The sequence below is a fragment of the Muntiacus reevesi genome, chromosome 3 (genome assembly GCF_963930625.1).
Source record: "Muntiacus reevesi chromosome 3, mMunRee1.1, whole genome shotgun sequence".
In the NCBI taxonomy this organism is placed as follows: domain Eukaryota; kingdom Metazoa; phylum Chordata; class Mammalia; order Artiodactyla; family Cervidae; genus Muntiacus; species Muntiacus reevesi.
Window position 1 is genome coordinate 72,969,635 of NC_089251.1, and position 121,896 is coordinate 73,091,530.

At 47.7% G+C, this 121,896-nt stretch overlaps 1 protein-coding gene across 1 annotated transcript; it reads left to right on the forward strand.

The window, feature by feature from the left end:
• The first annotated feature begins 60,627 nt into the window (after positions 1 to 60,627).
• Positions 60,628 to 113,343, forward strand: KCNK12 (potassium two pore domain channel subfamily K member 12). The gene is made up of 2 exons (XM_065929316.1): positions 60,628 to 61,607; positions 108,256 to 113,343. Exons 1-2 carry the CDS (start codon positions 61,217 to 61,219, stop codon positions 109,155 to 109,157), a joined length of 1,293 nt encoding a protein of 430 aa, XP_065785388.1. The 5' UTR covers positions 60,628 to 61,216; the 3' UTR covers positions 109,158 to 113,343.
• Positions 113,344 to 121,896: the final 8,553 nt, after the last annotated feature.

The window sequence follows — 121,896 nt, forward strand, 5'->3', positions numbered from 1 at the left end:
TATCAGAATCACCTGGGAGCTGGTTCTGAGTACAGCTTCCTGGGGCCCTGCCTAGATAACCTGATCCAGTAGGTCCTGAGGCACAGGAAGCTGCATTTTAAACGAGAGCTCCAAATGCTGCCGGTGGTTCCTAGATGACATCGTGAGGAACTTGCTGTAGAGTGTGGAGGCCTGGGTGATGCCTGGATCAAACAGGGATAGCTCGGCAACCTCAGAAACATGGCAGTAGGTGAGCTGGGAATCAGGCTTTGCCCAAATGCCAAGTCCTCATGGTCATTAGAGGACACACCTGGGCCAGGCCCTGGGCAGGTTGACCTTAGGGGATCTCCCACATCATCGCAAACATCACAAGGCACCCAAACTCCATGCTAAATATCTCTTTGCTCTAGAAAATTTGAAAGGACTTTTATACATTTTAGCTTTTAAAAATAAATTATCCTTACTGTTCTTGCTTTTTTTTTTTCCGCCATGCTGGATCTTAGTGCCCTGATTAGGGTTTGAACCCATGTGCCCTGCACTGGAAGCGCAGAGTTCCAACCACTGGACCACTAGGGAACTCCTCACTACTGTTCTCTCTGGTGGGTCAGTGATAAAGAGCCCACATGCCAAGCAGGGGACACGGGTTCTATCCCTGGGTTGGGACTATCCCCTGGAGAAGAAAATGGTAACACACTCCAGTGATCTTGCCTGGAGAATTCCATGGGCAGAGGAGCCTGGCAGGCTACAGTCCATGGGGTCTTAAAGAGACAGGCATGACTTAGTGACTAACAACAAAGAGTTAAACTGTAGGTGACCACTGACATTTTCTGGGCATTTAATTAACATTTACTGATTTCAAATTAGAAACTTTTGTCTCTTGGAACCAATACATTTTAAACTCAGGTTTCAGATATTTCCTACATGCCCTTAAAAAGCCAGCAGGCCCCGGGCACAGCGCCCATAAAGAGGCACTGGGCCGCCTAAGGCAGGTTTCTCCAAAGCCATTTGGGGCTGGGCCGGAGGCCTGGGTTGGCACAGGCGTGGGGAGCCTCCGTGTTGCCACACTAGCCCCCGGGAGCCATCCTGGCACAGCTGGGGTAGTGAGCACAGTAGTGCTGGGCTCAGCATGGCCCATGTCCATCTGCCACCTGGGCACTAAATATAGCCCATCACAGAGCCCTCTCTGCCTGGAACCTGCAGAGTAGGCTTAATTGGCTAGAACTGTCACAGAGAGAAGCTCTGTTAAAAGGAATTGAAAACAGACTTCGTCCCACAATTCTGGGATGCGGTGGTTCATAATTAGACAAAGGATCTTTCCTGCCAACACAGCACAACATTGCTGGATCTAGTCCCTGATATATCCTTCAGCTTGATCATCTCAGGTGTCGAGGTCAGGCCTGTGAAGGTGTCCAGGGAATACTTGCTTTCCCTGGTAAACCGACAAAGTAGGACATTTGCCCCCGGTGTTCTGATGCTTTGTGCTATGGCCCGAGTGAGTGTGCCCCCCTAAAATTTGTATGTTGAAGCCCCAATTCACAGGCTTTCTTTGGAGGTAGGACCTCTAAGGAAGTGATTACGTTTAAATGAGGACAAGGACTTCCCTGGTGGTCCAGTGGTTAAGACTATGTGCTTCCACTGCAGGGGGTGTTTTGGGTTTGAACCCTGGGTGGGGAACTAAAGAACTCAGGTGTCCTGATAAGGATAGCAATCCTATTGAATCAGGACCCCACCCTATGTCCTCACTTAGCATTTTTTTTTTCTTTATTTTGGCCTGACCTTGGATGGCATCACCGACTTGATGGGCATGAGTTTGAGTAAACTCCAGGAGTTGGTGATGGACATGCTGAGATTCATGGGATCACAAAGAGTCGGACACGACTGAGCGGCTGAACTGAACTGAACTTGAGGTATGAGAGATCTTAGTTCCCCAGTTCAGTTCATTCAGTCTCTCGATCGTGTTCGACTCTTTGCGACCCCATGGACTGGCTGCAGGGCTGCAGGTTCATAACCTACCTCTGAACTCAGAAAGACTGGGGGTGTGATGGGGAAGTCTTTAAATAGCCTTTAACTGATACAGGGATGCAATTTTTCCCAAAGGAGGGGTGGAGGTGTTTAGTCATTGACTAAGCTAAAGCCTTTGACTGTGTGGGTCCAACAAACTGGAAAACTCTTAAAGAGATGGGAATACCAGACCATCTTACCTGTCTCCTGAGAAACCTGCATGCAGGTTAGAACTAGACTTGAAACAACGGACTGGTTCAAACCTGGGAAAGAAGTATGTCAACGCTGTATGTTGTCACCCTGCTTATAGTTCCTTGGTGGCTCAGTGGTAAAGAATCTTCCTGCCAATGCAGTAGATGTGGGTTCAATCCCTGGGTTGGAATGACCCCTTGGAGAAGGAAATGGTAACCCACTGCAGTATTTCTGCCTGGAGAATCCCAGGGACAGAGGAACCTGGCGGGCTTCAGTCCATGGGGTTGCAAAGGAGTCAGATACGACATAGCAATTAAACAACAACAACACGCAGAGTACCACATCCAGAGAAATGACAGGCTGGATGACTCACAAACTGAAGTCAAGATTGCTGGAAGAAATATCAACAACCTCAGATATACAGATGATACCTCTCTAAAGGCAGAAATCAAAGAAGAACAAAAGAAACTCTTGATGAGGGTGCAAGAGGAGATAGAAAAAGTAGGCTTAAAACTAAACATTCAAAAAACTAAGATCACAGCACCTTGTTTCATCACTTATTGGTAAACAGATGGAGAAAAGGTGGAAATAGTGACATTTTATTTTTTCAGGCTCCAAAATCACTGCAAACAGTGACTGTGGCCATGAAATTAAAAGACACTTGATCTTTGGAAGGAAAGCTACAATCAACCTAGAATATTAAAAAGCAGAGACATCACTTTGCCAACAAATGCCAAAGCTATGGCTTTTCCAGTAGTCACCTATGGATGTGAGAGCTGGACCATAAAGAAGACTGAGCGTGGAAGGATTGATACTTTTGAACTGTGGTGCTGGAGAAGACTCTTGAAAGTCCCTTGGACTGCAAGGAGATCACATCAGTCAATCCTAAAGAAAATCAAACCCGAATATTCACTGGAAGGACTCATGGTGAAGCTGAAGCTCCAATATTTTGGTCACCTGATGAAAAGAGCTTACTCACTGGAAAAGACTCCCGATGCTGGGAAAGATTGAGGGCAGGAGAAGGGGACAACAGAGGATGAGATGGTTGAATGGCATCATTGACTCAGTGGACATGAGTTTGAACAAACTCTGGAAGATAGTGAAGGACAAGGAAGCCTGGGATGCTGCAGTCCATGGGGTCGCAAAGAGTTGGCCATGACTTAGCAACTAAAGAACAACAACAAGAGGTGTTTAGAGTGCATATATTGTCTTATTGAAGAACTGATAACAGATTTAGACTTTTTTGCCCTTTTACTTCTATGTGTCCTGAGTGACTGTTGACTTGGCTGCCTTTAATCTGTGTGCAGACTCTAATCAACTGCTAATGGCTACCTGGAATACTGTGTTGAAAAGGATTTTAAGGCCTTCCTCTGGGAACCATGAAAAATAGATTCCTGATGGATTGGCAGTGTCTGCTAGGAGCATGGGATGGGAGTGACTACCTGGTATTTGTTGATATGACTCTAATGCAAAAAGCAATTACAACTGTTACATAAAATAATCAACCAAGTGATTATATGTTTCTGCTTCTACTATTGCCATTTATTTATTTGTCATATATCATCATTTATTTGTATAAACAAGATTTCCTAACTTGACTCGTAGAGAAAAAATGACCAAGAATAATTAGTAGAATAGAAGAATTAGTAGAATTAGAGGAATAACTGGGGGAATCAGTCCTACTAGATAAGTACCATAATTCATTGGTTCTGCTTCCTGTTGATTGTTAGTTTTACAATTTAACATCTGCCACTGAGGTGGCAGTCAGGAGGTAATTGTCATCACCTGTCCATATACAAAAACACTAGCCAAGATTGTCAGCAACTTGGAAGAAACTCTTGGACACAATAGTGGGATATTCTTTTAAACAATGCTGCATCATCAAAGTGGGACTCTTGCAGGCACAGAGGACAAAATTGTCTGGAAAAACAAGGACATCAATGATCAGAATCAAAATATGAATGTAAAGACACTTTAGAACTACTTTAGTCAATTTATTTTGCTCATTCAAATTTTTTTTCTTATATACGTCCAAGTGTGATATATGATGGCTCAGACATCAGTCTAGTGGCTCAGACAGTAAAGAATCTGCCTGCAATGCCAGAGACCCGTATTTGATCCCTGGGTCAGGAAGACCTCCTGGAAAAGGGAATAGCTTCCCACTCCAGTATTCTTTTTTTTTTTTTTAAGTTTTGTCTTTTTTTAATTAATTAATTTGGCTGCACTGGGTCTTGGTTGTGGCACATGGGATCTTCACTGAGTCACGAGTGGTGGGAGAACTCTAGTTGTGACATGTGGGCTCCAGAGCACATGGGGCTTAGCTGCTCCTCAGCATGTGGGATCTTCCCCGACCAGGAATCAAACCCATGTCTCATGCATTGGCAGGCGAATTCTTATCCACTGTGCCACCAGGGAAAGCCCCCACTCCACTCCAGTATTCTTGCCTGGAGGATTCCATGGACAGAGGAACGTGGCAGGGTTGCAAAGAGTTGGACATGACTGAGTGATTTAGCATGTGACATATGATAAACTTCTTTGTCCACATAAGGCTATGGAGGACTTAGTATATGCCTCTTCTAGATGCAAAAGAGTGTCAGTAAAAGAAAATAATACACCTCTGCCCTCATGGGGATTTTCATGTTAGCAAGATAGACAATAAACAGACACATAAATAAATATGCAATATTTCAGGGTTGTAAGTACACCACCCTTATGGCAGAAAGCAAAGAAGAACTAAAGAACCTCTTGATGAAAGTGAAAGAGGAGAGTGAAAACATTGGCTTAAAACTCAACATTCAGAAAACTAAGATCATGGCATCCAGTCCCATCACTTCATGGCAAATAGATGTGGAAACAATGGAAACAGTGAGAGACTTTATTTTCTTGGGTTCCAAAATCACTACAGACGGTGACTGCAGCCATGAAATCAAAAGATGCTTACTCTTTGGAAGAAAAGCTATGACAAAACTAGACAGCATATTAAAGAGCAAAGACATTACTTTGCTAACAAAGGTCTGTCTAGTCAAAGCTATGGTTTTTCCAATAGTTATGTATGAATTTGTGTTGGACTATAAAGAAAGCTGAGTGCTGAAGAATTGATGCTTTTAAACTGTAGTATATTTTTTTATTTTTTTTCTTTTCTTGATAGTCCCTTGAACTGCAAGAAGATCAAGCCAGTCCATCCTAAAGGAAATCAGTTCTGAATATTCATTGGAAGGACTGATGCTGAAGCTAAAACTCCAATACTTTGGCCACCTAATGTGAAGAACTGACTCACTGGAAAAGACCCTGATGCTGGGAAAGATTGAAGGCAGGAGGAAAAGGGGATGACAGAGGATGAGATGGTTGGATGGCATCACTGACTTGATGGACATGAGTTTGAGCAAGCTCTAGGAGTTGGTGAAGGACAGGGAAGCCTGGCATGCTATAATCCATAGGGTCACAAAGATTCGGACAAGACTGAGTAACTGAACTGACTGACTGAAGTACAGGGTAAGAAGATAGAAAGTTGGAGTACAAAGTAGGGTTTCTATTTTTTTTTTACACGTGTATTTCCGGAGTTCAAGCGAACATCCAGTTCTCTTTATAGGGATGTAAATAAATCTCAGAGTGCTACAAAAATAACAAGTCATCTGAGAGGTTTACAGTGGTCCCCAGTATGTAGGAGGGTATTAAATAAAATAGCTATCGATAATTAAAAGTGAATTAGTTCAATCAGTATCATCCTTCAGATTAAAGTGCTCTGATATTAACTAATGTGGCAGCAAACGTGATCCTGAGAAGGAATCCCACTGCCAGTCATCTTGCCTCTTAACTTCAGTACAACAAGAATGAACACAGAGAGAGTTACATTTAATAACTGCTCTCTCCTCAAGCCCTGCCCACACCCTTGGCCTGTGACATTCTCTCCCGAGGAGAGATGTCGGAATTTGATGAGATTCTGTCTCAACTGGAACAACAACAACAAAAAAAGTAATATAGAAAACATTCTAATATTGGGTTACTAGCAATGAAGTTACCTGAAGAGTCTGAGTTGTTTAGTTGCTAAGTCATGTCCGACTCTTTGCGACCCCGTGGACTGCAGCTCATCAGGCTCCTCTGTCCATGGGATTCTGTAGGCAAGAATACTGGAGTGGGTTGCCATTTCTTTCTCCCAAAGTAGGGTTTCTATTCTATACAAAGAAGCCCGGGAAGACCTTCCCAGGAGGTGGCATTTTAGTAAATACACAGAGGAGGTGAAGGAGACAGTCTCAGGTATACCTGGAGAAAGAGCATCATAAGTAGAGGAAACAGCATGTGCTAAGGTCCTGAGGCAGGAACAGAAGGGGGACTAATGCGGCTGGAGCTCAGTAAGAGAGTGGGTGCATGGAAGAAAATAAAGTTCTGAGAGGTGGCTGGGGGCCAGGTTAGGTGGGTCTTGGGAACTTCTGTGGGGCTTTGGAAGTCATTGGAAAGTTGTGAGCAGAGGAGGAGAGGATCTGACTGCTTTTTTTAAAGGATTGATTTGGCCACTGTGGGGAGAATCAGAGATTTCACAGAGAGACTGGTTAGGAAGCTACTGCTATAACCCAGGTGAGAGGTGATAGGGCAGTGGTGGAGGTGGTGAGAGCTGACTAGATTCTGCATATGTTTGCAGGCAGAGCTGACAGGACTTGATAGAGAGACTGGATGTACAGAAGGAGAGAGAAGTCAAGACTTGAAGATTTGGGGGACTTCCCTGGTGGTCCAGTGGCTAAGACTCCACACTCCCAATGCAAAGGGCCCATGTTCGACCCCTGGTAGGGGAACTAGATTCTACATGCCACAACCAAGAGTCTGCATGCCACAACTAAAGATACTGTGTGCTGCAACGAAGATCAAAGACTCCGCATGCTGCAACTAAGACTGGCACAGTCAAACAAACAAATATTTTTTAAAATACTTGAATATTTGTGACTTGAATTATGGAAAAAATGGGGCTGTTGTTTCTTGATTGGGAAACTTCGTGGGAGAATCAGGTTCTGGGAAAGATAAGGAGTTCAGATTCAGAAATGCTAAATTTGAAATGCAGATTAATCCTCCAAAGGGGAGACTGAGAGGACAGCTGGCTACATGGGCTTGGAGTTCAGGAGAGAGGTCTGGGCCAGAGAAATAACGTCATATACCATCAATGCATGGCTCATACTTAAGACCATGGAGCTGGATGAGATCCGTTTGGCAGAGAGAAGGGAAAATGTACTAGCATAGCACAGGATGGGTGCAATGAAACAGAGGAAGGGATAGAAGGGAGAGCCAGACACATAGATGAGAAACTGTGTCTCCAGAGAGAACCCAGAGATCCAAGGGCAGAACAGAAACCCCAGAGTTAGATCCCAATACTTGGAGAAATTCTATGTACAGTAAAGGCAGCATCTCAAACCAGTGGGGGAAAGGAATTATTCAATAAATGGAGTTGGGAAAAACCATGAAGTTGGATGAGGATAAACATCAATTGTGTCCAATATCTAAATGTACAAATAAATAAAACTTAAAAACATACTACAAGAAACCACAGGGAAAAGATTTGTGAATAATCCTTAGTTGGTGTAAAACAAAACCAAAAAGCTCTAAAATAGAAGATCATGAATATGCCTCATAATAATTAAAACTATACAAAAGCATCTTTAAAATTTACATTTGGGGTAATTTCCATCATGTGTAGAGGTCCTAAACAAAATCAATAACATAACTACAGGAACAAAAGAACAACAGCCAATAAAAACATGGGGAAAGATTGTGCCCCAATCACTCAAGGAAAGAAAAATACAACTGGCTTCTGAGTCTCTCTGAAAGATGCTCAGACTCATTCACCATAAGAGAAATGCAGATTAAAAGTACATTAGAGAGACTTCTCTGGTGGTCAAGTGGCTAGGGGTCCCAAGTTCCACCCCTGGTCAGTGAACTATTAATAGATCCCACATGCCACAACTAAGAATTTGCATACTGCAACGAAGACCCGGCACAGCCAAATAAATAAATAAATAAAAATTTTTTTACATACAAAAGAGAACAGATTTCATCAACAGAATTATTTTTTAAAAAGTACAATTTGATAAAACACTGATTTGGGGACACCATCCCCTGTTGTCCTGTGCTGTGTTTAGTCGCTCAGTCACGTCTGACCCTTTGTGACCCCACGGACTGTAGCCCGCCAGGCTCCTCTGTCCATGGGGATTCTCCAGGCAAGAATGCTGGAGTGGTTGTCATGCCCTCCTCCAGGGGATCTTCCCAACCCAGGAATCGAACCCAGGTCTCCTGCGTTGCAGGTGGATTCTTTACTGTCTGAGCCAACAGAGAAGCCATTCTCTGTGGTGGGGGTGTCTATAATTGACAAGGCCACCATGGAGGGGGATAGGAGTGATAGGCATTACAATCAGGAATGCATAGGCCCTTTGACATAGGATTTCCTCTTTCCTATATAGGAAATGACACAGATGCAGGGCTATTCATTGTATGAGAGCTTTAAAAAAAAATTTTTTTTTTTTTGGCCACGCCACGAGGCTTGCAGGGTCTTAGTTCCCCAACCAGGGACTGAACCTGTGTTCTTGACCCTGAAAGCACCAAGTCCTAACCACTGGACAGTCAGAGAATTCCCTATGAACACTTTTAAAAATAAATTTATTTTTCAAAATCTCAAAGAAAAGTTGCAAGTATGGTTTGGAAAAATTTTTTTCCAGAATCATTTGAGAGTAAATTGCTGACTCCATGCCCCATCACTGGATAAATACATTCAGTGTGTTTTTCTTTCAAATAAGGACATTCTCCTTCACAACCACAGTATAGTTGTCAACATCAGTAGATTAACAAATATAGAAAGAGAGAAAACGAACAGTAACCCTGTGGTGTTGGTTTGCAATTGCAGGCATCCATGTGCACCCTCGATTTTTCATGTTCAGAGAGATAGAAATAAAAGTAGACATATATGGGTGTGTGCTGCGGCCAGCACAACAGATAGGGATCGAAAGTGGTCGACGCACAGTTTGGGAAAAAGAAACTAGAGACAGGATTAAAGTTTTAAAGATGGGACTGGGAGACTCAAGACTTCTTGGGTCAAGAGCCCTGTTCCTCGGAGCCACATCACTCTTATTTAGTCTTGGCAAACAGAAAGTATCTGTTGTGCTGCGATAAAGTCAGCCTCCTGTGTTCCCAGTCACATCTCCCATTTTATTGATTACTTTAAACTATCTTTGTTATTTTCTTGTACAAGGGCTATCCCTAGCTGGAGGTCATAGACCTACATATGCCTTGGGAAAACATCTTAGTGTGTGCACAAGCAGTGTTCTGAATTTGCACTGATCCAGCGTTCCAAGGTCCACACTATGTTTTTCCTTAGCTTAGGAAGGCATGATAACCCCAACTGATCAACCCGATGTACTTTTATTTGGGTTATGCTGTACTGCTATATTTTGCTTTTATTGTTTTCCCATGGTGACTTTCTCATGGCTTAGCCAGAGCAGCAGACGGCTGACTATTAACCCCTGCATGTGTGACTCTCTGTGTATGTGCATGTGTCCTCTACCTCTGTCTGATCCCTGAATGCCCCTGGAAGCAGCAACATCCCAATAGCAGTGAGGATATCTAGAGACCAGATCTTGGCTTCTGAGTATCTTTTTCCACAAAAGGAATGAGGGTTCTTCAGAGAAATGAAGCAAGCCAAGTGGAAGATGAGCTGATATCCTCTTCTGGCCCTGTGCCTTTTCCTCAGGGGGTCCCAGCAGCCTTTTCTGTACCGTGTGACTGTCCTCTGGCCTTAGCTGATGTATTGACCAGGAATGTGATACTGAAACCAAGCTGGATCAAGCAGAATCTTGAGAAATGTGAAACTTGAAATTAAAGAATGAGAGACACAAAGATAAGGAATCACAGAGGTTGAGATAGGCTAGTAGCTGTACTCGGGAGAAAGGTCACTGACATCTACTGCTGAATTGTTGTTATCAACCCTGCCTTGTGATCCTTCCAATAAATTCCCCTTTTGGCTTAGGCAAGCCAGAATCCGTTCCCATTGCTAGCAACCAGAAGAGTCCTTTTGTAAAAACTAGTTTGTTTTGGTTTTGATCGTGCTGGATCTTCGTCGTGGTGAGCAGGCTTTCTCTAGTTGCAGAGAGCGAGGGCTGCCCTTTTCTGAGTGCACAGGCTCTAGCACGCACAGGTTCCAGTAGTTGCAGCACATGGGCTCAGGAGTCGGGGCACACGGGCTCAGCTGCTCCGTGGCATGCAGGATCTTCCTGGACCAGGGATCTAACCCTTGTCCCCTGCATTGGCAGGCAGATTCTTATCCACTGCCCCACCACGGAGTCCCCCAAAAGAGTCTTAATTAAAGTGCAAGAATCGGAAGTAGATTTGAATCTTAGTCTCCAAATTCCTGTTCTTTTCTTCTATATGACACCAAGACTCCTGGAGGCCAGTTATCCACACTAAGAAATGTACATATCTGTGGCTCTCTATTCTAACAAAAGTTTTAATGGGATCAACCCAGGCCCAGAGCAGTCTGACCATCCTGTTGGAAAGACCATCCTGTTGGAGAGGGTGAGCCCCTGGGATGACATAGAAAAGCCCAGTCATCCCAGTGCTCCAGCTGGAATGTTCCTGCCAAGTAACCATCTTGATTACTGTGAGTGAAACCATTTGAATGTCCCAGCCCCAGTCGCTGTCTGATTGAGGCCACTTAAGAGAGCCCCAGGACTTTCTTGGTGGTCCAGTGGCTAAGATTTCAGCCTCTCAAGGCACGGATCCGGGTTCGATCCCTGGTCAGGGAACTAGATCCCACGTGCTGCAACTAAGAGCTCACATGTCACAACCAAAAATCCTGCATGCCACAACTACAATCCTGCACAGCCAAATAAATAATTTTTTAAAAAGAGAGAAGGAGAGAGAGAGAGAGAGAAAGCCCCAAGCAAGACCAGCACAGGGACTACCAGCTAAACCCCAGGTAGCTTACCTGGGGTAAGCTTACCTGTGAGAAGAAGATGGTGGTTGTTTTAAGCTACTAGGTTTGGGGATGATTTGTTACAAAGTGGTGGATAACTAAAACAGATGGTTTCTTTGGAAAGGTGGTATGTAAGATGAGAACTAAAAGGTTGAAGGGAGTGGGGGCACCCTGGAAGGCAAGTCCAGGCAGAGGGATCAGGAAATAGCCTGGTGCATCTGAGGAGCTGTAAGAGGCCAGTGTGGCTCAAGTGCCTACTGACGGTGACAGAGAGAGTGGTACTAAATGAAGTGAGGGGGGAGGTGGAACCTGATCATGCAGGGCCTTGCAGGTCTTGGAAAGGGCCTGGACTTTATTCTAACTGCCTCAGATGCCACCGAGGGGTTTTAAGCTGGGGGATGACATGATCTGATGTGGAGTTTTCGGATGTCTCTCTGGCTGTTGCATGGAGGCGGGTGATGGGAAAGCAGGAAAACCAGTTGGAATACCAGTAGCAGACCCTGTGAGAGGTAGGGGAGGCCTAACTGAGGATGATGGAAATGAAGGTGGGAGAAGGAGAGGAGCTCAGAGCACATTTTAGAGGGAGAATAAACAGGGCTTGTTGATGGGCTGGATGTGGAGTATGAATGAGAAGAAAGTGCCAGAAATGATTCCCAGATCTCTGATTTGACAACTAGGTGGAGGCTGGTGCCATTCACCGAGATGGGAAAACTGTGGGAGGATAAGATTTGGGTTAGGGGTACAGATCAAGAGTTCACTTTTGCACATATTATTTTGGAAATGTCAGGGAGATATCAAGTGGAAATGTGTGTCAGTAGTTGAATATATACGTTTACATTTTCAAAAAGTGATCTGGGCCAGGGATATGCTTTTGGGAGTCATCAGCCTACAGATGACATTTAAAGCCAGAAGAAGAAGTGAAATTTCCTTGACAGATAGGGGGAGAGGGAGAAAAGCTCCAAGGGACACCAAGGTTAGGTGCCCAAAGAAGAGGCATGTGTGCATGCTCAGTTATTCAGTCATGTCCAACTCTTTATGACTCCATAGACTGTAGCCCGTCGAGGCTCCTCTGTCCATGGGATTTCTCAGGCAAGAACACTGGAATAGGTTGCCATATTCTCCTTCAAGTGATCTTAATGACCCAGGGATCGAACCTGTGTCTCCTGCATTTCCTACGTTGGCACTTTACCACTGAGCCACCTGGGGAAGCCCACTTGGAGAAGAAAAAACCCCAGCAAATAGCCTGATTGACAAAATAGGATTTCCCTCTGGAGCACAGGAAGCAAGACCAAGAGGTTTCTACCTGGTAGCTGCTTGGATATCTGAAGGCAGAGTGGTGTCCCCCTGAGGACCCTTCTCTAGATAACATCTTCCAAGTTCCCTGTATCTTTCCTGGGAAGGCATGCGTGTAAGTCCATCACCATCTGGGCCATTCTCCTCTCAAAGTTCCTTTAACTGAGTGTAAATGTCCAGGTAAGACTGAGCAGCCCAGAGTAGAAAGAGACTAGCTGATCAATGTGAGGGAAACTAAACAAAGAGTGATTTGGGGACAGCTGAGGACAGATGGGCCATTCAGGCTTGTTGCTGAGAGATTTTCCATTGATTTTTCTCATCTATGGGAAAGGGCTGGGGATTCAGAGAAAGCCCCATAAACAATGGAGTGAGCTCAGGCACTCTGTTACTGCCTGACAGCCTCGGTGGCGGAGAACTAGATTGTTTCCCAGGGCAAAAAATAAATAGTGTGAAACTTCTAACAAGAGTGTCAGAGGGCTGCTTGCTTGCTTGATGGTGAGACCTCAAGATGGATCGTTTGGGAAATGTCAAAACCTTTAAACACAGAGCAGAAAAGTTCTCTATCTTTTGCTCATTTACTCCACAAAACTTCTTCATTGCCAAGAAGGCAAGGCCTGAATAAATACACAACCTGTACGATTGTTCCAAGTCCTGGCTGGAACAGGAGGCCTGTATTCTCCACCAGTGCCGTTCAGAGTCCCTGTGTGAGTTTTCTTCTGTAGTTACTACAAATTACGGATAAGGACACCCAGCCTTCTAGATGTAGAGTTTGGAAACGTGTGTTCAGTATAGCTTTGGCAAGAAAGGGTTCTTCGCTCCTCATCTCATCTCCTGTCTTCACAGATACCCCACGTGGATGGAGTCTCTGCAGGGACAGAGACTGATAACAATATGAAGATTCCCCAGCAAAGGACCATCAGCATTACTGACAACAGGGTGGGTCTTACAGACTCTCTGATCTGAAGAAGGAGGGAGAACAGAGAGAGGCCAGACCATGTGATGATCTGGGTGTTTTAAAGAAAGGCTTGACCTTCCTTTGGGCTCAAGGGATGGAGTGAGGACAGTCTTTCTAGAGCGGTGATTCTCAAAGTGTGGTTTCCCTGCCCGTGGTGGCAGCGGCAGCGGCACCTGGAGACTCGTCAGCGGTGCGTATTCTTGGGCCCCCGCCCCAGACCTCCTGAATCCGAGTCTCGGGCGGGGCCGGTGTTCTGCTAGAGAGACGCTGCTCCAGCGGCATGACTTTCTTTCCAGTAATGAACTGTATGTTCATGCTCTGTTAGGTGTTATATGTATATAATTTTACATTTGGGAAGCCAGGGGGAACTCTTATTTTTATAACACAAACTGTAGAACATTTTGGAGGGACAAGAAGAGGGGACATAATGGCACATTAGAATCCCTGAGGTAGTTTAATGTTTGTTAATGTGGAGCAGGGCTAACAAAGGTCGTGAAACCCTGATTTAGAGAAAAGAAAGAAGTTCTCTCTGAGGCAGGTCCTGAGGGCTCAGTTCCTGAGGCTCTACACAGCAGGGCCTGTGAGAGAAGGCCCAGAATTCCTCCTTGCTCCACAGGCAGAGCTGGGAACAGGATTTTCTTAAGGTCTGTTAGTTACCCAGCAGACCTAATGGGGAGTGGTGTGCAGGTACACATGTGTGCTCACCCCTGTGTGTGCACACATGTGTGCATGGGGGATGAGCAGGCGGAGAAACAGAAGGGTGTGGCAAATATCTGTCATCCTACCACCATCAGCAACTCCCAGTATCCAGCTTTCAGCCCCAGGGGTGGTGTGATCTGCAATATACCAGAGACCCCAGAATGCAAAGGCAGTCAATTTCTAGTTTCCAGGGGCTCCAAGGATGGTTCCTGAGATACTCCCTCACTAGCAGTGGTTCCCAGATTCAGCCCCCCACCCCCCATTCCCACAGAGATCCTCATTCTATTGGCTTGGTGCAGAGCCAAGAAATCTGCATTTTAAACAAGCCCCTCCCGCCAACTCCTTCCAATACAGGCTGCACCTAGGATATTAACAGACAATTTTACTTGGGGAGATGGTGACCCTTGGGGGAAGGGAGGCATGACACTGAGGAGCTGGGAAGGAACATCTTTGGATGTTGGATCATCTGATGGGTCTTATCATCCAGTGTCTACCAGTTACTAAATTGCAATGAGACAGGACAGCCCAGTGAGAACTGTCACTGCCAGAGACAGAGTGGTATTTATTTGGGCAGTAAATATCAGGTTGTTAATTGATCCTTGGGGTTGCCTAGTCAGCTGGATCAGAGGCATGCTACCTATTCTTTCTAGAAGGGAGGCTTCACAAGGCCAGGGTAATCTTATGGGTTGAGAAAGAAGCTTGGGGGGTGTCTGCAGAGGAAATGAAGCCTCTGAATGTCCACAAAAGGTCAGAGAAGCATGAATGCAACATCGATTGTATAGACAGGTCAGTGTACAGGAGATTTGATCAATTCTGCCAAGTGTCTCTCCCAGCCACCTGCAGGGCTGTCCAAGAGAGCCTTCTGTGATGATGGAAGTGCTCTGTATCCATGCCGTGTGATGAGGTAGCCATCAGCTACATGTGGAGAACTTGAAACGTGGCTAGTGCAATAGGAGCTGTTTTTTTTTTTTCTTTGCCTATGTCACGTGGCATGTGGGATCTTAGTTTCCAGACCAAGGATTGGACTTGCACCCTCTGCAGTGGAAAGGCAGACTCTTAACCACTGGACTACCAGGGAAGACCCTAGGAACTGATTTAGAAACTTTAATTTACGTAAATGTAGGTTTACATACGCTCGCATGGCTATGACTACCACATTGCATAGCAAGATCTCTGTTATCAACCACATTCCAATACTGAGATGGAAGCATTTCACCAAGGGCTCCTCCTCTAAGAAATGGCGGCCTTCCCGCATCCCAGGGGAGTGCCAGGTGCTTTGTAAGCCAGAAGCCATGGATGTGAAGCATCTTGTGTCCTTCCAGCTCTTCCCTCTCTGCTCCAAGGAGGGCAGTCTCCGCTCGAGGATGACATCTCAGAGTTATTTCAGGGCAGCCACTCCTGTTCTGGGGCTGTCAGAGTGTGAACCAGCTGTGCCTGGTTCAAGGTCAAGGGGCATTGGAGGCTGGACTATGAGCCCTGCTCTGGAGCTGTGGAAGGAACGTGCAGGGGCAAACTGGGGAAAGGATCTTGTGTCCCTTGCTTAGAGCAAGCCTCTCAACTGCTCCCTCACTCCGGTCTACTATTTCTCACTTAAAAGGTAGAAAGGAAGACCGGACATAAAATAAAGCTCTTCTAGATGATGACATTTTAAAAAGGCAAGTACCTAGACAATATAAGCATTCAGTAGTGGAACAAAAGATGAACTTTTCAGCTCATCTAACAAGAGTGCCTAGAGTCATCAAGCAGAATCCCTGGGAATGAAAGTCCTTCACACAGGCAGAAAATGGCCTTCAGCTACTTCAGAGAGATTCAGCCCATCTCTGCTGAGGTTGGCCGAGAACTCCCAACTTTAGCTCCCACACAAGCTTCCCCCAGCAAGGCTAAAGCCTGCAGCACTGGCCCTAAGCTGCACACCCATCTGAGACCAGGCATAGAGCAGGGGAGAGGTGCAGACCCAGGTGAGGGAGAGGGGCTGGGCTGGGAAGGGGTGAGGGTGTGACCCAGGAGGCTACAGAACACAGACTGGAGATAATAAGAGGGCACTGGGACTTCACTGGTGGTCCAGTGGTTAAGACTCTATGCTCCCAATGCAGGGAGCCTGGGTTCCATCCCTAGTCAGGGAACTAGATCCCACCTGCTGCAACTAAAAAGAATCCTGCATCCCACAGCGGAGACCCCACACATAGCAATTAAGACCCAGTGCAGCCAAACACATTTAAAAGGGGGGTGGGGGGCACTAAACTCTCATTCTCAGTAACAGGAGGAGACCATGACTCTGGCCTCTGGCTCCTTGGAAGTGGGTCCCAGAGGGAAGCAACTGTCCTTAGCTGGAGTGGTCCTGACCCACCTAGCTGCCTGGCAATGCCACCTAGTGATGGCTAGCTTTACAGGTGCTACCTTTCCCGGGGTTACGGCCTAGATGTTCTCCTCAGAACATTAGAAAAGACCTCCTCTCTGGGCAGACGATCTCCTGTATGGGCTAAGGGTCACATAGGGGAAGGAATGAGAGAAACTGAAGCCTTGGGGGAGAACAGGCTGCTGTGAAGACTACACAAGCCTTTTCTCCTCCCATCTTCACAAACCAGCCCCCAAACAGAACGGCCCCAAGGAGTAGAACCATGACTGGGTGGCTCCAGCTCTTACAGTCAGAAGTAGAGCTTCTGATGGTTTGAGGGTAAAGAGTGGCAGAAGAACTATGAACAGAGGCCAGTCAGTCACGTGGCTTTGCAAAGGTTGCTGATGAGGGATGACAAAGATCTCTAGCCTGAGGCTACGGTGAGAGGCAAAGTCTGGCATTTGGAACCTCCAGCGCCTGCTTGCTGTCTCCTTCTCCCAGAGAGGCCGGGTGCTGGCAGGTCAGCGTCTTGGGGTGTGACTCATGTCTCCCTGCCTGGGATGCCGGCAGCCGCCCCCACTCCCAGCCCGCCCTTGCAGGCCTGCTGGAAACAAGACTGCTCACTCCTTTTATTTATTCCCTGTTCCTCAACCACCTCTCCTCACCCCAACCCATGACTAATGTGCTCCCACCACTCCAGGGCATGCTGGGAGGGCATCACCACCACTACAATTATCTGGATCATTCAGTCCCCAAAAGTCTCTCCACTCCCCAGCATCAGTTATGTTTTGAAATTATCCACATAACCCCAGTGATTCAGATGCCTGGCCTACACAGTGAGAATGAATCTTCAGTCACTGGTTTCCTCTGATTGTAAAGGTCAGTTCCAGTCTGGCCAGTAATTCCTACAGCTCCCCTATTTTACCGTGGGAGTAACTCAGAACCCCAAAATTGATATAATGATTATTTTCAGCTGTAGACATTTGAGATTCAGCCAATGCAGGAAGAAGGCTTCTCAGAGCTCCCCCTAACTGACTAAAAGCTGAATCTTCTGAGAAATCAAGACTATCATAAATTCCCTCTTAGGGATGGGTCCACTTCCAGGAGGGAGGCCAAGAGCAAGTATACCATAATTTGCCAATCCACCAACTCTCTCTGGGGGAGTTTTATGGCCCTGAAGAAGAGGTAAAGGCCACTCATAGCTGTATAGACAAATGTTATCACAAATTCTCTTATCTCTCACTTATTCTCCTAAAATGTCATTTTCTTTCTTAATGAAACCCATTTGTTCTTCCCATAGGAGACTTTTTTCTCTTTCATTTCCTCTACTAAATTAGGCATATACAACCCCAATTCTAACCATCCTTTTGAGTTACTCAACACTGAGCATATCCACATGTATGCATGATGCACATAAATAAGCATTTTCTTCCTGTTAAATGCCTGTTGTCATTTTAATTCACAGACCCCAGGAACTGAATCTACGAGAGTGGAGGAAAAGTTTTTCCTTCACTACATCACCATTCTCTCCCGTCTCACAAATATGACCATTTTATAATTAATGGGATTTTAGAAATGCATTTATCCAGTGATACACATAGGAAGCACCAGCATCTTTTAAAACACAGACAGGTCCAGGCCACAGACATACCCACCATGAGGACTAGTACTAGGCATTAAGTGCCCATCCACATGCCTCACTTCCTCTCCTGCACACAGAAGAGCCTCACTCCCTGGACAGACATTCAAGGCTCTCTGAGTCTGGCCAACACCCTCCAGGCCTGTCACCTATGTCCCTGAGCTTTCCTTTCAGAATTTTGGTCAGACCATTACTCCAGCCTGACATGTCCTCACCATGCCTCATGCCCCCTCCTCTTGGAAGCATGTCCATTTCCCTCGCCCCCCCCCGCCCCGGTTTCCAACCCTTCCTCCACCAAACCTTCCCTGCCTGCACCCAGGGTGAGACACTCCTGCCCAAGGGCTCATACAGCACTGTGACACTGACCTTGGCATTTCACCAGCTGCAGATTTATCTTTTTCATTTTGGAATCTCCAGGAGGGCAGGAGCTCTTGCCTTGGGTGCTGAATAAATGTGAGGCTGTGAGTTGATACTTCACCAGCTTCGCCCCATGGACCACCCTTAGGGGAAGCACACCTCACCTTTGGATATTTGTTTTGGGAACTTCCCCACCTGGGCTCCTTTACAGATTGAACTCTGACATTTTCTACTTGTGTAAACATTCACAACAAGATGAAAGCCAGCTTGCTCTCCAAACAGACCACAGAGGAACAGGGAATAGGTAAGCACTAAAAGTTGGCGGAGAGGACCATCCTACACCCTAGGATGACCAAGAATATGTAGGTAGCTTATAAGAGGTGGTTTAAAAAAGAAAAAGGACTAACGGTGTCAGCAGACAGAATGGGAAACATCAAAGCTGTGATTTTAAAAAAACTCAGGGAGCAATTTGCCAGGTCCTTCCTTTAGCCAGTTTCATCTGCAAGGACACAGTTGGTTGGAGACTGGTGGAGCTGCCAAGTTTGGACACCTGGGAGGGCGGATATTGGCCTGCAGGCTCCTGCCATCTCCTGCACGATCCAAAGGGCACCGCCAGCCCAGCGAGGCTGTCCAGCTGGGAGGGCGGTCCTTGCCATCTGCCCACCCCCTAAGGGCACAGGTGGCAGAGGAGGGTTCAGTCCAGAGACCAATTCTGCTGAGGTCTCTGTCCCCAGGAGTGTAGATGAGGAGGTGGCTGGGATCTGTAGCTGCTGCTGGCAACTTGGAGGTATGGGGCAGGCAGCTCCCCTTGCTGCAGCTGCTGCTGCTAAGTCGCTTCAGTCGTGTCTGACTCTGTGCGACCCCATAGACGGCAGCCCACCAGCCTCCACTGTCCCTGGGATTCTCCAGGCAAGAACACTGGAGTGGGTTGCCATTTCCTTCTCCAATGTATGAAAGTGAAAAGTGAAAGTGAAGTCGCTCAGTCGTGTCCGACTCTTCGAGACCATGGACTGTAGCCTACCAGGCTGCTCCATCCATGGGATTTTCCAGGCAAGAGTACTGGAGTGGGTTGCCATTGCCTTCTCTGGCAGCTCCCGTTAGGGACCTACAATCCAAATTAAAGCAGCCGTGACCAGGAGTTTGGGGCAGCCCCAGGAGAAGGATGGGGAGCAGCTGTGTGTTCACAAGTATCTATCTTCCACACTCCTCACTGCTACAGTCAGCACACCTTGTTGTTTTTCGTTTGTTGCTAAGTTGTGTCCAACTCTTTTGCGACCCCATGGGCTGTAGCCTACCAGGCTACTCCTGGGATTTCCCAGGCAAGAATATTGGAGTGGGTTGTCATTTCTTTCTCCAGGGGATCTTCCTAACCCAGGGACTGAACCCACATCTCCTCCTTGGTAGGTGGATTCTTTACCAGTGAGCCATCAAAACCTTACCCTTTGCCTTAATGTCAGGCCCCTTTCCTCCCTGGCTTCATCTCCCTGCCTCGTCCCACATGCTTATTTCCCCCTCACCACTGGCACAGGGTTTCTTTCAGTTCTCTACACAATCATTTCTAGGGTTCAGTGACTTTGCTCTTATTATTCTCTTTATCAGAAGAACCCTTCCCCTGATGCCTGGCAAACTCCTGTGCATGCCTTAGTACCCAGTTTAAAGGTTACTTCTTTAGTGAAGCCCTTTCTGACTCCACTATGCACTCAGTCTTGCAGTGAGGTCCCTGAAGTGACTCAAGTGACTATTTCTTTAAATCCACTATGTGCCAGAGTGTGAGGTGTGTAAAGGTTGTTGATAAACACCGGTTGAATGCAGGAGTACATGTGAATTCTGCTTTCATCCTGCTATTCCCTGCTTCGTAACCTTCAGTGGTACTTTCTTATCTGGAGACTAAATTCCTGGCAACTGAACTCATCACACATTTCCTGTACACATCACGAAGTGATTACTCCCATGTTTGGCACGGTAGAAAAATCCAAAAATGCAAAAGAAAGTGTCTCCACCCTGAGTTCCAAAGAGTAAGACAAGAAAGCCCAGATGAAACAAGGAGGAAGGCAGTGAGAGCTGCGAGAACCTTCCAGATGAAGTGAGCATCGCATCCAGCAGGCATGGATCCAAGTCAGTCCCCTGGAGCACCACGACACGTGTGAGTCAGCCTTGCAGGGCAGGTCGATTTTAACAGTTAGACATGGGCTGGGGGCATGAGGGCCTGAGAAAAGGGCATTCCTGGTCCCAACCGCAAAACTATCCAGGGTATGTTTGGGGGCGTTTGGCTGAAGCAAAGTCCAGGAGGGAACAGGACTTGCCTCGGGGGTGACTCTCACCAGCAGGGTGGGATCCCAAGGACTGATGCAGCACTGGGTGCCTCCAGGACTTCTGGGGGACAGGGTCTCACTAGCACTCTAGCTGTCAGAACCAAGCAGGCAGGGAGGGAAAGGAGCAAGGTGGGAATGTTTTAGAGTTTCCTCACTTCTCCGACATTTCCTAAATCCCATACCTAATAGGAGATTATCAGGGGCCATCTCAATCCATCAGCCTCCTGCATGATAACCCACAGAACCTCTCCACCCTCTCTCCCTCAGAAGATGGGGACCTGTGGATCTTCAACCTAGGACATACAGATAGCACCTTAGGTAACATCTATCTGAAAGGGGCTTCCCTGATGGCTCAGATGGTAAAGAATCTGCCTGCAATGCAGGAGACACCGGTTCAATGCCTGGGTCAGGTTGGTCCCCTGGAGAAGGGAAAGACAACTCACCCCAGTATTCTTGCCTGCAGAATTCCATGGACACTGGAGCCTGATGGGCTACCATCCATGAGGTCTCAAAGAATCAGACATGACTGAGTGACTAACATTTTCACCTGAAAGGTAGCATGTGAAACACGGTGGGGATACCCAAGGATAGAGGACATGGACTTCTAGTAATTAACCACATCCACAACCACAGAGCCAGGCCAAGCCAGGGAGTGGTATTAAGTGAAGACAGGAAGCAGCAAAGCTTAACTTTCCAAGGGGGCCATGTACATCATTGTCTGATCCAGGCAAGTGAAAGAGGGAGCTATTGATAAATATGCTGCAATATAGACACGAATAGGCCAACTCCAGGCCAAACAGATGATGGTCATCCGACCCACAGGAGTCTTAGGATTCTAGTATCTCTATCTCCAGACCTGTCCTTGGTCCTGAACTCAAGACCCATAATCAGCTGCCTGCTGGTCATTTCCACCTGGACATCCCATAGGTACTCAACCACAACATACCCAAGCTGAAGTCAACAGCTCCCCTCCTCCTCTTCCTCTCACCACTGACTTTCCCCCTTCTGTGCTCCCCATCTAAAGAAAGAGCACTGGTTTCGGTGCATATGTTCCAAACCAGACCTGGAGCCATCCCGTGTTATTCGCTGCCTCAACAAACCCAGGCAGTCACCTCCAGAGCTACTGGTTATCCTTCCTCCTGTCCTCTCCCTTGGACCGCTGTAACAGCCCCCTAACTGGTCTTCTATTTCATCCTTCCATTTGTCCTTCTCCAGTCCATGTCTGTCACAGAAGTAGAGTGATCTGTAAAATACACAAAATCTCAGCGGCTCCTCTTACACCCTTTAAATAGATCTATATACGGATATTTATGCATTTATTTATCTGGTTGCATCAGGTCTTTCTTGCGGTACGCAGGCTCCAGAGCATGTGGGCTCACTAGTTGTGGTGTGTGGGTTTACTTGCTCCGAGGCATGTGGGATCTTAGTTCCCTGACTAGGGACTGAACCTGTATTCCTTGCCTTGGCAGGCAGATTCTTATCCACTGGACCACCGGGGAAGTCCCTCCCCTTACATTTTGACCCTTTCAGGTGCTTGTTTAGTCACTAAGTTGTGTCCAACTCTTTTGCGACCCTCTGGACTGTAGCCCTCCAGGCTCCTCTGTCCATGGGATTTCCCAGGCAAGAATGCTGGAGTGGGTTACCATTCCCTCCTCCAGAGGAGTTTCCTGACCCAAGGATTGAAGCCGAGACTGTTGCATTGGCAGGTGGACTCTTTACCACTGAGACAGCAGGAAAGCCTTTTGTGTGGTAGCTGAGAACTTTTGGGTCCTCCGCCCCCACCCCCACCCCAGTGCCTATGTGTTCAGCCTCACCTCCACTTGCCATCCCACTCCCTGTTGCCTGGCTCAGTAGAAGCTCTGTGCTGCCGTCCTCCAAATGTTTTTTCAAGCTGCTTTCTACCTGGAGCGGGGGGCATCCTGCCTCTGGTTCTCCTCTGCCACCGGCTGAACTTCAGGTAGCACCCACTGCACAAACCACCTTGCCCTTTAAGGACTGACCTTCCTGCCACTGCAGCCATTTGTTCTTTCACAGGAAACAGTGGCAGATGTTGAGGGGTTAGAAATACATATAACAACAGAGAGATAAAGCAAATGTGGCAAAAATGCAATCAATCAAACCATCTAGGTGAAGGACTTGGGGTGTTGATTCTACCATTCTTACAATTTTTCTTTGGGTTTTAAATTTTTCAAAATAGAAAACTAGGTTAAAAAAAATGAATAGAATATGGGCCTGAATAGAATTTCATTCAAACGTAAGTTTACTGTGACCTGATTTGAGGGAGACTAGTATCCACTGAAATTCAGGCATGAGGTTTGCTGTTAAAGTTCCACATTTATCAGTAAATTTGTTGTGCTTAAATTTGAACATATAATGTTTAAATGGGGGTGAGGGGGAGATTAGAAGAAAAAACAGAGAGGTGGACAAAAGAAAATAAAATTATCCACAATGTCAGTACCCAGAAATAACCATTTTAACTATTTCAGAATATGTCTTGCTGGTAATTGTTGTGTGTAGATATACTTTTTAAAGTAATTTTTACTGGAGTATAGTTGCTTTACATTGTTATGCTAAATTCTGCTGCATAGCACAGTGAATCAGTTATTCATATACATATTGCTGCTGCTAAGTTGCTTCAGTCGTGTCCGACTCTTAGCGGCCCCATGGACTGCAGCCTACCAGGCTCCTCCATCCACGGGATTTTCCAGGCAAGAGTACTGGAGTGGGGTGCCATTGCCTTCTCTTCATATACATATTATGTGTAGATATATTTTTAGATACAAAATGGGTTATGATCCACAGTTTTGTAAGTTCTTATTTTTACTCCATAGCATATTACAAATGACTTTCATATTGATAAATACACTGGCATTTTAATAACTGTACTGCTTTCCATGGAATAGGTGCCCTATAATTTATGTAACCCCATAATCTTTTTCCTACACACATGAACAGAAACCCGATCTTTCTGATTCCTACACCTCCCATGACTTTAACCCAAAGAGGGGGCCAAAGTCAATGCTGGCCCTTTGTTTAGGGAGGTGACACGTTGCTATTTGGGCTTCAAAAGGGAAAATGAATACTGACAGGTTAGAATTAACTGGGAAAAGCTCCTCATCGCAAATGCCATGAGCATTTTAATAAACAGAGTTCAATCTTCCTGGCAGCTCTGCTCCGGGAGGCCAATCGAACTTCAGGCCACGCCTGGCAAGGTTGAGAGGAGCTAAAAATAGCCCCAGAACTAAGCCTCGAGACTTTTCTGAATTCACAGGCACACAGGCTGCCCCAGAAGGACTTGCCACGCCAACGTTTTCCATCTACAGTGTGTGTTATGGTGCCTAAAATTCCTAAGGGTTACGGTTTTCTAAAAAGCTCCTGTCAGAAAGTAGGCAGCTGTCCTGGGAAGAGGACGGAGCGAGTCCCCATCAGGACCCAGAGGAGAAAGTCAGGGCTTTGAAGTTAAACAGAATGAGGCTCGTGTTCCAGTTCCGCCCATCACCAGCTGGGTGAAATTTGGTCCAGTCTTCAACCTCTCTGAGTCTCCGAGTCCTCATCCAATAACAAGGGGATAAAAGGAGATAAAACACGTCTACTTGTTGTGAAGATAAAATGGGATGATGCCTGGAACAGGGTTTAGGAGGTGAACAAATGCAGCTTATTGTTATTACTGAGGACTTGAATTTGTTTCTCCGATCAGCCAGGTGTGGTTTTGGGGGAGCTGAGTTTTCTCAGAGGTGGTGCTGAACACGAGAGGAGCACAGCAGGGTCCCCACAGACGATACACCATACAGGAGACACGGCTGAGTGTCCAGGGTCACCTGGGACCTTCAGGAAGGCTAGACATGTGCTAGAATGGCACAGGGACCTTCACTCAATGCCATACCCTCATCATTGACAAATTTACTGTTCAGAATATTGAGTACCCTCCAGTTGATTCTGAAGGTTCATGACCTGTGATAATTTCTGTTTGGCTAAAAATCCAACCACACGGACTCAGTGAGCAAGCGTGTCTAGTAGATTTCCCAGGAGCGGCCCCTCACAAGGCTCTGCAGCAGACACGACCCCAGCTCCTGACCCCAGGCCTGACCTCTGCCTGAGGTCCCCGTGGACTCATCACATAGGACCCCCTGGCCCTGATTGTGATTGCATCCCATCCAGGGCTCCAGCAGTAGAGAAATCGAGGGAGAGATGGCGGAGGATGACTGCTGGGTCAGATTGGCAACGTTGACAGGGCACAGACAGCGAAACTGATCTTTAAGTGGGTGCTCTGGACTGCCCGGCCTTCACCTCTGTCTTAGTTTCTAGGGCTGCTGTATCATAGCTGCACACACTGGGTGGCAGAGAACAACCCAGATGCATTGTCTCACGGCTGTGGAGGCCAGAAGTCAGAGAGAGTGGGGAACTGGGCCCCACTCTTTCTGAAACCTGTTGGGGAGAATCTTCCTTCCTCTTCTAGCTTCACCGGCAGCCCTTGACTTTCCCTGGCTTATAGACACCTCATTCCAATCTCTGCCTCCCCTGTCACATGACCGTCATCTGAGTAACTCTGTCTTCTTCTTACCAAGACACCAGTCGTATTGGATTGGGGCCCCCCACCCCGGTCTGACCTCATCTGAACTGATTGCATCGGTAATAAACCCTATTGCCAAATAAGATCACTTTATAAACCAAAAAAAGAAAGAAGGATCACTTTCTGAGGTACTGGGGGTTAGGCCTTTAACATATCATTTTAGTGGGGTATACAGCCGAACCTATAACACCCATAAACTCATCCTGAGATGAACATTCTCTCTTCAGTGCCCAAGCTCAGCTCAGAGCAACATCAAACATCCTCTCCACAGCCAGAGGAGCTCTCAGGATAGACCCTGGGGACCCCTGGCCCCTGCCCTGCAGCCTGGCAGAGGCATATCAGAGAGGATGGAGGCTAGACCCGTGAGACGATGCAGACAGCCTGCCCTCCCTTCGCAGTGACTGTCATCACTCAAGTCCTCCTCAAGCCCTGTAGAGTACCCCGGGAGCTGGGAGCCCCAGAGTCCCGGGCTCTGACTCCTGGAAACTTCCAGCCTCTGTAAAACAGGAAGTGAAGAGACAAACAGAGAGAAGCACCCACCCGCCACCTTCTCGTGTACTTGGATCATTACAGCCCAGGCAGGTTATGTGACCAGAATGGCTTGAAGGGGACTGAGGCCCTGCTTCCTGCCCCTGGGACAGCTGGCCACCCCTGGTGGCCAGCCAGGGCAAGAGGCCAACAGGGACTTCCTGATCCAATCACTCAAGTATATTAGAAAGGGGAAAGTGATGACAAAGCTCTTTGCACTTTTCTTAATACACTTTAAAATCCTTAACAAAACAAACCTCAGGGCCTGAATAAATTGGCTCCCAGACGCTGGCCAAGGAAAAAAATGCTTGGAAAGAATGGGGAATTGGACGGGGGATGGTTCAGGAAGCAGGGTGAACGAATAGCCTGTCCCCACACCCAGCGTCAGGGAGCTTCCTAAAGAGATGCCTCTGCAGACTGTCTGGAACCCAGAGCCCCAGAGCCCCTAGGCAGGCAGGGAGGGGCTCCCTTGGTCCCCTTCCCCAGCAGTACCAGGACAGTGGCTATGAGCAAATCTCCCCTCACCCCCAACAACCCCTAAGACGGAGCAGGATAAGCACCCGAGCCTGGACCCCCCCATCTCACCTGCCCAGAGAAAGGCCAGCCCTGAAATCCCTCCCTATGAGGTGGGTCAGCTCTGAGGCCAAAGGGCAGCCACAGACACGGCCTGTTGCAGTGGAGTTGGAGGAGGCCTTTGCCGATTCTCTCCCGTTCACATTCTGCTCTGCAGCGACTGACATCTGAGGGGTCAGGTGGGAAACTGCCCTCGTGGTGGCAATGAGCTCTCAAGGCTTTTCCCCCTCGTCCATCTCCCCAAATCATGGGGGTGAGTCTTCATTCTCTGAGGGCACCGTCCTCCGTGACTGACCCTGGCAGCAGTCAGGCTTTGTCTGGCTTTGGGCCTCCCGCCTCAGCCCCTGGTCCGCCCACTGGACACCAAGTGGGGCTTGATGGGGCTTGACGTGAACTCTGCAGCTGAGGGAGGAGGCAGGGCTGGAGACGGAAATGCCGGAGCATGTGGTGGGGGCGGAGGAGGGTTTGCAGACCAAGAAGTTCCTGTCTAAGGCTTGGCCTTAGACATGAGCAGGGACGGGCCTTCCACTGTGACAGGGGTGAGAGGCGGGTGGGCACTGGGGAGAGGTCAGTGAAGGAGCTCCCTTTAAAGGTTTGTTTTCTCCAGCAAGGATGAGATGGAGAAAACATGGGCAAGGGTGCAGGCCAGACAGCGCTCCCCTAGGAAGCCGAGTGACGAAGGCCGGCTGGTGTCCGGTGTTGTGTGAAGTTTGGGGTCATGAACAGAAAGAGGCCGCACAGTCAACCTGCTTGCAAGCTCTTCTGCAGCTGCACAGCGGAAATGGACTTGGGTTTAACAGAGGGGGAAGGAAGGCAGGGAAGTTGAGGTTATTTGCAATAAAGATGTGATAAGTTGGACCGTTGACTCTAAGCCAGATAAGAGAGGGTGGGGGAAAGGACAGGATGAGCATGAGGCCACTCTGTGCCCCAGGCCAACTGATCTTAGACAAATGGCTTGTTGGGCCTCAGTTTCCTCATCTATACAATGGGGATAAGACCCACCCTGCTTAATTATTGTGAGACTAACATGAGAGAGGGTTTCCCAGGTGGCACTAGTGGTAAAGAACCCGCACGCCAACGCAGGAGACATAAGAAATGCGGTTTCTATCCCTGGGTTGGAAAGACTCCTGGAGTAAGAAATGGCAACCCACTCCAGTATTCTTGCCTGGGAAATTCCATGGACAGAGGAGCCTGGTGGGGCTACAGTCCATGGGGTTGCAAAGAGTTGGACATGACTGAAGCGACTTAGCACACATGCAACATGAGAGAACAACCTCAGTGTCTAACATTGCCTGCCTTTCAGCACTCACTTCGTAACTGCTAACTCTGGGACTTTGATATCCTCAAGGGCCCACCTGTTTTGTTCTGATAAAGATTCCAAGGATAGGTCTGGAGCTCCTTCACAGGGGAGGGTGAATTCCTAAGGTACCTTCCCCTGGGCATCTGCAGTTGAGTTGCAGCACAAGGATCAGATTACAGTCTTTTTTTTTTTTTTTTTTTTAAAGAAAAAGGGTGGTGGGGAGGGGAGGCATCCTTCCCTGCATCTGAAATCATACTTACTTAGGGCTCTCTCTAGGGTCTGGATCCCTGGGGTCCCCTCCCTCAAAGGGGTCTGGACCCCTGGGGTCCCCTCCCCTCCCCAGACTTGCTGCTGCCGCTGCTAAGTCACTTCAGTCAGGTCCGACTCTGTGCGACCCCATAGATGGCAGCCCACCAGGCTTCCCCGTCCCTGGGATTCTCCAGGTAAGAACACTGGAGTGGGTTGCCATTTCCTTCTCCAATGCATGAAAGTGAAGAGTGAAAGTGAAGTCGCTCAGCGTGTCTGACTCCTAGCAACCCCATGGACTGCAGCCTACCAGGCTCCTCCATCCATGGGATTTTCCAGGCAAGAGTACTAAAATGGGTTGCCATTGCCTTCTCCGCTTTGACCTTGAGGAGCCTCTGTTCTCATAAAAGTGCCTCTTTTTACACGCAGCTGGCAAACCAGCTGAGCTTCAAGTGGCCCTGCTTGGAGCTTTCAAATGAGCCTCGAGCACCCCATTTGGATCAGAGTGCAGCTCTTCCCCAGACTTGCTTGTTTCATCTGAAAGTTGAAGACATCCCCAAGACATGTCATGGCCCAGATCTCAGGGTTCTCCAAGGTCAGCCTGACTCCAATACAGAGAAAGTGAGGAACTGCTGGGATGCCAGGGAGATCTCATGCCCCTAAAAACCCTCTCTGAGCTGCTAGTCAGGAGCCGAACATCCCTAACCCCGGGCTAACACCTTCCACTCTGCCTCGGGAGAGCGGACACCTGAAGGAGAAGAGTCTCACAGCTGCCATGTGCGTCGGAGATGAAGTGACTGACAGCAGGACTTTCCTGAGGGCTTGTCCTCATAGGTGGAAGCTCTGGGCAGCTGGGGTGGGAGCATGGTCAGCCCACACCAGCCAGATTCTAGTTCACCAATCACACTCAACTCAGCGTGAGGCTGGCATTTCATCCCAACTTTTGCTTTTCCCTGAGGTCTTCATTAATTCTGAAAGTTAACTTTCTGTGTTCTGTGTCAGTGGTCAGTTACAGGAGGAATCCATTCCTGACACAGATCCACAGTCCGTCCCCCCTCCTTCCATAATGCTGCTCCGAGAGGCTGCGTGTTTGAGAGGTTCAAAGCATGCATTGAGGAAGTCAGGCCTTGCAACGTCTGTCTCCAGGGCAACCCAATGGTCAGCAGGAATCACTCAACTCTGTTGTATCTTCCAGATCCTGGGGAGATCTTGTGCCATGTCCTTGAGACAGGGAACTTGGAACCTTGTGCTAAGTCAGCGCCAGTTATGACCATTGATATTAGGACAGAATATTCTGGAACTCCCTGAGCTCTTTCCCACTCATCTCATCTGTCCTCCCCTCTCGCCTGTGAGGAAGGGAAGGCAGGCTTAGACAGGAAGCAGGCTCAGAGAGGCTACAGGATTTGTCCCAGATACACAGTTAGTGGGGGGTGAGCTGGGGTTAATTTCCAAGTCTTCCATCTCCAGATCCAGGGCCTTTCCCATTACTGAAGGAACAATCCTAGTAGCAAGACCCAAAGCAGTTCTGCTCCCTACCACGCCATCCACCAAAGAGGAAGAGGAAAGAGGGAGGTCAGGGCTGAACGCCACCCTGGAACCCAGGGGCAGTACATGCACGCTAAGTTGCTTCCATCATGCCCAACTCTTTGGGACCCCATGGATGGTAGCCCGCCAGATTCCTCTGTCCATGGGACTCTCCAAGCAAGAATACTGGAGTGGGATGCCATGCCCTCCTCCAGGGGATCTTCCTGACCTAGGGATCGAACCCACCTCTCTTATGTCTCCTGTATTGGCAGGCAGGTTCTTTACCATTAGCCCGACCCAGGGAAGAGCCTGCTGTATTTCCCCAGTGTGATCATTCTTTTCCTTCCATGTTGTCCAGGCACATGTTTGGGGATCTTCCAGTGACTTTCTCTTGTGGTTGGGGATAGCACCTTACTTCTCCAAGGAGACAGAGAGCTGAGATTTGATGAGTTATCTTCCCAGAGAAGGCACTTTGTGTACTAAAATTTTTCTCCCTTAAAGACTCCAACATGGATCAGAATGAGAGAGTTTTGATTTAGAAAAGTAGACGGAATCTAGCCGCAGGTCTGGGACCTTAGAGAGCTGGGAGCTCCTGGTCTCCAGAGACACGACTGAATGCTTGCATGAAGTCATGTGAGGGCTTCTGCCGTGCCACAGGTCCTCCTGGAAGGGGGTGCAGTGTGGGGCTCGCCTGGTGGACTGCCCAGCACGAGTGGTGCTGGTGATCCCTGAGTGTTCTTACCAACATTGGTATCTTTTCAGACCCATCGAGTTCATTGCATTGAGAAAACTGAGGCAGTTTGGCAGGTTTTTCTCTCTGTGATGTTAGAACTGGAGCCAGGCTGACTCCTTCAAAGATTGCCTTACAAAGCAAAGGATGTCTGCTCCATCCAGGAATGGCATCTCACACTCTCGGCTTCCCTGGGACCTCTCAGTGAATCCTCCTCTTTTATTATGAGCCTTCTTAAAGCTACCTGTGGTGGTGAGAAGGGTCTAAGTGTCTATGAAGTTTGGGCAGTAAGAGAAACACTTCCAGGTTTGATGCAGCACAAAAAACGTCCTTAGCATGGAGAAGCCTACTCTATGACACCATCCTAACATTTCCTACTAATCTATTAAACAGTCTTCCTGGCATCAGCAGGCGAGGAGTATGTTCTGCAGCAATTTCATGCCCACCTTCCATGAACGTGTTTGCTCATCCTTAAAGCAAAGATCTTTCTCATTGTTTTCTCATAGAAGCTAGTTAACCATAATCAAAACAGTTGCAGTCTTAGTGGCCCAATTAAGATCTTTAAATATATCTTGGTAATAAAAAGATGCTCAACATTGCCAATTATTAGAGAACTTCAATAAAAACTGTGGTGAGGTACCATGCCATTCTGTCAGAATGGCCATCATTAAAAAGTCTACAAAATAAATAAATAAATAAATAATTTTTTTTTAAAAAGTCTACAAATAATAAATCCTGGGGAGTGGATGGAGGAAAGGGAGCCCTCTACACTGCTGGTAGGAATGTAAATTGGTGCAGCCACTATGGAGAAAAGTAGGAAGGTTTTTTTAAAAACTAAAAATAGAGTTGCCATATGATCCAGCAACCCCACTACTGGGCATATACTCAGACAAAACGATAATGCAAAAAGATACATGCACCCCTATGTCTGAGCAGCACTATTAACCATAGCCAAGACATGGTAGCAACCTAAATGTCCAGTGACTGATGAATGGGTAAAGAAAATTTGGTATATATACACAATGGAATACGATTCAGCCATAAAAAAGGTTGAAATAATGCCATTTGCAGGAATATAGATGTACATAGAGATTATCATACCAAGTGAAGTCAGAAGAAGAAAGATAAACACCATATATCTCTTGCATGCATCATCTAAAATATAACACAAATGAACTTATTTATGAAACAGAAACAAACTCATTATAGGAAACAAACTTATTATTACAATAGGAAAGGGGTAGGGATTAGGAGCTGGAGATTGGCAAATATAAACAACCACATATAAAATAGGTGAAACCAGGTCATGCTGTGTAGTACAGGGAACTAACATATTGAGTATAAGATATTCAATATCTTATAATAAACCATAATGAAAAGAAATATGGAAAAGATATGTGTATATATATGTATTACTGAATCACTCTGCTGTACATCAGAACTAACACAACATTGCAAATCAACTATACTTCAATAAAAGAAAAAAAAACAAATATAAATATATTTTGGTAGCTATTCTCAAAACCTTATTCAAAGAACATGTTCAGTGAATAAAGGCTTCTTCATTTTGCACACATACAGGACCATGTTTAAAAGCAAACTAGTTAATTTCCAGCCTCTGTCAGATCAAAACAAGTCATAGATGAATAACAGTATGATTTAAGGAAGGGCCACTGGTCCGTCCCTTGAGTGGTCAGAGACCAAAAGGATTTGAGAGATGGACATGTCAGGTCAGGCCAACTCTTGGTTATAAATGAGCATCTAGCTGATCTTGGGTTCACATTTTTTGGTCACTTAATGTTTCCTGAAAGCCTGAAATGCCTGTGACCGCACGAGACAAGGAATAGGAATATGCTTCACCTTGACTTCTGAGTTATCATATTTTGTCTTATTGTCCTGGAACAGACACTGTTGATGTGCTTCCCAGAACTCCTAGACGTCCCCTTGAGCGTTGTTGTGCGCCCCCTCCCCAGCTTCCGTGGGTCCACACCTACGTTAGGGAGACAGCCCTTAGGTCACAACTATTCTCAGCTGAAAGCACCTGGGAGCTTGTATCCCCAGGGGTTATCCCACAGCCAAGGACAGACTCGTGTAGAAATAGGGCAGACTGGAGTTTCCCAGAATGGCCACATCAGTGTTCTACGTGTTCTTCCAGAACGTTGTTGCTGCCCCACCAAGAGCTGGCGAAATCGAGTGGGCCTTTGTGACTACCTCAGCACAGAATGTGGTGAAAGTGACCCTGTATGATTCATGAGGCTAGGCTAGGAAAGGAAATATTGCTTCCATCTGCCTCTCCCTCTCTAGACACGTGGCCTTGGAACTCAGCCACCATGTTGTGCGGAAGCCCAGGCCATGTGGGGACGGTATGGATGGATCTGTTGGTCTCTGCCTGCTAACTGCAGCTGGGATGAATCCCCAGACATGTGGGTGAGTAAGCCTCCAGAGGAGGCCAGGCCACAGCCTTCCAGCTGCTTCAGCTCAACGGAATGAAAAAGAGATGAGCTATTCCCATCAAGCCCTGCCCCAAACTGAAGACTTAGGAGAGAAATGAGTGTTGTCATTGTTTTAAGCTACCACACTTGGGGATGGTTTCCTGTGCAGCAAGAAATATTTCATATAGACTGAGGGGCCTGGAGGCAAGATGCTGCCATAATAAAGCTGCCAGGGACTTCTCTGGCAGTCCAGCGGTTGAGACTTCATCTTACAATGCAGGGGGTGCAGGTGCTGTTGCTGGTTGGAGAGCTTAGATCCCACATACCTCTCAGCCAAAAACATAAGCAACAGAAGCAATATTCTAACAAATTCAATAAAGACTTTAAAAGTGGTCCATATTTTTTAAAAAGATCTTAAAAAAAATAAAAGCCTCCAAATGTGTCTTCAGGACTGGGTGCCAGATGGAGGCTAAAGGGACCTTGAAGAAATGACCGCTGAAAACCTCAAGGGCTTCAGAGGGACTGAAGGTGGGTGGCCATGAATCCACAACAATGTTCCTGGTTTACTTGCCCTTCTAGAATCATGCCACACCCCAGGAAGAAAAGTGAAAGTGTTAGTCGTTCAGTCGTGTCCGACTCTTTGTGACCCCATAGACTGTAGCGCACCAGATTCCTCTGTCCATGGAATTCTCCAGGCAAGAAAACTGGAGAGGGTTACCACTTCCTTCTCCAGGGGCTCTTCCTCACTCAGGGATCGAACCCGGATTTCTTGCCGGATTTCTTGCATTGCAGGAGGTTCTTTACCATCTGAGCCATCAGAGAATCCCCCCCCTCCCCCCACCCAAGAAGAAGCAGAGGTTTTTTTCTCTTCCCTTTAAAGTTGGGCAGGCTGCAATTTTGCCTAAAGGAAGACAGCAAAATTATTACTGTCATTGTGTTAAACCACTATGGGGGATGGGCAGGGAAGGATGGAGTCATGGGGCTAACCTATCAGTTACTCTAGACAAACACTTTAAAAACCAAATATACATTGGCTATTCCTAAATGTAATAAGAAAAAACCCAGCAATGCCATGATTTTTTATCACTTTTTCATGTTCCTACCTAATTCTAAGCCTTTTCTGGGTTAAAAAAAAAAACTTCCAACTCACTAAAGGAGCAATAATTTTATCATTTAAAGGGGATCAGGGTTACCATTCCAAGCAACTAGGTGTGACTTTCTTGCCAGGCTAGAGTCACCCATTGACCACATTTTTGGTTGGGGTGTGAGATTTGCAGCGATAGACTCATAAGGAGATTTTTCTCATGACAGTAGGGATAATGGGAGCCCGTTATATTGTAGCGCAGCTTAAACTTTGTAGTTCCCAGTCCATACCCTCCAAATAGGGTGGTCTCACAGTCTGTGCCCTGCGTGATGCCTTCCCTAATAACCAAGTGTGGTTTGAGTTTGCAAACCTCACTCACCCCCCACACCTACCCCCATTCCTTCCACACTCCATTGGAACTTGTCTATTGACTGCTTAATGCTGCTCTAAATTCTTTTTGTTCTCTTCCAATCTGGCAGGGCCACGCCTCTTGAATATATTTAAATCCAATTGGATTCTGAGCATCTCTCCTGTCTTTGTCTGGCTCCCTTTGAGGCCATTTCAGTGACAGACAGAATGAACAAAGATGACCCTTGCAGCACCATTTATAACAGCCTAACAATTGGAAACAAGCAAAATGCCCAGTAAAGAAACTGTTGAGTCTGCAGTTGGGTCACACTTGGGATAAGACGGCAAGAGGGGATACATTGCCAGCAGCCCATCCAGGCCTAGGAAGACCTCTAGAACAGGCTGGGGCACCGTAGACCGTGGCCACATACAGCACTTGGGATCTATAAACCACATACCTCCTTAAACCCAAACCAGGGCTGACTGCATGTAGCAAAGCTGTACAGATGCCGGAGGGTGGAGACAGCCTGTGTCTGCTCAGTGCACACATGCTTCCAGGTACACACAGGCACAGGGGACGTAGGCAAGAACCCACCTCACATCTGCACCCAGAGCCTGAGATGCAGAAACTTAACAACTACAATAGGTCTGTGACCTGTGTCTCCCTTGCAGGAAAAGGTCAAACGTATTCATTCATACCAAGAGTCGGAGGGGGCTCTGGAACATCTATGTCGAAATGGCTTAGGGAGGACAATCTGGTTGGAGAGGAAGCTGGCGGATTTGGGTAGAAGCCAGGTTTGGTGTTTGTAACTGGAGATTACAGCTCACCACTCTCACAGTCAGCCCTTCGCACGGTCTCTGTTAGAGACAAGCAGCAGTGAAGGAGTCTGTTGGAGACTGCCTCTATTAGCGATCTTATTCCCCCCCACCCCCTGTCCCCTAACCCAAGACCCTCCAGTGTGTGACTCAGGTGCCAGAGGTAGGGACAGGAGGTTGGACTTGATGAGGGCGGTCCCTGGAGAGCAGAAAATCCCTTTTAACAATACATCATCTGGCTTAGTGAGCAGGTAGGGTGGGAAGAGTGGCTGTGACTTGCTTTCCAGGTAGGAAAGCTGAAAAGTGAAGATTACGCCTGCGCGGGCAGAGCTCTCCAGAAGGCCCCAGGGTTTATCGCTTGCTCCTCCAAGTGCTGAGTCAGCAGAGGACCTTGGCGGTCACTTAATTCTGTATCCAGCCATGTCTGTACCGGTACCAGCCCCTGACTTGGAATTAACTGGCCTTCGCATCTATCTCTGATGCTTGTCATGTGCATGTTGAGGAATCACAAGGGAGGAGGAGAAAAATGCAAGCTGTTGGGGAGTGCTGCTTTTAGCTGCATATGCAGGAAACACATCAGTCCAGGGCAGACAACCTTGGGGAGGGTACCAGCCCAACCCCCCTGGGCAGGGCGTGGGGGAAGGTACTCAGGCTCAGTGCTGATGGCTTGACCTGCAGAAGGCTGAGTGGAGACCACAGCTGAGTGGCGGAGGCACCCCCCAGCCCTGCGTGCTGGGCCCTTTGTGTCAGAGGAGGTCAGACACTCTGCCAGCTGCAGGTAATTCAACCAGCACTGGTGTTCCCAGACTACCCAGCTCTGTTTCAGATGTTGTGTGTTTGGGGTAGGAGTAGCGTCTGGGAGAAAAGGGAGAAGGGGGGCTTCCTGAATGTAGAGAAAATGCAAAGCTGTGGGCCAGACTCCAAGCACGAGGGCAGGCAGAGGGGTGCCTCCTTTTGGCCACAGCCCGGGGATCAGAAAACCTGGACTCCGGGCTATGTATCACCACTCAGGGCTCACACTATTTTGATACAACCATTTGACACATGATTTTAAATTATAACGTAGATGACATGTTTCAAATGGCAGTGTTAAATGAAAGGGCCCAGGGACAAGAAGCTAGTTATGAAAGGCCAAAAATCATATGATTCCACTTTTATATAATGTTCAGAAAATAGGTGGTTCAGACAGTAAAGATCTGCCTGCAGTGTGGGAGATCTGGGTTCGATCCCTGGGTTGGGAAGATACCCTGGAGAAGGAAATGGCAACCCACTCCAGTGTTCATGCCTGGAGAATTCCATTGACAGAGGAGCCTGGCAGGAGTTGGACACAACAGTACAACTAATATTTTCATTTTTTCACTTTCAGAATAGGCACCAGAAATCAGACTAGTGGCTATGAGGATCTGAGGGCAGCAGGTAAGAGAAAGAGACTTCTCATTGAGTCCAGGGTTTCCTTTGGGGTAATAAAATAAGTTGGAACTAAAGAGTAACGTTGGCTGCACAACTTTGGGAGTGCACTTAATGCCACTGAATTGCCCACTGTAAAATGGTTAAAATAGTACATTTTTTTGTTATGTGTACTTTATCACAATTTTTTTTTTTTTTTTAATGGAAGGTCCCATTGATTTCCTGCATGGCCTTGAAGGGAAAAAGCTCTTGGCCTTCAATCCCTTTCCTCTGTAACATGAGGCTGTTGGGCCCGCCTGTGTCCAGGGCTGTAGGAGTTTGTGTGCAAGTGGAAAGGACACAGGCCAGGACTCCGATCTCACCCACAAGCCTCACCTACTGTGGGACCTGGGCCAGTCACTCAGGCTCTCTGAATCTCCATGTCACCTTCTATAACTGGAACTGTTGGAAGTCCAGACTTTTGACATGTGTTAGAAACAATTTTTATAAGAAAACAAACATTTATAAACCAAGGAAAGAATGCAAAACTGTGTTTGACGTGTGTGTGGTGCCTGGCATAGATACCAGGGCTCTTCCTTCATTAAAAGGAACCTCTTATTATTAGTTAATCATTATTTTAAATAAAACAAATAAGGTGAAAGAAAGTTGTAAAGTAAAGCTCCTAATTAAACCTGGAACTGTTAGTAGCATCTCATAGAAAAATGGGATTGGAGTCAACTCATTTGGGATTTGAGAGGTGAGATTCAGACAGATGTGTGTAGGAAGGGGCAGGACAGGGCGCCCATGAGCAAAGGCTTAGAGGTGGAAGCATGCTGAGGCCAGTGAGAAGACTAGTTTGACTGGAACAGACTATTTGGGGTACCTGGAGAAAGACCAGATTCTGCGCTTCCTTGAACACCAGGTCAAGGAGTTTGGACCTTATTCTGAGGGCACTGGGGAGTCATGGATGGTTCTTGAGCAGCTGAGCAATATGATGACTATGGTGATGTAAGAGGATATATCTAGCCCACTCCATGCAGAAATGATGTGGAACTGAGACTCTAAAGGCCAGGAGACCAGCCTGGCAACTATTGTTTTAACCCATTATGAGGTTAAAGGATGGGGCATGAGTGTGGGAACTGATCAATGTAAGAAATACCCAGGGGAAGAACCTAGAGAAGTTTTTCTGGACTCTTGACTCACCTGACACCACTATGTCTTGGCTGCTGGCGTTAACAGCACCAGTCTGGCTATTTCTCATCTGTGGGTGTTTTCCTTGAAAAATTTAGAAAACAGTATCCAGGAAAATGATTCAAGGGACACACATAGATCTGAGATGATGAGCCCAGGTCAGAAAGGATATGGACAAAGCTGAGTGTGAGGAAGGAGCTGGCCTTCTGCAAGAGAGGCTCAATCCTGCTACAGTGGGTTTGGGTGCCAGGCTTGGATTGGGCACAAATTTCCAAGGCACTTGGGCTGGGCTTCCAGGTCAGCAGGATGGCAGCCAGAAAGGCTTGTCAATCCCCAAGTGGCAGCTACAGGGCACCCTCTGGCAGGGAAAGTGGGCAGTTATACCACTTATTCATAATCACCTCTATTCCCAGCAAGTGGTCCCCCATCTATTGCTACAGACCTGGTGTTCACCTAGTAGGTGACCATTCTGTGTTAAGATATGTGGAAGCACAGTTACCCTGCAGAGACCTGAACACTGAAAACTACAAAACATTGCTGAGAGCAATCACAGATAAGAACAAATGGAAGGATATACAGTACTCTGGTCACGGCTCATAAGACTCAGTATTTTTAAGACACCAATTCTCCCCAGATTGTTCCCTAGAGTCAATGAACTCCCAATCAAAATCCTAACAGGCTCTTTTGTAGAATCAACAAACTGATTCTAAAATTTACATGGAATAGCCAAAATGACTTCGAGAAAGAATAAAGCTGGAGGAAAATAAAGACAGACAAATAGATCAATGACACAGAATAGAAAGTCCAGAAATAGATCCAAGTAAAAGGACAAGTGATTTTCAGCAAAGACGCAAAGGTAATGCAGAGGAGAAAGGAAAGTCTTTTCAACCTACCACACTGAACCAACTGGAGAGCCAAATGCAAAAACTGAACTCCATATGCCTCGCCATATAGAAAAACTAACTCAAAATGAATCATAATCTTAAAGGTAAAGCTTACCACTGTAAAATTTGTGAAAGAAAATAGGAGAAAATCTTGGTGGTCTTGGGTTAGGCAAAGTTTTCTTGTATTATCAAAAATATGAACAAAGAAAGAAATTCATGCATCTGACTTCATCAAAGTTAAGAATTTCTATTTGAAAGATACAATTAAGAGAATGAAAAGGCTGATTCACATCAATGTATGACAAAACCCAATGAAAAATAAAAAAAATAAAAAAAAAAAGAGAATGAAAAGATAAGCTGCAAGTTGGGAGAAAATATTTGCAAATCATAAATCTGATAAAGGACTTGTATTTAGTATTAAATAATGAACTCTCAAAATTCAACAATAATAACATAAGCAACACATTTTTAAAAAATTGGCAAAAGATTTATCAGAGACTTCTCCAAAGAAGACACAGATGGCAAATATATGAAAAGATGCTCAACACTAGTTATTTTGAAATGCAAATCAAAATCACAATGAGATATCATGACACATTATTAGAATGGCTAAAATTGAAAAGACTGACTCTGCCAAACGTTGGAAAAGATGTGGAGTAACTGGAACTCTCATATACTGCTGGTGGGAAAGTAAAGTGACACAATCAACTTAGAAAATAGTTACTTCCTTATAATTTAAATATTCTACTCATAGATATTTATTCTGGGGAAACCAAAGCATATGTCCATTCAAAGGCAAGTACACAAATCTTCATAACAGCTTATTCACAATAGCTCCAAACTGGAAACACCCCAATTGTCTATCAACTGGGAAATAGAAAAACAAATTGTTTTATATTCATATCATGGACTAGCACTCAACAATACAAAGGAATGAACTATTAATACAAGCAACAATATAGGTAAACCTCAAAATAGTTAAGTCAAGTAAAAGAAGCACATTGAAAATAGCACACATTCTAGAAAATGCAACTAATCTGTAGTTTGATCAGTGTTGCCTGGGAGTAATTAGGTAGAGAGAGAGACAGGTATGAGGGAGAAACTAAAAAGGGGCACAAGTAAATTTGGGGGAATGATGTTCACTGTTTTGTGTTGATAGTTTCATAGATAGAAACATGTTAGACCTCATGAAATTATACCCTTCATGCATGTGCAGTTTAGTGTTTGTAAGTTATATTTCAGTAAACCTTTTTGGAGAAAAAACAAATCTTTAAGTTCTTTGCATCTCATTTAAAGTAAAAATCGAAGTCTTTACAGCAGTAAAGCTACATAGCTGGCTGACTTCTATTCATAGTGTTATCTCCCCAGCTTTCAGAAGAGTGTTTGGAGCAATGAAAAAGTTAAATAAACATTTGTTGAATGACTGCCTAGGGCCCCAATTAATCAATTAGTTGTTTGGCAATTATTGTTAAGAACAAGGTGGATTTCCTCCAATGATTAAACATACAGGTACCATGTGACTTTGCAATTCCATTTCTAAGTACAGTCTCAAGAGAAATGTAAATATCTGTTCTTAATAGCCAAAAGGTAGAAACAACCCAAATGTCCAACAACTGATGAGTTAATAAAGAATAGATAATATATCCATACAGTGGAATGTTATTTGGCCATAAAAAGGAACCACATATCACAACATAGATGAGCCTTGAAAACATACTATGAAGCCAGTCATATATTATATGATTCCACTTACATGAAATATCCAGATTAGGCAAATCTATAGAGACAGGAAGAAGAGCTGCTGCTTGGGGTGCTAACATCGTGATGCCTGGGGAGTGATAGCTAAGGGATACAGGGTATCTTTTGAGAGTGATGAAAATGTTCTAAAATTGTGGTGATGGCTGTATATATCTGTGGATAAACTAAAACCATTGAATTATACACATAAATGGATGAGCTGTATGGTATGTAGATTATATCTCAATAAAGCTGTTTAAAAATAAAGAGCATGGGGAGTTCCCTGGTGGTCCAGTGGTTAAGACTCTGAACTTCCACTGCAGGGGGCCCAGGTTCAATACCAGGATGGGGAACTGAGATCCCATATACTGTGAGGTGTGGCAAAAAAATAAATAAAAATAAAGTCGTTCAAAAAATTAAAATAAAGAGCATGGTGATGGGTCAGGGGAAGGCACAGCTCTTGCTAAGATTTCAAGTAGAGAACAGTAATCCCTTGTTACGGTCCATTCACGGGGTCTCCAACTCACATGACTTCTCCTGGCACTGCCACCCACAGTTAATGAATCAATCAAGAGTAATTCCATTTTTGAACAATGTGTGCCTGCCACAGGGAAGAGCACTTCACTTATCCTGCTTGGAGAGATGCAGATGGTTTGAGAGATGGAAGCCTCAGAACACCTCCCAGGGCATGAGGAAGTCACGTGGAAGAAAATCCTCAAGGGCTGCAGTCCCATCCAATGCCCACTGAGAACGGACATGGCCCAGTGTGTCCAGCAGAGAAGGGGTTAAGGGCTCAGAGAGGACTCTGGGTTTGCTGAGGTCACCCTGAGGGTGAACTCTGAATGGAGGAAAGGCCCTTTCTCTCGGGACAAACAAATGAGAGCAGGTGGTGGGCAGCCCCACAGCCCACCGCTGGGGTTCTTACAGCTGCCTTGAGCTGCCCTGAGACGCCCCACATGGCATCCCCCAACTGCCTCACAATGATAACACCTTCTATTTATACCAAACACCTCTCCTCCCAGGAGAGTGCTGTGTTTTCCCAACATTGATTCAGTAAGCCAGCCAGCCAGAATTGAATTAAAATTCACAGCAACCACTCACATCAAGCCTCCCCCCTTGCTCCTGCCTGCTCCCTCCTTCAGACACTGCCGTGACTCTCCCAGCAAAAATAGAGAAGTTAAGAACATTGGCCTTCTACACACCTACTCCCCTTGAGGGTCTTCCAACCCCCAGCCTGTTCCAGATTTGGGGGGATGGGGGATTTGTGACATCCCAGGGCACTTCTCTCCTAGGAGAAATACAGTGCAGAAGAGAGGGGTCTTCAAGTGTAACATCCTCCCCTTTCTGTAAACATTTAAACCTTTAAAACTCAAAGATGACAACTCCTAATGACCAGAGGTCAGGCACAAAAGAGAGATGTTTCTCAGGTGGCACTGGAGCCTCTTCCACATCTTAAATGTTATCACAGAGAAAGTCTATCTCACCCAGGCAAAGCTGTGACACCGACTCCTGGTTGGCTTGATCAGAAGGGTCTCCACTCAGCAGAGACCCCTGGCTCACTGGAGAAATTAGAAAGAAGGGGCTGTTGGGTGGACTCTGCCAGCCCTTTCCCTTTAGTACAGATCCAATTGGTCCTGCCAGTCCCTAGCCCTGGCCTAGGGACTGAGAGCAGAGAGGGAGTAGTCTGCACTGGTCTGATTGGATTGATAGATGGATGTCCCCCCAAATCCCCCACCATCACCACCCTGCCCACCCGCCCAACAGCCTCACCCTCTCTGTGTCTCTATTGTGCTTTGCTGCGTGGCAGAGGGCCAGGAGCCAAGGGGATAAGGATAAGGGGTCTCCAGCTCACATGCTCTCCCCTGGCACTGCCACCCACAGTTAATGAATCAATTAAGAGTGATTCCATTTTTAAACAATGCGTGCCTGGTGTGGGGAAAAGCACTTCACCTGCCCTGCCTGGAGAGATGCAGATGGTTTGAGGGAAGGGAGCTCGGAACACCTCCCAAGGCATGAGGAAGCCATGAGGCACAAAATCCTCACGGGCTACAGTCCTAGAGAGCCTGGGGTCTCAGGGTGGGGAATACCTAGTGATCATTTTGTCATCCCCCGGCCAATCCCAGCCCTCACCCATCATCTGCATCCCATTGCCAACATCAGCAACATTGAACAGAAGCCTAGTGCTGGCCTCCTTCACCAAGGCCTTGCCCACCTTCTCTTCCCTTCATTACCAAGGCCTCTTGGGGCTACCTGTCGTGAAGAACCCTTATCCCATCTGTAACCTCAGTAACCTCTGCTCCTTGAGAGGGGGTAACCTGGGAGCTTCCTGAGTGAAATTGAAACTGGCCTTCATACACAGAAGGCAAAGAGAAATCCATGAAAAAGGCAGACTACTTCAGACTGATGGGTGGCAGGCTAATAAGTAAGGGAACTTACACGTGAGGCTTGTCTTGCAATAGACAAAAACAAGTAGATCTCCGCACTTGACTGCCAGCACCTTTAAAGTTTATATAAAGGATTTAACTGGGTCCAGTTAGTCTCAATGACACGTTACTCTCTTAAGGCTGCATCTTCGGGAAAGTTCCCACTGTGGGGACAGTGGGCAGAATGCACAGTCCAAGGACAGAGGAGGGAGGGAGGAGCCTCTGACTGCCTGGTCCAGTGAGCTGTCGTGTCCCATGACCTCCTCTGATATCCGGGTTCAGCTCTCCCCAAGGCACCCAGGCCAGCATTCACATCATGATGATGGGTGGGCAGCTGTTCCCTCACCCATCTCAGCCCCAAAGCCTGGGTCTATGGAGAGAAAAACCATCCTACAGCCTTGACCCAACCTGAAAGTTGGCCCAAAGCAGCCTGGCTCCTCTCAGCACTGCAGCCAGGCAGAAAGCATGGACAGATGGACCGAGGGACATTGCCCAGATGTGTTTCTCCCAGCTGCAGAAATGGAGGCTGTTCTGAGACACAGTGCCTTAGGGGCCTTAGGAGGCAATAGGACGGGGCTCTTTAGCTGTGATCGTTCCTGGGTGTCGGATCACACCGCTGTAGTCACCAGCCCAGGAACTATTCCAAACCAGTGAGGATATCCTGCTGGAGGCACTGGGCATGGTCAAGGGCACAGCCTCAGCTCCTTGAGTCATAGTGAAGCCTCTCAGTCGTGTCTAACTCTTTGCGACCCCATGGACTGTAGCCTGCCAGGCTCCTCTGTCCATGGGATTTTCCAGGCCAGAGTACTGGAGAGGGTTGCCATTTTCTTCTCCAGGGGATCTTTCAAACCCTGGGATCAAACCCGGGTTTCCCACACTGCAGGCAGACTCTTTACCATCTGAGCCACCAGGAAATAACCTTGAGTCATACATGACAATAAAAAAAGGAATTCACATTCAGCTGTTACGGAGAGTCTGGCTGCTCCTCAAAAAATTAGACATAGAATGCCATATGACCCAGCAATTCTACTCCTAGACACATACCCCAAAGAATTAAAAACAGGTGTCAAAAAAATACTTGTCTGTGAATGCTTGTAGTGGTGTTGTTCTTTACAATATCCAAATGTGGGAACAACCCAACTGTCCATCAACAGGTAAACAGACAGACGAAATGTGGTCTGCCCAAACAATGGAACACTATTTAGTCTTCCAAGGGAATGAAGTGCTGAAATAAGCTATAATGTGGATGAACCTCAGACATAACATGCAAAATGAAAGAAGCCAGTTACAGAAGGCCACACATAGAATGACTGCCTTTTTTGGAGGTCATGCTGCTCAGCTTGCAGGTTGCAGGATTTATTTCCCTGAGCAGGGATTGAACCCAAGGCCTTGGCAGTGAAAGCTCTAAGTCCCAACCACTGGACCACCTGGGAATTCCCAGTATGATTCCATTTAGATGAGATCTCCAGAACAGGTAAGTCCACAGAAACAGAAAGTACGTTGGTGGTGGCTAGGGTTGAGGGGAGGAGACATGAGGAGTACAGAGTATGGGGTTTATTTTGGGGTGCTGGAAGTGAAACTAGACCAAGGTGGTGGTTGCGCAACACTGCGAATGTCCTCAATGTCACTGATTTGTTCACTTTAGAGTAGCTAAATTAAAGAGCTTAAAAAAGCATTTTGTGGGCTTGAGTAACCAGAAAATCCAGCAAGGCACTCATAGGACCTCACCAGGACGTCTTCTCTCTTTGTCTCCGTCTCTCAGTCTGCTCCGCTTGGCAGGCTTGGCCTCCTGTTGGCCTCTGGTCCCTCCGCTCAGATGTGATCCACATAGCTAACGATGCCCCCTGAATGAGAGCTTCACTCTCCTGATGGATCCACCACATGTCCCAGGTCTGTCTTGTTTGCCTGGGCGGACACTGTAGCAGATGGATGGAGTGCACTGCTGGGCCTGGCTGGGTCTCAGCCCAGCTCTGTGTTTGGGGTGGCAGTGGGGGTGAGCTCCACAGGACCAGCACCCCCAACCCCGAGACCAGAGCCCTGAGGGGGTGTTTCCCATAGGCAACAGAGTCTGGGTGGATGGAAACCACACAGGTCTACTCCAGGACCATGAAGAGCTTGGCTTCTCCTGTCTCTTTCATCCCTGATCCCTCTCTCCTCTTGCTGAGAACTGTTTGGAGGACACAGCACAAGAGGAATAATTCCTGTGGGAGTGGACCTGACTATGGGCCACAGGTCCCCTGGCACAGCCCTGATTTTCAGTCATCTGTCCCTATGCCACATTTGGATCAGACCATGTGTCCTGGCCAGTATCCCTCACAGCTCCACTGACACTTTAGACTCTCCTTTATCGTCTCTTCGACCACCTGACGGTCTTAGCCATAACAGGACAAGCTAACAGGAGTGCTCTTCTTCCTGCCCCTTCCCTCCCTGGGGGTGCTTCTCTCACGCAGGATCCTAGTCCTCCTCTCATCATCTCCTTCCACAACCACTTCCCTGGTGGCTCAGTGGTAAATAATCTGCCTGCCAATGCAGGAGCCAAGAGTTTGATCCCCTGGGTTAGGAAGATCCCTTGGAGGAGGAAATGGAAATCCACCCCAGTACTCTTGCCTGGGAAATCCCATGGACAGAGGAGCCTGGTGGGCTACAGCTCATGGGGTCACAAAAGAGTCAGACATGACTTTAGCAACTAAACAACAAAGTAATGCCAAGTTTTTGTAGGGATCCCAGATATATAGATAATTATAAAGAATAAAAGAAGTCATAATGCCACTTCCACAGCCACTGTGGCCCATGCCAGGCTCTTTCTTCCCAGAATTTGCTCAACACACACAGTTGGAACCACCATGACTCTCACTGTAGACCTGGTGATGATCGACCAAGGAATATACCTTGGTCAAGAAAGACAGAAGGCAGAATGCTTCTGTCCTCTGGAGCAGGGAATGATCCACCTCAGGGTCCTCACTTCCTGTCAGCCCTCAGGTCCTGTACTTGGATGAAGAAATAATGTAGTTGCTGAGCTTTTCCAGAAGTAAGGAGGTGGGAATAGGGTGGGGGCAGGGGAAGTCGGGTAACAGGCCCTTTGGGCATAAGTCAGGCAAACATCCAACTTATATTCAGAATTTGCTGAGTCGCTACAGCTTTCTTTTTAAAGAACTAGTGCTGACTTGTCTACTTAATTGAAAATTTAATTAACTATCTCTGCCTAAGAAACAAGGCACTTCTCTCTAGAGGACAAGGGAGGTGACTTTTGGTCTTTCTGAAATGGTGAGGGAATCCAGTGTCTTGGAGGCAAGGACAGGAGGCACATGAAGACTAGTCTGGAGAGCGCCAAGGAGGATGGAGACTGGGAGCTGGATAAGGAGGCTGACCTCACCTCCTTCACTGCCCAGTCCACTTAGCTTCGCTCTGTTCCCCAAGAGCAAAGCTCCTAGGTCTTTAACCTGGCTCACCTGCCAGTTGACAAGCATGAAAATAGTCTTGGCAGATTGTCCCCTCTCTGGGGAAAAAAGCAAACGGAACAATAGAAAGCTTTTACAGTCACAAATTAAACCTCCAGTGAGATCCTATTAAATGCAGATTTACTCCTGTGTATTGTGTCTTTCGCTGCAAATGTTTCAGCCAAAATATTTGCCTTGATGGCTTGACCCACTAACCACACTACCCTGTGGACGCCACTTGTTGGGTAGACTTTGGAACCAGGTTGCCTGGGTTCAAGTTCCAGCTCTGCCATCTGCTAGTTGTGTAACCTTGGGCAAATAACTGAACTTTTCTGTGCCTCAATTTTCTCATCTATAAAACGGGGACACCAGGAACATTCATCTTTTACGGTCATTGTGAGGATTAAATGCACTAATCCATCTAAAGCATTTAGAATAGTGTGTGGCATATAGTATGTGCCAAGGAAGTATTAGCTTACAACAAATCACTCACATAATTTGTCTGCAGTATGGCTAAATTCTCTTTTGTAATATGAGTGAGAGTTTCCTTATTAATTCATGGGAAAATATTTACAAAGGTTTTCATAGATTAACTCAGTCCCTGATCCACTGCAGATGGTGATTGCAGCCATGAAATTAAAAGACACTTACTCCTTGGAAGGAAAGTTATGACCAACCTAGACAGCATATTAAAAAGCAGAGACATTACTTTGCCAACAAAGGTCTGTCTAGTCAAGGCTATGGTCTTTCCAGTAGTCATGTATGGATGTGAGAGTTGGACTGTAAAGAAAGCTGAGTGCAGAATTGATGCTTTTGAACTGTGGTGTTGGAGAAGACTCTTGAGAGTCCCTTGGAGAGCAAGGAGATCCAACCAGTCCATCCTAAAGGAGATCAGTCCTGGGTGTTCATTGGAAGAACTGATGTTGAAGCTGAAACTCCAATACTTTGGCCACTGATGCGAAGAGCTGACTCATTTGAAAAGACCCTGATGCTGGGAAAGATCGAGGGGGGGAGGAGAAGGGGACAACAAAGGATGAGATGGCTGGATGGCATCACCGACTCAATGAACTTGAGTTTGGGTAAATTCTGGGAGTTGGTGATGGACAAGGAGGCCTGGCATGCTGCGGTTCACGGGGTCACAAAGAGTCGGACACGACTGAGCGACTGAATTGAACTGAACTGAAACTGATCCATTATTGTAAATCAGGTCTTAAGCTTCTCTACTGAGAATTCTCTAATCACAAGAGTGTTTGGGACATCTTGGGGAGAAGCAGGTTTGCTGTAATTTCCACTTAATGGTGTGTCTCATAGGTCTTTTAGAACTGGAGATGGGGGTTTGAGTCAGTTGTTTGAAGTGGAGTCAGCATAAGCATCTTAATTTACTGGGGTTTTTGTTGTCCTTCTCTGCTGAAGTGACCACAGTGATGTCTTTAATCTTGTACCTTCTAGTGTTTTCTCATCTTCCTCAAAAGGCTGCATTACTCAGTAGTAACAAGTTCAATTTAAATAACAAGTACAAGAGTAACAAGTAAAACCCACATGTAGAAAAATGTTCAGCTCATTCTCTCTCCCTCAGGAGCAGAAATGACAGGTCAGAAGAGCTCAGCTCAGCCCCCCTGGTCACTCTTGAGCTAAGAAGGACACATGGTTTCACTCTCCCTCAAAAGGACACCCATCCTCAGGTTTTCGTGATAAACCAATGAGCCCATGGGCATGAAAGTCTTTGAAAAGTTATTTTGGTCACAGTCTAATGAACAATCCTAAATAATTTGTTTCTCTGATACCAGCCCAAGTTTGGTCTTTAGCAAAGTGGGCAGTGTATATACTGAAGATGACACAGACCTGGTAGCTTCTCCCCTTCAAGGTTTCTACATGAGCAAGAAAAAGACACATCACGAGAGAATCAAATCCCATTGATCCAACACTGCCAATTGGTATTTTATTATAAGTCAGATTTATCTGTGATTGGATAAATTTTTCATTTCAAATAAAATGTTGGCTAATTGTGGACTGAATAACCAATAGGGAAAGGATATGAGATAAAAGGAAATTAGAAAATAAGATAAAGTGATTCATTACTCATTTGTCTTTTTGTTTCTTTTCCAAAGTTTTTTGTTGAGAGAAAATTCAGAGTACATGAAATTCACCATTTAAACCCTTTTAAACTGTACAATTCAGTGTTTTTTTTTTTTAGTATATTCAAAATATTGTGCAACCTTTTTCTAATTCTAGGACATTTCTATTACCCCAAAAGAAACTTCCTATCTCCCAATTCCCTCTTTCCCCCCATCCCCTGGCAACCAGTAATCTGCACTCTATCTCCTATGGTTGTTTGTTCTGGACACTTTATATAAATGGAATCACATAATATATGGTCTTTCCTTTCACTATTTCTTGAGCATCCATTATGGGCCAGCACTGCATGAGTGTTTGCCCTCAAGAGAGGTTTGCCCTCCCTAGCCAGGGAGAAAGATCTGTCGCAGCAGAATTTTCCTGCCTAGGGAGTAGGGATGGGGGTTTGATGGTATCCTGGCACAGGAGGTGATATGCCTGCTGCTATATTAACAAAGGAAATGGAGTTTCCAGTAAAGAAGAAGGAATGGCATTGCAGGAAGAGGGAGCAGTGTGGAGATGGTATGCATGTGTTGAGGAAGGCTGAGAAGTCCTTCATCTGCAGTTCTTGCATCAGGTGTAAGGGAGGGCAGGCCATGCCAGGGAGGGAGGGGACAAGGTAGTGGGTAGGTTAGGTCAGAAAGAGCAGAGATGAGAGAGCTGCTCTGAAGGGACCAGGACTACTCCTCCAGGCTCTGGGGACCACCAGAGCTGCACAAGTAAGGTAGAGGCCGAGTGTGTGTTTAGGAAGGAAGCTGCTGTGGAGCGTGGGCTGCAGAGGGAAGACTCTCAAGTGGAGAATGTGGAGGATGGCAACAGTCCAGGAGAAGGAAGGCTTGGCAGTGGCAGGGGACTCAGGAAGCAAGGTCCATTTGAGAGCAATTTCTAAAGTGGGATGGATAGGAGTTGGGTGTCTGCTTAGATGTGGCAGGTGAGAGAGAGGAAGTCAGGGCTCCAGAACAGGGTCCCCCTGACCCATAATGAGACCCTGGGAGAATCAGAGGCAGCCTGAGAATCCAGCACCCCTGCGTGCAACGCGACAATGGCTTCCCTTTCTGGGAGTCATTCTCCTAGGGCTTCCAAAGCTTTGAGGGGTGAGCTTCTGCTGGCCCTGCCCACCCCACAGCACCCTTCCTCAGCTCCTCCCAGCTGCCTACATGCCTTTGCACAGGCTGTTCCCTCTGTGTGGCCACTCTCTGGCACTCACATGCCCTCCTCTTGGCCAATGCCTGTACATCCCTGCCCTGTTTGGTCAAATCTCCCTGTATGCATTTTTCACAGAACCATGCTGTTTCCCTCACAGTGTTGTTACATTGTTAATTTCTCATATGCATGTTTGATTTGTGATTCCCCAGTGGCTTGAAGCTGCAATGAAGGCCAGAAAACATCAGTTTTGGCTCTTGTAGCTGGCACTTAGCTGCATACCTGCCATGTGGTTGATGCCCTATAATACTTGCTGCAAAATGAAAAAGAAATGAGCAAATGAGCCTGGGATCTTTTCCATGAACCTGAGACCTGTTGAGATGCAGTTCTCTTCAGGGAATTGGGAAGAGAGGAGAGTCATTGAAATCTCAGCATTTTCATGAGGGCCCTCCCCATCGCCCCCCTCCTGGACTTTTCTCTTCATAATATCTGCTTTTGAGGAAGGCGGCGGGCAGCCATACCTCTCAGAGTGAATCCAGCCACTGGCTTCCTATCTCAGGTTACAGTATCTTATGCTTTTTATATGTAACCTATGGAGGGCTCATACAGTGAAAACACCTCCCAGAATGTAATTAACCTCCAATGTGCTCTTACTCAGCACTTTGCTCCCAGCTCAGCAAACTGGGGAGAGACTGGAACTTTTCTGGCAAACTTTTCTAGAGTTGGTCCTGCTTGTCTCCATTTTCAATCTCCCTCATCTCTCTGTCTGACAGTTCTCAGCTGTTCTATGAAAGAATGTGACTTGTTGAAGTGGGCTTCAGGCCGACCTCCTCCGGGGCCCTGGAGATGATACAGATACATCTCACGGTGGCTCCTGGGAAAGATTGGGTTCCTAGGCTCCAGGGAACTTTCCTGACAACAAGGCAGGAGAGTCTGGGATAGAAATAGAATGTCCTCCAACTCTGAAGAGGTTTCCCTTAAGAATCACTCAAAGGAAAGGTTTTTAATGACATCACCTCTTTGTCTGTGGGCTGAGCATTCAGGATACCTGGACATAAGCATGATTCTAGATCAAGGAAGGGTATGTTTGTTGGTGGGTCTGACTCAAATAATTACTTTTAGGCTGTGGTCAACTAGCTAAGGTCACCTAGCCAGTGACTAGCAGAGCTGGACCTGGAGCAGGCTTTGTATTTCTTTTGCCTTTCCTCACGACACTGGAATTACAGCCAAATATATTTCCAGACAGGCTTCCCAGGTGGTACAAGTGGTAAAGAACCTGACTGTCAAGGCAGGAGACATAAGAGACACAGGTTTGAACCCTGAGAGAGATTTCCTTGAGGAGGACATGCCAACCTACTCCAATATTCTTGCCTGGAGAATCCCAAGGACAGAGGAGCCTGGCAGGCTACAGTCCATAGGGTCACACAGAGTTGGACACGACTGAAGCGACTTAGCACACATGTATGCATATTTCCAGACTCTGACCCTCTAAGGCCCACTTCAGTTGATCCAATGGCCCAAGTCCAACTTCCACAAACTCAAGGGTCCAGGAAGCTCAACTGGGAAGTCTGTGGCCCACGCAAGTTCCCAGGCTCAATCCCTAGATATTGGGATTCTGCAGGTCTGGGCTGAGCCCTGTGAAGTGAAGTGAAAGTTGCTCAGTCAGGTCCAACTCTTTGCAACCCCATGGACATATAGTCCATGGAGTTCTCCAGGCCAGAATACTGCAGTGGGTAGCCTTTCCCTTCTCCAGGGGATCTTCCCAACCCAGGAATCGAACCCAGGTCTCCTGCATTGCAGCTGAGCCACAAGGGAAGCAAAGCCCTGAGTATTGCATATTCAGTAAGAGCTCCAGGGAATTTGGGTGCAAGAGGCTCCAGGACAAAATAGATGTAGAATACACTCTACTTCAAGCCCAGTCAGTCCAGTGGGCTTTTGGGTGGATAGATTACAAATGCACTGCAGGATATAAGTACCTCTGACTGTCTTCCTGGGCCTTGGCTTTCTCATCTATGATTCCAGCTCTGCCAATGGCACTCTACCCTCCTTCCTACCCCATCCCAAAATCACCTGTCATGAGTCAGAATCCTTAATAACACAGTGCCTGGCCCAGAGTAGAGGTTTGGAAATATTTATTGTATAGGTGAAGGAAGGAAAGAGTGGAAAGAGAGGGGGGGAAGGGAAGAATTAAGGCAGGCTGATCACACTTGCATATTCACCTATAGAGAAGAGCTTCTAGCCACAAGGAATACTGTTGCGTCTAGAAGCCCTACTGACTTACGTAATACTGGAAAGTGTCTCCAAGATTCTTCCCATTCCATCTCTGCACCTACCTCCATCAATCCTACCCCTCCAGATACCATCCCTATGTCCATGCCCTTCTCCAACCTCTCTACCCACCAAGATTCATCACTGGACTATAGCAAGGGAAATAGCACGTGTCCCTCTCAACTGTTTAAGGTGAGCAAGATGCTCTGTGCTGTGGTCCATCTTCAGCACAAGGATTTTAACTGATGCCTAATGAACAAACCTTGCCTTTGTACATGTCTCACAGCAACAGTTAACAGTCTGAAGAATGATTTGATTATATGAACAACTTCTTCCCCCAATTGCCCATTCTCCGATGCTGCCTTCCATTCCTCTTCTCCTCTTCGGCTCAACCCTCTTTTATAAGAGGTGCCCAGTTAAAACAAATTATCTAATCTCTAAAGATCAGTTCAGTATTTTTAGACATCTGACTCATTCAAACAATGAAATATTTGCTATAGTAACTCCAAAGCATCTTCATCTTTGTGTCCTCCTCTGCTTTGTTTTTGCTTTTGAGTCTGGCAAAGTAGTGTTTTTGAATTAGAAAAGTTGCTGATATTGCAGCTCCCCCAACTAAAAGAATGTGTATAATAAGAGTAAAGTGGAAACACACACACGTGTTTGGGCTTCCCTGGTGGCTCAGTGCTCAAGAACCCTTCTGCTAATGCAGGAGATGTGGGTTTGATCCCTGGGTTGGGAAGATACCCTGGAGAAGAAACTTGCAACCCAGTCCAGTATTTTTGCCTGGAAAATTCCATGGACAAAGGACCTGGCGGGCCTACAGTCCATGGAGTAACAAAGGAGTAGGACACAGCTTAGCGACTAAACAACAAACACACACGCACACACACTCAGAGGAAAGTCAACCACCATGAGACCACAAGAAGGTACAAGACGTCTGAAAGAAGGGAAGTTGGGGGATGAGAGGGAAAATTTGAAGCAGAAGAAGGAGTCAGGCCTGTTGTCTCACAACATTTGAAGGTCTAAATTCTCATTTCGGACTGATTTCAGGCAGGAACTTTTGAATATTCAGAATATCCGATTAGGGAAGTGGGTCAAATACATAAAGGTTAATTCTCTCCCATCTAAGAAGACTAGAGATAGGCATTTCTCTGTTATGCAAGTTCATTTCGTCATCCTGCTCTTCAACAATGAGGTTTCCTTCATTAAGGTCATCTCATGATTCAAGACGGTAGCTGGAGTCCCAGCCATCACATCCACATTCTAGGATGCATGACTGAGGAAGGAGGAATAGTTAAAGGATAAAAGGGCATTCACTCCTGTGGAATCATCTCCCTTTACTCAGCCTTCCTGAAAGTCCCATATAATATTTTGCTAGCACTTAAAAGCAGTCTCACCTAACTACAAAGGAGGCTTGAAAATGTGGTCTTTTAATTGGGTGCATTGACACCACAAATAAAATGGATGCTCTGTTGTTGAAAAAGAGGTACAGAATGGATTTGAGTGGGAACTAGCAGTCTCACTGAGAAGTCAAACCCAAACATCTATTGAAATTTTGCCTATGTGCTAAGCCACCTCAGTTGTGTCCAACTCTTTGCAACCCTATGTACTGTAGCCTGCCAGGTGCCTCTGTCCATGGGAATTCTCCAGGCAAGAATACTGGAGTAAGTTACCATGCCCTCTTCCAGGGGATATTCCCGACCCAGGGATGAAATTCATGTCTCTTACATCTCGTGCATTGGCAAGCAGATTCTTTACCATTAGCGTCACCTGCGAAGCCCATTTTAATAGGGGACTAAAGGACCCTGGACAGGGAGTCCTGGCATGCTGCGATTCATGGGGTTGCAAAGAGTCGGACATGACTGAGTGACTGAACTGAACTGAAAGGGACCTGGGTGATGTTGGCAATTTGATCTCTGGTTCCTCTGCCTTTTCTAAAATCAGCTTGAACATCTGGAAGTTCACGGTTCACATATTGCTGAAGCCTGACTTGGAGAATTTTGAGCATTACTTTACTAGTGTGTGAGATGAGTGCAATTGTGAGGTAGTTTGAGCATTCTTTGGGAGACATGAGTTTGAGTAAACTTCGGGAGTTGGCGATAGACAGGGAGGCCTGGTGTGCTGCAATTCATGGAGTTGCAAAGAGTCGGACACGACTGAGCGACTGAACTGAAAGGAGCCTGGCAGGCCATGGTCCATAGGGGTCACAGAGAGCTGGACACAACTGAAGCAACTAAGCATGCACTCAAAGGACAATACAAAAAGATAGAGGAGAACAATGAGGGGGAAACCTTAAAAATCCAGGAATACTTGCCAATGTGAAATTTAGTTAAATTTTCATTTGGAAGGATAGTATGCCAACAAATGACACACTCTCTCTCTGTCTCTAGTAAGTGCCCCAAAGATATGTTTAAACTAAAATACTTGAAATACTTTTTGAATGATCTATAATGTTAAAGAGTAAGTTTAAAGTGATATGCAACATATCCCATAATTTTAATAAAACTAAGTATGTATGTGCAGATAGATAGATAGACTAATAGAGTCAGCCAACCAGGCAGGAGAGTTATTAAAACAACTGATAATAGTAATTCTCTCTGGATAATGGAATGGAATTTGGAGTAATTTTTGTTTTTTCCTTTACTGAATCTTCCAAGTCTTCCAATCATTCTATTTATACATTACTTTTATATCCTTTTAAAAGCTTTATCAAAATTTATTTGGGACAAAAATCAGTACATGCATGGCCTTAGCTACAGAACAAAAAAATATCAGATTTTAAAATAAGGAAGAATTAAGATAGACATTTAAAAATCACTTCCTAATAAAAAGTGATTTGGCATTGCAAGAGTGGGCTCATGGAGACATTTAGACAAATAACCCACAGTTTCCTGGACAAGAAAATTAGGCAAGGAGTGGTCTCCAGTGGCCTCATGGCTGCTCCTCACTCTAGGATGCTAGGCTTCATTTCTAAGCTCCTTGTAAACAGACAGGCATCAGTGACTTCATTTATCCTCAAGCATCGTGTTGATATAAAGATAACACAATGCATTCTTTGCAAAGACATTTGTGGAGCCCAGGGAGATTTTAACACTAGAGCCCTTGACTGTATGCCCAATAGGTTCCACTTGCCTCTCTTTTCCTCTGTAGGCACGGCTAACCCCATGTGGTCGTGTATGTGGGGAAACTAAAAATTTGCCATTAAACTGGCTTCATTAAGCCTGAGTCGATTTATATTAGATATCTGATTCTCACTCTGGAATGAGAGCACTGATCTTCGAGTTTCACAGGGTCAGTTATTACATACAATGGTCATACTGAGAGCCTGAGAGGGCAGCAAATGAGGTCATGGAATATAAAAGACAGAGGCTATTCTCTCTCATCTCACCCACATCTACTTTCTGCTCACCACTGTTCTTTGAACAAAAAATGCTCTTTCCTGCTTGCACACTTGTACCCAGGTCAATTTTCCTGGCTGGAATGTACCCTTTATTTCCATAGATCTGAACCCTATCCATCCTCAGGACTAGCCCACATAGCACCCGCTACCGAAAACTTCACACTCCTGCAGCCCTCACCACAGTCCCCGTTTCTCTGACCTCCCATGATCAGTACCAAACAGTCAGCTCCTAACGGTATCTGCTGTGACATACCCCTTACTGCTTCCCATATGCATATACTGTCTCCCCAACCAGGCTTTAAACTCTTACAGGGAAAGCAGAGCTCATCACACAAACACACTCCATAGCACACTGTTCTGTATCTGGTATATTCTTGGTAAATATTTATTCACTGATTATTTGGAAATGTATCAGGAGCCAGCTGTACAATCATAGGCATTCTTAACAAGTTCAGTTGCAAGACAGTCTCATGATCCAACTATATTTTGTCTACTAGAGACTCATTTAACATTCAAAAACACAAATTGAAAGTTAAAGGATTCAAAAAGACATTTCATGCAAAAAGGAACCAAAAGAGAGATGGAATGGCTATACTAATATCAGACAAAATTGACTTTAAATAAAAAATTGGTAGAAGAGACAAAAAAAAAAGATAGTACATATTGCTAAAAGGATGAATCCATCAAGAAGTTATAACAACTGTAAATATATGTGCACCAAACAACAAAGTTAGAGATTTCAATATCCACTTTTAATAATGGATAGAACATCTAGATAGTAGATGTTCAGTCTGAAAGTTACTCCTTCCTCCAAATGCCAATTGGAAAGAAAAAAGAGCAAGATCACCCTGTTATTGTAAGTGTCTCCGCATCTTTTGTGACATTGCTTTTCTATCACTGTTCAGATGCACTTTACCATGAGTTGTCATCTTGGGCATCAAGGCTGCCCTCCTCTCAGGTCACAAGTCCAGGCTTAACCCTACTCTTCAGATCTCACACAGTACCAGGGAGATAGGCCTGTGGAGCATCCAGTACCAGTTACATCTTGTCCCACCAAAGCATTTAGACATTTGTCTGAGCCTAGCCGCTACTCAGATTTCCTACTCCTCAGAAAAATTTCAAGAGTCCTTCCTCTACTTCCCCCTCCTCACCCCATCCCAATCCTGAGCTGTGGTTAGATATTGCCCCCTATCTTTCTTCAACAAGTCTCTGACCTCAGATTCAGGGAAAACCGATTAGACACTCTTCCTTTCCATCCTGAAAGTCCTTGGGTAAAACTGGCTCACTCCTCCTACGTCACCAGCTCTGTAAAACAAGGGGTGAGAAATTTTTGGCCAAATCACATAAACCATAAAAGGCCTTATGAAACCCTAATTAAAGAAAAATGAGAGGAGGAGGGCTTCTGCATTTGTACAAATGAGAAGGCTGCTCAAGTGGCCCTTCACAGGAGATAGGGATGACCAACTTCTCCAGATTTTATGCTATATTTCCATATTATATATAATATTATATATATATCCTGTAACACAACTAACTAACAAATGAGTAATGTAGACAAATATTAGAGAAGTTCGAGATCAGGAAGATCAAAGAGGTTTGGAGGTATCTAGAACATTTTTAATTTGCTATTTGAAATGTTGAATTTTTCATCAAAATATTACCAATACAGATTAATTTTTAAGAGAAAGTATTCTGTGACACAAACTCCTTTATTCAAGTTCAACTTCATAATAAATTTTTCCTTTAGCACAGTCATATTGCTTCCAATTTTTCCCATTTTTATTTTATTTGTCCCCCATTTTTAAAGAAATTATCTTTCTTTGGATAAGTTATTTTCTATTTCCATTTTTTCAGTAAAGATTTCCTTGATTAGTTGCATGTCTATTTGTTTTTTAACAGTTTTATTGAGATATAATTCACATTACATACAATTCATACATTTAAAATGTATAATTTGAAGATTTTTAGTATATTCACAGATCTGTGGAATCATCACCACAATCAATTTTAGAATTTTTTTTTATCATTTTCAAAGGAAATCTCATACACATTAGCAGTCATTCTCATTCCTCTTCAATTCCCCAGACCTAAGCAACCACTAAGTAATCATGTCTTTATGGATTTTCCTATTCTGGACATCTCATACAAATAAAATCATACACTATGTCATCTTTTGTGACTGGCCTCTTTCACTTAGAATAATGCTTTTAAGATTCATTCATGTTGTAGCATGAATCAGAACTTTATTCCTTTTTATTGCTGAATATTTCTTTGTATAAATATACCACATTGTACAGCTTCCCTGGTGGCTCAGATGGTAAAGAATCCACCTGCAATGTGGGAGACCTGGGTTCAATCCTCGGGTGGGGAAGATCCCCTAGAGGGGCAAATGGATACCCACTCCATTATTCTGGCCTGGAGAATCCTATGGACAGAGGAGCCTGGAGGGCTACAGTCCATGGGGCCACAAAGAGCTGGATGCGACTGAGCCACAAGCACACACATTCCACACTGTGCTGATCAATTCATCAGTTGATGGACATATGGGTTGTTTCCACTTCGGTGAATGATGCTACTATGAACATCCACACTCAAGTTTTCACATGAATGTATGCTTTCATTTATTTCGATATATACCTAGGAGTAGAATCATCATTTGATTGCATTTGACCTGACCTAATTTTCCTGATTAACACTCCTTCCACTGTGTTTTCTTTCACAAAGTAAAGTACAGAAAGACACAGGGAGAGACAGGGTGAGAAGACAGAGGGTGTATGTGCTCAAGTGTCTTGTCTGAAGTTCGTGAGGACATTCAGAATCAAATGATCTATAGCAATCAATGTGATTGGGTCAAAATATCCTATAAAGAAAAAGTTTTCTGGAAGAACAAAGGTCTACCCTGAGTTGAGCTGCATACACAAACAGCTGGAGGAGAAGAGAAAGAAGACAGCACTCCAGCAGGGGCCACACCATAAGCAAAGCACTGGTGTTTGGGCTGAGTATGGAGTATTTGGGGGATAAGTTGCAAGTAGTAGAAGGTGAGGATGGGATAATTCGATGGGAATCACATCATCAAGGTCTTTGAAGAGCAGCCACAAGGGTTTAAAGACTAAATTTTTATGGTTTTGAAGGAACCATTGGAGACTGTAGTCTAGGGACCTGAGTGACAGGATCAGATCAAATGGACATGATCAGGGTAATGACGGGCAGGTACAGGCAGGATAGACAGAAACATGGACACATTTATGATAGCAAGTCCCCATTTTTTGGAGGCTGTTACAGCAATTCAAGGTTGAGGTTAAAGCTTTGTGGATAGCCAGCTGGAAGCTGGTGACTTACATTGATTCAGTGGGCAAAGGCAGCATTCATCATGGCACTGGTTCCCCAAAGGACCCAAGTCTATGTTCAGGGAAGTGATCATTTCCCTATTATATAAATCGATTAGGTCATTCAGAGCTGAGATCAATGCCAGGGGTTTGCTACTAATCAAGCTAGAATAACAAGCTGGAGGACAAGGCAGGCCCTCTGCCAAATGGGTAAGGAGAAAGTCCAGAGGCACAGAACACTGCAGCAAAGCGCTCTGTTCCTGCCCTGGGAGTCTGGGCGGAGAAAACCGCCGAGAGATCTGGCAATGCCCTTCAGCTTCATCAGGAGACTCTAGGGCCAACTCCTGGAATGACAGTTCTAGGCCTTCTGTCAGAGCTGACCAGTCAAGTGGAATCCAGCCCTGGAGGCCCATGGCTGGGCTGTCCTCCCTACCTGCAGGAGCTTGTAGAGACAAGGATATTATAGGCATGGAGGAACAGGCTAGGGTGATGACACCAGTAGTGAGCCCAGGGAGAGGCAAAGGCTTGGAGAGAATTATTGAAGTGTATTTTGTCAATAATAACAATAGTCTGCAATGGCAATGATTTGTGTTTACATAAGGCTCCCACTGTGCTTCAGAAAAAGAGAGGGCTCTATATTCTCAGTGGATGAGATGCTCTCCCCTCACTCAAAGGTTCCCCTGACCGTTTCTGAGAAGACTGTAAAACTAACCACATGCCATCCAGGACCAGTAAGGCTGCTTCTGACTCTGTTAGTGGTGGAGCCTCTACCATTTCTCCCTTCCCTAACACAAACGAGAGTACAGTTGGCTCCATCTATAAACTGGAGTAGAATTTCTAGGAAGAGCCAAGTCTCTGATGTGTCCTGGTTTGGGAAAAGCAGTATCGCAAGTCCAATGCCTTTCAGCTTCTGGACAGCTCTGTTGTCCTCCCCCCCCCTTCCCTTCCCCCCCCCAGCCTCCAGTCTTCCTGTCAGGGCATGGGTCAGAAGCGTTTCCAGGCTATGAAATGCTCAGTGAATGGTGGAGGCTTGCTCAAGGATCACTTTGAGTTCCCTGACACTTAGGGGACTGACGATGCCACTACTTTGGGTGGAACTTAGCTTGAATATTTTCTATTGTGGAGATCAGACAGCCTGAGATTTGGGGTGGGGGGCTGGTTTTGGATTTCCTCACAGTTCACCCATCTAGGGTATCTAAGCACAGTCCACATCATTATCTTCATTTTCTGTCATCTGCATCATCTCATCATTATTCAGGGTCCCCCTCTCCTGTGGAAGGGGGACGGACGGAGTAGGGGCTGGCTGCCAGAAGAGGACAGTTTTCTGTCTGTTCCAAGGGCATTCCTCGACACAGAACTTAAGAGATCCAGGCAAAGCCGGCCTGCGTCTGGGCGAAGAAGCTCCCGCGGTAGGGCCGAGCCTCGCGTGGTGTTCCCCTGTTGCGGCGGGGCGGAGAGGGCGGAAGATATCCGGCCCCCGACACACACCCTCCCCCTCAGGGCTCAAGAACACAGCCTTCCCACTGCTGGCCTGGGGGAGCCGGTTAGGGAGCTCTCCCTACATCTCTACCCACCCTGCCGCCTCCAGGATCTTAACCTGGGTCCCCCACCACCCTGTGTCGAAGGATCAGAGGGTAGGGGTGACGAATGGAGACCCCAGGTGGGCCTGAACGCTCCCTCCTCCCGAGGCACCTTGGTCCCCTACTCGCGCTTGACTCCTCCCCCGTCTCTATTCCGCAGCGTCCCCGCCCTGCCAGCACTCTGCTTCAGCGACCGCACCTGCCTTAGGGGTCGAGGGGACACACGGGAGGCAGAAAGGGAAAGAGAGGGTTTGGGGAGCGTAGCGCATCAGGGTGACCGGCTGGGCCCGTGCCGCGGGTCCCCGCAGCCCGAGCGCCGCCCGCCCCGCGGCTGCCGCACCGATGCGCTGTCCGCGGTGCTGACGCCGGCCGCCCGCTCGGTCGGCAGGGGGAGGAGACGCCCTCGTTCTCCCGCCGCCCGGAGCCCAGTGACCCCACCCCCGCGCCTAAGTAGGATCCTTTCCCCCGAAGGAACTCTCCGAGACCGGGCGCCGCGGATGGATCCAGGAAGAAGAAGCGAGCGAAAGGGAACTTAAACTTCGGACTGGAGCCCGAGAACCGGGTGTTGGGGAACTAGCGTCTCTCGGCCTCCAGCACCTGAGACCGCAGGGCCACGTCAAGTTGAGCAAAGTTTGGCTGCCGCCTGGACATAAGGGAGGGATTCCGGGGCTGAAGCGCAGGGAGGGACTGGACGGTGTTCCCCGGCGGGGTGGTAGCTGCACCGCAGCCCGGACACCTGCTTCGGTGTCCCGCATTGGTGTCACCGGAACGACCGGGAAGGCGTCGCAGGAGCCCAGCTCCCCACCCCTTCTCTCCCGTCCTTACTCCCCACCCCCCAACACCCCGCCCCGGGCGCCGGTGACTCCGCCTCTCCCTGGCGGGCGGCTCTCCGGCTGGAGCTGGAAAGGGAGCGCTTCCCCGGACTCTGCTCGGTTCCAAGGCTCCGAAGCCGACGCCGCCAGCTCAAGCCCGGGGGCGGGAGCTGGACTGCCCACGGAGCCTGCGTCTGGGAGCCGCTTGGCAGGAACGCCTCATGGGACGCCCCCGGGGTCTCTCTCCGAGCCCTGCTGCCCTGTCCCAGCCCTAGGCGCCCGGGCTCTACAGCCCGCCCCGCCCGCAGTCCGCGGCCTGATTGGAGGGGAGTATGAGGCCCGGGGCCCCGCGGACTCCGGCCACAAGGCGGCAGGGGCCTACCTTGAGACCCCCGCGCCCAAGGGCGGTGGGTGAGGAGCCGCGGGAGCCGGCCAGGCGTCGGGGCGCGGAGAGGAGCGCCCCAGCTCTGGCGCCCGAAGGGCCGCGGGACCCGTGTGCGGCCTGAGCGCCGAGGAGGAGGCGAAGGCGCCCTGCCGTCCGGGCTGCTCCGCGGCGGCCCCAGTCCCCTGGTCACCATCCTCACGTTTCTGCTCCCGCGGGGGGGATGTCGCGGCCCGGGCCCCGAGCGCCGCCCCGGCCCCGGGGCTGAGCTCCGGACCATGTCCTCCCGCAGCCCCCGGCCCCCGCCCCGCCGCTGCCGCCGCCGCCTGCCGCGCCCCTCCTGCTGTTGCTGCTGCTGCCGCCGCTCACACCTCAACGAGGACACGGGCCGCTTCGTACTGCTGGCGGCGCTCATCGGCCTCTACCTGGTGGCGGGCGCCACCGTCTTCTCCGCACTCGAGAGTCCGGGCGAGGCGGAGGCACGGGCGCGCTGGGGCGCCACGCTGCGCAACTTCAGCGCGGCGCACGGCGTGGCCGAGCCGGAGCTGCGCGCCTTCCTCCGGCACTACGAGGCCGCGCTGGCAGCCGGCGTCCGAGCCGATGCGCTGCGCCCGCGCTGGGACTTCCCCGGCGCCTTCTACTTCGTGGGCACAGTGGTGTCGACCATAGGTGAGCTACGCGCCCGGCGCGCCACTTTCCTCTGCGCGTCTTTCACCTGCTGCCCTTTCCACTGCTCCGGGGCTCGAGCCGCGTCCCTCGGCTCCCTCTTCCCTTCTAATGCCCGAGTGCTTACTTTCATCGCGCCCTCTCCTCCCCGCCAGTCCTTCTCTTCCTGCTTCGTGTTCCTCTTTACTGGCTTTCGGCGCGGGAGGTGGCCTGAAAGGCCCATCACTGGCGCTTACCCAGCGGTGACTGCCCGGCCGAGAGGCCAAACGGGGAGAACCCTCACCCGGGTACTGGGCAGACCGGGGGCCGCCCGCGCTCCAGCGCTTGCCAACTCCGTGACCTAACCTCTTGTGTCTCAGTGTTCGCTTCTGAAAAGGACAGGGGAGAGTATGTATGGGGGGCCTGGGGCTTCCTTCTTATTTCTCACGGCCCCCGGTCCTCGGTTTCCTCATCCAGGTAATCTGGAAAGCCCTTTCTCTCTCCTAGCGTTTTTGTCTCTTTTCCCTCTCTTCTTCTTTCTTTTCCCATGCGTTTTCCCTGAGTCCTCTAGACCCTTTACCTTGGAAAAGGTGACCATTTTTCAGACTAATCCCCAGGTCTCCTTCCACCTTTTCCCTACTGTCTGTACCATCCCTTCCCAAAGCAAAAACCCATTAGACTTGGAGAATAGGACTTCAGCTGCTCTTATTCTGGTTTTCTGCCCTTACTACCCACCCTGCAATTTCCCTCCAATTTCTTGACCTCTTTTCTTTGTAACCTTGTTATCTTTTCCAATAAATATTGGCACCAAGGGGTAGCTTGTATGCAGGGGTTAGCTTCTCTATACAGTCCATCATCCCTTCCTCTTATTTGCAGTAAAAACAGCTCACGGTTTTGTAACAGTACAGGAAATGCTGTGTAAATGTTCCTTGTAGCCCTTCCCCCCACTTCTTTTACCCTCCTCTGAGCTTCTTCTATAGAGATTCAGGAGCCACCACTGCTCCCCAGTCCACCCTGTCTCTGTCTCTCTTCTTCTCTTACCCACTTTGTGCATCCCCCCATTTCCGGGTGTCATGTGCAACAGATCTCCTCCCATTACTGTATAGAGTGCAGAATAAATACAAGATTGTTACTTTGGCATGACTCTGTGTCTCATCCACTCCTCCTTTGAGTCCTAGGGTGAAAAAAAGCGTTTGGCTGCTCTTGCTTCCAGTCACCCCAAAGCACTATCTGCTGGTGGTAGGTTTGGCAGAGGGGACTGGAGTCACAGGACTGAAAGGTGAAGGATTTCTTGGCAACCTTCTCTGGGTGAATTCTGGCCTGGAGTGGTACACCAGCTTAGAGATGGGGTATGGACTAACTGCCCAGTGTAAGCCATTGCAGATGGCTGCTGGAAGGCAGAAAGACTGCATCCATGTGCAGAGCATGAGCAACTAGAGGTGGCTCTCTGAGCGTATATGTACAGTCTACGAAAGGACTTCTTTTCAATGAATTTTCATGTGTCATGTTTGATCTGATGACTTAAAATAGAAAAGGCAAATATGGCCCAAGTCCAAAGCACAAACAAATTGGATTAAAATACCCTGTAAAAGCTATATCATGTTGTTATGGTGATTGAAGATATAAAATGACCCCCTTAAAAAAATCCCCTTTTAAGAACTGCATCAAGTTGCTATAGCAACTAGTTTTTTTTAAGTGCTTTAAAAGTGCTAAAGATGCTTAGTCCTGATGACATCATGTGTTCATAGCTCATTATTGATTTATGTTCTTCCTCTTTTAAACACACCCATTTGCTTTCACCTAGAGGCACACCTGTGCACATATTGGACAGTCACAGCATTTCTGTCCCAGCGGTGTGCTCTGACTTTGGCTTCCTAATGAGACCCACTGGTTAAGGGAAAAGGTGACAGCAGTGTCCCCTTCCCCTACAGGCCATGAGTCCGTCTAGATGGGGCCTCATTCCAGTGACCTGTGGTCCCTGTGCCTTTCTGGTGAGCTCCCTTCTTTATTCTTCATTCACTGCCTTTATTCACTGCCCAGCCATGGCTTCTACAGCTTCTTTTCAGCTCTATGCACAAAATCAAGTCAACATGTTGGCAAATTGTTCCAAGCCTGAGCCTTTAATCTACTGGCAGGATTGGCTGTTTTTTAGTCAAGCAGAAAAAAACTATGTTCTCTTTCTTGATTTGTGTTTGGGAATGTAGGCAAGCCTTGTAGGAGGACTATGTTGAAGCTTGTGGCTATGTTACAAATGACCCAGCACTTTGTTTCCAAAATCTGCTGCAGGGAGACATTCATCTTGGATAAGAGCTGCATTTAGGGACCAGAATCAGCTGGTGGACAGCTCAGCATTCAACTAGCCCCTTTGCAGAGGTGCCAAGAGAGCCGCATAGGTAGCAGGGTCTCTGCCAGTGACCCATCTGCTGTCATGGTTTCAGGCAGTTAGATAAGTTCTGCTGAATCCTGAAGTAGCATGATTTTTATTTCAGTCTTCTTTTGCAAAAATGTACTTGGATGAAATTTAAGTAAAGACCTACATACGTCAGTTTCACTTCTGTTTATATAGTTCCTTTCCCTTAAATGCCCTGAGTCTTCAGAGACAATGATTATCACTACTGGTGCTTTTATGGATTCAGCAGCTCAGGGAGCCAAATCTGAGTCCAAAATGGGCTGTCAGGATTCGATATCTACCATGTCACCCAATGAAGAGGAAAATTAGCATGCACTCAGTTTTATTTGAATATCACAGTGTGTATGCTCCATGCAACAATGTGGACGTTTTCTTGTATTGTGTAGACCCAGCTAACAGATTTGTCTAGACCTTAGTGTAGAAAACTCTGCCATCATTTATCCCATACATATGGTATATTGTGATATAATGTGTATATCAGGCCCTGAGTGCTGAATTTTGAAAGGTTAAAGCTTATTCTACAAGGCAAGGGTTGAAGCATATTCCAACAAGGGCAGCTGAATTGCAGTGTTCACAGGCACTACATCTTGGCTAGCCTCACTAATGATGATTGGAACAAGGAGGAGTCCTTTGGTCCAGTCCCATGTGGCTCAGAGTGTTAAGGGATGTGTCTCGGGTCACAGTTAATTGTGTGTTCAGCTGGGGTCCAGAATCCAAGTTGTGCTGTGTTTATTCTGCCAGTTTCATTCATATAATTGGTGGGCACATTCTTGTTTGAGGCTGAAGTATTTAATGTGTGTGTGTGTCTGACACCGCAGCAGGGCTGAGCAGACAGACTGGTTTGTTGGTCAGGCCAACAATTAGGTCCAGAGAGAACTTGAAGGATCAAACACATCTTAGAGTTCAGACAGGCTAGAAAGAAGCATCTGGCAAGTCTTAGACAGCTGGAAAGACAAGAGCCAGTACCAAGAAGGTCAGAGACAGGAATGTTAGCAAGTAGGAGACATTTGGGTAAACTCTGGTCCAAGAACAGTAGCCACTTGCTCTCTGCCTTCTTTTGCACTAGTGTGTGTGTGTGTGTGTGTGTGTGTGTGTGTGTAGAGGAGGGAAAGAAGGGGCAGGAATGGGCCTCCAGTTAGAGGGAGAGATAGAAGAAAAATTCAGGTGTGGCTGTGTATACTCAGGTTAGATGAAACGTCCTGATGAGGTGGAATATTTGTCCTGACATTTGGCTTGAACAAGGCCCATATCTGGAGCTAGGTAATCTGCAATTGTGAGACACATATGTGTCCACACAACACAGACCCAGTGGGAAGATTTGCCAGTGATTGTTCAATGGTAGTTGAGGCTGAATAGAAATTCAGTCTGAATAGCTCAAGTAAAATAAAAATCCACTTTGTGGTCTAAATTATTCATATTGATTGCTTACACTGAACTGAAATCCTGGGCAATTATTTCTCCCATTTATGCTCTGTGACATATTCCCAAGGAGATGAAATCAAGTTTGTTTTAATGTAAATGCATCCAGTTATTCATTCCTCCATTTAACAAAATTCTAAGCAAGCAGAATTCACAACCATGCATGTATCGCCTTTGGCATGTTGTTATCTGCATCTCCCATGATGACTTGAACTCCTGAAGATAAAGACAATAACTGGTGTTCTTTTAGCACTAAACAGTATTCTTGGAGGTAGTCCCTAGGTGAATGATATTCAAACATACAAAGAGTATTAATCTGTCATTTCATATCTTAAAGGATGTTTTATTGGTTTACTTTGAAAAGATTAAAAGGAAACTCTCCACTGGGGTTTTAATTATGCAACTGCTGTCAGATTTACACATAGGGAAGAACATATTTAAAAGTCTCTCTCAAATGGCAGCTTGATATAAACAGAAATATTTTTGCTTCCTTTTATTAGGTTTTCTGGCAGTGTATTTTAGCTATAAAGCTAAAACCATGCCGCTCTAGCCGGGATGGTGTAGGTATAAGAGATGTCACTTTTGGCACTGCATAATTTAGCTTGCTACTTTCAGAATTAGGCATACTTAATTATTCAACTGCAAGATTAGTAACAAGTTCTAACTTTTTTCTTCCTTTTTAATATGGAGTTTTTAAAGTGTTTTTGTTTCAAAGGAAACTAAGACATTATAAGACCGAAATGTCACTACCACATTTACACTTGGTTTTCTTCTGACATGTATGTAATCCAGCTGGAGCTGGCTCTGATGCTAGGAGTAAAATATATTACCCAGAAGGAGAGGAGCACCTTTCTTTGCTTATTTCTCTCATCCGTTTTTTTTTTTTTTTTTAATTGGAAGATGATGCTGTGACAACTTTGAAGGACATTTGGGGGGGGGGGGGTGGAAATTCATCGTTAGATTTGGAACTCTGCATGGACAGCGAGGAAAATGCATTCTAATTCATTGCTCCTTCCTCAGCAACTAGCACTGGACCCAGCACATTGTAAATGGTCAATAATTATGATAACTCATAATACTCTGCCCTCATATAACTGTTTTCATTTTTGCAAGGTCCCTTGTAGTACTTTCTTTTGTAAGAAAATGAAAGGAAACTGATTGACAAGTGCTGAGCTGCTTTTGGTCTAACATTTTATAATGTCATCAGTGTTGTTTCCATCCTTCCACATGTGTTTCACACACTCATTTTATTTATTTATTTTTTAGCTACGTGTGTCTTTGTTGCTTCACGTGGACTTTCTCTAGTTGCAGCAAGTGGGGGCTACTCTTCGTTGTGGTTTGCTGGTTCCTCATTGTGGTGGCATCTCTCTTATTGTGGAGCGCAGGCTGTAGGTGCGTGGGCTTCAGTAGTTGCAGGCTGTGGGCTCTAGAGCACAGGCTCAGAAGTTGTGGTGCAGGGGCTTAGTTGCTCTGCAATATGTGGGATCTTCCCAGACCAGAGATCGAACCGGTATCCCTTGCATTGTAAGATGGATTCTTAACCACTGGACCACCAGGGAAGCACCACATACTAATTTTAATGAGTGCCTAATATTCTCTCTAAATGATGTGCTATAATTTACTACCCCCATTGCTGGGTGTCTGCGTGTGGTTCTCAGTGTGGGGAGCTATTTTGAGTAATATCACAGTGATTATCTTTATGCAGATGGCCTTTTCTTCATGCAATATCTCCTTGGGTTGAATTCCCAGCAGTGAAATTGATAGTCAGGAGACACTGCCATTCCTCATGGCTCTTGGGGCCGGTCCCTTTGGAGTGAAGGACTGTCTGATCTCTCCTGAGCTGAGCCTACAACCTCCAACCTCTACAGAGCCTAGAAGAGACTAGACAGTTACCCAGCGAATTGCTCCATGGAAACAGTCACAGGTCCACTTGGTTTTCTCCAGGATTGCACTCAGACCCTGGGACTGAGCTGACTCCTGACCAGGGCAGTGGCTTCAGCATCTTCAGCCTCCCTTGCTTTACTGAGGGCCACTTCCTTTGGGGAATTTGGGTGAGTGGAGAAGGGCAGGAAGGAAAACAGGAACAGCTTCCCAGCCATCAAAGACAGAGAGGGAATACCTGGAGCCTCTTCCTTCCTGTCCCCTGCGTTCCCAGGGATGTCTGCCACCACTTCTGGGCAAGCCAGCTGACGGAGAGGGTGCGTCCCTTTGATCCTGACTGTGCCCAAGGACCCCAGCCTGGACTGGCCCAGAACTGTGCCACATGGAGCAGATACCTATCTCTAGAATATTCCAGCTGGATAACACTGTAAAAATCCTCTAGAACTTTCCCCAAGCATTTATACCTTTTTGTCAATAAAAAAACAGCAAGCCACCTATTACAGAAAGAAGACAGTAGCTGAAGTCTTACAGTGTCTGGACACAACAGTATTATTTTCCCAGTAACAGATACTGCCGACCAAGAAGGCGGGGCAGCGCAGAGCCGTGCTTCTCCATCAAGACAGTATCCAAATTACTAGCTCTGATCATAGTGCGGGTGTCGGTTTCAGGAGGTCTGGGTGGACCCTGAGACTCTGCATTCCTCACTAGCTCCCAGAGATGCCCATATTCTTGGTTCCCAGAGTGCATTGGACACAGTGTGGGTATAAAGAAGCAGCAGTGAGTCAGGGACTGCAACCTAGACCTGCTCTGCCCCTCACTGGCTGCATGGCTGTGAGCAGGACCGGTCACCAGGCGGGGCCGCAGTGTCTTCATTCCTAAAAGTAGGGAGTGCCGGGGTCACCTGGGTCCCCTCCAGCTCTGATGCTCTCATATCTGGGAAGGTGGCTCGCTCACATCCTCTGGTACCCTCAGTGCAGACTAATCACACCAACTCTGCAGCCTGGGTCCCGGACCCAGTTCTACCACTTCCAAGCCATGCGCTCCTAGTGAGAGGGCATGCCTCTTCTCACCTCAGTTTCCTCCTCTGAAAAGTAAGGATAGCAATGCTCCCTGCCCATGGGCGCCCACAAGGGAAGAAGGAGCTAATCTGTGTGTGCAGTGCCTGGCAAGCCCTCAGAAAGCATCAGCCCCTTAGAACAGGGTGAGCCTCATGGGCGAGCCCTGCACTGCCCCCCTGCACAAAGGGAAGCTGAGCTCAGCCCTGACCCACCGTTCTGCGTCCAGCCCTCTGGGTCTTACCACCCCTGCCCTGTGGCATCTACCACCCTCTCATGGGCCGCTATCTCGGGGGCGCATTGCTGTCTGATACTGTTACATAACTGACCTGGGAGGGAGCTCTTTAAATGCATTTTCTTTGGGTCTTCAACTGGAATTTTTAATGCCTTGTGTGTGTGCTGTTTGATCTTTTTAAAGACGATTGGTGAATAACTGAACGAGCGACCGAGTGGTGGTTTAGACCGGTGTCCCCTGCTGTGTCTCTGGTCCTCACCCCTCGAGCAGAGCCCTGGAAAGCCACCCTCTATCCCCCGCCGCCCACCCTCTGGGTTTGGTGGGCCAGGGCCTCTTGGCAGAGCCTGGGGTTAGGCCTGGCTAAGCTGAGATGTGGAGCTGAGACCTGGCTAAGCTGAGACATGGAGCTGAGACCTGGCCTCCCCACGCTTCTCTGAGGCGGGTCTGGTGTTGGGACTGTGGGGAGAGGCAATTGTAGGATGGCATGATGGCATCACCCTGTTGTGGGGGGAGCGAGGCTGCTGCTACTCCTTTCATCCTGAGGCTCCTCAGCTCCCCCGATTGGTGGAGACAGCATCCCCAGGTCTAGGGCAGGAGAGGCAAGGCTGCAGAGCCTACCAGCACGTTCCCTCTCCAGACTCCACCCTGCCAGGAGTCAGGGCCTTTGTTCTGGGGAGCCAAAGGGTAACTGAAGCATCTCTGATCTCTGATTATCACCACGGTCCCCCCCATACACACGTGTTATGTTTGCCCGTTTACAGTGTTTTTACCTGTGTTTACTCAGGAATCTTTCCCCAAACCCCAGAACAACAAAGAGAATGCTGTATTCCCATTTCACAGACGATGAGACAGCTCAGAGAGGTTAAGCAACTTGCCTAGGGTTACACAGCAAAGAAATCAGTGGCAGGATAGAAGATTCAGGAGCCCTGACTGCACAACAACCTCTCTGTTGCCCTTGAGCCACACACAGCCACAGAGGGAGACGAGTCCCAGCCCAGTCTAGGGTCTGCTGGGTAGTGGGGGCAGAGGAGGTGAGTGTGAGGCTGTGTCAGCAAGGGCTCAGGCACAGTTTAGGGATTCGGATTTGATTCTGCCATGCTCCTTGTAGCCCCAGTGGCTACGCTGAGCTGAGAGCTGCGGGCTTTCCATCCCACACCACCATGCATCCTTTCTGAGGGAGGCCGCAGGCAGGCAAGAGAGTGTGGATGAGCATGGTACTCCGTGCAGAGCTCACTACAACTCCAGCAGCTGTGTTGATGGGAATGTTCGGGGCCCATTGCACCAAGCTCCTGCCCAGAGAAAGAATCTCATGACCGGAGGGCCCTCAGCCTTGTACTTAGGACAGCAGCAGTGGCCAAGGAGAGGTGGGAACAGAAAAGCAAATAACCCGGAGGTCTGCACTTTAGCACACCAGCCAGGAAAGTCTGGGGACATGGCCAGGTCAGGACTATCCAAGGGCATGTCTTAGAGGCAAACCTGCTCAGACATTGAGGGAATGCATGATACCAAGGACCCACCAGTGCACCCCCGACTCTAGCCACTCTCAACTTCTGGCCAGTCACCCCCCCTCCTGCACAGCCCCACCCCTGAACTCCAGGTGCGTTCAGGCTCCAGGCTGTTGCTCATACTGTTTTCTCCACCTGGATGGTCTTCTCTTTCTTTCCATCTTTTCACCAAATGAACTTGGTTTTCAAGTTGCAGCTCAGATGAGACCACGAGAGCGAGACCTTCTTGGAGCCCCTCTTACTGCCCCAAGACACGTGGTCTAACTATCTGTTTCTATGCCAGTTTCCCTGGCAATAATGCCAGCCTCTGTTCAGTGGGGTAAGGTATAGTAAAGTCTGGCACAGGACCCAGAACCCAGTAGGTGTCCTTTCTCCTTCCTCCGGGTCAGGAGCCCTATCTTAGAAGTGCTTGTCACTGCTAGTTAGTGACAGTAACAGCCATATGGCAGCAGCCATGCAAAGAATGACTACTATGAAGTGGGCCCTGTGTCTGGAGATGGAGATAATTAAAAAGCAAAGAGGTAGTTTCTGCAAATCATGGAGCAGAATGCTTGGCACAAAGGCGGCGATTAATCAACGTATGTTGAATGGATGGAATGAATAAATGAGCGTGAGTAACTGAAAACCTTGGACTGCTGGAAGTAATAAAAAGAAAGTGGAAAAAGCTGGGCGCAGGCTGCTCCAGGAACCTCGCAGCACCTGCCTTTCCCTTCATGCCTGGCGGAGCCAGAGGGACTGGCAGTGCACTGGCCACTGGTTTAACGATCTCTCAGTGGCTGGCGGGTGTGTAGCAGACAGCCAGCTCACTCTGCCTGGGGCTCCCCTGGCGGACAGTGCTGTCTCCGTGGCTCTCTGAGTCAGCCGGGTCCTTGTCCTACCCTGCCTGGGGCCCGGCAGAATTACTGGAGTGAAACCAAACCAGATGATTCTGAGCCTCAGCCCCAGTGCCCCAGGAGTGGTGGGAAAAGTTCAGTTCTGAACAATGAAGCCAGGCTTCTGGTCCCAGCTCTCCCACCAGCCCAGATGGCCCATCTGGCCCTGGCCGTCCTGCAGCTTCCGGCCACAAGGAAGCCCTGCTGAATTCTGCCTCTCAGTTCAATAGCTCTACCTTCTTCATCACTAGCCCATGGCGCACCCCTTAGAAGCCAGATGTTGGCTCATAAATTGAACAGAAGTTTTATAAGTAACTAAATGCAGTTCCACAAATCCAGAAAACCACCTCATCCACTCAGCCGAGCACCATCACAATGCCTCTAAAAATACTTGGGAAAGCTTTTATTGGAATGGGGTGTCCCAGCTTTCTGGAAAGTTACAGTTGAGATAAACATAAGCCTCAAATCGCACTCCGCGTGACTTCTCCCTAATCCTTTCCAAATGGCCACGATCTCACCCCCTTGCTGCCAAGTGTTCTGAATTCTGAACGCCTCGTGGTGAGCTGCTCACACCAGGACCTGCCAGAAAAGCTGCAGGGACAGCCCGGGCCAAGGAGGGAAAAGAAAAGACAAAACTGCCCATGCTGAGTGGAACTGCAGGGCCTGACCCTCCCAATACCCGGGAGCCTCTCTCTCCTGTTCTCTGCTCCATCTCCCCGTGCCTGGCACTGGGCTTGGCACATGGGAGGGAGGGGCTCCATGAATACTTGTGGAATGAACATAAATTTGAATAATTGGCCATTTCCAGGATTTTCAACTCTACTTAGACACCAGTCTAACAAAAAAGTAAAATATGAAAATCTCCACTTAATCAGATGATGATTCACTTTGTAAAAGAAAGCTTCAATTTGCAGAGGGATTCACTCTGGTGCTTCTGTAAGTAGCCAGGGACACCAGTGCATTTCAAGGGAGATGCAGCATGCAGCCAGTATGTCAGGAAGCCAGCAGCCACATCAAGTCCCCTTACTGCCATTGCTACACAGACCCCAGATCTCTGAGGCAGCCCTGTCCCTAAAGTCAACAGGTTCTGGTCAAATTCAGTTCAGAGGCGTGGATTTCAAGAGCTGATGTGAGTGGTGTGCCCTGTTCCGACTGGAGTTGCTCAGATCCGCTGGAGTGGTCCAACCAACAGAGCATATACCCAGCATGTGGAAAGTACATTATAAACTCATTGCTGTGCATTATTCAGCCAGGCAGGCTGGTCCTGTAGGTGCCTTCATGTTAAGAATGGATAAATTTGCATCACCAAGATGCAGATTTCAGTGTAGTATAGTGATTACGGGCAAGTGCTGGGGACCCTGGCCTGCCTTAGGATTCCAGCTCTGTAATTCACTAGTGGGGTTGCCAGGGAACATCTCCTGATCACTAACTTAAGAAGTCCAGCTCACTGCCTTCATCTCCACCCCGTCCAATCTCCCAGGCATGACCCATCCAAGACCCCAGCCTCACATTCCTTGACCATCTCATCTATAGAAGTGTTTTCCTCTATCCCCCTCCAGCAAGCCCTCTGTTCCATCCATGTCCAGTGAATCAACTGCACTGCCTTCAAAGCCATGACTAGTGAGCTGCACTGCCTTCAAAGCCCACCTTCTGGTCACCACCTCCCACCTTTCCAGGTCACATCCTCTGTTGCCCCAATATAGTATTCCTTGGACCCCAAACCTGCAGTCTCCTACTCTGATGTCTCCATCATTTTCTTTGGGCCCTAATTCCTTTCTTGACCCAGCTTAGATTCACTCTCTCTGCAAGGGCCCTTAGCTTCCTTGCCCCTCTCTCTCCCTGCATTGTGTCCCTATACCTACCCTGGTACCATCAAAATACCAGCTTTCCACCCATTCCTAACCTGTGCCCACGCTGCTCCATGTGACTAGAAAAAATCGTGCAAAGATGCTGACCAGTCCAACTTTAAATTAATGACCCTGGGGACCAGCCAGACACTCCATCCTGGCAGACCCTCCTCCTACCTTCCTACTGTGTCAGTTCACCGCTTATTCCTCTTCTTCCCAGGAGGCTGACTTCCTAGCCTCCCACACCCCTCACTCTCTGCTCACACTTCATTGAGAAAATAAAAGTAATCAGACAGAGACTCTTTCATCTTTACAACTCCAAATCCGTTCACCATGTGGAGCGGCCTCTCCTTTGAAACAGCAGATGGACTGCCCACTTTCAAATGCCTGCCTCACTGGGTCTCATCCTGTCCAGCTTTCTCAAAGACTTTGTTTTTGCCATTACACACACCATGCATTGTTGGTCTGTCCTCCAGTATGCAAATATGCTGTATTTTCTTCCTTCTTAACAGACCCCTCCCTTGACCCTTTGCATCATCCTCCAGTTACCTCTCCATTTCGCTGCTCCTTTTTACAAGAAAACATCTCAAAAGAGTAGTCAACATCTCTCTTCCTCCACTGAATCCACCCCAAACCAGAGTCCAGCCCCATATTTCCAGAGTCTACGCTTGTAAGATCCCCCATGACCTCCTTTCTATAATTCCAGTGATGCCTTCCCTATCTTCATCTTACTCAGCATCTCAGCAACATTTGACACCACCGGCCATCCCTCCTTGAAATCCTCTTTTCTCTTGGCTTGTGAGGCACCACGCACTCCTTGGTCCTCCTCACTGGCTGCCATCCAGTCTCCTTTGCTGAACCCTCTCCTCTGTGCTTTCTTATTGTTAGAGGGTCCCTTTCTCCCTGGATTCTCTTTCCAGATCTTGTCACTTGACCTGTAGGAGAGGAAAACTTTTTTCTTCTGTCCCGTTAGGTTCTAAACCTGGAGTACTACAAATTAAACTGATGAAAGAGATGGACATAAGAAAAGGTTTATTATGTATGCATATGGAGGCCTTTATAGAAAAGAATTGAAGACCCAAAGAAAGAGCAATTAAGCCTGGGGCTTCTATGCCATTTTAACAAAGCTGTAAGTTGTGGAGAAATAATACAGAACAGACAAGGATTTGGGCTTCTAGGAGCAATAGGTTGTAAGAAGGTAAACCTAAGGGGGAAACTTATCGACTGAGGAGACTGGCGGGCTACAGTTCATGGGGTCATAAAGAATAGGACATGACTGAGTGACTAATGCTTTCCAAAAAATTTTTTTTTCAATGGAAGGTAAGAGTTATTTTAGTAAGCTTTATTGTGCAGGTTCCATCTCTTCCAGTCTTGGGGTGAGAAGTGTCTCTGGTGATTAAAAGTTGTTTTTCTTTCCTGCTATAGTTGAGAGGAGGGGGGACACCTTCACAAAGGAAAATTTATACCTTACCTTTGGGCTTATAGAGGAAGGGTAGAGAGCTTTTCCTGCATCTGTTGTTTCTCTATTGCCTCTAGCTCAAAATAATCCTTATGCCAACGTTGAATATTTTGGGGTAACATTCTTTGAGCCCCTACAACACTGTTGGCTTTAAACCCCATCTATCTTCTGATGACTTCTAGATGAACAACCCCAATCTTCCACACTATGCTTCAAGACTGGAGGTCCAACAACCTAACTGGCATCTCTGCGTGGAGGCCTAGTATGTATCAAAACTTAAGAAGACCAAAGTAGAACCCTTGATTTCTGCTCTATTCCAGTCTTCTTCATCTCAACAATTGGTGCCATCATGAGGAGCTGTCCTGATTCCTTTCTCGCTAATCTTCCATATTCATCATCAGGTCGTGTCAGCTCAATCTGCAAAATACGCTCCAATTTTGTTGCAGGAGGGGGGACCCCTTCCAGAGCCCAAGAGTGGACTCTTGTTTAACACTTGGAAATGAATTGCCAGGGAGATACATGTGCTGATGAAGAAAGAGACTTTATTGGAAAGGGGCGCCTAGTTAGAGAGCAGCAAGGTAAGGAGCCCAGGAGAGCTGCTCTGCCATGTGGCCCGGAGTCTCGGGTTTTATGGTGATGGGGTTGGCTTCCGGGTTGTCTCAGGCCACTCATCTTGCCTGCGCCCATATTTGGTCTGACTCAGGGCCCTTCCTGGTGGCACATGCATCCCTCAACCAGGATGGATTCCAGTGTGAAGGATTCTGGGAAGTTGGCCTCCTCCTTCTTTTGGTCCCTCCCGAACTCTGGTTAGTTTTTGACAGCAACACCATGTTCCTTATTGGGACCTCCTCTTGTGAGACTACTTAGGCAAGTGGTTGTCACTGTGCCTGGTTGATGGTTTTGGTCAACAGTTCCCCACCTCCATCCCCTGTCTCCATGTCCATCACTACTGGGCTACTTTGATCACAATCATTGTATGTTGCTGGGACAACCAAATCAGTCTCCCAACGAATCCTCCAGCTTCCTCCTGCTTTTTGACCTGTTTTCCACACAGCAGCCAAAAAGATCTTTTTTTCTTTTTTGGCTTCATTGCAGTGTGCAGGCTTCTCCAGTTGTGGTGTGCTAAGATCCTCAGCATGTGGGGGATCTTAGTTCCCCAATCAGGGATTGAACCCATGTCCCTTGTGTTGGAAGGCTGATTCTTCACCCCTGGACCATCAGGGAAGTCCACAAAGAGATCTTTAAAAGTATGAATCAGTCAAGTCCTTCCCTTATTTGAAACCTGCCAATGACTTCCCATTGCAGGAAATCTGTCTCTTCATCATGACCCACAAGGCCCTGAGTGACCTGGCCCTGCCTCCTCTGGGCCTCACTGGGACTGCTCTCCCCTTTGCTCAGCTCACTATGGCCAAACTAGACTTATTAGACCTCACTGCATTTGCATTTGCAGTTTCTGCTGCTTGGAGCCCTGTTCCCTAGATGTCCCCTCGGCATAGCTGACTTTTCAACGACATTGATACCTCGACGTCTAAAATGAAAATGGCACCCCTGAGGAGCCTTGTCTAACCACCTGACTACAATAATGTTGCCCACTTACCCCCAGCTGCTGTTCATCACACTGCTGTCTTTTTAGAGTATGTACCACTTTCCTAAGTCATCCACTTCCTGTATTTACTTGTTTATTGCATGGCCTCTAGCCACTCCCTGCTGTATGAGAACAAAGGTCTTGTCTCATCTACTGTTATATTCTCAGCGCACAGCACAGCACCTGGTGTTTGTTAAACAAATGAACAAACTTCTAAAGCGTCTGTTTTAGCATCTACGAAAGGGGAATAAAACAGTGTCTGTCTCACACGGTTGTTGGGAGACTTATATGAAACCATGAAGATAGGTGCTTCATCCAGCCATGGCATTTAACAAACACTTTAATATGAGTTAGTGTTTTTCTTGGTGATTTGGCTGATATCACACAGTGAGTGGCAAAGCTGAACCCCAGATCCTTTGCTCATTTCGGTATGTCTAATGCCACCTTTCAGGGTAGACCTGGGGGAGCAGTGTGCGGGAGGTCAGGACCGGCCTGCCTTAGGCATGTTGAGGATCAGCAACTGGTAAAACTGCTCAGTAGGTTTAGGTCTTATCAGAGGTCATATTGAAAGCTGGGCAGAAATGCCTTAGATTTGGCGTGAGGAGCATTAAGAGGCCAATACACATTCTTGAGCAGGAGTATAATGTGATGATGAGTGTTTGAGAAGAACATTCTGGCTGATTAGTCACTATATAGTTATGCCATTAAATCAGGCAATCTTGTTAGTCTAAATTGTCGGTCTCTAAACGGCCTGGAAACAACCAGATAATTGTGAAGTCCCTTGTTTTGGGTGTTCACTTTGAGCATTTAAATCAGCCCACTACCAGCTGTCCCATTCAGTTTATGGGGAGCTTATGTGTCTCTAAGGTGGCAAATCCTTGATTTTGTAATATTCATTTCTGAACTGCTATGTGATTCCAAACTCATTCAGAGGGATTGCCAATGTGTATTATTTCTTCATGAGCTCTAAGTGGCTCATGATATATGATAGCTCTTGTTTTACAGCCACTGGTGTATGCACTGTGGACAGAGAGCAGAATTTGGCACATCCGACTTAGCAGCTGTGCACAAATCTTTCTCACAATGACATCTCTCTTGTGTGGTCGTGTGAAGGACCCACATAATTGGCCACATAATAGGTCAGTAAGTGTTGTTCATCTGTTAATGTGGCAGACCAGGATGCTAAATACTTGTGTGCAGAGTGATTTGAATGGAGGGGGACAGCGATAAGGGCTGAGGATCCTGTGGCCTTTGGAAAGGAGAAGAGGAAGCGTGAGAGATATGAGAGATGGTCTCAGGAGCCAAATGGCAGGGTCTAGTAACTGGCATTCAACATGACTCAATATGACCCCTACTAATCTTGGTTCTCATCCTCAGTTCTTCCTTAATTTCTTGACATCAAAGTCACACATAAAGATCTAAGGAAAGGGGCTAACTGCAGGCCTGGGGATCTCTGTGATGCATCCGGAGATTTGTGTGCATGTCTAATAATGGGAGGAAGGGAGTTGAGGATGCTGTCACTGTACAGAAGGCAGAGAGTGAAGTCAGGCTGAATCTGGATGAGAAAGCCCCTCCTCCAAAGCAGAATTCAGCAGGGCAACCCTCCCCACCCCCAGCCACTGCTCAGAGACTGCTGAGGGCAGCTTCTGTGCCCAGCAGGTGAGAAAGGCACGGAGGGAGGATGGCCTGAATGCAAAGGAAGTTGGTGTGTAGCAATGACCTTAATTCATGACATCTTTGTCAGAATCACCTTCACCTTCTTCTAAATCCCTGGTTTATATCTTTTTAAATGTTTTTCCATAAAATTTATTCTTCTTTTATAGCTGTTTACGGCTGAAGGGCACTCTAACTTCAACTCGGAGCTGAGTACTCTGATTAATTCTGTCCTAGCTCCTGACCCTCTCCTCTCCCCAGGGCTGAGGAAGAGGAAAGAGCTGATGCAGACCCTGCAGAGAGAAGCCCAGTTCTCAGTATAATGTGATCGAATGAGCCAGCATCTGCAAGGCCCTGGCTGTTCTCCCTTGTAATTTTCCTAGTGTTTCCAACCCCCGAGTTGTGCCAGTGAAGTGGCACACATGTCGTTTAGAGCTCCTCCCAGCCCTTCTGAACTATGCACAGGGAAGCCTGTGGTTAGAGTTGAACTTTCAACCAATGACCTGTCTTACCCAGAACTGGCACCAAAATGTTTTTATGTATCAAGGAGTCCAGAACAAACTTGAGATAGAGAGGCATAAATGTGGGTTACTGATTTCATGTTCTGTGTACATCAGTGAGTAAGCAGACAAAGTCCCTGTTGTATGGAGCTAACATTCTAGCTGGAGGAGGCAGTCAGTCAACAAATAAGTAAAAGGCAGACAGTGATAAATGCTATTAAAAGAATAAGGTAACAGAATGAAGAGTGATGGGAGTGGGGGTGCTTTTTTGCATAGGGTAATCTAAAAGGGTCTCTGATGACATGACCCTTGAGGAAAGACATGGAGTGAAGCAAGGGAGCAAGTCATGTGGCTACTTGGAGGAAGATTATTCCAGCAAGTGTCAAGGTCCATAATTAGGAGTTTGCATGGTTTGTTGGAGAAGCAGCAAGGAGACCAGTGAGCCTGGAGGAGTGTTTGAAGAAGGGTCAAGTGGGAGAATGTTAGAATGTGAACTCAGAGCAAAGTGTATGTGTGTTAGTCACTCAGTTGTATCCAACTCTTTGCGATCCCATGGACTGTAGTCCACTAGCCTCCTCTGTCCATGGAATTCTCCAGCCAAGAATACTGAAGTAGGTTGCCATTCCTTTCTCCAGGGGATCTTCCCGACCCAGGGATTGAACCTGGGTCTCCTGCACTGCAGGCAGACTCTTTACCATCTGAGCCAATAGCCAAGGACTAAACCATGCAGGGTCTATGGTCCATGGCAAGGCCTTGAGATTTTACTCTAAGTAAAATGAGAGCCTTTAGAGGGTTGTGAGAAGAGGAGTGCAGTGAGTTTATAGGCATGGGGGACCAAATGTAGAAGCATGGAAACTAGTTAGGAGGCTTTTGAAGTATTCCAGAGATGATGGTGACTTGGATAAGAGTGTGATGGGCACTGTCAGAGAAAATGATTAGATCTTTCAGAAAAGATATATTCACTAAGTATAGAAATCTATACTTATTTTCTTGGGCTCCAAAATCACTGTGGACAGTAACTGCAGCCATGAAATTAAAAGATGCTTGCTCCTTGGAAGAAAAGCTATGACAAACCTAGGCAGTGTATTAAAAAGCAAAGACATTACTTTGCTGACAAAGTTTTGTATAGTCAAAGCTGTGGTTTTTTTCAGTAGTCATGTATGGATCACACACTAGCAAAGTAATGCTCAAAATTCTCCAAGCCAGGCTTCAACAGTACATGAACTGTGAACTTCCAGATGTTCAAGCTGGATTTAAAAAGCAGAGGAACCAGAGATCAGATTGCCAACATCTGTTGGATCATTGATAAATCAAGAGAGTTCCAGAAAAACATCTACTTCTGCATTACTGACTACGCCAAAGCCTTTGACTGTGTGTATCACAACAAACTGTGGAAAATTCTTCAAGAGATGGAAATAACAGACCACCTTACCTGCCTCCTGAGAAATCTGTGTGCAGGTCAAGAAGCAACAGTTAGAACTGGACATGGAACAATGGACTGGTTCCAAATTGGGAAAGGAGTACCTCAAGACTGTATATTGTCACCCTGCTTATTTAACTTACATGCAGAATACATCATGCAAAATGCCAGGTTGGAAGAAGCACAAGCTGGATTCAAGATTGCTGAGAGAAATATCAATAACCTCAGATATGCAGATGACACCACCCTTATGGCAGAAAGCGAAGAGGAACTAAGAGTCTCTTGATGAAGGTGAAAGATGAGAGTGAAAAACTTGGCTTAAAACTCAACATTCAGAAAACTAAGATCATGGCATCTGGGCCCATCACTTCATGGCAAATAGATGGGGAACAGTGGAAATAGTGAGAGACTTTATTTTCTTGGGCTCCAAAATCACTGCAGATGGTGACTGGAGCCATGAAATTAAAAGACACTTGCTCCTTGGAAGAAAAGCTATGACCAACCTAGACAACATATTAAAAAGCAGAGATATTACTTTGCCAACAAAGGTCCATCCAGTCAAAGCTATGGTTTTTTCAGTAGTCATGTATGGATGTTAGAGTTGGACTATAAAGGAAGCTGAGCACTGAAGAATTGATGCTTTTGAACTGTGGTGTTGGAGAAAACTCTTGAGAGTCCCTTGGACTGCAAGGAGACCCAACAAGTTCATCCTAAAGGAAATCAGTCCTGAATATTCATTGGAAGGACTGATGCTGAAACTCCAATATTTTGGCCACCTAATGTGAAGAACTGACTCATTGGAAAAGACCCTGATGCTGGGAAAGATTGAAGGTGGGACGAGAAGGGGATGACAGAGGATGAGATGGCTGGATGGCATCACCGACTCGATGGACATGAGTTTGAGCAAACTCCAGGAGTTGGTGATGGACAGGGAAGCCTGGCGTGCTACAGTTCATGGGGTTGCAAAGAGTCAGACACAACTGCTGTTGCTGCTAAGTCACTTTAGTCGTGTCCGACTCTGTGTGACCCCATAGATAGTAGCCCACCAGGCTCCCCTGTCCCTGGGATTCTCTAGGCAAGAACACTGGAGTGTGTTGCCATTTCCTTCTCCAGTGCATGAAGGTGAAAAGTGAAAGTGAAGTCGCTTAGTCATGTCTGACTCTTAGTGACCCCATGGACTGCAGCCCACCAGGCTCCTCCGTCCATGGGATTTTCCAGACAAGAGTACTGGAGTGGGGTGCCATCGCCTTCTCTGCAGACACTACTGAGCGACTGAACAACAGCAACAACATAGAAATCTAGGTTGAAGGGCTGTTTTGTTTTTTGTTTTTTTAATTTCAGCATTTAGAAGGTTGTTTCTTCACTTGCATAGTTTCTGACAAGAAGTCTGTGATTTTTCTCTTTGTTTATGTTTATGTAATGTGCCCTTTTCCCCTCTGGCTGTTTTTTTTTTTTTTTTTTTTTTTTTTAATATTATTTTATTAGTTGGAGGCCAATCACCCCACAACATTTCAGTGGGTTTTGTCATACATTGCCCTCTGGCTGTTTTTAAGATTTCCTCTTCATTCTTGATTTTCAGCAATTTGACTTTTTAAAATTGTTCACTTACTTATTTGGCCACACAGCTTGTGCAATGTTAATTCCCTGGCCAGGGATTCCCCAAACCCATGGCCCCTGCAGTGGAAGTATGGAGTCCTATCCACTGGACTGTCAGAAAATTCCCTTGGCAATTTGATTTTGATGTGCCTAAGCATAGTTTTCTGTATGTGTTTATCCTACTGTTGGCTTATTAAACTTCTTGGATCTGTGTGTTTAGAAGTCTTATTAACTTTGAAAATTTTTTGACCAAAATTTGTCAAATAGTCTATTTTTACTCCCATTATCTCTTTTTTGGACTCCAATTACACATATATTAGACTACCTGATACGGTTTCACAGGTAACTGAGGCTCTTGCTTTCTTTTTTGTTTTTTTTCAGTCTTTCTTTTTTCCTCTCACTGCTTCATTTTGGATAGTTTTTATTGCTATGTCCAAGTTAAGTCTTTTTTTTCTGCAGTGTCTAACCCAGTATTAATTCTATCCAGTGGAAATTTTCTTTCAAATATTATATTCTTTATCTCTAGAAATTCTGCTTAGTTCTTTTTCCATTTTTTTCCCATTTCTCTCCTCATTAAGTTCATCTTTTCCTTCAAATCTTTGAGCATATTCATTATGTTAATAATGGCTGTTTAAATGTCTTTGCTCATTCCCTAATCTCTGCCATTCTTGGGTCTGTTTATGTTGACAGGTTTTTCTCTTTGTGGATTACATGTTCCTTCTTCTTTATATGTCTGATCCTTTTTTATTTTTTTTTAATTTTATTTTTTTTCTGATCCTTTTTTATTAGAGACCAGAATATTGTGAGCTTTATGTTTTTGAAGGTTGATTATGCTGTCCTCCTTTTAACAGGGGTAGACTCTGTTATGACAGACAGTTAAGTGCTTATGGGTAAGTTTGATCTTTTCTCAGCTTGTTTTTAAGCTTTTAAAAGTGAGGTCTAAAAGAGCCTTTTCTCTGGGACTAATTTAGCCACATGTTAGGGCATACTCTTTCTAGGGCTCTATGAAATTCCTCGTGTGTTTTTTGAAACCTCTTCACCCTAACTGATGGGAACTCAGGTGATTCCTGGCTCTATGAGAGCTCTGGGATTTATTTGGCTTACAGCTCTCTGGCAACTGTTCTTTCCTGGAAGTTGTTCACCACCACCCCCGCCCCATCTTGGTCTTGAGGAGCTTCACCCTATACCTGCACTGACTGTTATTCAGCCAAAGACTCAGGGGAACCCCACAGATTTCTGAAGCGCCTTCTCTTGGTAGTTCTTCCTCTCTGGTCTGCTACCCTGCAAGTCTGCCTTTTTTTTTTTAAGTCTTCCTTTTTTTGAAGCTTCTTTGTCCTTCACTGAGACCGCTAGGTTCTGGATCCCTATTCCTTCTACTGCTATCTGCAAACTGCATCCAGGCAGAAAACCAGGGCAATCAAAGGTTTCACCCTGTTTGTTTCCCTCCCTCAGGGACCATAATCTTGTACTTACCTGTCTTCCAGGGCCTGAAAATAATTACTTCATAAATTTTGTCCATTTTCTTAGTGGTTTATGTTGGGAAAGAAATATGGATCCAGTTATTCCCTCATGGCCTGAAGCAAAAGCCAACGGTTAGATTCTGGATCTATTTTGAAGGTAGATTTGCTCATGGATCAGATATAGAGTATGAGATGAAGGAAAGGATCAGAAAGGACTCTAAGATTTTTGAACTGAACAACTGGAAGGATGGACTTGTCATTTACTGAGATAAGGAAAGATTTACTAGAACAAAGGAGAGGGTGACTGGTAGAGAAAATAAAGAGCTCAGTTTTCAAAATATTTATTTTGAGATGTCTCTTGACTTCAAACTGGATGTCAGTGAGGCAGTTGGAACCAAGATGCAGATTTAGAATTTGTGAGTCTATGGATCACTCGTTCTTAACCCTGTCTGCAGCAATATTAACATCACTTAAGGGTCTTCCCTGGTTGTCCAGTGGCTAAGACTCCAGGCTCCCAATTACAGGGGGCCTCAGGTTCCATCCCTGGTCAGGGAACTAGATCCTACACGCTGCAACAAAGAGTTTGCATTTTGCAACTAAAGATCCTGCATGCCACAAAGAAAGATCAAAGATCCCACATGCCACAATTAAGGTCTGGCATGGCCAAATAAATAAACATTTTTTTAAATCACTTAAGAAACTTAAAAAAAAAATCAATATTCAGACCTGACCTTAGGCCAATTCAGTCAGAATCGCTGGGGATCAGGCTTGGGAATTGATACTTTTAAAAGTTCACCAGATGATTCCAATGTACAGGCAGGGATGAGAACCACTCTTCTATAGTATTATTTAAAGCCCTACCAAATATCAACAAGGACAGTGTTCTCAACCCTGACCGCATATTAAAATGATCTGGGGAGGACTTCCCTGGTGGTAAGAATCCATCTGGGACACGGGTTCAATCCCTGATCTGAGAAGATTCCACACGCCATGGAGCAACTCAGCCCGTGGGCCACAACTGCTGAGCCCATACTCCGCAACAAGGGAAGCCACCACAATAAGAAGCCTGCACACTGCAACAAAGAGCAACCCCTACTTGCAGGGGGTGGTAACCCCTACCCCTAACAACCAGAGAAAGTCCGAGTGCAGCAACAAAGACCCAGTGCAGACTAAAGAAACACATTTAAAAAAATTACCTCGGGAATTTTTGAAAGTCTTGATACCCCTCCCCCCACCCCGCCCTCCACCGCCAATCCAACTGCATCATCCTCCCCAGGGGTGGGACTTAGAAATTCATATTTTGTTAAATTCCTCAGGTAATTTCAACATACAGCCACGGTCCTACAGTGTGCTCGTTGATACCCAGAAGAGAAGTGATCTGAAGACAAAGCCTTAGTGGTCTAGAAGATAAAGGTGGGACTGAGCTAGAGGGAGAGGTCCCAGGCTTATCTCAGATGTCCGAACTGTGGCTGCCCACTCACATTTAGGAATTAGAATCAACTCTGGCCGGTAGCTCAGTGGGCACAGGTGGGGCATGTGGACTCAGGCATCTCTTTAGGTCAGCGGGTGAGCAGCCAGTGTTATCTCTGTGGTGTTGCCCAGACCCACGTCTCCCCAGGGCTCTCTGCGACGGGTCATCTTCCTCTCCTCCTTGGCTGTCGTCCTCTCTGAGCAGCACCTGTCTTCGCCAGTCACCCCTCTCTCCTGCTGGTCACCTTTCTGAAGTCTATTGAAATTCCTCATCCACAGGAAATCTCTCTGCCCCTTCTCAGAGTTTGAGCCTTTACATCCCTTTACCTTTGTTTTAAGAGATTCTAAGGAGGGAAAGTAGATAAGATCAGGTGATCTTAAAATGAGATGATCATTTTAAATCAGAAGTCTGACATGCTTTTTAAGTGTGAGGACCACTTTAAAAGCTAGAGATACTTTTACAGAACCCGTCTGACAGAAGTCACATACACTTCCAATATCTATTCATTAATAGGGAAAATGGGCTTCCCTAGTGGTTCGGATGGTAAGGAATCTGCCTGCAAGGCAGGAGACCCAGATTCTATCCCTGGGTTGGGAAGATCCCCTGGAGAAGGAAATGGCAACCCACTCCAGTATTCTTGCTTGCAAGATTCCATGGACAGAGGAGCCTGGCGGGCTACAGTCCATGGGGTCACAAAGAGTCGGATACGATTGAGTGACTACACTTTCAACAGGGAAAATACATACTGACACACAAAGTCCTCTAAGCTAATTCAATACGACTTTTAAAATGCATCTTTTCACCATCATAAAATCATTTAATATGTTTGGAAACCAATAGCACAAATGTAGGAGAAACTTATGACAGCTGAGCTGCCTTTGCAATAACTGCAGTCATAGGTGTCCAAGCCGGGTGACGGGGCCCCATGGTTCTAGGCCCTGGGAAGCCACTGGAGGTTTTTGGATGAGGGGAGGGGCTGTTCCTGGAACCCTCAAGTGCTGCTACCTTAACAGCTTTTCCCTGTCTGGTCTGGTCCATAGTTATCCCTTTCTCTTTCTGTCAGGTGGATTCCTCCCCCAAAAGAGCACACAGAAAATGTGGGCTGGCCTCCTAAACAAATTATTTCCCCAAAGGAAACAAAAGGAGCTTAGAGAAATTTAGTCTGGGTTTTTTTACTCATTCTCCCACCTTTCTCTTCTCTATCCTTCCTTATACCCTATCTTTAGAAACTCTGTTCCTTGTTCTCTAATAGTACAAATGGTCAACATTTCAAAGCCCCATGCTAAGTGCTTTCCACACTTTATCTTACACAATCCTCATCACCTGCTGTGGAAGTGGGTACCATTCATATCCTCACTTTTTAGATGAGGAAACCGAGGCAAAGAGAAGTTCAATGACTTTCTCAGATAAAAGAGCCAGTGAGTGACAGAACTGAGATTCTAAGCCAGGTGGCCCTGCGGCTTCTGCCATTTCACCCACCTCCCACCCTACCCCCCTGGATGGCAAAGTTGGTGCTCCTTGAATGATGAGGAATTTAGAGATATAAAGGATACTTAATAAATGACTGAATTGGGGAAAGACATCGACATGTATCCAAGCCTCCCAAAGGGCCCGTTCTCTGGCGGCAGCCTCCCTGGTTTCCTCCAGGGAACCTCCTTTAGTTTCAAGGCTCTACAAACTGGGCCCAGTCCCTCCAACCCTGAGAGGGGTTAAGGTTCTCCTTGCTGCACCCTCAGCTCTAGCCAAACTAGACCAAATACCATGTACTTCCAGGTCCTCATTACGTTACCTCTGCCCAGAATACCTTCCCCCATCCATCCCCCTGTACTTCCCCCTAATCCATGCCATGCAACATCCACTTCCTCTGCAGAGCCCACCCTGATAAGGCAGGCTTCATGACCCTCTTTCTTAGCTTCTGCCTATGGTCATCTGACCACCCACCCCTGACCCCTCACGGCCTTATCTATTCACAGATGTGTGACTTCCTACCCCACCATGCTGTCAGACCTTGACTTTAAAAAATTATGACAAAATGAGTTGTCTATAATTCATTAAAATAATATATGCCAATTGGAACTCTTGAAAAAATCCCCACATTTTCACCATAAAATAGAATCACAAGTCTTTTTTTTTCTGGACAAAGCTTTGGGGTCCTGAAAAAAATTGGGGGTCCTGCTTTTTATATACTGATATATAATGACTTCCCTGGTAGCTCAGTTGGTAAAGAACCAGCCTGCCAATTCAAGAGAGGCGGGTTTGATCCCTGGGTCAGGAAGATCCCCTGAAGAAGGAAATGGCAACCCACTCCAGTATTCTTGCCTGCAAGATTCCATGGACAGAGGAGCCTGGCAGACTACAGTCCACGGGGTCATTAAAAGTCAGACACAACTGAGTGTGTGCGTGCATATAATGTAGGAATAAACTTTTCAAGCATTCCTGTTATTGGACACATAGTATTCCTTGGAGAGGATGAGCTATAGTTTGTCAGAAGCATGATTACATCCCCTCCTCCACAACTTAGCCGGGGACCCTCAGGATGGCACTGCTGAAGACTGTGAGTGAGTAATTGGGTTGTCTGGTGGGTGGAAAGAAGGTGGGTTATGTTTGGTGCATGGTACATGTTAGCTACAAGGATGGCATTAGGAGGCTGGAAAATTACAGAGAACTCATGCCGAGCCCACGTCTGCCAGCAAAGGGCATTTAAAACAGATCCCAGGAAATTATAGTTTTTGCAATCTATGAGTTACTCAGACAGGAAAGTACACGGGAGTGGTGTGTTTTAGTAAGCGCACAGAGAACAATGGGGCTAGCCATCTCTAGGGCCTGGGGAGGTAGGGTGTGAAAAACAAAGGCTTTCCTAGGCGCTGCTGTCCATAATCAAGCCCTGCCTTTGAGAGCTGATACAGAGATGCGGGGCTTCCCTGAGCTGTGTGGCCTTGAGGGACAGGCTGAGACCAGCTGAGAACTGATATGATGAGAATTCCTTTGGCCTGTGTTATCCCCAAGATGCCAGGTATATGTCGAGGAAGAGGAGGGGGGTCAGGCAACAAAGATGGGGTTCAGGCATATCTGTGTGTCCGACATCAGGGTCAAGGGCTATCTCCTCTGAGACAGAGAAGTCAGTCTGAAAAAAAGAGGTAAAATTGGTGGTGTCACGAATGTCTCTTGGCCTTTTGCTGCTACCAGGAGCAGACCCTGGGGACTCCACACCACATCTGGGGGAGCCTGCTCCCAGGAGGCTCCTTTATGAAAATAATCTGTGCCCTGCTCCCATCAGTGGCACAAAAGCTATGAGAACTGAAGCTGGTGGATGATGCTGCACTCCTTGGCAGAGGGATGGGAAATAGACTTTGAAAGAGGAAAACAAATATCATATATTAAGGCATATATATGGAATCTAGAAAAATAGTACTGATGAAACTATTCGCAGGATAAGAATAGACACACAGACGTAGAATATGGATTTGTGGACACATCAGGGGGAAAGAGAGGGAGGGACAAATTGAGAGGGTAGCATTGCAAATATACATTACCATGTATAACATAGATACCTAGCAGGAAGTTGCTATACAACACAGGGAACCCGGCCTGTGCTCTGTGACAACCTAGAGAGGTAGGGTGGGGGGTGGCTGAGAGAGAGGCTCAAGAGGGAGGGGTGATATATGCGCTTCTGGCTGATTTGTGTTGTTGTATAGCAGGAATCAATACAACGCTGTAAAACAATTATCCTCCAGTTAGGAAAAGAAGTGTTGAACATTCTTCTTCTGATCCCCAGAACCACAGCAACAGGGGAAGAGGAAAGATGAGCCATTCCGCACTTGAGCCCAGCTTCCAGAAGACCAGTCCAGGGGCAGTGTCCAGAACCTCCTGACCATCCTATCTCCCAAAGAGCCATACACCTGGGGGGATACACCCCATTGCCTTGTGGGGGATCTGTCCAGCCAGGGGCAGGTGTACCCAGTGGGCCAGCTGAGCTTCCTACAGGTTTCTGCTCTGAAAGCCCCAGATGGTCACAAGCCTGCAGGGGGAGCCACCCACCATGGGGTCACTGAGCCGAATTCTGACACCACCTCCACCACTTACTTGCCTTAGACCATGCCTTTCTGAGCCTCAGATTGTGCATCTAAAAACTGGATAGTAGTCCCCTAGTCATGGATGCTTAGGGGAAAAGGTACATAAATTCTGTGAAGATGACCTCTAAAACCATAAACCCCACAGAAGCCTCGTAAGGAAAATGACACAGTGCAGTGATAGGAACTTAAAAAAAAAAAAAAGAAGAGGTTGTCATCTGTGCTTTTATGGAGGAGTTGTGACTATTTGTGGTGGTGATGAGGCCCTGGCAGATCTTCTTTTCATAATTCCAGGGACACCTCTGCTCAAGTAAAGTTCCCATCTCAAATAATTCCTTTAAAGAGCACACATTCACATGTCATGTAGACTGACCCATGTACTTATCCACCAGAAAAGTGTTTCCATAGCCAGCACTGAAAACCCATCAGCTCCTCCTGTCTTTTCTTGCGTGTCCCTGTGGCGCCCTGGCTTCCTGTAAGCTCAGATTTTCTGCAGCAGCAGCAGCGTCCCTCTGACTTGGGTGCTCTCACCTTACACTCCCCCTGAAGATCTCAAGGGTCCCAGTGCAGCAGTGGGTCTCAGTGGTCCCAGTTCTTGCAGATAAAACAAGAGCCTGTGCAGTATGGCCAGGGGTCCAACTGACACCTCCTGTAGGCTCCTGGCTGGCTGCAGGACCCCAGAAGAGCCCAGGGTTGCTGGGACCCTCTCCCAAGAGACCACCCCTCAGGGCTCTCAGGAGAGCAGGTGGCAAAGGCACTGCAGTTTATGAAGAGAAAAAAATAAACGAACCCTTCTTATTCTGTTCATTGAGTACCTACTAAGTACCTGGTATTGTGTTGAATCTAAGTGAGGCTGGTGCAATGGATAACTCACCTGACTGCAGATCAGAAGATTCTAAGTGAGATTAGCATCGTGACTTGCTTGCAAAGGCACCAGTCTTTGGTCTGGGAACGTTCTGGAGAGGTTGTGAGAAGCAGTCTGCATCCTCACAATTCACACGGGTGCCAGGTAGACTAGCTCTGGCCCGGGAGCCCGAGCCTGGTGTGGGGGTTAGGAGAGCAAGGCATCAGAGAGAGCCTGAAGGGAGGAGGCAGCTCAGAAGCGTGGGGCCTGAGTGTGTGGGCCCTGCTGGAGGGACCCAGCGGGCCTGACGGAGGCAGCTGTTTCCTTGGCTGCCCTCAGATCCCCCAGGAGGTTATTGCCGTGGGTAGAAACAGTCCCCTGCAGTTAGCAGGATAAATATAAACACAGCCTCCTGATCAGGGCTCAGAAACTAAGCTTTGCATCTGAGCTCTCTGCAGCCGTGGCTACTGCAGAAAACAGAACAAGCTAGGCTACAGCAATGCAGGGCTGCTGCAGCCCAGCAAATGGGCTGTTAGCTGGCTCGGGCTGCCCAAAGTGTCACAGGCTGGGTGGCTTAAACAGCAAAAATTACAGTTCTTAGGCTGGAGCTCTAAGATCAAGGTCACCGGCAGAACTGGTTTCTTTTGAGACCTCTCTCCTTGGCATAGAGATGGCAGCCTTTTCACTGTGTCCTCGCATGGTCTTCCCTTGGTGTGTGTGTCCTAATCTCCTCGCATAAGGACACCAGTCATACTGGATAGTGTTGTTGTTCGGTCCCTGCATCGTGTCGGACTCTTTGTGACCCCATGGACTGCAGCGTGCCTGGCTTCTCTGTCCTCCACTATCTCCCGGTGTTTGCTCAAGTTCATGTCCATCGAGTCAGTGATGCTATCTAACCATCTCATCCTCTGCATGTTGGATTAGGGTCTACTTATATGACCTCATTTTACCTTAGTTACCTTTCTAAAGGCCCTATCAACAAATACAATCACATTCTGAAATACTGGAGCCTTCAACATATGAAATTTTGGGGAGACAAGAGGTCACTGTGGCCATCCCCCTGCCTTTAGACTGAAACATCTTAGGGCCCTGCTGCGTGACAGAGAGTTGGTCTGTATTTTAAAGACCACCTTAGAGAAAGAGATCCCATGTATTTGGTGGGGTTATCCTAGTGATTCAGCTGGTAAAGAATCCACCTGCAATGTGGGAGACCTGAGCTCAATCCCTGGGTTGGGAAGATTCCTCTGGAGAAGGGAAAGGCTACACACTCCAGTATTCTGGCCTAGAGAATTCCATGGACTGTATAGTCTATGGGATTGCAAATAGTCCAACACGACTGAGCAACTTTCACTTTCACTTTTCACTGTGACTCAGACACTTCTGAAAATTGCTGTTGCTTATTGTATATGACTAAAAGCCAGCTTAAAATTTCACACAGGACTTGAACAAATTTGAGTGATAAAGCTAGAATAAGCTGAACTGTCCTCTCTAAGAGGGCAGCGCTGTGTCCTAGCACAGTGCTCGCTCTATAGCAGGTGCTCAGCAGATCTTGTGGACAGGAAGAAGGGGACAGGTGAGTGGGGAGGAAGGGAACTAAAAATAATTAAGAATTGATGAGAGACGTACCACATGCTAGACACCTACAGCAACTGATCACTGCACCGGCTCTATCAAGAGGCAAACGGTGCTCAGGGTTCACTAAAAGGGAGCAAGTGGACGAGTGCCCCTAGGAAGCCAACACTTTAGATCCTGAATTCAAGGAGAAATGAGTCTCACAAGTCTTTAAATAAGGGACGTGGGCAAATGATATTTTTTTCTGTGGTTTTGCAAAAGATACAGACATGGTCTTCAAAAGGATGTTCCCACCCTCCCTTCCCAAAGGCATGACACAAAACATTAAATAACAGGGAATGCATTTCTGTGGGGAGCGGGATACTGTGGTCCATGGTGGCTATTTTCTGATAACCTGACTTATACAGAAATGGCATTTGGAGTTCCCACAAGAGGGGACTTACTGTGTTAGGTCTCTGCACTATCATTCAAGCCCCTCATGGGGAAATTGTACCCTCCCACACCTCAGGCCAGACACGGAGCCCTTTGGCACAGCAAGCCCCTCATGGCTGGCACAGAGTAGGCCCTTTGTGGTGTTATAGAAGTGAGTGACCAGGTGAGTGCGCGCGTGAGGGACTGCTATGGTCTGAGTGTTTGTGCCCCCCCATTTGTATGTTAAAACCTAACCTCCAAGGTGTTGTTATTAGGAGGTGGGGACTTTGGGAACTTGATCAGCTCATGAGGGCAGGGCCCTTATGACCGGGATTAGTGCTGTTATAAAAGAAGCCCAAGAGAGCTCCCTGGCCCATTCTGCCATGCAAGGACACAGCAAAACTCTGCTGTCAGTGAACCAGAAAGAGGGCTCTCGCCAGACCTGAACCTGCCAGTGGCTTGATCTTGGACGTTCAGCCTCCAGAACTGTCAGATATCAGTATCTGTGTTTATAAGCCGTCTGTTCTGTGGAATCGTGTTATAGAAGCCCAAGGGAACCAAGACAGGGAGTAAATGCCTTAGAAGCAAGATCCAGCAACAGACATGCAGTTGTGAAAATTTAGGCCCATCATTCGTACTTTCTCCCAGACAGAGGTTTGCCCAGGTCAGTCTTCCCCCTTCTTTGCCCTCTGCAGGGTATGTAACCTTAATAATGAGCATATTTACTGAGTGTTCACTCTGTGCCAAGCACTCCGCTGCCCTCAGGAGCCACCCCATGGAATCCCTGTGGCTGTCCTGTAAGGTAATACTGTCTCCATCCCATAGATGAGGACATGGACACATGGCCAGGAGCTCTGCGTGGGCACCCATCACGAAGTACAGCCCAGATCTCTGACTCCAAGGCCAGGGATTTTAACCACTGTGCTTGGATACTCTAGCAGTTGACTCAGCCTCCCTGTCTTAGTCCGTTCGGGCTGCTATAACAAATATGCTACTGACTAAGCAGTTTAAACAGTATTTCTTTCTCACAGTTCTGGAGGCTCACAAGTCCAAAATCAAGGTGCTGGCAGATTCGGTGTCTGGTGAGGGGCCAATCCCTAGCTTCCAGATGGCCGCCATCTCGCTGTGTCCTCACATGGCGTAAAGAGAGATAAAGAGGGATCTCGGGGCCCCTCTTATGAGGGCACTTATCCCATGCATGAGGGCTCCACCCTCATCTGATCACCTTTTGAAGGCCCCACCTCCTAGTACTGTCACATTAGAGGTTAGGATTTCAATCTGTGAAATTTGGTGGGTGGAAACAAACATTCAGTCCATAGCACTCCCTGAGGTAAGTAAGTGAAGTGCCTGTCTTGGCCTTGGCCTTCCTAGGTGTGGGTGTCCCAGCTTTCCTCATATGCTGCTTCAAAGGCCTTCCTTCATTTCTTCCCTCTTCAGCACCTCGGCAGCCCCTTGCAGTTTGGCATTGATGAGGTTGTCTCCCTCCCCTCACACCTACAGCCAGCTTCCTCCTAGTTGCCGAAGCCCAGGGGAACTGTTAGGAAGTTTCTGAGCACCCCCTGCTTCCTCCTTCCTTCCTTCCTTCCTGCTTCCTCCTCTACTTTCCATGCCTTCTGCCAAGTCTCCCTCCTCCCTTTGGCCTCTGATCCTTAGTTCCCTTTGGGGTACTGTCCTGCTCTGGGCAACCCCACCTCTCTGATACCTCTGAACTGGACTGTTTGACCTGCCGCTTCAGACGTCCTCATCACAGCAACCAGAGAAACTGGCCTTTTCTTTTAAAACTGTCATGTAAAATTTTTCGTAGATAAACATTGATTGAGCACATATTAACACTGTACTCAAAATATAATCTGATATGCCCTCAACTATTTCCCTTGTTATAACTGAAAGATTATAGGCTTGAGAGATGAGGTTGAGAGACAGGAGACAGGCTCAGACTCGAGGGAGTCACATGCCATTTATGTCACATTATCTCTCATGGATTCAATTTCCTCATCTATAAAATGAGACAATGATGACATTCTTTCCTGGGTTATCGTGATGACCGAATGAGATAAGACATAAAAATTTGCTCTATACACTGTTCAGAGATACTAAAAAATGTTGATGGTTATTCTTAACATCTTAATACCTTCTAAAATGGCAGGAGGTTCTGCTCATAGAGAAAAAAATTATATTTAGCATCTCAGATGTCCCTTGGAATCTAGTTGGATATTTATTGCATTTCTTCCTCTTTTTATAAAACCACTTGTTTACCTCTTTGTCCCTCATGTTAAAGTCAGATGAGGGACTTCCCTGGAGGTCCAGTGGCTAAGACTCCATGCTGCCCACGCAGGGGGCCCAGATTTGATCCCTGGTCAGAGAATTAGATCCCACATGCCACAACTAAAGATCTTGCATCCTGCAATTAAGATCCAGTATGGCCAACTAAATGAATATTAAAAGAAATAATAATAAAAACAAAATGAGAGTAATAGGTTATTTTCATATTCTGGGGCATTTACGTAACTGAAACTTTGTCCTGAGAGTGTCCGTAAGAGATTTGCTGACCAATCTCTTTGTCCTGTGTTTCCTTTATTTTTCCCTCTTCCTTTCTCCCCTACCTCCATTTCCTTGCCTCTGGCTGTTGAAGGGCTGGAACACCCTTACTGTAGATGTCACCTCCTTCCAGTTCTTCATTAGGTGTTACTTCCTCAATGAGGCCTGTGCTGACTTATCCCACTTAGTACCACAAACCACCTCCTCCCTCCACCAGGCTCTCTCCACCCACTCAGCCAACTCTTTTCTTCTTCTTTCCATAACACTGCCACTTTCTAGTATACCATGCAGTTTACTTGCACAGTATGCTCAGTTTATTATCCATATTCCATGCTGAAATGTAAGCCTTGTGAGGACAGGGTGCTTTGTCTGTCTGGATCACTTATAAAGCCTAAGGGCCTGGTAGATAATGGGCCCTCAGTCACTATTTGTTGACTGAATGAAAACCTCTTTCACGGGCTCCTCTTCTGCCCCTTCTCCAGGGGTCCCCATTCTCATACTGTACATGCTTCCTGGGAAGTTTTATCCACATGACCCTTGAACAGATGTTCCAACCCAGACCTCCAAGACTGTCTCCCATTGCCTCCACCTGCTTGGGTAACGCATCTTTATTGCTTCTCTAGGAAGCCCACTCAGATCTTTTCTTTTGTCTCCTGGCATCCCATGATGTCTCCGATGTTGTAATTTTTATAAGGTATCATGGTTATTTTCTTGAAAACGTAGGTCTTATTAATTTTTATTTATAATTTAAAAAAACATTGCTTGTTGGGGAAAAAGTTATGGTTCCAAAAGTAGGCATACTTTTGAACCACATTTGTACCACAAGGAAATGTGAAATATTTATAAAAGCAATGCACGAGACTCGGGTTTGATCCCTGGATCAAGAAGATTCCCTGGAGAAGGAAATGGCAACCCACTCCAGTATGTTTGCCTGGGAAATCCCATGGACAGAGGAGTTGGGTGGGCTATAGTCCACAGGGTCACAAGAGTCAGACACGACTTAGTGACTAAACCTCCATTACAGAAGAAAAACGGAAATAAAAATCACCCATATTTTCACAATCTAGAAGTATATTTCACCTATGAAATTAAATACATGTGTGGGCACACATGCATAATATATATAGCCAATATATTAGCAAATTTGGAAGGAATTAATTTAAAAAAAGAAATAGCATCTATGGAACACTAAGAGCAGAACTATTTTGAGAAAGACAAAGGCAACCTCTGAGAGTCACGAGCCAACCTGGAACTCACAGTTGGGCAACAAGGTGTGGGGATGGGGTTTGGACCTTGAACATAAGCACTTTCCTAGGACATCTACAGCCGCCAAGGCCACCTTGTGACTCAGGTGGAGTGAGATTAAAAGTCAGACCACTCACCAATATCATGTCTGAACACAGACCAACAATGTCATCCAAACCACAGAAATGACCAAACACCCCTATCAGGTTAACATGAGCAACTGCTGTTTCTTTATCAGTCACAGCTTTGGCTTTCCTCCATTATTCCCCCCCTCTAGGTAACAATTATTAAGATACTCAAGCCTAGAATTATCCTCTGTTTCCTGATTTGGTGGCATCTAGTTCAGAGCAAAGCCCTGCTTTCCTGAGTCCTTCCCTAGTCACTTGACCCAAGGCCAAATCCTAAATGAGTCCCCCAGGTCCCCATGATAGACAGTGTCTTTTGTTACTATGAGTCAATAGATTCCATATTGTTGAACTGCAGGTGTGTTCCTGGTGACCTTTAGCAGCAGGATATGGGTAATATTGTACATCTGAGGATTCTTCCCCACCCCCATGCCTGGCACATAGCAGGTCTCAAAAACATGTTAGGTAGATTAACTAAAATGAAGATTGAAATCACATTTCTGGTACAGAACCTAGTGGTGGTCACCAGAAAAAATGCAGTTTCTGCCCCTGCCTTATGAAGGATGAGAAGAAACCTAACACATGGGCCACATCCTCATTGGCAAGGCAACACAGAAACACACAAGATGAAATAGTACTTCAGGACCGGAGTCAATAGTACAGAGGCCATCCTGAGCAGCACATAATTAAATGCCTGATGAGCTCTATGTGCTACCAGGTGATGAATGGGATTCAGGTAGGTGAACAGAAAAGGAAAGAAATCATTGCAGACTTTCAGAGATGGGAAACAGTGGGCACAAAGGCACGAAGGAGGGAGTGTTCATGGTATGCTTGCTAGACACTAGCTTCTTTCAGGCTGGGATTCTGCCCTCCTTGCTCACCTCATATCCCCATGGTGTGGTGTCCATTATGAAGCAAGATTTTAGTAATTACCTGGTAAATGAAAATGTGTGTGTATGGATCAGTGAGGGGACCTGTGGCCCTGAAGAAGAAGGTTCAAAAAGAGATGATGCTAGAAAAGTTAAATGGGGTCTTGAATCTAAGTCTAAGAAATTCTGGATCTTCCTGTCCCTTGGGAGTTCGTTGCAATGTAAGCAGAAGAGAGATCTGGGTAGAGTTGTGCTTCAGTGCATTGGGTCTGGGTCAAAGTTCAGAATGACCGGGACAGAGAATGTTTCCAGAAAACCAGGAGTCTGGTCCCACGTCATCAGGCCCTCTCTGTGCAAATGGGGCAAGGGGGTTAAAACAAGGTGATGAGGAAGGAAAGTGGGATTTGGAGTCGGTGGGCCTGAGTTGGAATTTCTGTGACCTTCAGCAAGGTCCTCAACGCCTCTGTGCCCCTGGCCCCTGTCTCTCGTTGCTTGGGATCTGGTACAGATTCCTGCCATAGGCTCAGGGCAGGCATTTTGGCCACAGTCAGTCCTCCTGAATGGTATGACTGTTTGCATGTTTCAAAGCAAACTCACAGCCACAATCTCTGAACCAAAGGCTGAGTCAGGCCTTAAGAGGCAGAATGGAAAGTGTTGTGAATGTGGGGCTTGAGGCCTGAGTGCTGGGGTGTTCTTTCAGGCACTGTTTTACTTCTCTGAGCCCTGAGCACTTGAATAATGACCAGAAGTCACACACTCCCCCAGCACACCCAGGAGCTGCTCTGGGGACGTATCTGTGATAGCGCCAGCAGAGTGTGGGGCATAGAGTAGGCTCCAGACATCCTCCGCTCCACCCTGCCTTCCTGTGAGCCAGGGATCAGCCTCCCTTCCCTGCAGGGCAGCCGAGAGCTGAATGTGCAGCTGGGATGGCCCCCACCCCATCTGGAGAAGGAGGCACCCCTCCCTACTTAGCCTCAGTGCAGGGGCCACAGGTTTGGGCCCTCCTGACCCAGCCAGGCCCTAACAGAGACATTCATGCTGATTTACCAGCCTGAGGCAAGGGGCCATGTCAGCGGGCCAGCGCGGCATACCCACGGCTCTCCGGGGCCCGCTCTACTGTACACGGCAGCTGGACCTGGCTGCAGTTTCAAGTGCAGTTTGCTTTTCTCATGGTTTCTTGGCTTGTTTCCTCCTCTGGAGCAGCCAGGCAGACTGCCTTCTGTGAGGAGAGGTGTGGGGAGGTGGCCAGGTTTGGGGAACCAGAGTCAGTGAGATGGTTTCGGAGCCCCGAGAAGCAGCCCCTTCCTCGTGTCTCCCCTCAGTCTGGGGGCAGAGGGCCCCCTCAAATGTGGCTCGTGGTTGCGTGGGCAGGGAGGAGGACATGCTTCTCCAGATGAATAAAAACTGAATTAACTGAGAGGAGCTGGAACTGTGTGTGTGAGAGGACAGTTTGACAGGAACTAGCACTGCTGCTGCTGTTGCTAAGTCGCTTCAGTTGTGTCAGACTCTTCGCGACCCCATGGACTGCAGCCTACCAGGCTCCTCCATCCATGGGATTTTCCAGGCAAGAGTACTGGAGTGGGTTGCCATTGCCTTCTCCAGGAACTACCACAGGTTCCCTTTAAAAAAGAATCTTCTCCTCTCTCAACTAGGATTGTAGGTGAAGTGTGACTCAGTTGACAGTGTATGGACACTTCTGGGTTGAGGGACCCGCCTTCTCCCCACAGTGGGTCTACTCACCCTTCTGAGGGGTGGCCTGCACCTTTCCACAGCCCTGCGTGGGGACCCTGAGGTTTGGGGGAGCAAGGCTGGGGCTGCGTGGGCTTCAGGGCTTTCCTCACCTCTTGCCCCACCTCCGGCTGTTGTTAGCCAGACTTTTGTCGCATCAGGGACTGTCCCTGCCTTCCCTGGGCTTGGAGTCAGTCTTCTCCCGCAGTTCTGGGCTGAGGCTAAATTCTGGGCTCTGCTCTTTTTGTGGTGGGCAGGAGGGGCGGTGAGCTCATCCCTGGAGAGGATTAGTCATCAGAGAGACAGGGACAGATCTAGGGGGGCAGGACAGAGGACGGGCTCTATGTAAATGAGTCATCTTCCCTCCAGCTCCGAGGCCCCAGCTTGACAGCTGCTCCCCAGGAGAGGTTGTTAAGCGGGAGCGTCCCGGAGGCAGGCGTAGTTAACCGGCTTTTAATAACTCATTTTGCGGAATGATTTTTGGTGAGGAGAGAAAAACCTTAATCCCACAGATGAAGCGCATGGTGGGGGCAGGTTCAGTTAGCCCCATGGGCAAGGAAAACAGCACTGAGATTCAAAGCCGATTCTTGGGGTCACATGTCCGTCACTCCCAGATTACCAAAACTTTTCTAATGTTAAAAATCCCCGACCTGCAGCCTGTGGGGTTCAGACTACTTTTTTAAGCCCCAGGCCCTCTCAGCCATCCCCACACACCCCTTAAAGATCATCCCAAAGGCCCCCAAAGAACAAGCAAAAGCGAACAGGAGAGTGAGAGGGCCCACTTTCTCCATGGGACTTGTGTGCTGCTGTGTTGCCTCTCTGGACTGAGTCAGGGAGCTAGTGGTAAAGAACCTGCCTGCCAGTGCAGGAGACATAAGAGATGGGGTCGGGATCCCTGGGTCAGGAAGATCCCCTGGAAAAGGGCATGGCAACCCACTCCAGTATTCTTGCCTGGAGAAAGTCGAGGGACAGAGGAGTCTTGCATGGTCCATAGGGTCGCAAAGAGTCAGACACGACGGAGCAGCTCAGCACACGCACACAGGGAGCTTCTAGCGTGAGGCCAGCCCCACGCCCCGCTGTGGCACGGAGCCCTCCCCAGCGCTGAGCCCTCAGGGAGCCTCCCATCTGGTTTACAACTGAGACAAATCCTCAAGTACTAGTGGGCTTCTCTGGTGGCTCAGCTGGTGAAGAACCCGTCTGCTAATACAGAAGACACAAGAGACACAGGGTCAGTCCCTGTGGTTGGGAAGATCCCCTGGAGGATGAAATGGTAACCCACTTCAGTATTCTTGCCTGGGAAATACCACAGACAGAGGAACCTAGCAGGCGACAGTCCATGAGGTTGCAAACAGTCAGACACGAGTGAGCATGCACGCACGCACACACATGCACCCAAGTACCAGCAAACACCACGCCCAGAGTGTCAGCTTTTCCATCACAGGCCAATATCCAATATCAACCCCCTCCCCCCACTAACACATATGATCTCAGGCTTGGAAAAGGTGGTGCCTCCCCTACCACCAGCATGGGGACCAGAGCCTGAAGCCAGCCCAGAGGGGATGTTCCACTCACCCAGGATGGCTGAGGACACGGAAGCCTGGTGAAGTGAAGGGACACCAAGTTAGTGGTGGAGTCGTCTTGGGTGTGTGTACGGGGGCTTTTCCTTGCTGCTGAAATGCCTAGTCGTAGTACACCGGGCCCTGCTCCACCTGCAGCTCATCAGCTGTGATGTGAGGGCCAGCCTCGCCCGTGTGTTTCCCAGTTAAGCTTGCAGCTTCTTGAGCACCTGCCACATTCTAGGCACTGTGGGAGGCACGAGGGAACCACCTCCTCATCCACTCTTCACAGCAACCTCACGAGGTAGGCGGTCATCAGGCGATTTTTAGAGGGAGAATAATGTGTCCCCATCGGCCCATTAGCGAGTAGAGGCGCCAGAGCTTGATGCCACAGCCCCTGCCCTCAGCTCTCCAAGAAAGCCAATGTTGGCCCTTCCTAAGCCTGCAGGAAGGAAGGCTCACTGAGCTTGATGTTTCCAGAGTTTGTGAGTTTCTACTGTACACACACCCAAGACGACTCCACCAATAACTAGTTGTCCCTTCACCTCACGGGGCCACCGTGACCTCAGCTGTCCCAAGTGAGTGTCAACATTCCCTCTGGGCTGACTTCAGGCTCTGGTCTCCACGCTGGGGGGAGGCACTACCTTCTCCAAAGCCGAAATTGAGTGTCAGAGTTTGTGAGTTTCTGTTGTACAAGGCCAGACATGTTGCCCAGATGATGGAGAAGCTTCTAGAGGTGTCAGGTGACACTCTCACTGCCACAGAGCTCCTGCAAGTTCAGCCTGAGTGTAAGGTGGACAGGAGGGTCCCCAGCCTTGCCTTCCTCCTTCTGCCTCAGGGTCACTCACTCCATCAGCAAGAGTTGCTGAACGCTGTCTGTGGGCCGGATGCCAGGCTGCACATGGGAGCCAGCCAGGCTGGACCCAGCCCCTTACCCTGGCCCTGTGCACCCTGCTCTCCCAGCAGGGCACACCATATGTCTAACTTCCTCCTTCTCAAAGTCCCATCCACACTTCAAGACTAAACATGAATACCTCTTCCTCCATAAGACTCTCAGTCACTGCAGGAGAACACAGCCCTGACCTAAGCTGCTCTGGGGACTAATTTAAATCTCCCAGGTGATTCCACTTTGAAGCCAGCGTTAAGAACTGCTGCTCTAGCCAAAAGCAGCCTACGTCTCTCTTGTCTGAACTCTCGTGCATTTGACTCTCTCTTAGCGCATCACAAACTCCTTCCTCTAGTTTCGCACTGGGCTCTGCCACTTGCTTGCTCTGTGATCTGTGCAAGTTATTTAACCTAAGTGCCTTTATTAAGTGTGACTCAGTTTACTAATCTCACAAACAGGAATGATAATAATTCCCACTGTATTTCATCAAATCTAAGACACCATCAATTATAGATGCACCAATAATGTATACTATTAAGAATTTTGAATGCTGCCAAATACACTAAGTCATTGATTATAAGGTGCATCCTGATTTCAGGGGTGTTAAAACTTGAGGAAAAATCTATGACTTAGGATGAATGACACCCAGTGTCTCACTGAATTGTGAGAATGGATGCATTGATTTACATGAAGCTTTGGCATAGTACTTGGAAAGAGTGAGTCCTCAATACATATCAGTTATTATGTGATAATATAATTATCACATATTCCATGTTTCCACTCCTCATTAAATGTTTTCATAACTTCTTCCAGCCTTCTTTTCGTTCTCAACCCTCCCAGAAGGTTTGGCCAGGCTGCTCAGCTGTCCTCCTCTGGAGAGGGACTTGGAGAAGGATGACATGGGCAACCTCAAGTTTCCAGACCTGGGGCTTATGTGAGTCTTAACTGAAGTCTCACCTCTCAAGTGCCCAGCCCGCCTCCACGGAGCATGGCCATGTGCTTGCTGCTTTCTCCCCAAGTCAGTGTCAGCTCCAACCACAGAGCAGCCTGAAGGTTGCCCCAGCCTCTGCCCCACAGCCCACCCCACATCTCCCACTGTTTCCTGTTTGGAGAGGCAGAGGTGTTGGAAGACCCAGCTGCTGGCCTGGCCTTGGGCAAGGCCCAGCTCTGTGTGAGCTTTAGGCCCCTTGAGTGTTAAAGTGAGCCTGTTACCCCTCCTCCAGCAGTCAGGAAGGATCCCAAGAGAGGGGGGTGTTGGGAGATGCTTCCCAGAGGAGTGTGCCCAGCAGACAAGTAGGCCATGGGTAGGGCTGCCAGATTTAGCAGATAAAAATACAGAACTCCCAGTTAAATATGAATTTCAGAAACACAATGAATCTTTTTTTTTTTTAAGTGTAAATATGGCCCATGCAATGTTTGGGATGTTCTTACACTAAAAAGTTCATTTGTTTATCTGAAATTCCGGTTTATCTGGGAGTTCTGTATTTTATCTGATGAGTCCAAATGGGTCCTTTCCCCTCCTCTGCCCACTTCCCCCCTGACCTCAGCTTTCTCACTGTCCCTGATATTTAACTCTCATCCTTGAGAGGTTCTTGAAATTTTTATTTTCAGTTATTGAATCAGCAAATAACTATCACTGCCTAATTTATATATGATTCCCTTGTCCACTGTGAAGAATAGAAAGAAGACTTTATTAAGCGCTTATTAATGTGCTAGGCAAAGTCTTCTGCAGTGGCTGAGCAGTAAAGAATCTGCCTACAATGCAGGAGACACAGGAGACACTGGTTCAATCCCTGGGTCGGGAAGATCCCTTGGAAGAGAGTGTGGCAACTGGCTCCAGTATTCTTGCCTGGAGAATCCCATGGACAGAGGAACCTGGTGGGCTTCAGCCCACAGGGTCGGAAAGAGTCGGACACAGCTGAAACGGCTGAGCACCGCATAACACAATATGCTAGGTAGGCACTATCCTAAGAGTTTTAGACGTATTGACTCAGTTTAGTACAGAAAATGGAGGCATGGAAAGGTTAATTAATTTGTCAAAGACAAATCCTAGTGGAGCTAGGATTCAAACCTGAGCAGCCTATATAATCTATAATTCCAAATTGCCGATATAATGGTCCCTACTTCCAAGGGGTTCCCAAACTCATGTGGAGACAATATAACTCGGTCCCTCCTCCCAAGGGGTTCCCAAACTCATTGTGGAGACTGTCCCACGAAGTTAATTCTAAGTCATCTGCGCTTGGTGCTCAAAGTAAGGTTCACTGACCAGTTGCAGTCGCCTCACCTGGAGCCAGGTTAGAAATTTGGAATAATGAGCGCCACCTCAGAACCTGATAAGATTCCAGGCTGGTCCTAGATAATCGAGTCAGAGAATCACTACTCCAAACAAGTAGAGTGACAGTCAGTGCATTCACTCAACAGACTTGGCCCAGCACATTCTACATGCCAGGCACTGCAAAGGCACTGCAGCGTTGCAGTGACTTTTTTAAAACGTGGGAAATCCTCATACGTGTTTTTAAATGTCTCATCCTTAGTTTTTCATGAGCATAAAGTATGGCATTTCCTAAAGGTTACTTTTTGAAATGCCCAAGTCACTTGAGGTGACTAAATACATTCTACGGTCAATGGCTTATGTTTGAGGAACACTTGTCTGTGTTAGCATAGCCCTCATGGTTTCATATTAACACAGTGAGCACTGTGAAAAGTCCTGCAGTAAATAAACTTGTTTCATTTTAACTTGTTTTTTAAATCATGGGAATTCTCTCCACCTTCCATTAAGTCTACTGTCTCATCTTGAGCAACACCCATCGGCAGGCTATCTTACAGTTCAGAGAGGGTTTGTATCAAGAGCTCATTTTACAGATGAAAAAACAGAAGTTCAGAGGAGTTAGTGATAGTGACTTGCTTCAGTCACTTGGCTGATAGGGGCTACAACAGAAGTCAAAACTTTGAGTTCAGGTCTGGTACTGTTTCCTTGTTTAACCAGGCCCTTGACCATCGGCACCAGCTGGAGTGCGTTTGGTTGTATGTGACAGAAGGCGTAGGCAGAAGGGATTCATGGGTTCATGTACCTGGAAGCCCAAAGGTCAGTCAGACAGCCTGGCCCGTTTGACTGGACAGTTCATTGGGGCTTTCGGGACACCTTTGCCCAGCCTTCTACAGTGTCAGCTTCATCTAAGCTGGCTCCTCATGGCCACAGATGGCCACCAACCACTCCTGGGGCCACCTCCTGCTCCCTCCATACCCAGGGCTGCACTCTTAAAAGTGAGAAACATTTGACCCAGAAACGATCAGAGAAACTCTCATCTGATTGGTCTGAATGGGGTCACATGCCCATCCCTGAGCCAAACTCTGTGGCCATGAAAATGCCCTGCACTGATTGACTTAGGCCTATATCCTCCAACCAGTTATAGTAAGGAACTGGATTTTCCAGACTGGGCTAGACTAATGGAGCCCACCCTTGGCTGTTGGGTCAGTTCTTCAAGAGGCCTGGCTGCTATACTTTAGGAGTGGGGGGTGGGGTGATGGTTAAAGGAGATAGCTGCAAGGGTTTTATGTTACTTGAAATTTAAACCAACAAATCATTATGATGTATATTTTAAATATCTTACAGGTTTATATGTCAACTACAACTCTATATAAAGCTGAAAAAAAAGTTTTAGGGAATTTAAATCAAAATATTTGAAATTAGGCAAATTCCGACCAGTAGGGTCATCAATGATAGAGTATTATATTGTTTCTTAAAGGAAGCGCTTTAGCCCATTCACATTAGAATCATCAGGGGACGTTTGTTAAAATGCAGAGTCCTGGGCCATTCTAAATAAGTCTCTGGAGTGGGACCCACCTTGGAATCTGCATTTTAATCACGCATCCCAGTTGCTTGGATTCACTGTGGCTTACACCTGTTGTCCTGGGGTAATTATTTGCTGTCAAGTATCTCAGATTAGATTGTAAATTATATTTCCCCTCCACCAAGATGACACTGCAGAGCTAGTGGGAAAAGTTGCCCCAGATGATGAACCCAAATGTCCCATTTGGTGCAGTGAAAAATGGCACCAGAGTCAGTTCAGCCACTTACAAACAGTAACTCGCTGAGTATCTCACTCAGCCCATGCCCTTGCCTGCACTGTTGCGGTTGATGATGCATCCCTCTCAGGATGGTCGAGGGGACCAGATGAGGGAACATGTCCAGTGTCCAGCACAGAGGCTGCCACTCAGGGCCTGAGACAGATCAGTGCTGGCCTCCCCATCTCGCTTCCAGGCTCTCAGAGCTGAACTCCAGAGGCCCTGTCACTGGGGCCCCATTTGCGGAGGTGGCACCAGACAGACTGTGGGAATGAGCTTCACAGCTTTTGTCAAAGTGGCATAATAAAGCCCCCAAGTGTCTGCTCTCTGCAAACTGGGATGGCAGATCAATTGTGGCATAAACAAAACAGCAGGCTTGGTGCGAACCCAGGGACAGATTACGCCTCTGCAGAGTGTGAGTGGGGGAAGGGGGAATTCTCTGGGTGGTTGGGTTTGCCTTTTCTCTGGCTGAAGCTTCAAGGCCCTTCTCCAGAGCCAGCCTGGCTCCCCACAGATTGCCAGGGTTTGGGGGGACTGTTCTTCCATTGTGGGAACATCTGGCTAGCAGCAGCACCAGGCACTGACCCTACCGCCCTCAGCGCCCCCAGAGCTCTGAGCCTCTTGGTGCTGATGGGGAAGGACAGTGGACCGTGCCCCCTCCACCCTGTCTCTGGAGCTGAGCTGATGGTGGGTCTGTAGGAAAGCAAAGGGAGGTGAAGTGGGCACAGGGGCCAGACCTCAGGAGAAGGCCAGTGAGAGGGACCCTGGCGTTGGGTGCCCTCTGTGATGCCAGGGAACCTCCTGCCTGCCTGTCCTCTTCATTTTCGGCTAAAAGTGCCAGAGCCAGTCACACAGTTGGTGTCATTTGGGGCCTACAGTCATAGCCACGAGGAGACCTTCGGACCAGGTCTGGCCCAGCTTTTGCGTGGAGGCAGCAGGGAAAAGCTCTGCCCTTGTCCAGGGTTGAGCCGCTGAGAGCAGAGGGGCAAGTGGGGAGCTGTGTAAAACCTCCAAGAAGGCAGCCTAGGTCATCTGTGAGGGCGTCTGTCTGATTTTCCACCAAAGCCCTGAGTGTAGCACAAGGCCTGCCAAACCAGGTCCTCAGTGTTTGCTGGGGTTGGCCTTACGGCTGCACCACAACACCCACTGTTAGGATAGGCATGCCTTTTCATGGAGCCCGTATGCCTTTGGTGATCCCCCCAAACACAGGCACCACCACCCTGCACCTTTCCTTGAGTGGGTGGTGCTTCCTATGACTACACCGCATGCTCACCTGCCCTCCGCCCCTCAGGCCCCCATGATCCAGGAGGCAGCCCTCCTGGGCACTCTTCAGATTTGGCTGCAGAGGTCACTTGCCCCCTGTCACTCTCCCCCGTCCCTGGCGCAGGATGCCCTAGGAGACTGCTCCCACTAGTGCTCCCACTCCCTGCCCCTGCCTGTGTGAGCTGCACCAGTCAGCCTTCAGCCCAGGGAACTGTCCAACACAGGGTCAGATTCCCGGAGACACCTCTGGCTCTCCCAGAACCCTCAGCACGCTCTGCTCCAGTGCTCCAGCCTGAGTTTACAAGTGTCTGCAGTTCAGCCAGCATCCACCAGGAAACGGGCTGCCAGGCCGCCCCTGCTGCAGCCTCATGCTCTCTTGACCAATCCCGCCCCCACCATCTCTTGACTTGGGGATGCCACAGCACCCTCCTATTTCAAGGCCATCTCCCATTATCCCTGGGTACTTTCTAGCCTTTCTGTACAGCCTGGAAGTGGGTGGTTCAGGTTACTGGTCACCCTATTTTGCTGATTTAATAGATACAATGTAGGTGTATTTAAAGCTTCTCTTTATGGGTTTCCCTGGTGGTTCAGTGGCTAAGACTCCAAGCTCCCAATGCAGGGGGCCCGGGTTTGATCCCTGGTCTGGGAACTAGATCCTGCATGTCACAACTTGGACTCAGCACAGTCAAATAAATAAATATTTAAAACTTCTCTTTAGAATGAGGGCTAATGTATTACATGTCACGCTAAACTTTTAGCTGAAAATTCTAAAGAACAGGAAAATTCCATTCAATATTCTCTTAGGCATAGTATTAATATTCCAGGCTCAGCATTTTTCATTTCTTTAGGAATTTAGCCAAGTGATCCCCCAACCAGAGGTGTTGTTTTCCCTTCATGAGTAGCAGCAGTGTTGTGTATGATGGTCCAAGCACCAGGCAAGAAGCCAGGACACAAGTATGGCATCTGTCCCCCCACGAACCATCTGTCCCCCACGAGCTGTAGGTCATGTTCCCTCAACCCCTGCTCCCTCACCTATACAGTGACAGGTAGACCAGAATTAAGATCCCTCACAGTTCCTAATCATCTAAGCATTTTGAGGTTTTTCTTATCATGAGAGTAAAAAAGCTCCTAAAACATAGTTTGAAAAGTTATTATACAACGAACACTCATCTAACCACCACTCAGATCAACAGATCATTTCCAGCACCCCAGAGTCTCCCTGGGTCCCCTTCCATTCACCCCACCCTGCCAACCCAGAGCAAACTCCAATTCTGACTTTTATCTCAATTTCCTTTGTAATTTTACCAGTCAGGTATGCATCCCTAAAAAGGTACTGTAGTTTGGTTTTACCTGGCTTTCAATATTATGCCAATGGAATAGTTTTGTGTCCAGTTTCTTTTAACATTCTTTTTGTGAGGTTCATTCATGTTGTTGCAGGTAGCAGTGGTCTTTGCTTTTTCTTTGCTATATAGTATTTTCTTGTATGAATTGACCATGAATTAGTTATGCTGGTGGACACCTGGGTTATCAATCTGTTAGTAGGATTTCTTTTAAAACAAATACACAGAGAGACAAATGCAAACACTCCCACTCCACATATAGTCATATTGATTCAGAGTTGATTTCTTTATGAATTCAGAAACTTTATGAATTCAGAAACTAAAGTGTAGCAAAATCCCTCTTTTGAACTCCTGGTTACACTGCTAGTTTGTTTTTTTTCACACTCTTATAGCCAAATTCTGAACCTAGGGACATAATCCCTAGGAGGAGACATCTTCCTCAACAGAGGTATCTCTATAAGATTTTCTCCTAAGTTGAGTCATTAAGCATAAGATGAAGACAATGTCAGGCAATAGGGCATTTCCTCCAAGGATTCTAGAAAATGATTAGCATACACATTTAAGGGATCATTCTGAAAAAAAAAAATTCTCTAGGTTTTTCAGGGAAATAGTTAAGCCACCCCTTTCCCAGAGCTGGCCCTACCCCACTAACAGGGCATAGGTAGACCTCTTGACCTTGGGCATGCATTAAACAGGGATGCCCCTGAATTTTAGCTGCAGAGGTCTTGATAGGTGCTACCGTGCTGCTCTGATAATGTGTTTTCAGCTCAGACCCCAAGCAGCAGTGGATCTTCATGCTAAGGAATAACATCCCCTCCCATAATCAGAGTCAGGTAGCTATGGGTCCCACAAAGACATCACTGCTGGCAGCTGGCTGAGAGCTCATGGTGGAGGAGCAGAACTGCCAATCTGCAGGACCCTGGCCAGGATGGGCCAAGCACCCTGGCCAGAAGCCAAGCCTTCTGCAGCAATCAGTCGATAAAGAAACTCCCTTCAAGACTGTGCTTTGAACAAGTGGGTAAATTAAGACTTAATTATAAGAGTTCAAAGCAGTAAGCAGCTGCCCAGGCATAGAGCAGACCTCTCAGGATAAAAGTCACTCCAGACACACAGCAGCAGGACCCAGCTGGGCTGAAACCTTTCCCTTGGCTACAAGTGGAGCAAGGGTGATTGATGGTGGTCCGTGGGTGAGAAAGAGCTGATGTCCAATGGCAGAGACAGGCTCTCTCTCTGAAGGCTGCCTGCTCATTCTCAAACAATCCTTCGTCAGTTTCATAAACCCCTTTTCAGAGACCATCAAATATAGCCACCTGGACTGAATACACCCTACCTGGTCCCCAGCGATTCTATCAAATGAAGCCTTTATGGAATTCTGTCCTAACAAGGCCCAAGTGTGCCACTGGTACATTTAAAAAAAAAAAAAAAACGATTTGAGTGGTGAGGGAGCAGATGACACTTGTGTGGTTTGTAGGTATCTCAATGTCTTCCCCTGTGCAGCTGTTTTATGGGTCGCCATGGGTCTTTCCTAGCGACTCTCTCACCCCACTGGTATTGATTTATAGATCCCCCAGAAGAGGAGTCATGTATCCTCCTTCAGTTTAGTGGTTGTCCAGACTTAGGAACCATATCTGGTGCCGCCAAGGGAGAGAAATGTCTTGGCACTGCTTCTCCTCCAGGTGAGTGGTGCCACTCAGGATGAGAGCCATGTCAACACCTGAACACAACTGCGCCGCGCCGGGTGGGGACCACCTGTCCAGCCAGGACCGCGCTGACCCCTGCTCTGTGCCCACAGGTTTCGGCATGACCACCCCCGCCACGGTGGGCGGGAAGGCCTTCCTCATCGCCTATGGGCTGTTCGGCTGCGCCGGGACCATCCTGTTCTTCAACCTCTTCCTGGAGCGCATCATCTCGCTGCTGGCCTTCATCATGCGCGCCTGCCGGGAGCGCCAGCTGCGCCGGAGCGGCTTGCTGCCCGCCACCTTCCGCCGCGGCTCCGCGCTCTCGGAGGCCGACTGCCTGGCAGGCTGGAAGCCCTCGGTGTACCACGTGCTGCTGATCCTGGGCCTGTTCGCCGTGCTGCTGTCTTGCTGCGCCTCGGCCATGTACACCAGCGTGGAGGGCTGGGACTACGTGGACTCGCTCTACTTCTGCTTCGTTACCTTCAGCACCATCGGCTTCGGGGACCTGGTGAGCAGCCAGCATGCCGCCTACCGGAACCAGGGGCTCTACCGCCTGGGCAACTTCCTCTTCATCCTGCTCGGCGTGTGCTGCATCTACTCGCTCTTCAACGTCATCTCCATCCTCATCAAGCAGGTGCTCAACTGGATGCTGCGCAAGCTGAGCTGCCGCTGCTGCGCGCGCTGCTGCCCCGCGCCCGGCGCGCCCCTGGCCCGGCGCAACGCCATCACCCCGGGCTCCCGGCTGCGCCGCCGCCTGGCCGCACTCGGCGCCGACCCCGCGGCCCGCGACAGCGACGCCGAGGGCCGCCGCCTGTCGGGCGAGCTCATCTCCATGCGCGACCTCACGGCCTCCAACAAGGTGTCGCTGGCGCTGCTGCAGAAGCAGCTGTCGGAGACGGCCAACGGCTACCCGCGCAGCGTGTGCGTCAACACGCGCCAGAACGGCTTCTCGGGCGGCGTGGGCGCGCTGGGCATCATGAACAACCGCCTGGCCGAGACCAGCGCCTCCAGGTAGAGGCGCAACCTGTCGCGCCACGGACCCTCAAGCAGGCTGGCGTGCAGCCGGGCGGCGTTTGCTCTCCTCTCAGACGCTGGCGCTTTCTTAACCTTTATCCAATAAAATGAAACAAAAAAAAAAAATTTTTTTTTTTTAAAGAAATACTATTTGGCCAGGCCTGATGTTATCAAGGGCAGGTTTTGGGGGAGCCTGTTATTCTTGTGGGTCCCCTTCTTGGAGAACCGTGGTCCCCAGCAGATTCTCCTCCGGGGAGAGAAAAAGTGGCACCCCAGACCCTCGCCTGGTGCGCACGGCAGCCAGGGGAGTGCCACCCCAGGGTTTTGCAGACTGGCACTAAACCCCGCCTCCATGCACATAAGCAGCTGGCAACCCCAAAGCATATGGTGCAACTTTCCATGGCTCTGAATTACCTCCGCAGCATTTAGAATCCTGGCCCAGCCTAGCAGCTTCCTTCTGGTCGTCAGAAATGATATAGTCACAGTTATGACAGGTGGGGGTGGGGAGAGCCATATGTTGCCTCCTGATGTACATATATAGAACAGCCGCTACACACAGAGAATGGTGTAGTATTATGCAATGAGATGCAGCATAGCACCAACTTGCGGACTGTGGCATTTCCCAGAGATCTGGGAATTGCCATGGTAAGGGGCTTAGGAGGCCTTTCTCAGCCTGGAGTTAGTCCACTTAGAACATGGAGCTGGGCAACTCTGTTTAAGGAGGGAAAGCCTGCAGTGGTCTGCAGGGCTCACTCAGGCTACAGAAGCCCAGCTCTGCCTCAGCTGGCTGATCTCTGTGACTCAGGGCACATCTCTGAATCCCCTCAAATCTCCTTCCTTTCACCAGCGTCATCCGCGGGAATGCTTTTTGTTGTCAGCCAGGAACATCTGAGTCTTCTCAGACAAGATTTTTCTTTGTTCCGGGGGATTTTTTTTCTCAACCTTTTTTTCCCTTGTAGAGAGCCTGAGGGGTGCAGAGCATCCCTTCCAGTTGCGCCCCCCCCCCCCCCCCCCCCGCAGCAGGGCTCTGCTAGCTGCACCGGTGGGCACCAGGGCCTGCAGCCCTGGGAACCAAAGCAGCCATCCTGCAAGCAGAGAACATGAGTCCAGAGCCCATGATGTGTTTGGGATACATCCCATTCTGAGCCCTGTGGGTCCCTCTGATACTCAGGTGAACGTGTTTTCTTCCACACACACAGTCTGTATTGGAAGTGGAGGCAAGCCGGAGGGAAAGAGCTGGTGGATGGAAGAAGCAGTTTTGGGATTCAAGTTTTGGTCTGGATGATCCTCAAGCTGAAGGACAGGTTCTCCTAGACTCACCCTCTGCCTCGCAGGGAGTCATCCACCTGGAGGAAGGCCCGATGCCCAGTCTTCATTGAAGAGATGAAGGTCTCGGACTATAAAGGAACAATCCTCTATCGGCCCATTTTCTCATCTAAAAAGATGACGATCCCAAGGACAAATACCAGAGTCTAGTCAGACACAGTGTGACCCACCAATATATATACAGCTTCTGACATGAAGTCTTAGAAAAGCACCAGGACACCTCACACCTTCTGCCTGAAAGGCATCAAAAGCCATGAAATCTCCCTTCTTGGAAATGAAGGAAGCATATGTGCCTGGGACTCTCAAACAACACACACAGCATTAAGAGTCATGCTTGAATGTCAGCCTCCCCTCGCACCTTCCAGTTCATGGCAGGAAGGAAAAGACAAATTCAGATCTGAGCAACTCTCCAGCTACTTTGGGATCATTTCTTTTTTGGGTGGTGAGGGGTCATTTCTAATTTGGATCTAAATTGGCTTTTAAACACAGACCCTAATCTGGGGGTGAAGCCAGTGAGGAGCGGGCCTGGACAGAAGTCAATCTTGCCAATTCCTGAAGGGTAGGCTTCCAGAGAGCCACACTTCCAGGATGCACTGTGACATCAGCTAGACTGGCTCCATGAGCCACCCTTCCCAACCCTGCCACCCCTTCCTCCATGTGAGCGACAGCTGCAGTCACACTGAAGGGACCACATGTTCAGAGAGGCACACATGTTTTCAGGGCAGAGTCCTCTAACGGGACCTAGAAATAAGGTTTCAGGTCTGTCCCTTTAAAAGAAGGAAAGATGAAAAGGCATCCAATTAGAGATGTCACCTAGGCAACGGGAAATAACTTGGGGATCTGAGCCATCCAGAGGGAAAGCAGACATCCCCATGACAGAGATACCTAGACCACGAGGACTTAACAACAGGCAAAACAGCAACCTACCCAGAAAGGTGAGCCCCAGGAACAGCACAGAAGACTTAAGACACAGTCATCAAGGCTGCTTGAGCTAGGCAGGCCAGAAGGGGCATCCAGCAATCCTCTGATCATGAACAGGACCACACAGAATCCCATCCCCACAAGAGGGAACAGGATCTGCCTCCAGAGAAGAAAAGCTCGCCACCTTCCTTGGCAGTCTTGTCACCGCTGCTCCCTAACGTCTCTTCTGGGTTGCTCATGCTGCAGCCTTAGCTGTTTTCACTTCTTTTTCTGTGCTTTCACTTTGGAAGGAGGCAGTTGCAGACAGCTTGAGCACGCTTCTGAGGGAATTGAAAGCATCGTTCAAGGGAGCCAGGAAAGGGACCTCTCTTCCTCAGCAACCTCCCAGAGAAACATCGGCCCTCTAGTGTACAGTGGCAGATCAGGGCTCAGTGGTATGCATGGACTTCTGTTCACGTTCCCTTCGTCTACTCCCCACTTCTCAATAAACATTGTCTTTCACCTCAGGCCAAAGGGGCTGCTTCCCTTGGAAAAGCCAAACTCGCGAGGTCAGTGGGATTGTCGGAGCCTAGACCCAGAGCTAAAGGGCTTGTTTGACATCCTGCTTGAGGGCGAGCATTGAGAACTAGACCTGCCTAACAAGCTGGGATGGGGTCCTTCTTTCATTTCAGGGTTATAGACATCATTAGGGACCCCTGATTTGGTGCAGGTTTCTGAAGCCCTGGCTAAGAAAGTGCTCCTTTCTCTTAGATGCTGTGGCCTCTCCCACCACACAGGGGTCTCCGGTCTGACCCACAGCTGGTAGCTCACAGTGACCTCAGGCTCCAAGAGTTGCTTCCTAACCTGAGGCCCACACTCACTCCTCTCGTGCTGGGGCTGTGAGGCTCCAGTAAAGACAGCATGGGCTCTAGGAAGCCCTTGTCACCCAGCTGTGGCCACGCAGAGTTCAGAATCCTAGACAGGAGCCTGGCCTTCCAGAGCCGAGCGAGCAAGGGCACGCCTTGGTGCCGTGTTCAGTAAGAAGACCAAGTAGTCAGGCTCTTGTGTTCTCTGTCTGAAGCCAGTGCTTCTGTCTGGGTCTGGCGGAGGAGGCAGAAGGCTCAGGCAGCCTCAGGCCCTCAGCTTGTGGAAAATGCCAGGCAATCCTGGGCTTTTGCCAGGAGTGTCACATATTGCAGCCTCATGCACACATGCGCTCACACACACACACACACACACACACACACACACACACACGTGTCAGCTTTATAAAGAGCTACTAGCCCCTTTCCCCAAGGCAAAAGAAAAAAAAAAAGAAAAATCCCAGTCTGGGCTACTTTAAGAAGGATTTTTGCATTTTTAGCTCCCTGGAAATCTGCAAGGGCCTGGAAAATTCCTCCCTGTCTTGGGGGAATTTCATGAACACTTTGCACAGATCTGTGTTTTACACAGAAGCCAGCGACCAAACCCAAGCCAAACCCTGGAAAACAGCTGCTGAATGTACTCAGGCTCCTCCGTCCCTCAGACAGGCCTCCCAGCAGAGCCCTGACTCCTGCGCACCCCCTCCCAGGTGGGTGAGGAGCCATGGGCTAGATGGCTCCATCTTACTGTAACTTTTTACATTTTTCACAAACAAAAAGCACAATTGCACGTGCTCACTGTCTGGAAAGCACATTCAGACAGACTGCTTGAGGCACTTCTGAGTCCAGAAGAGGCACTGGCTGGGGCTCATTTCTTTGTTGGAACAGTTGTTAGAAAATACGCTGCTTGGTGCTGCCAAAGGCTCCCTGCTCTGTGGGGTGGGGGAGAGGGGGAGAGGGCTGCTGACAGCACTCCTGACCCCGAGGACAGGGCCATCAGCCTGGACTCTGGGCCCTGGAGCAGCTCTGACACCTCCAGGCACTGTACCCACCCAGCCAGTCTCCACCCTGGAGTGGTGAGATTACTCCACCAACCTGACCCAAGACCCTCCCCTTCCCCTTGCTGTCAGCCTCCTCCCCTTCCACCCCCGACCCCATCCCCTCTTCCCCCCTGTCTTCCCTATGGAAGCTCCCCCCTTGCTTTACAAATCATTTTCTATGCTCCCTGTTCTCTTAGGAGGGATTTAGAGCATGCGGGGCCAGTTTGCAGGGTTTCTTAAACAATACGTTTATTTTTCTGAGCAGCACTCCAAGAGAGGGTTTGAAGGGTGTTGAAATTAACAATGAATAAAATGCAGCCTGCCACCCCTTTGAGCTGTTTGCTTTCTGTCTGTCAGAGCCACCTGCCTCTCCACCTCCCTGATCACAACTCCTCTCAGGGGGCCCCCGGAGACATCGGCTCTGAGGACTGGGCCTGGGTGGCAGCGTCTTGGGCGAGTTACTCTGGAAAACAACAGTGTCATTCATGTGAGCTAAGGGCACCAACAGACATCCTAGGCCGCTTCCCCAGATGGACCAAAGCAGACTGATAGCCAGGCCCGGAAAGAAAGTAGGGGTGTGGAGGAACCAGCACTGGGGAAACTGTCCCAACTGTGCCCAAGGTTTCCAGTTCTGGCTGGGCACTAGGCTTTCCAAAGGGACCTTTGAAAGATACTGATGCCCCAGCCCCATGCCCCGATTCTAATTTCAATGGTTGCAGGAGGGAAGCAGGCAGGCCTTGGAATTTTTTGGCAGCTGCCTGGATGATTTTGAAGGGCAAATGTCTTAAACCCTAAACCTTGTCTAAACACAGAGTGCTCACATTGTGGTGTGATGGAGAGGCCACCTATTCAGAAGCTAGGAAGACTGGATTCTCATTCTGCATCTGGCAGTCAGCTTTCTCAGATCCTCAGTCTCCCCATCTGCAAAATGGGATAATGATCTCACCCTTCCCCACACCTCCTAGGAGGCTTGGAACGCTGAAAAGTGTAAATGCTCCACATATTCAATATCACTATTATAGAAGCATTTCATGATAAGAGACCAGGGAGCCCCTATGGCTTCTGCAGCAGGCCCTCTGTGGTGCCAGCTGGGAAAGAAAGTGCATTAGTTGCTCAGTCATGTCCGACTTTTTGCAATCCCGTGGAGCGTAGCCTGCCAGGCTCCTCCATCCATGGGATTCTCCAGGCAAGAATACTGGAGTGAAGGCTGCAACCAAATGATTTCTTCTGCCCATGATACCTTTGCAACCTCTCCTTTTTGACCCCTCTTTAATCACCATCTCCAATTCCACTGAGGCTTCCTCTCTCCTCCTCAGCCTCCTCGCCAGGTTATCTTTATGCTTCAGTTTGCTCTAGAGATGAGAAGCAATTGATAGGTCACTCAAGTACAGGCCCTGCCCTCCTCAATCTACAAAATCACTCCCTGGCTCCCTCAAACCCCAAAGTTTCCGTATAGCTGCAATGATACACAGTATACTATTTTCCATTCTAGTTTGTTTTGTTTTAATGCTATTAAATTGACTTCCTGATCTGCCTAGGAATCATACCCAACTTTGCAAAACTGTAGCCTGTGGTGTTTCTGGAAAAAGGCCTTCCCATTCCCCTGCTTCCAGCAGAGACCTACCAGCTAGCTGTTGCAGTGGAGGAGCCTGCCCTATGGTCACCCATCAGCCTCCCTCTGTCTTTGGGCCTCTTTCCCCAGCTGTATAATCAGCTCAGGTCGGTGTTTCAGCTGCATGAAGTGGTCCTCACCTTCCTTTCAAGCTCTAAGGCCTAAGGTTCCTATGACATTTGATCAATAGATTTCCACCCAGCCATCCCAGATGGATTGCCAACACTTCCCTTCTATGGTGAGTTACCTTTCTGTTTTCCTGATGAAAAGTGAGAGGCACTTAGTCATGTCAGACTCTTTGCAACCCCATGGACTATACAGTCCATGGAATTCTCCAGGCCAGAATACTGGAGTGGGTAGCTGTTCCCTTCTCTAGGGGATCTTCGCAACCCAGGGATCAAACCCAGATCTCCCACATTGCAAGTGGATTCTTTATCAGCTGAGCTACCAGGGAAGCCTGATGAGAAGATAATAAAAAAAAGAACTTATATTTGCCAAGCCAGGCTCTTGGACAAGGGATTTGTATATTTATCTCAATCTCCTACCAACCCTGGGAGTTTGGTACTTTTCCCGTTTTGGTCCCAGATTGGAGGGGATAGGTCATTTGTTTAGTTTGAGGCCAGCAACTTCTTGCCATGCTAGGGCTGGGAGAGACAGGGTGAGAAAGACAGCACAGCCCTTCCTCCAGGCTGTGGGAGTCCAACAGCAAAGAGGGCCTGGCAGCTCTGCAGGATGAGCATTCCACGTCCGTGGGCCGTCTGGGCTGCCAGGAGCGCCCACAGAGAGACAGCCAGCCCACCAGGCAGTCGGAGGAGACTCTCAGAGGCAGTCTGTCCAAGCTGAGCACAAGAGGGGCTCAATGAGCTGGCTGCTGATAGGTAGAGGTATCCCAGGCAGAAGGAACCATGTGTAGGAAGACAGGAAAGGGACCTGTGTGCAGTCCCCTGGGCCTAGAGCCAGCACAGAGCTTTCTTGATTGTAAGAAGTGGAGTTTGGGCAAAGTACATTTGTGGCTCTTTCCGATTCCACTTTGAGAGAAACATTCACAGAAGAGATGTTGGTGGAATCACTAAAGAAAGGTGTAACCATAAGGCAACGAATGCCTGGTGTGAGAGCTCACTTCTGCCTCTCTGGTTTCTGTCTCTCTGGCCTGTGGTGAACAGACCTCCCCACCTTCCTATGGTTCCTTTTCATTGTCAGCAAAATGAGGGGCTGGCTTTCAACCTGTAACTCTGAGGTTCAGGAGGAGAAATGTCAAAGTGCCACAGGGATTCCTATCAAGAACCATCCTTAGCAAACCTCGGCTATTTCCCCGACCCAGCTTGGACAGTTTGTCCCAGTTCTTTGTCCCTGGACTGGGCTGAGTGGGACCAGCCATCTGGATGCAGGAAAGAAGGAACTGTGCCCCACTGAGAATGGACTGACTTCCTGCTGAAATCTGCAGGCTCAACACACCCCTAACCCTGTGAGAACCTCCATGAGCTTCGGGTCATCCTATTGGTCTGGCCTCTTCTTTACAGCTGTGATGGTCAATGCAGTAGCCGTCAGCCACACACAACTCTTTAACTGTAAGAACTTAAATTAAATGGAATGGAAACTTCAGCTCTGCAGCTGAATTAACCACACTCACTTGCAGGCAGAAAACAGCAGAAGCATAGGCCCCACCTCCAATCTGCCTCTCAAATCTGTACAAGTGCATCTAACATGCATTATCCAGACTGGTAGCTGCAGGAGAGTCAGGGACGTGCTGTTTTCAGCCTTCTAGACTCTGCAGTACAGAACAGCCTGTTACAAGGTGGGTGGGTTAGATGCAAGGGCCTGTCAGCCAGGGATCAACCCCTTCCTCGGCCATGTGGAGGGACTGCCTACAGGAGGGGAAGGGAGGCACCTGTGCCAAGGAAGCAGAGGCAGACCGAGTTGCCTGCCTGAGGCCAGTGTGCTCCCCGAGGCCTGGTGCCTACAGTTCTTCCTCCAGGTCTTTCTTCACCCCTGTGAGCCCATCACTTCTGCCATTGCCTGTGGGCTGAAGTTAGGTTACCTGACCCTGCAACTGAAAAAGTCTTCCCTGGTGGCTCAAGCAGTAAAAATCTGCCTGCTGTGTCAGAGAGCTGGGTTCAACCCCTGGGTCAGGAAGATCCCCTGCAGAAGGAAATGGCAACCCCCTCCAGTAGTCTTGCCTGGGAAAGCCATGGACAGAGGAGCCTTGCGGGCTACAGTCCACAGGGTTGCAAAGAGCCAGACACGACTGAGCGACTAACACTAACAGTCTTTTTACCTCAAATTAAATCCTTCCTTGCTTCTTGAGGGAGTCTTTTACAGTGATAGCCACTTTCATAGGAAAGTTCAGTCTTTGCATACATCTCTGGGAGAGTGAGTGCAGTAACCTTTCACAGTAAAATGTAAATGACTGAGAGTGGTGCCTGTCTCAGAGACCAGATTCTGATGAAGCAGAGGGAAGGGAAGGCCTTGGCTCCTCGTAGAAGGTGATACACGCTCTACCAAACAGACAAAGGCCACGGAAAGGCCATTGGAGAGCATCAGGGATGAATTTTGTTGACTCAAGCTGCAGAGAACAGAAGCTGAATAGAAGCCCTAATACTCCTTCCCTTTAAAAACAAATTCCCAGCCATCCCTTGTTTTATTTCTAACAAATGCTCAGTCTCCTGTGTTGACTGAATGTTTATGTGACAGGGTCTCTGCCAGCCCGGCTTCTAATTCTATTAACCAAACACCCCAACATTCCCAGGAATCTCTCAATCTGTCTCCCTCTTCCATGTTCCAACTTCCCCAGATTCTCTCCTGAGCATCCAGAGCTTGGGGTAAGAGGGTGGTGAGAGGGAGATTTCTCCTGGCTGGAGAGCCAGGGAGCATCTCTGTTCCAGAAACGTGGAAGGTCTGCCCCTCTCCAGCCCCCCTAGCCTCACCCTATTCACCCTAACAAGGAATTTCTCTTTTCATTGGTCAAAGAATCAAAATAGGGCTTCCCTGGTGGCTCAGTGGTAAAGAATCCACCTGCCGATGCAGGAGACACGAGTGTGATCCCTGGTCTGGGAAGGTCCCACATGCCGCAGAGCAACTAAGCCTGTGTACCACCACTACCGAGGCTGTGCTCTAGAAACCAGGAGCCACAACTGCCGAGCCCATGTGCTGCAGTTACTGTAGCCCATATGTGCGGGAGCCCATGCTCTGCAACAAGAGAAGTCACTGCGATGAGAAGCCTGTGCACCACAAGTAAAGAGTAGCCCCTGCTCGCCGCAACTAGAGAAAAGCCTGTGCAGCAACAAAGACCTACCCAGCACAGTCAAAAACCAATCAACCAATCAATAAAATGTTAGCTCATATCCCATACGTTTTTTGCAAGAATAAAAATGAGACAAAGCTTGGAAATAGCACAACTGTCAAGTATAAAGTCTCTTTACTCCCCACGTCTCCATCATCAATCCCCACCCCCATCTGCCCCAGGGGCGAGTCAGGGCCCAGCCCCACCAGTGCTTACCTGCTGCTCTCAGAGAACGAAGTGACCAGCACCCCACCTGAGACATTCAAGAAAACCTGCAACCCCCAAGCAAATCAGCAGCTGCCTCTGGGTTGAGATTTCAGGCATCTCTTCTCCAGTTTCACCAATGGTGCCACTTGAAGAAAAAACAATCCTTTGCCCCCACCCCCAGCTTCCTGATGCTGAAAGTTGGCAAGATCGCCTGTTGTAGGATCTTTGAAACAAACATGAGGCTCAGGCCCAGGCACCTTTTGTCAGGGGTCTCCCAAACCACCCTTAGGATCAATGACTCACTAGAAGAACTGAGAACTCAAACAAGCTACCATACTCATAGTTGTGGTTTATTACAGTGAAAGAATACATATTACAATCAGCAAAAGATTAAGACTCTGTGCTCCCAATGCAAGGGACCCCAGTTTGATCTCTGGTCAGGGAACTAGATCCCACATGCCGCAACTAAAGATCCCGAGTGCTGCAACTAAGATCCAGTGCAGCCAAATCAATAAATAAATCAGTAAAGGACAAAAACACATAGAACGGAGTCTAGGAAAAACCAGGTACAAGCACCCAGGAATCCTCTCCCAGCAGAACCACAGAAACAGCACTTAATTCTCCCAGTAACGACGTGTGACATGTAAAGTATTGCCAACAAGGGCAACTCAGTCAAGCTTTGGTGTCCAGGGTGTTCATGGGGGTCAGCCACGCAGGCAGGGAGCACCCACAGATGGACCTTAGCTACTCAGTCTTCAGTCTCTTCAGAGAGCAAACCAACACGGCACGGCTCAGGGCCCAGGTGATCACTTTGAACCACATTATTAGGTTAAACTATGCAGCATGGCTCAAGCTCCCAGGTGAACAAAGACACTGCTATCCAGCAGGATCTTCCCAGGGCTCAGAGGTTATCTCCCAGGAGCAGCTCAAGGGTCAAGCCTTTGGAAAGTGCAGTTGTGAGCACCCCAGCCTGCTGAGTTCACCCTTTACTGCACACACCTGCATCCAGGCCCCATTCTTCACTGGAAAGCAGCCTCTCCTGCCTGAGTCATGCCAGCAGAGGCCAGTGGTCAAAAAGAGGAGCTTGGGAGGGCTTCCCTGGTGGTTCAGTGGTAAAGAATCTACCTGCCAATGCAGGGGACACAGAGTCCATTCCTGATGGAAGATCCCACATGCCACAGAGCAATTAAGCCCGTGTGCCACAACTACTGAGCCTGTGCTCAGAGCCCGGGAGCTGCAGCTACTGAGGCCCGTGCGCCCTAGAACCCGTGCTCGACGAGTAGCCCCTGCTCACCACAACTAGAGAAAAACCTGTGCAGCAACGAAGACCCAGCACAGCCAAAAATAAAATACTAAATAAATAAAACAGAAGTGCATGGAAGCACAGCTGGGCTTGGCTTCATGCCCCTCCCAGGAGAATCAGCTCCAGATCCCAGCCCCACAGACCCTCTCTTCCTCTAACAGGGACCCAAGGGGATTGACGTGTTCTTTTTGGTGGCCGACCAGGCTTCTGGGAGGACAGGCCCACGGCCAAGGTGAAGCAGGCTTCCGAGCCAAACCACAGTCATGCTGGGCCATCACCACCGATCAGTCTCCAGAACCAAATCCAGTCTGGGCTCCCTAACCCCTCTGCCCACTTGCTCCCTGCTGGCTCAACTCCTCTGATGTCTGCTCCCCTGACACCAGCGAGCCCTGGCCTGGGGCTGTTCCCAGGAAGCCCTCAGCTCCTGCAAGGAGACCCCGTCTGGCTCCTCGTCTGAGATTTGCCCATTCACTCAACACCTGCTCTCTGCTTTTACACCCTGGAATAAATACTGAGAAGGGGGTGGTCTGCTGCCTGGGGGAAGGCAGGGCTGGAGGACATGGGAGGGGAGAAGGAACAATCTAGGCAGGGTCAGGTGGCCTAGGTCCCTCCTTTTCAGCAAACAGCATTCCAAGACATGCCTGTCAAGGCCACACCTATCCTCAGACTCCTCTCCAACCAAGGAGGGACACAGTCTTCTGAGGCTGATGCAATGTGTCACCCTTCGGTGGGACCAGCCTTCGGGTGGGAGGGGCAGCTCTTCCCTCAGCCCCCACTGCAGACCCTCGGTCAAGCCCGGGCCTGCTCCACTTTAAGCCACATCCTCATGCTTTCTGAGTCAGTACTCTGAGGAAACATCACAGAAGTCAGCTGCTGGTGTCTACTTGGTAATGGGTTGACTTTCAAGTGTGGTGTCATTTTCTATTCAGACTGACCTAGATGAGGTTCACATTAAGTGAATTTCTTAACCTCTCTTAGCATCAGTTTCAACATCTTGAAACAGAAAAACAAACCTACCTGACTGCACTGGTGTGAAATGATACTATAAAGTGCCAAACAGAGTATTTAGCACAGATACTCAGTTCCCTTCTTACCTCCCTTTATCAATCCACAAATCCTACTTTTCCTATTTCAACCTGTAACTATAAGAGGCCATCCATCTAACCACTTATCCACTGATGCAGCTATCCACTGCTCCACCCATCTACCTATCCATCTACCCATCCATCTATTCATCTACTCATCCATCCACCCATCATCCACGAATCTATATCACATCATTTTTTGAACACCTTCTAAGTACAAGCCACTGTGAGTTGTCCACTGAAGTCGATACAGTAATATACAATCTAGAAGCGAAAATTAAATATTGCGACCAAGATATAAATAACTTGGCAGAAAGTGAAAAGTGTCTTCAGGGAAGGACAGAGAAAGTGTTGGGAAATTAAACACTCCCAGACCTCTTTCCAAGCTCCCATAGAAGGCAACTGCCAGGATTACATCTGATTTGATAAAACATTTCTCTTTCTCTAATGTTTGGAGACCACCAGGACATTTCTTTCCTCCTCCCCAAGGAAGATGCCTCAGATTCTCATTATCCTAACCTGGCTCTGGCTTTGTCTCAGTTTTCATTTTACTGTGTTCAGCTCTCAGTTGCTCCACTGAGGACAATGTACAGAGTCCAAATTCCTTCCAAGTTTTTAATTGGACTGTCCATGAGGGATTTTGAAACCAACAAAATAGGCTAAACGAGGAGATGATGGATACATTAAAGACAGCTGCCTTGGGCCAGGCATTCCCTACACAACAGTCTGCCCGAGAGTCCATTAAGTGAGGGCTTTGCAGCATCAGCAGCCAGCCTCCACATCCTTAAAAACCTCTCCCCACCACCTGAGTTCTGTCCAGACTTAAGTCAACCCCTGGAAGAATTAGGGGGAAAGTATCTACCTACAAAAGTGCCGGATAAACAGTGTGGGGCTGTATTTCTCAGTTGATGAAAGAGGAAAATCTTACAAATTTTGTTGCCATAGTGAGAAACAAGGACCCGTCAGCATGATGAATGAAACACCCCATAATCTCTGCAGGCCACTACCCACCAGAAGTTTGATTGGAAAAATTCCTGCAAAGGGGACTTCCCTGGTGGACCAGTGGTTCAGACTCCTTGCTCCCAAGGCAGGGGGCCGGGGTTTGTTCCCTGGTCAGGGAGCTAGAT

What these genes read in the sequence shown, in the direction of transcription:
- KCNK12 (XM_065929316.1), top strand. Translation starts at nt 61,217, where the DNA reads ATGTCCTCCCGCAGCCCCCGGCCCCCGCCCCGCCGCTGCCGCCGCCGC. An exon ending in CACAGTGGTGTCGACCATAG is followed by an intron (nt 61,608 to 108,255) that starts GTGAGCTACGCG and finishes CTGTGCCCACAG; the next exon opens with GTTTCGGCATGACCACCCCC.